The 108,398-nt window shown below is 40.3% G+C and overlaps 9 protein-coding genes and 1 long non-coding RNA gene across 15 annotated transcripts; 4 read left to right on the top strand and 6 right to left on the bottom strand.

Annotated features, from left to right (window-relative positions):
• Positions 1-10,505: 10,505 nt before the first annotated feature.
• mibp2 (muscle-specific beta 1 integrin binding protein 2) lies at positions 10,506-12,852 on the bottom strand. Its single transcript, XM_085145311.1, has 8 exons — positions 12,577-12,852; positions 12,098-12,188; positions 11,850-11,898; positions 11,439-11,628; positions 11,284-11,355; positions 11,087-11,193; positions 10,892-10,982; positions 10,506-10,804 (listed from the first exon to the last, which is right to left on the bottom strand). Exons 1-7 carry the CDS (start codon positions 12,600-12,602, stop codon positions 10,897-10,899), a joined length of 621 nt encoding a protein of 206 aa, XP_085001437.1. The 5' UTR covers positions 12,603-12,852; the 3' UTR covers positions 10,506-10,804; positions 10,892-10,896.
• Positions 12,853-20,109: 7,257 nt separating this feature from the next.
• Positions 20,110-23,840, top strand: LOC146525376 (uncharacterized). The gene is made up of 4 exons (XM_085144732.1): positions 20,110-21,835; positions 22,317-22,494; positions 22,570-22,784; positions 23,515-23,840. Exons 1-4 carry the CDS (start codon positions 21,812-21,814, stop codon positions 23,836-23,838), a joined length of 741 nt encoding a protein of 246 aa, XP_085000858.1. The 5' UTR covers positions 20,110-21,811; the 3' UTR covers positions 23,839-23,840.
• Positions 23,841-24,948: 1,108 nt separating this feature from the next.
• LOC146525375 (hyaluronan and proteoglycan link protein 3-like) lies at positions 24,949-27,479 on the bottom strand. The gene is made up of 5 exons (XM_085144410.1): positions 27,344-27,479; positions 27,043-27,265; positions 26,802-26,947; positions 25,672-25,974; positions 24,949-25,244 (listed from the first exon to the last, which is right to left on the bottom strand). Exons 1-5 carry the CDS (start codon positions 27,477-27,479, stop codon positions 24,949-24,951), a joined length of 1,104 nt encoding a protein of 367 aa, XP_085000536.1.
• Positions 27,480-31,897: 4,418 nt separating this feature from the next.
• Positions 31,898-45,011, bottom strand: LOC146525373 (lactadherin-like). Of its 2 annotated transcripts, none has more exons than XM_085143863.1 (10): positions 44,750-45,011; positions 42,080-42,205; positions 41,868-41,999; positions 39,054-39,167; positions 38,683-38,864; positions 38,440-38,595; positions 37,577-37,721; positions 36,669-36,853; positions 36,421-36,573; positions 31,898-34,227 (listed from the first exon to the last, which is right to left on the bottom strand). In XM_085143863.1, exons 1-10 carry the CDS (start codon positions 44,823-44,825, stop codon positions 34,084-34,086), a joined length of 1,413 nt encoding a protein of 470 aa, XP_084999989.1. In that variant the 5' UTR covers positions 44,826-45,011; the 3' UTR covers positions 31,898-34,083. The 2 variants fall into 2 exon arrangements, with proteins under 2 accessions (XP_084999989.1, XP_084999919.1); XM_085143793.1 differs by having other exon boundaries at positions 36,669-36,871; positions 44,750-45,010.
• On the top strand, positions 37,719-39,581 carry LOC146525374 (uncharacterized). The gene is made up of 2 exons (XR_014871408.1): positions 37,719-37,937; positions 38,008-39,581. It is a non-coding gene; the product is annotated as an uncharacterized LOC146525374 (long non-coding RNA).
• Positions 45,012-47,395: 2,384 nt separating the features above from the next.
• LOC146525372 (monoacylglycerol lipase ABHD2) lies at positions 47,396-70,055 on the top strand. Of its 5 annotated transcripts, XM_085144077.1 has the most exons (12): positions 47,396-47,584; positions 47,662-47,835; positions 48,852-48,929; positions 49,585-49,800; positions 52,487-52,662; positions 53,812-53,979; positions 54,796-54,979; positions 56,654-56,746; positions 57,302-57,403; positions 57,570-57,639; positions 57,744-57,828; positions 60,265-70,055. In XM_085144077.1, exons 4-12 carry the CDS (start codon positions 49,592-49,594, stop codon positions 60,471-60,473), a joined length of 1,296 nt encoding a protein of 431 aa, XP_085000203.1. In that variant the 5' UTR covers positions 47,396-47,584; positions 47,662-47,835; positions 48,852-48,929; positions 49,585-49,591; the 3' UTR covers positions 60,474-70,055. The 5 variants fall into 5 exon arrangements, with proteins under 5 accessions (XP_085000203.1, XP_085000291.1, XP_085000118.1 ...); XM_085144165.1 differs by having other exon boundaries at positions 47,396-47,835; positions 48,852-48,922; XM_085143992.1 differs by having other exon boundaries at positions 47,396-47,835.
• Positions 69,508-76,093, bottom strand: LOC146525371 (retinaldehyde-binding protein 1-like). Its single transcript, XM_085144521.1, has 8 exons — positions 76,034-76,093; positions 75,347-75,387; positions 74,798-74,926; positions 74,495-74,699; positions 73,108-73,286; positions 72,866-73,024; positions 70,411-70,521; positions 69,508-70,318 (listed from the first exon to the last, which is right to left on the bottom strand). Exons 2-8 carry the CDS (start codon positions 75,353-75,355, stop codon positions 70,172-70,174), a joined length of 939 nt encoding a protein of 312 aa, XP_085000647.1. The 5' UTR covers positions 75,356-75,387; positions 76,034-76,093; the 3' UTR covers positions 69,508-70,171.
• Positions 76,094-76,223: 130 nt separating this feature from the next.
• Positions 76,224-85,869, bottom strand: slc39a1 (solute carrier family 39 member 1). Its single transcript, XM_085144606.1, has 4 exons — positions 85,565-85,869; positions 84,051-84,181; positions 83,339-83,641; positions 76,224-81,761 (listed from the first exon to the last, which is right to left on the bottom strand). Exons 1-4 carry the CDS (start codon positions 85,677-85,679, stop codon positions 81,408-81,410), a joined length of 903 nt encoding a protein of 300 aa, XP_085000732.1. The 5' UTR covers positions 85,680-85,869; the 3' UTR covers positions 76,224-81,407.
• A 2,966-nt stretch (positions 85,870-88,835) lies between these two features.
• LOC146525369 (stomatin-like) lies at positions 88,836-91,748 on the bottom strand. Its single transcript, XM_085152658.1, has one exon. The coding sequence runs from the start codon at positions 91,625-91,627 to the stop codon at positions 90,773-90,775; it is 855 nt and encodes a 284-aa protein (XP_085008784.1). The 5' UTR covers positions 91,628-91,748; the 3' UTR covers positions 88,836-90,772.
• A 53-nt stretch (positions 91,749-91,801) lies between these two features.
• tmem208 (transmembrane protein 208) lies at positions 91,802-99,823 on the top strand. The gene is made up of 6 exons (XM_085152780.1): positions 91,802-91,958; positions 95,041-95,136; positions 95,411-95,470; positions 95,567-95,703; positions 98,976-99,060; positions 99,145-99,823. Exons 1-6 carry the CDS (start codon positions 91,953-91,955, stop codon positions 99,280-99,282), a joined length of 522 nt encoding a protein of 173 aa, XP_085008906.1. The 5' UTR covers positions 91,802-91,952; the 3' UTR covers positions 99,283-99,823.
• Positions 99,824-108,398: the final 8,575 nt, after the last annotated feature.

The following is a 108,398-nucleotide window of genomic DNA, read 5'->3' as shown; positions in this document are numbered from 1 at the left end:
GTAAATATCTGGGCAGGTTACATTTTGGGCTGCACAGATACACTCACTGGCCACTTTATTAGATACACCCTTTTGCCATTTAATTCTTCATGGCACAGATTCAAGAAGGTGAGTGAGTTGTACTAAGCATCTAAATCCACCAGGTGTCAGCAGAGTCACAGTTAATTTACCCGGATCTGGCTCTGTGACGATGGGGCACATGTGGGACACACCCCTGCAAAGTGACTGATCCATGAATGCTTCTCTCCTTTTTTTTTTTTTTCTTTTTTTTTTGGATGTCTGCATATTCTGTGGTTTGAATGAAAACTCACAGCTGAAAATTTTAATCTGTAAATGTATATTTTAAAAACCTCATCCTGTGCTGGGTTTTATCATGCTGGCAGGTGACAATTTCCTATGGAGGACCACAAGAGTATGGCGCATGGAAATAAAGAATTCTGTGCTTAAATAATGAATTGTAGAATAAATTCTGCATTTGTAAATTCACTTTTGAATTCCAATTTAATAAACTGCATTTCAAAATCCTTTTTCCAATTGCACTTCAATAAACTGCATTTCAAAATCCTTTTTCCATTTGCACTTTAATAAACTGCATTTCAAAATCCTTTTTCCAATTGCACTTCAATAAACTGCTTTTCAAAATCATTATACCATTTGCACTTTAATAAACTGCATTTCAAAATCCATTTCCCTTTCTTGTTTGCTCCGGGATTAGCTGCTGGATTAACAATTTCCTTGCGGCTATCCCACGCCGTGGGATGTAAGGAGCTCTCTGATTGGTTGGACAGACACAGGCTGTCTGCCTGGATTTTTCTAGCTCATAGCTTCGCCCTGCTAAGAAGCGTGAGTGCTTGTACAAAGGCCGTTCAGCCTCGGGATTTATACTCGGCTCGATAGGGATATATGAAGAATGAAGGGACCCTGCAGTGAAACGGAGAGCCCAACCTCTGACTGAGTGCCTGTTTTCGCAGTCTGACCACCTGTTGGAGGTAACGTGCTAACATGGCTAACGCTAGCATCACCTCATGTAGCCCCGTTATTTTAAGGTCATCTTAGCTTATGAAAATTTTACGTCGCAGCTGTACGAACTAGCTACGTGTTTTGTAAGCTGCTGTGCTCTTCACAAATAAAGCTGGAAGCAGCTCAGACTATTAGAACCAGCACTGAGGCCCATTACATTTATACAGTGTTAGAGCAACAGCTGCAGCCTACAGCCTTTAAACTAGCGATTAAAATGCTGACAGTAAACTCGTCAGTCCAGATGTTACCACATTACTTTATGATGCTTAGAGTTAAAACAACTGAGGCAGGCTGATTAAAATAACAGCTGTCAGTTATCTCATTCCTTATATCAAGACTGGAGATCACACTACTGATTTCAGTTCATTTAATATGTGAGTGCACAGATTCATTCTCAACTGAACATAAATGATGATCAAGGGTTGTATATATGATGAATTCATCAAATCCCAGCCTCTAACACAGTGCGCTGAATCTTAGCTTTGAATGTCCAGTATATTCTAATCAATGCAATTTAAGCATTCACTGAACCTACAGTATCTACACCTGTGTGGCAAATGTGTGGTAAAGACACAGATAATGAAATGTAATTATTAATACAATATACATCATGAAAAACGAAAGCTGAAGTTGATTCAGTTTAGTACTTTTCTCTGTATGCTCTGTGATTATAAAGGCCTTAAAATCTGTGATATATACTGTAAATGATTTTCACAGAGGTCTTAAAATAGTTAAATCACTGCTGATAGTCTGGTTGTTTATATTTTCACATTTTTGTGTCTGTAGGGCTGTTTGATGAGGATTTGGACTCCTCTGGGAGATGAGGACACACCCACACCTGTTCCATACTGCAGCCATTGATGGTGTTATGGCTCTGAGCCAGCTTTGGGCCATCAGACGCACACACTGGAAAACCAGCACCTGGACTTCATGCAGGAGAGACGGCCTCAGTGATTTAGGTTCATAAGCGAGTTCAAACATTTCTGGCCTCTTATCACTTAGATTTCTTAGTCTTAAAAGTGAATGCATTTAAAGCGGGAACTGCACACCTAGCCATCAGAAGTTTGGCAGCATGAGTACTGTAAAGTTTTGTAGGGTCCTTGTTAAAAATTCCACAAGCACCACACCACGTTTGTCATATAAAGTTCCATTTTTTTACAGTACATTGTTGAAATTCTCTCCTGCATGAAGTCCAGGTGCTGGTTTTCCATGCGCGTGGCTCTTGTGGTCCTCCATAATTTCTGACTGCAAGTAACTTTCTTATAGAGGCGAACAGCAGGACTGATTTTTGTTTACTGACTCTGGTCCTCGCTGGTTTCTAAGACAGCCTCAGCAGTCCCCACATAAACCTTAAATTGTCGCTGAACTGGTAAACACGAGATGGACAAACATTGGCTCTGTTCACATTAATTTTATATACTGTTGTCACGTACGAGGCACACACACCAGGAGTTTGTTGACAGCAAAGTAGGTTACATTCCTCTCTCCCCCAACACGACCATGAGTCTCTCCCACCTCCTTCCACTTCGCATAAAACTCTAATTTTATACTCACTACTACAGCAGGAAACTGAGTCAAAAACAACATCACTCTGTTCACACCCGCCCTGTCCTTCTCGGCCAGGGGTGAACCACAGCGTGGCAAGCATCGTGGGGTCCAGATTTAGGAGAGAGGGGTACTCCGGTTCCACACCGATGAACTGAAGTACAGTGGAAACCACAGTTTGAATATCACTTTCAGTACCTTGATTTTGATTTTGTTTGACATTTTTTTGTAAATACAGTGGCTCAGTATATGGATGCCTTTTTGCAACACTAATTGCTGGTGTTTTTCTGCATTTTTCTGAAAATGGGTCATGCAAAGACACAAAAAAAGGAGAGAGGTTATGTTTGGGATTGTGATTTATTATAAAAAATGTCAGGGGCTTACTAGAGGAGAAAAAAAATCTCCTCTTTGTGTAAACAGGAAGAGAACTTTTTTTAGAATCGCATTTGATTAAATTTCAGACTAAAGGGTCTGTTGAAATGAAAAAATAACTGTTACAAGGCAAAAGGTAATAATGATTTTGCAAATAATTAATGCATCCACATATAAAACACTTCCTGATCTTATGTGTTCAATCAAAAGGTTTTTGTTTGAGTTATATATTTTTTTTTTTATCCACTTAAAAGTGACATTTATCCCAACCTACTGAGTGGTTTTATTTTCCTATTTTGGACTCATAAAATTTGACAAAGTGAACCTGTATCCGGATCTGCTCTTGAGTAGTTAATACTTTGATTGAATGAGGCTCTGGTCTCCCAAAAGGAGAAGGATCCAGAGGTAGACAGCTATAGAGGAGCAGTGGTTTCCGGGGCTGAGCTCTGTTCCCTGCAGGCATTTGGTATAAACTTGTCTCTGCTTTTAGAAACTTGGCCGTCAGGAAAAACATAACACCCCCCCTCCTCCTTCACAAAGCCGCAAGCGAGTCACAGACTGGAGCAGCAGCAGATGATGCTGTAGCGTGCAGCCTTCCTGTCTAAGTAAACAGTGATTCAGACGGATGAGGAGTGGGAGGCTGTGGTTTGCTCCAGCCTGGCAGCACCAAGCCTCTCCCAGCTCCACCACAACAGGATATGGTCCGTGGGCCCACACTGGCCATGGTTGCTTCATAATATTGTCTTCTCCAGCTTTTACCATTTGGTTCGCCTGGTAATATTCATGCACGCTGACTACCATGTGAGAAGCTGGACCCATGTGTCTGGAAAATATATCTCACTGTGGTGTTTTTGACCAAAGTGACAGTGAGTGAGGTTACTTTCCCTTCTCATCCGTGTCTTATATAACTCTACATACGCAAGTCTGGATAAGTGGGCACGGAGAAGATTAGTAATTAGGTTTCTGTGACTCAACAGATGGTACAGTGCAGATTTTAAGCACAACAGTTTACTATGTAACCACCGCATCTTTCCAAAACAGTAATTTTCAAACATATTTCAACTTTATGCTTTGATGGGAAGGAAGAAAATGTCATAACTCAGTGATAATTTTATGAAGTGTTTTGTTTCTATGCTATGGCTTACTCAACTCAGCCAGAGCAAGATGTCCTTCATCTTGGTCCACAAACTTTATATGACTGTCTTGGCTGACCGCTGGCTTGCCGGTGACGATTTTATATGCGATGAGCTGATAAAACATCATAAAATAAACAGACAACCTACTTACGTAATGAAAGTGTCGATTGTCGGCTGTTCCGCTTTGTGAAAGTTTCACTGTTGGGATTTTACCAGTGAGAGGCTTGCTGTGTTTAGGGATATGAAACATGAAAAGCTTAACTTACATGTGAAAAAGGAAGCTTTCATGAGATTCTGTGTAATCCTGTGAAAAACTAATATGCCCTTTCTACCTCCACAGGAATAAGGGGGTAAATATCAGCTATGTGCTGCTAATTATATGCACTTGATTAACTGATCACCAGCAAGTGGGAGCACCTCTATAAGTGCAGATGTTTTTGATGTTTACTGGTCTGGAGCTTTAGGTGTGTGTTAACACAATCTCAGAAAATTCACCTCAACTTCGCATTGTGAAAAAGCTCAAGAGCTGCATTTCAGATTCTACGGGCCTCGGTTAGCACGTTAAATGTTAAAGTTCATGACAATAAAATTAGAAAATAACTGAGCAAGCCTGACAAGAGGAAGCCTCTCCTCTCTAAAAAGAGAATGACAGCACATCTTAGGTTTGCATGTAAACAAACCACAAGACGTCCTTTAGACAGATGAGCTCAAAGAAGAGATGTTTAGCCATAATGTACAGCACCACATTTAGCAAAAACCACACACAGCACATCAGCACAAACACCTCATACCAGCTGTCAAACACAGAAATGCAAGGGGTGGTAAAGCTTGTTTTAAATCCAAGGGGCACCTTGCAATCACTGAGTTAATAACAAAGTATTCTAAAGTCAAATGTTAGACCACCTATGTGACAACTGACATTTGGATGAAACCGGGTCATGCAGCAGAGCTGTGATGTCGGCAGCAAATCTACAACAGAATGGCTAAAAAAGATAAGTCCAGACCTAAATACTGTGGTGGGACTCTGAGAAAGGTGTGCATAACTAATGATAACAGGCCTCAATCAATTGAAGCAACTTTGTAAGAGATGTGAGAGACTGGTGAAGTCATACAGGACACCATTACTTTGATTTAGTGTTTTTGTTTTTCACAGGACTGTGAAAGCTTTTTTGCCACATGTCTGTAGATTTTATTAATATTTACCAAAACAGACATTAACATGCAAAAGCAATATGGTAGCATCTACCTTTAAGCGCATCTAATATTGTAATATTTTATACGTTATTGCCTCGTATGCCAAATAAGTAAAATCAGCTGACACGGTGCACATGGAGCTGTTGGAAAAATCTAACTTTGTTTTTTTGTTGTTTTTTTCAGTTGTAAAAATCCAAAAATGAATTGCCAGTGCAAATGCTTTTAAGCTGGGCATTATGCCTGTACCTTCATTACAGTAAAAAATCAAAAACAAACTCAGTGGATTCACTGAACTTCTATACTGTAATAAATTTCCCCTTGAAGTTGCAGCACGGTTATGGGAATGCTGCCATAATATTTGACATTCCCACCAACACCCTGAAGCTGGACCCAGGCTGGTCCTGATTAATCACCATGGGAGTTTCAACCATCAAAGTCTAAACACTACAGAGCAGAACTAGCCATTATAATAACTCTAAATTAATGATTTGGACTTTCACATTTTCTACTTGCTAAAGGAAAATGACTGTACTGTAGCCTACACATCCAGTTTTCAGTTGTATTTACTCAGACATGAGCATCACTGTACAAAATTTCCTGCATTTATACAATGTTTTTACATTTTGTTAGTAGATTATTATTGCTTTTAGTAAATACTACTTCTAGCACCTATCTGCTGTAGAAACAGCAGTACAGTGTCTACAGTTTGAGTACCTAATGTAACGCTGGGGTTAACGGGTGACTTGTTGTGTCTGCACTGTGGTATAATTTCTTCCAAGGTTAGTTCTACTCAGTGTAAACACAGACATAGTTGTTGAACCACAGTAGATGTTTTCACTTCAAGCCTTCAGGTGCAACTTGAACCTTGCAGCAACAGCTCGCTGCCACGCTGGTCACATTTTCAAAACAAATGCTTGCAACAATCCCAAATGCCACTAAAAGGGTTTATGGCACAAATGGCTGGTTTCACGGGCTCCTCGGAGACTGCAGTAAAAGAGGTAAATATAGAAACAACTTGTAGGCTGAAAATAAGGCTTTAAAGAGTGAAGCTGTGGTGAAGAAAAAGGGTGATTTGATTAAATGAATGTGCCCTGTTCTTGTTGTTTTCTTTGGTTGGGAATAGAGCAACAACGCTGTGAGAGAGACAAAGAGATAGTTTTGAGACAGGCAGCCGCAGAGCTACAGTCACCTCTTCTGGCAGGGTGGTTAGCGGTTGGACGGCTGTGTCCTGTCTGACCTGTGTGAGGTGGAGATGTGATAATACAAACCTGAAGTTAGAGGTCTGGAGGGAGGATTTATAGGGTTTTTTTATATGCTCTATTTGAGTCGACCACAGACGTCTGCTGCTTCCTCTGCTTTTAGGATGCACTTTGGAGAGGTGCGGAAGGAGACAGAGCAAGTGACGGGTACAGAAGACGCACACACACCCAGACAGAAAAGCAGGCATACAAAAACTTTCACACTCACACGCACAAACAAAATCCAGCAAGAACCAGTACTGCAACCCTCCCAACCTTTTGTGCAGTGGCTTGTGTGGTTTGGAAAACTCCAGGGTGTGTTGCAGTCCAACGGCAGTATGAGTGTCAGAAGATGATGTCCTCTCTCCCCACACAGCCTTTCTATTAGCGCTGTATCTGAATACGAGGAGTTCACTGCAACTGTAAGTTATAGATTCACTGGCCACTTCACTTTGCAACACCTGTTCAGCCAATCACACAGCAGCAACTCAGTGGATTTAGGCATGTAGACATGGTCAAGACGAGCTGTTGGTGCCAGATGGGCTGGCCTGAGTGATTTATATCCTGCTGATCTGCCGGGATTTCCCCACATGATCATCACTAAAGTTTACAGAGAATGGTAAGCAAAGGAGAAAATATCCAGTAAGGGCCAGGTCTATGGGTCAAAATGCATTTTTGATGTCAGAGGAGAATGGCTACTTGTTAGAGCCAAGCACAAGGTCATCTGTGAATGCACAGCACATCAAATCTGAAGTAATTGTGTGATGCTATCATGCCATTATGGACCAAAATCTCTGAGGAATGTTTCCATCTCCTTCTAGAATACGCTCCATGAAGAATTAAGGCAGTTCTGAAGGTAAAAGTGGGTTAAACCCAGTACTAGTAAGGTGTACCTAATGAAATGGCCAGTGAGTGTATTTGTACTTCACATTATTGCAACAATGTATAACATAAACTGGGAAATAAATTTCCTGAGAGTAAGAATCTCTTTTGTGAGAGTGTCCTGGACCAAGATAAGCACAAAAGTCCTCCAACTGAATTTGTGTGTCAAAATTTCAGACACAATTTTTTTTCTCCACATTTAGTTTTTATTTAAAATTTGTTGTCACCCATAAACAGTCCAAATTTAGACCTGAGATGTTGCACTTAAAGCAAAAAGAAGTATAACAGTAAATCAGCTCACTACAAACTTCACTTCTGAAGGCAAAAGGAGGGCCCAACTCTGCACCAGTAGAGCTTGTTAGTTTTTGGTGGTCGTTGACTTGCCAGTCACTTTGTTTTGTAAAGTGAGGAAAGCCATGGAAATGGAAATGCCACCATGCCTCAGTTCAGATTTGAGAAAACGTCTCATTTTTTCCCAGGCAGGCCCTGCCCGCAGCAATCAAGAGTTATGTAACTGCTTATCTCCCACAGCCAGGTCTAGACTGACTCGCTTACACCCATTCTAAAACAGGTTTGCTACTTCTTGAGGAAATTGACACCATCTATGAAATGATTCTTGGCATCATTTCGTGCCAGGCTGACCCATTTGAGGACATTAGTACACAGAGTACACTCAGAGCGAAACTCTCACACAGAGAATTTTCAAATACTGATATCTCTGCCTGTGACTTTGCACACAATGTCAGACTTCCTGCCTCAGAAAGTTTGGTCCAAGCTAAGGAATTGCATTGTAAATGGATGGGATGAATTATTATGGGTTTTGCCCTGCATGAAACCAGGAAATTCCCAAGAAGTGTAGGATTGTAAAAATATCTCCCACTCACTATCTCTCCGGCTCTCTCTCTCTCTCTCTCTCTCTCTGACCCCTCAATGCCCATGAATGAACATTTGAACATACTGGTTTGAATGCACTGATCTTCTAGTAGGAGGAAGAATTGAAGCAAAGATTATTTTTTAAGTTTAAATGGCATAAATCAAATATTCTAAATGAATGTATGAAGCTTTTTAGTGAAAAAAAATTATAACAATCAAAACCAAAATGAGGGGAAGTTTAAGCAGACTGAAGAGTGTATGGAGGCCATCAATGGCAATAAATACAACAATAAAACATGAAATCTATAATAAAATCTAACACAGCTTGTAAGAGCCTAATTCACCTCCTCTGGGGTTGTTCAGTGCAGCTGCTTTTTAACCTCAAAAAACCATAAAAGCTGCTTTGTACCATGCGCTCAGGCCTTCATGCATGCTTGTAGTGTAATATCAACATGTCTGTTTCATTCCACAATAACACACTGGACACTGGGGAAACAGTGACTACTAAAAGGAAAAGATTTATGACGACAGATCTAAAAATATAATTCAGTTTGTTTCAAAAGGCTGGTTAGTTTAACATCAGGGTAAACGGCTCCTCTTGTACAATGAGTCATATTTGTTAACCAATCCAAAGCATCTTGAAAAGGAGCTTTCTGCACAATAATTGCAAACGATGAGACGACGACTCGACACTGACAAAGAGAAAAAAAAGCACTTCTCACATTTCTCTGGCCTACATAATGCCTCCATACATTCCTTCAGCCACATTACATAACGTGTGGAGTGACTCAGAGAGGCCCAGAGGACACACCCGGCTCAGATAGTTCTTCTGCTGAATTAGATTTCATCAGCTGTAATAAAAGTACAACACTCTGTATTGACTCGTGCACATTATATAGGCCTGTTTATAAAACATTAGGGAAATGATTCATATCATTTCTCTCGAGTTTTTCCTTTTCAATTTTCAAAAGCAAAAGGAAAACTTTCTGAGACTTTTAGGGAACATCTTTTTTTGCCTCAAAAGAAATTACATAGAAAGATGTGGATTATGTCTATATGTGGCTACACAATTTCTATTATTCCTATTTTTATTATTCAAAGTGAACATTAAATAAGTATCATTTGAAATCTTTAAACGTAGCTAACAGTCTGTGGTAGCTAACACAGACTGCTAGCTAACAGTCTGTGTTAGCTAACAGTCTGTGTTAGCTAACAGTCTGTAGGGGTCTTTATATGAAGGTTGATGTTTCTGTAAATGTGTAATTAGCACTACTTGTTTAAACTCAGTCATGGGTTTTTCTTCTTTGTTGGATTTTTAATATAATTGTGACACGTCTATAAAAGCTGGAAAATAACATCAAATTTCCTACATTTGCTAAACATGGGGGAAAACTGAAGTTTGTTTATAGGATAAGATATAAAAACTTTAAAAATGACGGAATGGGCCCAATTACTGATCACTAAGTGTAAGGTTTATACAGGATCTAAATTAACAGTATTGACAATTACCAGTTTTTCTATGAGGCGTCCAATGTGTCGCCTCAAATTTGGACATAACAAGATACATTCAGTTTGCTTTCCTAATAAATAACATTACTGGTATTTACATTTCTAAAATATTTAATTCCTAAGATGTTTCGTTTTATGACAGGTGGTTAATACATTTGTTAAGCACCGTAGATGTTTAAGATTTTAGTAGGACATAAGTAAAAAATGCAGTGCTTTTTGTATAGTGCATATATTTTTTTTTAATAATCAAAAACACTTCTAAAACAACCTCCGCTCACTAATGTGCTTAAGAAACAAACTATAGCATATACTCAAAAACATGATCTGTGTGCTTTACACCATTGTCCAATCTGACACTGCATGTTTTTTCCTAAATGCGACGGTTTTCAGCCGTTTATTCATGCGTTTATTCTTACACAAACCCATTTAATCAGTAAAACTTCAAATTTATGTAATTGAGTTGAATCTGTATGAAAGAAGAGTCCAAATGTGTGTGAATTTGGATAAGCTGTACTCTAAAGCTGAACTCACGAGGCGAGTCCCTCTTATCGTTTGCACCAACTGTTGCCTGGGAGCAAGATAGAGAAAGCTAAATGTGCCCATCTAAGCAGCTACACAATGTTCCTGGTGTATATTTTAAATAACCAATTTAAAGTTAAACACTTCAGAATTCACAAAGTTCCATTTTGCAACAGCTGAAGTGGGAGTGTCGTGTTCTAAAAATAATCAGTACACATTGTAATTGGCAGGAGGATCATTTATTGACATACAAAACTTGAGTGCAACCATCCTGTTAACAAATCCATCAATTCTCTTTGGAGTGTACTCTGTATCAAAGCAATAAATACGATCGATAGAAAATCATGCCAGCATCATATGCTGAAAGGTAAACATTTACAAAATAACAAAAAAAACAAACAAAAAAAAAACAAAAAACATAGCACTCTGATAAATGAGCTGCCAGGTGGAAACTTAAGGCAAGGCGGTCTTCAGCTTGCAGATTGATTATATGATCCTTTTAGCCAATCAGATGATCTGCAATACAGAAAGTACACGAAATCAGTAACAGAAGTTTACATATAACAGAGTTTTTGTTGCTATATAATTACAGGATTTTAATACTTTTGTTAGAGAGACTTCTGGATGTTATTCAGGATGTCGCCATAGACAAAGTTGAACAGCGCCTCCTTTGACTTGGTTCCATCCAGCTGCGCTGTAAGAGGATACACACATTTAATCAGTGTGGTCAGCCTTTATGTGACAAAGCACCACACATGGTTACAACATTTACAATAATAAAAAACGAAATCAACTTACCAACATCAACAGCTGATGCCTCCATGATGTTCTTATGTTTCAGGTACATGGGCCAGACGTGGCCGTCAAAAAGGCCAGGTGGGTCTGGTACCAGGTAGTTTCTTGAGCTGCAGAATGACACAAGACCAGTTAAAAAAGATTAAGCTACAGCTGCCTGAATGGCAAACACATGTGAAGAACAACACTAGAGCACTTACCACCTCCTCTTTTTGCATTCTTCATATGGGATGGAAATAAAGTAGCGTTGGTTCAGCACGTCGATCAAAGGTCTGCAACAGGTACAGATGAATTGGTGTCATTTGACTTCGAGAACAAGCACTTAACTCACATGTAGCTAAGCACAGATTCTTACTCGTAGGTGTAAAGCAAGAAGCCTTCCACAATAAGGATGTGAGTCTCCTCATCCTCCTTGCGGTCAGACTTTGGCACGATCTCAGAATCCAGGGTGTTATTAACGCCATGAGACTTCTCAAACTTCACCGGGTTCTCCAGCCACGCATAGATGGTACTCATCATAGCCTCCATGTCCAGAGCAGTGATGACTGAAGAGATGGCAGAGGGGGAGAAGGAAGAAAAAAATAGAAGTGTGCAGAAAGTTGCAAAAGAGAAAACAAGTGAGAAACACATGTTCAAACCCCCAGATTTCGTTTACATTGCATGCACGTTAGGAATGAAACACAACATTAAGGTTGAGTCATACACGCAAAACACAAACGCACACAGACACCCACACACAAAGCCCTTCATAAAAACCCAGGCTTACCATCGTACTGCTTAAAGCCATCTTCACCAACTTCAATCTGATCTTGGGGCTGAAACATACATTGATGAGATGTACCCAGGTACATTCCACTAATGCTACACTCTGCTATATGGAAGGCTCTGATAGCTTTTTTTGTTTGTTTGTTTGTTTTTTACAATACACACACTGTGTCAAACTGCTACCCAGAGCAGTCTCTTTGGTGAACTATATCCAAAATTCAAAGATGCGAAGATATGCATGTGGCTCACCTTGAAGAAGTCATCCTGATGTACCACGCAACAGTTGGGCAGGTTCTTGATCAGTCTGTTGGTGAGGGTGGTTTTCCCTCCGTTGGTTACACTACAGGGGAAGAAAGGGAATTAAAATGAATGAAGTGTGGTTGATGTAAAATAGGGCATGGGTTGCGGGATTATTTTAAGGTAATAGGCAGCCATATTTCCTCGTTAATTACTCATCTAATGCATTTTAACGTGTAATGTCAGGGCTGCCGGGTGCATGGTGTACTCGGCTATATTACATGCTTACAACGTTAGCTATTATTCATAAATTACCACATGGTTAGTTTAATATTTACAGAACCCAATGAGTGGCAATCGAAATGTTATAACGTTACGGTTCGATCAAAAAGCCATACCGGATGTAATGACCGCCGTCCCCACGTGTGACGGCCTTACAAGGCCTACAAGGTTGCTTAGCTTAGCTTAGCCATTCATCGTCTAGTACTCACCCGCCAATGCCGATGATGTACTTCATGTTTCCGTAAGTAGCCGAGAGGTCAAAACGTCAATAAAACCGGGTCAGGAGCACAGTGATCAGACGAGAAGAAGCTTAAAAAGAGAAGGTTGCAGCAGGAAACGTCAACTACTTGATTCCTCCATGGTACTTGAGTTGAGTGAGTAAGGTAAGAGCGGAGGAGACGGGCTGTCACGCGCACACGGTCTTCCACCAAAGAGGACCTCGGTTCTCAGTCGCTTCTACACATACCGGAGAGAGCCACGCGATTGGCTATTTAAACACTTCCAGTTGGACGGAGGCGTAAGCGCTTCTATTCTCAGCCAATCAGAAGCGGAATAGAGGTAGCGTCAACTTCTTTATTTTAATCTTAATTTAACTGTTTCAGGTCTGCAGTATACGATTAAACTATGCTATTTCATCTTAATTTAATCAGCTATATTAATGTTTACATGACGTCACAGCTATCATGAATGCGAGCCGCTAATATCGTCAACTTCGTTGGAAAAGGTTCCTACATGAAACTGCTCAGTGAAGCTTGGTGAAGGATTTTTTTCCACTCACAATTTTCCACTCAAATCCCTATTTTATGGAAATAGACACTGCTGCTAGGTTTTTCGAATGTATTCTTTTAGTGCTTTGAACTTTACAAGGCAAGTGCCATTTAATTTTAATCACGAGAAGAAACATTATCTCACACCAGGAAAGTCTAGCTAGTTACAGAGTTATTACAGGACCCAGGAAAGCTTACCTTTTTAATGTTACTGCCCCTTTTACATTTTTTTTTTTACATAAAGATAATAAAAAAACAATACGTTTTATTTCTAGGTCCATTTCAAAACCCAAAAGCAGTTTACATTAGTATAGCAATTTAAAAACATATGCACAATGAAAAGACAATAAAACCAAGAATTAAAATAACAAAAAAACTATTTTAAAATAAGTGGTCATGGTAACAAGGAGGTAACAGAAGTGATACATTTTTTTTTTATCCAGCATAACCTTTTGATGCATCACATGTGCACTAGTTGTAAAGGGTTAAACTTAGATGAATGTCTGCACAGTACTGTGATATAATATCAGCTACAAGTCATATGAACGCTTTCCACTGAATTCCTGATTTTTAGCATGAGCACCATGGCATAATCAATATCATCACCTTTAAGATATTGTGGCGTGTTGGGGGAACAGCTAGTTCTCTCCCATCATGCCTTGGGACATGTGCTGCTGTTTTGATGTTCTTGTTTTATTGTTTATGGTTACGTTACTTTTAACTGTTATCTTGAATGTTGTGTTTACGCTGTGGTGCAGAGTCACTGACAGTTGTTGTTTTGTAGAAAGAGTGCTGTACCATGAGTGACTTCTGTTGTGCTGTTGTTGAACCTTGAGGCACATTGTAGCACCAGCAAGTGTTTTAATAAAGAGCTCCCACTATCAGCTTGGGGTTGAATAAAAAGCTCAATCTCTCTCTGTGAGCTTCCTTGTAAAGATTTATCTGCATGCCACAATATGATAGACAGAGTCCTAGTGTACACTATGCCACTTCACTGAGTTATAGAAGGTGTAAAATCACCATAAAGACAGAAAGCACTTTACAGAAAGTGCCTCATTGGTAGCATTTCACTTATCTAATCAGAGAAGACAGAGGCTCTTTGACTAACTGGGGCTGACAGACGCGTGACTTTAGGGCAACTGGTGGAAGATGAACTTTCCAATTATTTCCCACTTTCTTTTACAGATTTTCTTTCATAACCTTGTGGCATATATATATATGTGTGTGTGTGTGTGTGTGTGTGTGTGTGTGTGTGTATAATGTGTAATGTGAGTGTGTATTTACACACTCACATTGCTGTGGTGTTACTTTGGCCAGTATGCTGCTGACCTTTTTCTGTTTTGTTTTGAAACTTCCCAACCAACTCCATGACACTGTTTCCTGAGGTTGCACCAAAATATTGCCTGTGTTAGGCCTTACAACCTCAACTATGAAGAGCAAGTGGCCAAGTGTGGAATTCAGTTGAGCTTGTAAGACTTATATTTATAGTTTGACAGAGCTATTTTCTGGCAGCTTGTAGTCTGCGAGTTTCATGAATTTCTTGAAGAAGAAGAATCAGCAACAAAGCCTTCATTTTATGGTGTAATTGTGTTCTTCAAGGTCAACAGGAGTCAAATAATCAACACCCCCTCTGATACTGAGACTACAGCTGCACCAAAAGTCATAAAAAATTTTCTCTGAGTATTACACAGTACTACTTGACAAAATATAGATAACTAGAATACTGAAGAAGTCACTTCTAGCTGTGTGACTTCTGTGTTACAGTCCTCTCATGTATACAAAAGCAGCCTGTAGTGAAACAAAAGTTTATGTTGCTAGGCAAATGTAGCACAATATGAAAATGCTCCTTTAACCTAAAAATTAAGGTAAAATAATAATTGTTAAATTATGCGTAAGTTTAGAACCCTAAATATATTTGTTAGTTTTCTATCATTATCATTATATTATTTTATAGTCTACTGTGTTCTGAAAAACAGATCTACGTGAAAAAGACACTAAGTACATCTTTGCTGCTTCCACAGGAATTAGGTGGACAAGTAGCAGCCAGGTGCTGATAATCAAATGCACTTAATTAACTGATTAGCTGATAAGAAAGTGTGAGCGCCTTTATAGAAACACAAATTCTGGCAAATTCTACATCTCAAACTATACAGGCCCTTGGTTTGTATGTTAAATGTTCAAGTTCAATATCTAAATTCACTAAAAACACTTGTTTGGTTTGTTTGGATGGGTTGCCAGGAAAAAGCCGCTTCTCTCTAAAAAGAACACGGCAGTAGAGCTGGTAAAGTTGCACGACAATGACCCACAAGATTTCTGGAACAATGTCTTTTCGACATATGAGACCAGAGTGCAGATCTTTGAAAAAAAACCCAAAAAACAAAACAAGACACCATATCAGCACAAACACCTCATACCAACTAAACATGGTGGTGGAGTGGTGATGGTTTGGGCTTGTTTTTCTGCCACATGGCCTGGGCACCTTCCAGTCATTGAGCTGACCACAAACTCAACTGTAGGACATGAGGGCATCTGTGTGACAACTAAAGGTTGGAAAGAACTGTCACGTCCGGTGTGGCAGACGTGTGGAGTTTGTAGAAAGGGCCCAAAATGCAGCAGCTCTGGTGCAGGTGAGTCTTTATTGAACAAAAGTGGATACAAACAGAAATGGCGAGGGTGAGCATGAACTAAGAAAACCTAAACTGGAAAAACTAACAGAACTAACCAGAAACCAAGATGCAGGGAGGTACGAGGAAATACACGGAGAGACGGACGGAGAGACGCAGGGAGACCGAGGGGAACAACACAGACGAACCAGCAACGAGGACGGGTGAACACACACAATAAATACACACACCAGTAATCAGGGGATGGGAAACAGGAGGGAAACACACCTGGGAGACATAACAGCTGACGAGGCAGGGGAAACGTAATCAGAACCCACTGACATAAGAAAGAGACCTTCAAAGTAAAACAGGAAACATACACGTAATGACACAGACTCAGAGACGCGGCCTAAACACAGAGGCCGACAACACTAAGGGGATACACAAGCAGGGAAGACACCAAACAGAGGGAACAAAACTAAACCCTAGGAAACCCAAAACAACAGTCATAATACAAAACTATCAAAAGTAAAAGTACATAACCAAAAACACTGGATCACCGACCCAGGATCATGACAAGAACAGGGTCGTTCAACAGGACTTGAGCTCAAGCACAGCAGTAAATCTACAACAGAATGGCTGAAAATGATAAGTCCAGACTTCAGCTCGACTGAAATACTGTGGCAAGACTTAGGCATGCATAACTAACGGTAATAAACTTCAATGAAGTGGAGCAGTGTTGTATAGAAGAGTGGGCCTCAACAGTGATGTGAAAGGCTGATAAAATTATACAGAAAACCATTACTTCAAGTTGTTGCTGTTGAAGCTGGTTCTACAAGCTACTGAGGCATGGTGTATAATTAGGTTTTCAGAGTCCTGTAAAATCTCTCACACATTGTTGTATTGGCAGATTGCTGTATAATGTTGGCTAATTACAATTTACCGTAACCTGACCTGCAAGGCAATTAGCACCTGTATTGGAAACAGGATATTTTTTCCCTAAAACAAAATTGCTATAAAGCCATTACAAAGAACCATGAAGTGGAACTATGTTGCATATTCTGCTGTTGGCTCTAATGTGAGAACAAAATGAATGAATCCACCTAATGCATGTTTTTGTGAAGAATTACTTGTTATGCAAGGTAGAGTATTAATAGTCCACATTGTAAAGCCAACAAACCAAGCATTTGTGTACTTGGCAGTCTCATATTTGGTCAAATTTTGTCCACCGCCTTTGTTTTGTTTCTATTTAGAGGCATTTATACACATGGCTGTAAAACTGCACTCTTTGTGTCTTTCCTTTCCTATAAAACATAGATGCCATAGCTTGCCAAACACACAGTGCTCTGCTTTCGGGTCAGTTTTGGGAACCAGTTACTCAACAGAAAAACAAGTTTTAGATCATTTTATACAAACAAACCAATTTGTATAAAATGACTCACAATAGGATGCCCTATTTCCATTTAACGAGAGATTCGTAAAAAGGATGTTTGTGTACAGAGAAAGTAGTTTCACAAAGAAAAGCAGTAAGAAGGTGGCACTCTCTGAAGGTCGTTTTCTGTCTAGCATTTAATGACTTATATTTGATTGTTGATTCACTGATTGTCTGGGATGTAAAACGATCATTTCCTCCTTTTTTTCTTTTCTCCTTTTCAATTCCTATGTGAGCGGTTTATGAGATGACTGGGGTTGCTTATTTGGTCTGCAAAAGTCCTTGTGTTGTATTACACTGACACCACCGTGTGGCAAAGCAGAGGAAATTCCTCAAAGGATCAAACACCGGAGATACAATCAACACCTGTTGTGACACCTGAGGATCAAAGTGTCTTATCTGGAATCAAGGGGCGGCAGGAGGACGAGGAGTGGGATTAGCTCCTCTTTGCTCACCATCTTTTCCAAATGGTGGGATTGTGCCTTTCTTAGGATGTACTTCAAGGAATTATTTGCATTAGCTCTCACTGTGGTTGTACAGGGACTGAATCACCCATAAAGTTTTATAGTTGAATGACAGTTTTATATTATTATATTAAAGATATACATGGAAAAAAAGATAATAGGGGAAAAGCTGGGAGCCGAGGATCAAGATGATACTGACAACCTTAAAGCTGCTTAAAAGGGAAAAACAATATTTCACATGATGTTTCCTTACTGTTAATGCTGCTGTTTACTCTATCTGTACCAGATTTTAGACAGGACATAGTTTTTATTAGGTGAAGTTTTTGTTATTGAACTTCCCAACATGATCCCAACCATACTCGAGATGCTGACTCACAGTCAAAACAAATATTGCACTGTCTCAAACACAAATGCCTCATACACCTGAAAGATACCGAGGGGTGTGTGAATGTACACTGACTTTTCTGCTTTCTTCTCACTGTTCACACATAATATTTCATTTCAGATTTTCAGAGGTCAAAGCTTTGCCACCCAGAACTCTTCACGCTTAATTAAGTTGCCTTTGAAAATAATTTTCTGCATGATATTCACACTGAGTTTAGGAAATCAAGGAAATCTATTATCTTGCCTGGCTGTGTGATACAGATGGGGGATCATGTGAAATTAAGGCATGAATGTCATGTCAATAAGAATTTAAAATGCTTTGTTTTAAATAAGTAGATGCTACATATATCCTCGAGCTCCACATTACAGCCAAAACATATGACTGTCATCTGGTGGATTTAAAGGTTGTGGTTCTCATTGCGTACCAAAAAGCCTCCATTTCAACCAAGGAATTGTCCGTTCCTATATAACAGAAACAAAAATATGATGTTTTCAGAGTTTCCCTTTAAACGTAAAACTATCTACAGCAGATGAAAAGTATCTGAGAGTCATGTTATTGAAAAACAGGAGAACAAAATCCACCAAAGACCTGACAGGACCTGCGCCATCTATACCGTTCACTGAAGCATCATCAGAAATATTCTCAGTGGAAGCGTGGTAGTCGAGAAACCATTCTCAAGGAAGGAAACAGGGAGAAAAGGCATGCCAAGTTACATAAAAACTGTTCTAAAAAATCAATGACAAGAAGTCTTCTGGAGTGATGAATCCAAATGTAAGGTTTTTGCTTCAAAATCATCAGCAGCAGCTATAGAGGAGGTCAGGAGTGAGGTGAGTGCCTACAGCCTCTGTAAAACACGAGGGTTTGTGGCTTCATGTGCTTCAAGTGCTGTGAAATTTTAATCCAGCATGAAATACCATTTGGAAAGTTTCTGGGAACAGCATTTGTTTTAGCATCACAATAATCCCAAACACATTCTCAATGCATTGGAAGCTCACCTGGATAGAAAAACACACAGTGAAAAACTATCAGTCATGGATTGGCCTCCCCAGAGCCTGAACCTTAACCTTAGTGTGGGAGAACAACAAAAGGCAAAACATTCAAAGAAGAGCTTTGAATGTCCTTCAAGAAGCCTGGAGAACTATTCCTGAAGACTATTTAAAGAAGGAAGCTGTCTAAGAAAGTTCAGGCTGTGTCAAAAGATAAAGATGGTCATAATAAATATTGACTGTCATGTTCGTTAGAACTGAACAAACTAAAAAAATCGCTGCATTTATTTAGCAGTTTTCTAGCAAAATATAAAGAAAAGAGTGGTGACTGATTTGTGCATACTTCTTTACTGATAACTGTACTTACTGTTTATAGATAGCAGTGGTTACAGTTTTACATCAGAACTGGTGCAAGTTAAGGTCAAGTACAGGGTGGGCCATTTATATGGATACACCGTAATAAAATGGGAATGGTTGGTGATATTAAAGTCCTGTTTGTGGCACATTAGTATATGTGAGGGGGCAAACTCCTCAAGATGGGTGGTGACCATGGTGGCCATTTAGAAGTCGGCCATCTTGGATACAACTTTTGTTTTTTCAATAGGAAGAGGGTCATGTGACACATCAAACTTATTGGTAATGTCACAAGAAAAACAACGGTGTGCTTGGTTTCAACATAACTTTATTCTTTCATGAGTTATTTACAAGTTTCTCTTTGTTCACAGACATTGATATGTCGAAGAGGTTAACACGTGAGGAGCGGATCGAAATTGTGTTGATATCTGGTGAACGCAGCAACCGGGTCATTGCAGCAGATTTCAATGCAAGACACCCTACGAGACCACCCATCTCCCATGCTACAGTTAGCAAACTGCTTGCTAAGTTTCGTGAAACTGGTTCAGTGTTGGATTTGCTAAAATGTGGACGCAACTGTCACTAATGAAGAAACATCAGTGGCTGTCCTAGCTTCATTCAGCAAGAGCTCACAGCATAGCACTCGCCGCATGTCAATGGAGAGTGGCATTAGTCGAACATCCCTTCGGCGGATATTAGCTACTCACAAATGGCTCCCTTACAAACTCCAGTTACTGCAGCATCTCAACGAGGATGACCCAGATCAGAATTTGCAGAATGGGCAAAACAAAAATTGGAACAGGACCCTCAGTTCACGCAGCAGATTTTGTTCAGTGATGAGACAAACTTTTATGTGAATGGTGAAGTTAACAAACAAAAACACCGCTATTGGTCTGACACTAACCCACATTGGATGGATCCCTCCAAGACTGTTGGAACAGCAAAAGTGATGGTTTGGTGTAGTATATGCGGTACAACGATAGTGGGTCCATTCTTCATCAGTGGAAACCTGAAGGCCACTGGATATTTGAAATTGCTACAAGATGATGTGTTTCCCTCTTTATGCACTGAAGCTGGCACGTTCCCTGAGTTTTTCCAGCAAGATGGTGCACCACCACATTATGGGTGCCAGGTCCGAGCATTCCTAGATGAACAGTTTCCTGAAAAGTGGATTGGTCATCGTGGGCCAGTTGAATGGCCCCCAAGGTCTCCCGATCTGACCCCCTTAGACTTTTGTCTTTGGGGTCATCTGAAAGCAATTGTCTATGGTGTGAAGATACGAGATGTGCAGCACCTGAAACTACGGATACTGGATGCCTGTGCTGGCATTTCTCCTGCGGTGTTGCTATCAGTGTGTGAAGAGTGGGAGAAGAGGATTGCATTGACAATCCAACACAATGGGCAGCACATTGAACACATTTTATAAGTGGTCAGAAACTTGTAAATAACTCATGAAAGAATAAAGTTACGTTGAAACCAAGCACACCATTGTTTTTCTTGTGACATTACCAATAAGTTTGATGTGTCACATGGCCCTCTTCCTATTGAAAAAAAAGTTGTATCCAAGATGGACGACTTCTAAATGGCCACCATGGTCACCACCCATCTTGAGGAGTTTGCCCCCTCACATATACTAATGTGCCACAAACAGGACTTTAATATCACCAACCATTCCCGTGTTATTACGGTGTATCCATATAAATGGCCCATCCTGTACTTTAGGCTGTGGACTTAGTAAAGGGGGGTTAATGTTAAAGGTTTCTAAAATTCACTGGATTAATTAAAAGACTCAAACTATTGTTGACAGGAACCAGAAGGAGGCAGTAAAGCAATTTAAAGGATAACCAATTGCTGTTATATTCATAGAAAAGACAGGCTTCAGGTAGTTCTGTGAGCAAGATGGACAGTGACCAACAGTTCAATGCAAATATTGTTTTAGCTAGCAACTAACAGTTATTATGAGCCTTTTATATTCATAGGAGGTTAACACTTCTGTCTGGTAGCTAATTGGCTTACAGGCAACATATCAGATAGGCTAATCATAACAGTAGAAATTGTTTGCTTATATTTGTATTTAACATAAGAGAAGCAAAAGAGTAACTCTAACCCTAAAAATGGTTAGCAGTCGGTGACAAAGCTGGTTTATAAGCCTTTAGAAAGATGTGGGCATGTTGAATAATGTTACTTGCATGTTACTACAAACTGAGCATCACACTAAGAAGCAAGTTACATCAAAGGTTTTGACTGTAACAAAATAACTATCATTTCAGAGCACCGAAGCTTCCCCTGGTCAGGTGAACGCAAGGAAGACGAAAATGAGTACAAAAATGTTAACATGTGTACAGACAGACACTTCAAAACCAGAGGGAGGCAGCAAAGCAATATAGAGGGTGAAAAACTGCAGTGAGCTCCCCAAAGAAGAAGAGCAGGCCTCAGGTAGCTCTGTGAGAAAGATGGACAGTCCCCAGCAGTTAAATGTAAGTATTTTTTATTCTAGGCAGTATTGATTATGAGTCTTTTGCCTTCATAGCAGGTTGACTGTTTTCTATTTGGCAGCTAACTAAGTGTTATTCAGCGTATCTAGCAGGTGGCTAACAATTAAGCTAGTCATTAGTCATAGGAACTGTTTGTTTGCATTTTTCTTTTTTGACCTTGTTTAAGAGATGCAAAGGAGTAAGTTTAACTCTGAAAATGGCTATCAGTTGCTGACAAACCTAGTCTAAGAGTCATTAAAAGTGATTCAACTGCAATCAGAATTACACTTTTTTTTTCTTTGCATTGGACACATTAAATAACACAAATTACAACTTTATGATTCCACATTGCTGTTTCCAAGTAATTGCATTTCTACTAAGCTTCCTTGCTGTCGTACCTCCAGCAGATATCAGGACTTGTTATTGGCTGCCCTTCTTCATGCATCTGATATTTTCAGATTAATGTCTTTATTATCTATTCCAGTTTCACGTGTCTATCCGGAAGGGATCTTCTATTCCTGCTCTGCAAAAATGCAACACTTGCTGTTCTCCTGGAAAATTTCATTGTCCGTTTTGTTCACCTGAAATTTTCAAACCCACAAACCGCCCCAGTCTTAGGATCCACTTGGACAGCCATCGAAGGGAAGCCTTTGAAACTGGAAGTATGTTTCAGAACTTTAAGTTTCAGCTAAACCAACTCATTCCTAATCATGATGTTTACATCTTTTCTGTTTCAGAATACACCTTCCACAGGTGTAGACTCCAGTGCAGAAGTCAGGCACATTACCACTGTTTGTACTGCAAAGCCACAGTGATAAGAAAGAAAACTTTCCACAGTCATCTGTCATTTTGCAGTGAGCAACAACAGAGGAGGGCCTGGAAATTATCCAAACTACACGCTGAATTGGCACAAAGAATCCAAAATGACAGAGGGAGCCCTTCATGTGACATGGTGAGGGTGTGATGGTGTAGTGCTGCACATGCTCTATGTTAAAGAAGATATGCATTATCTCTTAACAATGTTCCTAAATGTTTAGTGTGCATGTCTATAGTTTTATTAAATACTTTGTGTGTGGCCTAGTGGAAAAGCTGTAGCCACTTTAGAAAGACAGTCACTTACAATTGGTCAGCTTGTCCAAGCAAAGCAAACCAGCATTTGTTATATATATCAGGGGGACATCCAAGAAATTTATAGATGGGGCACAACTCCCCTTCTCTGAAGGAAAAAGAGATGGCCCAGAATGAGTGGATGTCTCTGGTATTAAACACTCATGATAATTGGGGCTGAGGGGGTTGAGAGAATAGGTTTCATTTTAAGATTTTTACAGACTTTTAATTGTAGTAGAGTACCTTTCTATTTATATTAATAAAATCATGCACTGCCAGCCATATATCAGACAAGCAGCAGTCACCTAATACCCATTACCTTCAACCAGCTGCTTCTGTTTCATTGCTAAATTTAAATATGCTAACATTGGTTGAAGGTCCCACTGATTACCACAATCCTTATGGCGAGATGTGAACCCTGCACATATTTAAGCTATTTGCTTAATAGCTCCAAATGTTTCAGTGTGTTCTTTCAACGTTGTTGATGTGGAACCAGTTCTACCAATTGAGCATCAAACCAACAAAAAGTCATCCAAGAGATTTGAATTGGTTTAAAAATTGTTTTATCTTCACAGGAGAGGGATGTGAACGGTAACGGATTAACTATCGTCTCAGATTCAGAGGGCCAAAACAGCCACGGAGCCAGCGGCGGCCATTCTGTGTCTCACAGTTTCACCAGATCAGGCAAATGTGACACTGGGAGGAAAATGAAGAGGAGTACAGAGACGGACTCCTCTAAATGTCACAAAGGTGTACAGACAGACACTCCAAAACCACAAGACTGCGATGAGTATTACTTTATGACCCTCACAAAAGTGTTTAAGAAGTTGGCTCCTCAGAAAAAGGCAGGGGTCAGGATGAAAATCGAACATCTTCTTCTCGAAGCTCAGTTTACATAGAGAAGGGCATACCGTCTTATATATAAATACAGATTTATTTTTTTTGATTGCACATGAATTACTCAAAGACGTGGAAGTGATATGTTTTCTTTTTCACTGTGGACAAAGCCTGGAGTGTTTTGTGTCTTTGTGCCAGGCTACTGCATCTCAAATGCAAACTTACAACAATTATTTCAAACATTTCAGTATTTAATATAAATGTGTGCGAATTAGCAGGATAGTTGAATTCAAACACCTTTTTCTTAGTTTAACAATTAACAGACTTATTTGTTGAGGACAGGTGGCATGCTTAAGTTATACATTCAAACACTGAGGTACAGTATGAGCAGAGAGACAAAACCAGATGTTCTGTATGAGGATCTTTATTTGTAATAAATAGGATATATATTTCCATTAAAAAAACCAACTAGCCAGCTCCTTTGCTAGATTTTGAGTTGATTGTCATGTGCTTCAGACGATGTAAGTACAACTTGGTGAGACATCACAGTAAATGCTTTACGTTCATGTATGAAAGAGGAAATCAGACAGCAACTTTGTTGAATGTTATTTTCCTTCTCCCCAGGTTTTCCTATCTTTTATATTCCTGCTGTCTCTCAGCTATAGTGAAAGTGAAAGGGAAAAAAATGTTTAAAAAGTACAGGAATTCCAGTATTTGAGCTCCGAATCCTCGTGTCAAATATAACGAGGGATTTTCTTTTTACTATTCTGTTGGAGTATTTAAAGCTCCATAGCGTAGTGGTTTACATATTGATCCAACAAGTGAAAAAGCTCTACAAAAACTGCTAAATCAAATGTGCAGTGCTAGCTGATGTGGTGAGCCCTTGTTAATGAAGAAACAGCTGAAAGTAGTTTTATTCTACTTAAATAATTTCAGTGGTAATTATAAGTAAAATCTGTAGTAGCTCACATGGAAAGAAATGTATAAGAGTTTAGATTCTTTTTTTTAAATGTTGTAGCATTAAAGTTTCTTCTGTTCATCATCTTGTGAACCTGTAGATGTTTTGCAGACTGCAGAAGTGCACTCGTCTACAGTGTTAAGCCTCCTGTTGGCTATAATAATAATCTTAAAAAATATTTAAATGTTATGGCCCACCAAGGATGGGTGGAGATCTACACTCTTTCAGTATCTAACTTGTAGCAGTAGACTCCATGCTTGTGCTGTGGAGGTGGGAAACCAAAGCTGCGTACCCCTGTCTCAGACGGACCACAGTTACTTCGAGGTCTGGTGATGGGATAGCGAACGCTTCCATCGGCCAGCCAGCCGGCATCACAGCGGTCAAGCCCCGTGAACTTCCACGCAGAATACAGCTGTCCAACTTTGGCAATCTCTGCTCCGTCCTCCTGACACGCATGATGAGCTTCAGTCAGGTTCATCTTGTGAGAGGACTCAAGGTAGTAGACTCTCCCTTAGAATAAAACACATTTATTTTGACAGTTAGCTGCACAGACGTGTTTCAGTTTGCTATTTAACTGCGGTTTATCACCCATAAATGCTAATGTGTATTTGTACTTGAGTTTCTGGAAAAAGAATTATGATTAATTAGAATATTCAGTTAGGTCATTTATTCATACACTGGTTGTAAATATAAATGGGGGCTCAAATGAGTCTTAGCACCTTTAAAGAGAGAGAAAATGTGAATCTGCGCCACTGTGCTCTTCAGAAATGAGGGTGTGAAACTGCTAAGTAATGGATCTGCTAATCTTTGTCAGTGTGGGCATCTTGACATGTCACAGTAAGGAAAACACAATTACACATCAGGAAATGGCCACTCAATATCACTTTAGCTTCTCTGTGGCCTTGTTGACCTCGCATCACCTTCTGCTTCGCCTCACCTTGGAGCAAAGAGGAGAAACAGAAGACATCGTAGTGATTAGGGTAGAGGTGAAGTCTATCGTAGCGGCGGACACCCGGGGCGAGGCGGGCTCCCCCGCAGGGCTCCCTGGACTGCGAGATCGGATACCGGACTGTCCCATCAGCCAGCCAGCCGGCATTGCACCAGTTCATTCCCTCTTTCCAAGACTGGAAGAGCTGTGTGATGGTGGCCACTGTCGAGTCCTGCTCCTTACAGGCTTGCTGGGCTCCCAGGAAGCTCAGATGGTAACGACCATGAGGGTGTTGGTAGGGAAAGACCACACCTGGGTGGAGGATTCAATCAGACATCAGAATATCTATGTGGACTTCAAAGTGTGTCAAGCTTTCACTGCTATTGTTATTTCATCTATTGTTACTACTTTGCTTACCAGGTGATACTACCACTGGCTTGTGGGTTTTTTGTTGTTGTGTTTTTTTTTTAATTCCAGGAAGTAGGTTTGCAATCATCTGCTCTTACTACAAACTACAAAAGAAAACACTTTGATCTGCAACAGTGGGAAATCACAGGCTACTGGGTCAGCTGAACCAAACAGATGAGTGGTTAAAGTTAATTGTGTGGTTTTCTATGGCAACTCAATTTGGAAAGTAAAATGTTTATCAGTTGTTTGCAGTTTTTTTTGTCTTTTGGTTTTTTTAAAATTGATTATTTATTTGCAAATGTAAGCAGTCTGCTTTTATAATGGATATCTACACCAGCGGTCCCCAACCCCCGGGCCACAGACCGCTACCGGTCCGTAAGTCGTTTGGTAACGGGCTGTAAAAGATGAGGCTCGGATGCGAAATTTCTGGTTTTCAGGGTTTTTATCGGTTTTTAGCATTTCAGAGGGGGTTTTTTTTTCGACGTTTTTATCGTTAACTCTGTTTCTCTGGGAAATTTCCCGTGTGTTATGAATAAATCATCTTCTTTTTGGTACCGGTTTTATTTTGTTGAATTTCTCCGCGACACCTTAATGACCAGTCCGTGAAAATATTGTCGGACATAAACTGGTCCGTGGTGCAAAAAAGTTTGGGGACCGCTGATCTAGACTCTACATGTCGCAGCTTTCATTCACGGAAGCAAACAGGATAGCTGAAGGTGTAAATGCAGTACCTTGTAACTCTAGGTGAACCACTGTGCTTTGATCCTCCAGTCCATCCACCACAGTACATCGATAGCGACCTGTATCATTCAGCCAGAGTTTATTCAACACAAGTGCAGCATCTCCTGGGAATTCCTGTCGGAGCTGCACACGACCCCTGCCCGACAGACAGTGCATGTTAATAGTTTAAAGAAAAACATGGTCAAACAGTCAGCGATCAGGTTATCGTATTCAGTTGATCATATCTTTAACCTGAAATCTCCAAAACTTCGGAATCGAGTCCCGAAAGCCACGATCACGTCAGTCTCCTGTCCCCCAGCAGCGGGCAGCCAGGACCACTTGACCCTGACCTCCCTTGGTGAGCTCGACACAGGCTCATACCAAAATCTGCATTGTAGGGTCGCATTACCCCCTCTGACCGAAAGCACTGATGGCTCAGCAGAGTCCACGTAGAGTTTCATACCAATAAAATGAACTGCAGAATAAATACAGATTTAACTTATCATACTGATTTTATATTAAAAGGTTAGGGTCTGAGCAATAATGTGCATACATTCGTTGTTGCCGCTTTCATTGAGGTAGTCACTGTAGAAGAAGCTGTTTTGGGTTGGGGGGGCAGCCGGGGCCCAGTCTGAGAGAACCAGGTGAGCTATGAACAACAATACAGTCTGGAAGCACCAAATCATCATCAGCAGTGTCTGCACAATCCTCAAACCTGCGAAGAGAAAAAATATTGGCTAATTAATCATTAAAGGTCATGGAGCAGGATGGACAAGATCAGAAATGAGTTCAGCAGAGGGGCGGCTCAGACTGAGCAGCTTGGAGACAAGGAGAGGCAAGGCTGAGGTGGTTAGGGCATGTGCAGAGTCGGGATAGTGGATATACTCGACAAAAGATGTTGAATATGGAGCTGACAGGGAGGAGGACAAAAAAAAGTATTTGTTCTAGAGGTTTGTTTTTTTAAATGAAGACTCTGCTTGCTGTATTGTGAACACTGGATGTTATGATAAAGCAGCAGCAGTAAAGGAAAGCACGATACAATTTTAGCAGGTGTGCCAAATGTAATGACCTCACTGTATATAGTTTGCTGTGTTTATACAGGGAAAATGCGTTTTTACACTGCGGGACTGTCACTTAAAGTGACTTCAGTGTTTAGATTTAACAATTGCCATTAATGTTCGTCACAGTAGTTTTCTCGTAAAAAAAAAAAAAATCTGGTAATTCTTTGTTTTTACATTCATCAGGTCCCAATCAGCCCAAACATCAATGAGAAATTAAAAATGCAGGAGGTTAAAGCTAACAAATTATATCTGACGCACAGTTGTTCTAATAATAATTATTATTAGATGACTTTCTTTCCCACTTACCGCGAAATTGTCTGCGTGGTTTTTCCACCTCGTGTGAAAGGTCTGATGTTGGAGAGCTGGAGGCAAAGTGGTCAAAATATTCCCAGGATATTAATACCGCATTTAGCTTCCCCTCAGTCTCTGTCGATGATTTAAAAAAAACAAAAAAAACAGGTGCAGCTATATGGGGCCAGTTAATAATGATGAAGAGTGTCCTGAGCTTCTCCCCGAGGAGTGTCGGGTCGTACCGCTGCTCTGATTCTTAAGCACAGTCATCAAGCTGCTGGAAACATCCCCGTGTGTGTCTCTTTATGCAAGCTGTGGTAGGTAGGGCATCTGCGGTTCAAGAAGACCTACAGAAATGACCCCCACCCCCGCAAAGTAAGCGCAGTTACAGTGGTATAGCTTTAAAAGAAAGTTAAAGATCATCGTGATTTTGATGGAAATTTAGCCTTTTATGTTACGCATATTATTCTACTATTGGGTAAAGTATTTGTGGAGGCTCTATAAAAATATTAAAATACACAAAATTATTTTTGTCTTTTTTAAGGTCACCACAGTAATACACTTCAACAGGAACGGCACATGGGATCGCTGAGCGGCTGTTTGTGGAGGAAAACTCTTTGAAAGCAGATACTTGTTATGGAGGGCAGCAGCATTTACTAGAAACACTAGAAACACCGTAATCTTTAAAAAGAGCTCCTTTTATGGTGTGGAAAACATGACCTACACAGTCACATACAGCAGACACAAACAGTGAAGAAGTATCATGTGTTAGAGATGCTTTGACCTCCACTGCCTTTATTTTACAGAGATGAAAGATGTTGCCAGAGGCCAAACATGCCAGGATTGTGAGCTTATGGGCTAACAAGGTGTAATTACTGGTGTAAAGAGCAAGCCAGAGTCTTCTGCAAGAACTGCATTCAAGTGCTTGCGATAACTGGCAACGAGTCTCTCTTGCTGTGGAGGAGTTTGGCACACTCTTTATTACAGAATTGTTTTATTCAGACATAATGGAGTTTATATAATGGTTTTCAAGCATGAGTGGTGTGTTAAGTATCAGATCAAAGTCCAGATTTTAATTAGGCCACTTTCAATTTTTTATTTTTTTATTTTTTGAGCCATTTAGAGATGAACTTGCTGGTGTGTTTTGGAACATCCAAGTGTGCTAGCACTTCAGGAAAGCACCAAAACATCCGCAGACCATCACACTACCACCACCATGTTTCACTGTTGCTATGAAGTTCTTTTTATGAAATGCTGTTCGTTTTACGCAGATGTAACAGACTCAAAACTTCCTAAAAGTTCAGCTTTGGTCTTGTCAGTTCACAGAATAGTTTCCCCAAAGTCATCAAGATGTTTTTTGGCACATGTAAGACAAGCCATTGTGTTCTCTATAGTCAGCAGTGGTTTTCTCTTTGAACTCTCCCATGGATGCCATTTTTGCCAGTCTTTTTCTTATTGCTGTATCATGTATTCATTTATTACATAAACAGGCTGTTTGACCTAATTTGGTTGTTAGAAAACAGTTTAAGAGTGATTCCTGTACTTTTGTACTGCGTGTCACTCACTCAAATTTGACGTCCACAATGTTTCCACTGTTTGGTAGAGATTCCCATTGGATGTGAGAGTAAAATAAAACTGCTATAAAAGTGGAATCACATTGAAACCTTATAAAAAGGACATAAAATTGCAAACATAATAGTAAGTTAAAGGATGTGTTTTTGTGTATCAGTGTTTAAGAAATGGTTTCCTGAATTCCTTAGCTTGAATTTCACCATCACCAGGCTGAGCATGACGACTCACATCATGTTTTGTGTGGTTAGAACAGTTTGTTCTTCGCGAAACAAAGAGGAACGCAGCCAACGGCAGGCTGCTCAAAAACTGCACCTTCTTTTAAGTTTTATCTCCTTTTAAGTGCTTAGTTGTACAAAGGAATGCTCACTTTTGTCTTCTTTATCTACGCCTTCATTTTGTACCCCGTGTACGTGACTCTGCTAACAAGTCAGCTCATGCTTAAATCGGCTGTGAACATCTACTCTAACATGGGCATTAGCTCAAAAATGGATTTTTGTGTCTCAGCTGAAAAGATACACAAAGTGTAGAAAGAGTTTTTGTTTTTTTTTAATTTATGTTTTATTAGTTTTCTTATTTATACAACATGTACAACAAATTCAATTTAATCACCGTGAGGGGGAAAGCAAAACCAAACAAAGCACAACCATTTCAACCAATATTCTTCAAATGAGTCCGCCTGGCACTTTAGCCTAAAAGTTATTCTTTCCATAACAAAAATATTATATATCACATCAATCCATTCATCTATGGTAGGAATATCCTCTTTAATCCAAAGGCGAGTTATGGCCTTTTTGCAAGCTACCGACAGCACACTGAACAAATATTTATCCGGTTTGCATAGATTAAGACTCTCTAGGTTGCCTAGGTACAATAATGCAAAATGAAATTGTATTTTCTTTTGGAAGATTGTTTCCATGACCTTATGTATTTCCTTCCAAAATGGAACCACACGGGGACATTCCCAAAAAATGTGAAAATGATTTGCTGTTGCATGTCCACAATGCCTCCAGCATGCTGTATTCTGAGAATAATTTGATTTTTGGGCTGGGGTAATAAAATAACGAAATACATTCTTCCAGCTGAATTCCCTATAAGGGGGAGCTTGTTAATGACCACTGCTGCCTACAAATCCCATCACATTCCTCTCCTGTTAGGAATAGATTGCTCTCTGTTTCCCATCTTGCTTTAACATATCTTGTATCATGACCCCGTAGATTGATCAGTGAACAATATAATTTGGAAATAATTTTTTGATAGGGTCCGTCTCTATATGCATTCTCGAATATATTTATAATCTCTTCATTCCCAGTCGATAACTGAGAATTTTTTAGCTTTTTATTCAGGAAGTCCCTCAGTTGCAAATATCTAAAAAAAAATCTTGATTTTGCAACCCAAACTTTTTCTTAAGGTCTTGGAAACGCATCACTTTTCCATTTTTCAACAAGGTACTGTATGTGGTGAGACCTTTATTTGCCCATGTTTTGAATGTCAAGTCGATCTTACTAGGCATAAATTCTGGGTCATATGCAAACCATTTAAGGAATCCGGCCCTCTGGTTTAATTGGTACTTTTTAACTACTCTTTCCCATATTTTTATTGAACTTACTATCCAAGGGTTGCCCGGGTCTCCCAGGAGTCGTAACTCTGAAGGATCTCCTATCAGTGCCCCGACAGGGAAGTTACCTCCCAAGGACAATTCCACTTCCTTCCATCTTGAACAGTATCCGGGTTTACACCAGCCCACCAGATTTCTTATTTGTGTTGCCCTGTAGTAGTCCTGTAGGCGAGGGAGGCCTAATCCTCCTTTATCTTTGGGAAGCTGAAGTGTTTTGAACTTAACTCTTGGCTTTTTACCCGCCCATATAAATCTTGAGAGGATCCTATCCCACTCTACAAAGTATCTATCAGGGTTTTCTATAGAAACAGACTGGAATAGGTGCAACATCTTTGGGAGCATATTCATTTTCATGATGTCCACTCTAGAAGAAATGCTTAGATACGGGATTAATGACCATCTGCTAATATCTAGCATGATATCTTTTTTAAGTAGGGGGTAGTTGATTTCTTCCAAACTGGTTATATCCATTGATAAGTTTATGCCCAGATATTTGATAGTTCTTTTGTCCCAGCTTAGTTTGTATTTGCTGAGCAAATTTTTTTTTTTTTTTTTTGGGGGGGGGGGGGGGGGGGGGGGCTATAAAAGCTACTAAGAACTTGTGTTTTTTGTATATTCAATTTATATCCCAAGTATAGCCCATACTCCTTTAACACTGACATGAGCTCCATAAGTGATTCGGTAGGTTTTGATAAGTAAACCAAAATATCATCTGCAAACAAGGCCAATTTCTGCTCACTTCCAGCGATATTAATCCCTTTTATGTTACCATTCTGCCTAATCCTTTGAGCCAATGGCTCTATAAAAATAGCAAATAAGAGTGGACTCAGTGGGCATCCTTGTCTTGTGGACCTTTCAAGCTTAAAAGCATCTGAAAGTTCACCGTTAATCTTTATTTTTGCAGTTGGGCTATTATACAAGGCCCTCAATATAGTGATGATGGACCCATTAAACCCAAATCTAAGCATTACTTCGAATAAAAATTCCCATCTCACAGAGTCGAAAGCTTTTTCAGCATCTAGACCCAATAATATAGCTGGTATTTTATTTAAATTAATATGTCTAATAATTTGCAGAGTTCTCTTAACACTATCATGGGTTTGGCGTGACCTAACAAATCCAGTTTGATCTAGGTTTATTATCCTTGGGATGATCCCTTCAAGTCTCCGTGCTATGATTGACGTAAACAATTTGTAATCTACATTTAATACCCTTATTGGCCTGTAGTTGGAACATTCTAGTTTGTCTTTATCATCTTTAGGTATAACAGAAATTATGGCTTGGTGCCATGAGGAGGGTGCTTCTCCCTTCGTAAGTAGCCAATTAAATGTTTTAAGTAAGACCGGAGTCAGAGGTTCCCTTAATTTCTTGTACCACTCCGCAGTAAAACCATCTGTACCTGGAGATTTGTTTGCCTTAAGTTTTCCAATCACCAAGTGAAGTTCTTCCCTTGTGAATATAGTTTTTCATAGTATCTCTTAAAGCAATCCTTAATTTCCTCTATACCCTGCATTTCCATTTTAGTTTCTGGGTCCCTTATCCTGTATATTGTTCTGTCTGCTTGTTGTTTTCTTAATCTATAAGCCAATTGTTTCATATATTTATTCCGCCCTCATAATATCTTTGTTTGGTCAACATTAATTTTGTTTGGATGTCATGAGTGTATATCTCATTAATTAGATTTCTCTTCTTTGCCATTTCTAATTTTGTCTTAGTATCAATAGTATTTTTATGTGTGGCCTCTAATTGTAATAGTTCCGACTGCAACTTCTGGAATCTTACAACTTTGGTTTTTTTAATATTGGAGGTTATAGCAATAATTTTTCCTCTCATCACTGCTTTGCACGCATCCCATAAAATCGGTGGGGGTAACTCATCTTTATCATTGAATTCCAGGTATTCAGCATTGTCTTTTGTCAACTGTTCACATGTCCGTTCATTCAGTATACTAGAATTTAATTTCCAGTTGATTATTTTTCTCCTTTGAGTAGAGTTTAAAGATAAATATAGAGGGCAGTGATCCGAAAAGTCCATTGGCCCAATATGGCATTCATGTATTCTGTTCATATCAGTACCAAAAGTGAGGAAGTAGTCGATTCTCGAATAAGTTGCATGTGGAGATGAATGAAAGAGTTTTTTTTAAACATTTAATAATGTTAACCAACAGTGAATTAAAAAAGCAATGCAAAACGTTGCTGTTTTCTACATATTTCACATTTTTTGTAAAAAGAATTAGTTGGTCATGAAATGAAATTTAGGAACAAAGCAAAAAGGTGTCAAAATGTGTTTAAACCCCCCCCCCCAAAACAAACAAACAGAAAATCCTACTCATCCGTGGAGTCAAAATGTGAAAGTTATCATTTTCCTGCTCTGGACAAGCGTTCCTGTCCTGTGTGGTTGGAAATGCCATAAATACACTCTGTATTACACTGGGAAAATCTCAGGGCTTGTATTCTTAGACAGACTAAGAGAAGATCTGTGCAAAAAAAAGCTTCTAAAGGACAAATGATCAATCTGTGAGCAGTTCAATGTTGCAGCATCAAACAAACTTTTAGCAATGTAAACATTGGGGGGGCGTTGCTACAGTCAAAGTGCTACAAGTGTTAAAGTCCAAGCTATTCAGCAAATATCATTCCCACGGAGTAAAAAACAAAGCGAATGATTCTGTTTGCGATCCGTCCTCTGCTGTGGTGCGAGCAGACGGAGCATCTGAGGATGAGGATGGAGTGCTGATAAATGGTTATTGACTAGTTTCTAATCATCGCAGCCCAACAGCTCCATGCGCAGAGTGATGCGCTCGTGCCATTCCCAGGGGATGACTCGGACGTATCGAGCATAGAACGGAGGCTCAAAAAGATTCTTCTTATGGGTGTTGTTGTCAGTGTTTCCCTGGAAGAGCTGCAAAAACATGTTAAGGTTACTGTTAAATGAAAACATGTTGTTTTGAACACACCTTACTCCCATTTACACGTGTCAGGGACTCTTTTTGTGCATGCATGGGTGTGTGAGTGTGTGTTTTGCAGTGTTGGGACTAACGCGTTATTAAGTAACGCGTTACAGTAACTACGTTATTATTGTGGTAACGAGCACGGTAACTAGTTATTATGCCAAAATCAGGAACGCGTTAGTCGTTACTGGGATTTAGATACGGTCGTTACTCGTAATTTTGTGTGGTGGCTATCGCGGAGCTTCCACAGATTCTGTAACATTAGTAAGTGGTGGAGGCAGCAGGTGGAGGAGGGAAAGGGGACGCAGAAGGAAAAGAGACCCGAGGCGGCCGCCGGTCCAAGTGTGAACTGAACTTCAGGTAAGAAGTTATGACCTGCAGTCTATCTGAGTCAGATATAAACCAAGTTTAGGTGGAGTTTATTTTCGTTATTTTGACTTTTTCCGTACTGCGTACTAGCTAGCATGACGGAGTTTCTATACAGCTGGGTGGGTGCTATGAAGTTAATGATGTTGAACTTTATTTTGTTCATAAGTTATTAGAGTTGCCAACCGTCCCGTCTGGTATTCAGAGAAAATATTATGCGTTTCTTATTGAGGTGAAAAGGAACAATTTGTCCCGTAATTCAGCTACAATGAAAAAGGCACAAAGCTGGAGTTATTCTGTGTCTTTGCTGCACAGCTGCCTCTTCTTCTTTCATTCCCCTCCCTCTCCTGTTTCTACTTCAATCATGAAAACTGATCAATGATCAGCTGATCGGCTCTCTTGTTTGTTTATCGCCCACTTTGCGCCAGAAAGAGGAAACCAGCCGATGTCGCGTTAAACAACAGCAGCACGTTTAAGCTTGAGCAGCCGTTGTTAGAATTTATTTAATATTAATTTCTAGTATCAGCTGATGTTTGCTGGAGCCACAGCTGTAAACCTGCTGGTCATAATATCGGTTTGGTTATCTGGTGAGAGGGAAACATGAAGATGAAACCAGGAGATGTCCTTACTGAATCATCAGAGCTGAACAGGTGATGGAGAAATACGTTTACCTTTTAGGTGACATGAATGAGTTGAAGGGAAGTTATGAACTGTTTCTGAGAGACAAATAACCCCAGGATCCTTTTCTAAGTAGCTGACAGCTGGTAACTGTGCAGGGGCGGGTCTAGCAAAGGTTTGCCAGGGGGGCCAGGTAGGGCATTAACAGGGAGAAGGGGGCACAAGGAAATACTTTTCTTTCTTATTCTCATTTAAAATGTCTAGCTTTTAAAAAATAATTATCTGAATCTTACAGCAAACGATTGATAGATTGGTGGATATATACCATCAAAACAGTGAACATCACTGTCACAACAGCGTTTGTTTTCATTCAAAGGCTTTATGATTTTTCCTATAATGGCGGGCCAGTCTCAAGTCAAAATGCCCGGGCCAATTTTCTGTCCCAGTCCAGCTCTGTATGCAGCTCATCTGCAGTCTGGTGTTGCCTACATCTTCCTATTCAGAAGGCAGAATTTCCGAGTTCTGAGTACAATCAAAGCACCACGACTGCAGTTTTTGTGTTGGATGTAAAAGGCGCACATGACGCTGTGACGTAGGCTAGAATCATGGCATTCTCTCGTGGAAATATGCACATTATCTTTTCCTTTCTATTGGTAGGTGGCACAGTGCACTTGTGGCAAGTAAGCAAGCTAGAAGACTGGCAAAGTTATGGAAGCAACACATTAACAAGAGAATTCTGAGTAAAACCAAAGTTACTTTCCCTAATAACTAGTTACTTTGAAAGTAACGAGTAACTTGAAGTAACTGAGTTACTTTTGATAGAAGTAACTAGTAATGTAACTAAGTTACTATTTTAAAGTAACTTACCCAACACTGGTGTTTTGTTTGTTAGATTACAATTTTTTTCTGAAGTGGAGGTGAAGTGGAATTTTTGTGTAGGTTTTTTAATACAGCTCCTGTATTTCTACCTTACTGAATCAAAATATTGTTTTGTCATATTGTATTTTATTACGTTTTGTTTAATGTTTTGGCTGCTGCAACACAGCAATTTCTCAACTTTTGAGATAATAAAGTATATCTTACCTTATTTTTAACTTAGCTTTGACATATATGGAAAAAAAAAGAGGAAATGGCATTTCAGGTATTCACATATGTCTGACCTTATCATTTTCAGTGTTCTCCTTCACCGTACTCCAGGACTCCCCATCATTGCTGTAAGCAACTTTAAACACTGATACAAACTGCACTACTCCAAAGTCCTTTGCACCCTGTGTGATGATGCCCGTGAGGCGCTTTGTCTTCTCTAGATCAACCTGGGGAAGGAGCAGGGGAAAAAATAGCATTACCAACTAGTAACTTCAAAGAAAACAAGATTTTTAAAAAAGGTGAATGCTGCGGTTTCCCTCACCTGGATCCACTCTGAGCGGTTGTTGTAAGCAGGAGACCATGCATTAGTCTTCCCCACCTTATCCAGCCGGGCAAACTGAGGGTGCCACGTGAAAGTATCAATGCCCCACGTGCGGTAAGAGCTGGAGGCTGAAAGCTGCCCGTCTGAGATGAACCGAGACTTCATACCAAGAGGCTCTGAGCAACCTGCCGTGTTTGAATAAACTGTGAATCAAAAGGCAGACGGACAGACGGAGGGAGGGGGAAGCCAAAGCGACAGAAAGAGAAAAGAGGGGAAAAATTGAAATCACCCGACAGAAAAGAAGAATCAACTTCACCCAACATTTTAAGAATGACGAACATTCACAAAGCGAGTGACGGATTACAATCACAAACACCCACCAGTGACCGAGTGAAAGGAAAAAAACAGAAGAGCCACACAATGCAGAAGAAAGCATGCAACATAGCACACAGAGCTGTTTTTCTTTAAACCTTTTAGCGTTAAGATCAAATAAGACAAAAGCTGAAGATGGACAAAAACACAGCCGGCAGTGTTTTTATTCTTGAGTGCTTGAAATGGCTTCTTTTGTTGTTTCATAATAAGGACTCTACCCACAGAGTTATAGTGGATAACTTCTATGTGGTCAAACTAGGCTAGATGTGGTGCAATTAAATTTCAAAAGTCTGTCATTTCACCTGTCAGCAAGACCACAGTAAGAAGACATCAACACAGTAGCACAAGACACACTAACGATGCTGCGAGGAGTTATGCAGTTTAGGTTAAGGGTTCACAGAGGCTGTGACCTGACTTCGACTTAGCATACACCACCTGTCCTTTTTCATTAGTGTCCTATCTTTTTTATCTAACTGCTTTTGCTCGCTGACCTTGCTGTAAGCGTTACGGCTGTGCTGGAAGTTTATTGTGTTTACCGTGAAGTTCACAGCCCAGCAGCTCCATGCGCAGCGTGCAGGCCCTGCGACAAACCACAGGGATGATGCGGATGTACTGGGCCACGATAGGAACGTCAAAAAGGTTCGTCTTTGTGCGGTCATTATCTATGTTGCCCACAAAAACCTGCAGCAAACAAACACAGGTGAGCAAACTGAATAAACAAAGTCAACAAGAACACTCAGAGAGCACAACTCCCACCAAAGGGCAAGGGCTATACTAAAACTGTTTTATGATGTTTTATTACAACATGATGATGTCAGCCTGTAATGGCGTCACGGTGTGTTTCTCTATGCCCTTTCATATGATAGATTACTCAATATGATCAACTATGATCTTGGAGTCAAAGTTGATTTTGAAGGTGAAGGTCAAATGCTTAGCTACCTTAGATACCCAGGTCCCCCAAGGGTAGTATATAGTTGTGAAGTTTGAAGACAAAGAGAATAATATTTATTTGTCCTGCACTGGACTTTGGTGCAACAAGGCGGTCTGGGCTGCCTACCCTTCAGCTTTTTTTTGATTGGCTGCCTCTTACAAACAGAGGGTTCAAACAAGAGGTGAGTGGAGCTTGTCAGTGAGAGCAGATATCATCTGTCATCTCAGGAACACAGCTCTAAATAAACATCAGGGAGAGGCATGAGTTGAAAAAAAGTCTCAAATTGGACCCTTTTGGCTCATTGGGATTACTTCTACACCTCAACTCATTGTTCTAGATTGTTTAACACCTTAATATCGACATCCACCACTGTAAGAGTATCTATGTGTTAGAAAATGAGAAAAAGCTTAACAGGTCCACTTTAAACACAATAGAAAATAACACATGTAGTACAAAGTTGTGTCTAACCTTATCCCTCTGCTGGCCATCCACTTTGTAAGTGATGTAGGAGTTTCCATCAAGGCTGCTCACCACCTTGAAGGCTTTGATGTACTCAGCTGTGCCCAGGCGACTGGCACCCTGAGTGATGATGCCCGTCAGACGCATAATCTTCTGCATATTAATCTGTTGTAACCAAAACGCCATGGGTCAGTGAGCATCTGGACAGGTCATGCACTGGTCAGTCTCGTCAAAAGCATTCACTTCTCTCACCTCGATCCAGGGGTTCTTGTCGTGTGCGGCTGAAGTCCAGGCGTTGACGATGCCTTGGTTGTTCAGTCGAGCCAACTCTGGGCCCCAGCGCTGAAGACCCAAAATGCCGTAGTGCACAGAGGAAGCAGAAATCTGGGACTCCACGATTGCTCCTCCCTCCATCCCCAGCAGAGACACACACCCTGGGGTATGAGATGGAGGGATTTTTTGTTACTCTTGCCACGCTTTAGATCTTTTTCTCATGCTTGAGTGAGCCATGCTTACAAGGATATCTCATCAGTCTTTATGTTCTTTAAAAAATGTTGAGGCAAAGCAAGTAACAACAGGCTGTCCGTGTTTGAAATGTGTGTGTCTAATGGTGGTGCACGTACGTAGCTGGCACTGCTTTCCAACATACAGTGAGGGGCACTGGCAGGAGTAGTCTCCATCCAGATCTCGGCATTGTCCTCCATTCTTACAAGGCTGTTTTTCACAGTCATTTACATCTGAAAGTCAAATTCAGAAATTACAAAACTAATAAATAAAACAACAACAACAACAAAAACAAACAAAGAGTGCTTCAGATGCGGTTCACACTTGTCAAACAAGCACAAACATCTGAGGGAAAACTGGTGGAGGACTGAAGCAGGTGAATGACCATAATAATTTCACTGTGTCTCCAACATTCAGCTGGTGACGAATAATTACTCTTCAATCTTATTGCGTTGACAGAAGTGGCCCTGAGGCATGGCGTCATTGGAAAAGGAACAGGGAACAGGTGGGAACAGCGGAAACTTTGAAGTTATATCCATGTCGTGTCACCTGACACACTTACACACCAACTATACCTGGCAACAAGCTAGAACATCTGCTCAACAGCAGTATACACAAACTGAGCTCTTTAAAAAAAAAAAAAAGAAGGTATTTCAATGGTTGTGAAATTTGTCATTAAGTATCATTAATGTTTCTCCTTTGATTGAAGGTCCAGTTTTGATTGAAGGTCCACTGTCTAGGTAATGCTTGGTAATCTCCACAAGGTGGCACGCTCATACAACATGAAGACTACAGACAATTGGGATGATTGCACACTTTTCTTCTCTATTGTTTGAAAAAGAACCTATTCATTTTTAAACCAAGAAGTGAGATTGCACACCAAACAATATTCCAAGTCTTTTAGTTTTTAAAAGGCAAAATGTGACTGAAGGTAAGCAGCTAAGAAGACTAAAGGTGCTGTTTTACTAAATGACCAGTATATAGATTGCTTTGTAATAATAGTAGGTTATGTTAAGTCTTTGTGTTTGGTTTTTATTGAAAACCAGTGTGTACCATGTTTATGATGTTTTCCCAAGCCCACAGCCAGAGGAGGTCAGCCCCACTCCATAAAAAATCCACAAGTAGAAAATCTCAGCCGCATCAATAAATTATATGATCTACACAGTAAAATACACTGTCTTCTGCTTTTTCATCTCTGTGTGAGAAATAGTATGCGCACTGGCTAATACAGGGATATGACATATGATGATACAACATAATATATAGTTTATAATCTGAATATAAATTAACTGTTGTAAAATTGCAATGATACAGTGCTTTTATAAGGTGTTATAGGTGCATAAATTCTACAAATGCGTCATTTCAGCCAGTTGGTAGGTGGTTGCTAGGCAATGTGATGGCATAATATCGTATATAGATAAGAAACTTTAGGGTCCTAATGTACCTATGTGCCAATTTTGTTTGCTTAACTCTAATTGTGTAGGAGGAGTTTACGGGCAAACTTTTATAGTGACAGTGACAAAATCTAATAAGATTTTTTTTTAAAGGTCCAAAAGCGTTGTTACTTTATTAAGTTCAGACTTGATAAAAGCCGTGTAACTGACACCTACACTTAAGCATCACACATGCCTTATTTCACCTGTTTTAGTAACGCCTAGAAACGTCAGAATGAATGCAGGGCTGACGTAATGCCACATGGGTCTGTTTAATTCCTGTTCCAGTTAATGCTAAGAGGATTGGTCACAACAGCACGGGCACAGCACAGCTAATAACACTGAGAAACAAATGATCTTACCAAGAGACAGACCGTGAAATAGCCTTTGCTTTTTTTTTGCTACTTAAATCTGAAGCCTGAAGATCTGGCCTGTACTGAACATTTTATTTTTGTCAAGTGCAATTCATTTTCACACGCTCTGGCTTCACCTCAGTGACTTCTCAAAGGCTCTTTACCTACTATCACATCACTTGTTTTTTGTGGAGCGTTATTTCCGTGCATTTACTGGACATATTATATAGTGCGGCGTATATTGTCTGCCTGGTTCAAAATTAGAAAATATGGGAGTAGGCAACCAGACTGCACCAACACTACAATTGGTGGTCAGAGCGTGGGCTTTGGGAGGGTGAGCTGTTCCTCCACAAAAAGAGGAAAAGAGGGGAAAAAAAGCCTCTTCACAAAGTTATGCAAGACTTTAAATCAGAAGGTTTATACATTAAATCTTTTTCATCATTTTTGCTTCCAGATTCACAGTTCAGGATGTCAGCCACTGCTCAGAGGTGTCTAGGAATAATATTCACACAGACACACACAGACAAACAAAACCCATCCTAAGTTTGGCTTCCTTTTTGTTATTTTCTCATGCATTTGCTCCACTAATAATCCTCATGTTTTAATGCTAATTTTACAAGCAAACTTGTATTGGATTCTACTATGAGGATATGACTGAATTCACTATTCATTTGACTGGGTTAAAATAGATGCAATGTTGACCCTGTGTGAGAAGCATCTGCATGCTAAGAGACTTGGAGTGGTCTTTTACTAATTAGCCAAACAGAATAACCACAGAAGCCACTGAATGGGCTCCTTTCATGAAGCTGCTGAGCGGACTACACATCCCTTTCATTGCCGAAGATGTGACCGGAAGAAAAAACTCCTTGTGTTAAAACTTCTAGAGAAATCTGCTGAAAGTGGAGCTTGCTACTGTGTTTTTCACATTTTTGGGTAAGCTGTTCTCTAAAAAATACTACTTTAATTAGAATGCAACCCATTCCTAAACATTAAATCTTTTATGTCAACATTAAGTGACCAGAAATTGTTTTAAAATTCATTGAATAAGGAGTTAGATGTCCTCTAGAGTACAGCATGTAGTCTTATAGATGCACAAGACAAAAAGGGTTCAGTTCAGGCTTTTGACTCATAGCCAGAAGTAACTTACTGATCTGGCAGTGCACTCCCTTAAAGCCGGGCTGGCACTTGCAGATGTACTCATTGAAAACATCTCCTCGTCTGGTCGGAGCGATGACCTCGCAGGACCCATCGTTCTTGCAGGGGTTGGGACTGCAAGGTCCTGAAGATGGAAAAAGAAAGGTGTTAATTTCGGTACGTGCTTCGGCGCTTTCCCACCAGAATTTTCCTTTTCAGCTCTACCTGTCTCTGTCAGGTTACAGGTGTCTCCACCAAAGCCATCAGCACAGACGCAGATGAAGGGTTCCTCTCCTACTCCAGTCACGCATGTTGCTCCATTGTAGCAGTGATTTACCTTACAGTAGTCAGCTGAGTGAAAGAGATAAAGGAAAGGCAGTGCAACGATTATTAGTATTTACTATTCACACCGCGGCTGCACATGCATGCCACATTTAGGCCTGCTTTGGTCTACAAAAGCAGTCTATTTAATGTGTTGTGACCACAGGTTTCCCAAATAAAATGTTGTTTATTCAATGGAATGAAAGCCTTTACATAGCAAAAAAGAAAATCATGACAGTACATTTAAAATTGTCTCTACCAGCTTCAGTTCAAGTCAGTTTTATTTATATAACACCAAATCACAGCAGATGTCTCAAGGTTCTTTATATTGTATGGTAACCTACAATAATACAGAGAAAACCTGAACACTCAGATGACCCCCTATGAGCAAGCGCTTGGTGACAGTTCGGAGGAACCCCCCCCCCCCCCCCCCTTTCCACAGGAAGAAACCTCTGACAGAAACAGGCTCAGGGATGTGACATCTTCAGAGACTCTGGGAGTTGCAAACAAGGAATTTAAGGAGAAAGGAATTACTAAAACTGAAGCAGCAGATCACGCAAATCTCCAAATGTTTACTCTAAAACAAGAACGTTTTAAATTTTAAAAAATACGTTTGTAAAATGACAGTAGACTGTCCTCTAATTATATTATTTATGTGAACCCACTGCAAAAAGCACACATTTCTATAGTAGATAGTGAAAAAACAACAACAAAAAACAAAACAAAAAAACTTGTCATTTAATTGTTTATCTACTAATTAATTACTTGTTGTAGTATGAATGGCCCGGGAGATGTCTTAATCAGCAGGAGAAGCTCCAAACCTCCCGAATATATGCCCTCCTTTACATTATTCCAACCTGCAGAGTGGGCCAAATTGGTGTCTTTGGCAGATAATTCTAGTTCCCGGGCATTATGTTTGATGCCCCAGGTCTAAAAGATGGTATCGCTCAGCACTACCAACTCAATATAGCACTGCATTTCCCAAAGTTCAGTTCTATTGCAGATAATGTATGGTAAATGGTTGGGTACAGCCATCAGGTGTATCTAAAGAGTAACACAGAGATCTTTCCCTGGTGTTGCTGGAGTTTCTGCCCTGATCAGGGCTCCTGCAGTTTTTGCTGGGAGGCACTGAGTCACACATCATGCCTGGATTGTGTGAAATGATGGCTCAGACCTCAATGGGAGTGGCAGGACAAAAGCTTATGAGTCATACGAGATCTCTCAAAGTTACAAAACCTTTACCTCATTATGTTTGTTTTCTCTTTTTCCTTTTTCCAGTCTGTTGACTCAACAGCAGCAGTCACCATTCAAACTGTGAGCAGCTCCAGGTACAACAAACTGCAATTTACTGGCATTTTGTTTGGCAGTGAGGCCAAAACCCTACGTGAATTATTCTTGAATATAGCACAATCTATGTTTACGAAACTATTCGCCATGAAAACAGATCAGAAGAATAAACACATAACAAATAGCCCAAAATTCAGTGGTAATGTCACTCAATATAAAGTTTTATGTGGTTAAATTCTCAAAAAGTATAACCCGAATAAATGCTGAAAAGTGTCTAAGGCTGCGTGAGCTGGAAAACAGCTGTTCCTATGATAGAGCCAATGTCTTTATGAGCCAACCTCTGACAGCAGAATGTGTTTATGTCCAGGATTAGCTGGGTTTTCCAGAAGCATGCGGATCTTTGAATAACAGACTAGGTACACAGCATGACAATACAGCAGCTCAGGGGTGGGACAGGATGTGCACCACACCTGACAGACAGGTGGGACTCTGAATGTACACAACCACCATGAGAACAAAATCACATTTGCATGTTGAACTAAATTTAGATGAGTGGACAGCTGGTTCATGATGGCCCCAGACAGGAGCACAGATGGCATTAATTTCCTTTCCACCTGCACCAAATCCTTGTGAGTCCAGGTAGATGTCCACAGAGACAACTAAAGGGACACCTGTAAGTGTGCCTGTGAGAATAATGACATTTCTAGAAACACTGTCCACTGCGAAAGGGGAAAACAACCACGAGAACTGTTCGCTACTGCAAGTATCGCTTCTTGTACAATGATCACTGCTCAGAATAGAGCTTAGTAATAACAGAGTATCACGTGTAATAACACACCGGTCTCACATTTAATCACCTAGTCTACCAGGACAATAATGAGCTCACATTATCATAGGCATACGTCTACATTGACTGCTTTCAGGGGGGGAAAAAGAGCACATTTAAAAAACTGAATCCTAAATGCTTAAGTAAGAATAGTAAAAATACTTGAGATATTTAGGCTACTGTTGTACATCTGCTATTTTCTTTTCGCCCTGCATTACGTTGATTTATGTGAAAAGGAAAAACAAAAAGCAATCAAAGTAGGTCACTTCACAGTGAATTGACAATATAATGGGGAAAAGGGAAGCAAATGCCATGGAAAATACAACAAACAGCACCAGAGTCCCCTTAAGGAGTAAATGGAGTCTAGTGTTAGAGGCAGAGACCTGTCAACAAAGTAAACTTTTAGGTTCTGCGTTAACGCAATAATCCGCTTTGATTCGTGTCGTTTATTCAAAACTTACCTGTGACTGAATGCAGGCAAAGCAGCAGAGCAAATGTCCCTACATACGCTGGGGTTACATTTCCAGGACGTTTCATATTTGTTTTAGCCTTACTTTGTCCCGGGGGGTTGTTTGTCCGGAAATACGCGCTACTTTTAAAATTTGAATACCAATGCGGCTTTGAAATGCAGTCGGAAATATCGCAATTCCGACTAAAACGCAGATGAAGAGCCGGGTGATAAATGAGAGAGCTGAGATTTTCGCTAATACCCGAGTTAACGACGTGTGACGTTTTCTGGTGGGCGGAGAGAAGTGAGGAGGATGTCCTTTGACATTCATTCATGGCAGTCCGTTCGCCACTTCTTTCATTATTTTTACTTCTTGTTGACTTACTTGCTGACAAACTTACTTACTCATACATTTAAACAAAACAACAAAAACAGCAACAAACAACGAAAACAAATGTATTCATGTGCTATGGTGCTGGTCAATTTTTAAAATTGACTTTATGTATTCTAATATGCCTTACCATTAAAGGCATTTTCCACTTTAATTTTGTCTCTTCATCGTTATTTAAAATTAACTGAAAGTCGTTGGCATCAGTCAGCTTAATTACCTGTTATTCCATTTCACAGTGCACCCTAAAATATTTGTGCGTTGAATAACTTGTTTTATTGTGAGCATGTGAAAGCACCACTACCCCCTCCCCTTGGTCAGATTGACAGGTTAGGCTGAGATTTGAATTAGCCCCAGGGATTATATACTGGAAACGAAAACACCTGTAGCATAGGGTACTGTGCAAAAGTCTTGAGCCACACCTCACTTCTTTTTATTTCACTTCCAAGGAGCCAGACTTTATTAAAATTCTTCTTTAACACTGGCCTATAAATCATTCAAGTATTTAAAACTCCCTAACTCAAGAGATGAGCCAGTGTTGTGTCTACACACGACATACAACTTAGTAAATAAGCAATTTTTAATCGTATCTTTATGCTACTAGCAGCCTGCTTCCTATTTCTTTAGCTGAATCTAATCAAAGATAGCACATTTGTACCAAATCAGCAATTACTGAAAAGTTATTAATTACAAAATATAGTAAAAAATCCAAAGAAGAGCTTTGAATGTCCTTAAAGAAGCCTGGTGACATATTCCTGGAGAGTGTTCAGGCTGTGTTGAAGAACAAAGATGATCATAACATATATTAACTTTCAAGCTGGTTAGAATTATACATATTCTGTTTTTGCCTTATATACTGTATTTCCATGTATCTTTGAAAATGTTTCAATAAACCAGTTGGAAGATATTTCTCATTTTCCTAGAAAAAATGTGAAGAAATTAGGGAGGGCCCTAGACTTTTGCACAGTACTGTAAAATTACATGTAAACATGCAGTTGGAACATTTTGCTGACAGGATCTTTTGTTTCCCCCAACATAAAAGAAACAAAGGGATTTAACAAGTCTAAATTAAATCCTCGTGGGAAAACGCGACTGTTTGGTGGCAGAGCAGTCACACTGCAGAAATTAAACTGATCCAGATCTGAGGCCACGCGCTTTCTTTGGTCATGGGTACTGGCTAGATTATTACCAAATATATAATAGCCATTATTTATTTTTAAGTAGTACTTAATACTAAGCGTACTTAAAACTAAAGTGACAAACTACATTAAAGCTAGTGCCTCTTTCGGTTGCCTGCCAAATTGATAGAGGCCACAAGGAGATTAAACTCTGTCTCCATCTAGTGGATATCAAGCTGCAATAGCAGTGGGGACATTAATCTTATTAATATTATGAAATTATCTGTACTCTTTTAGACTCGTAATCCCAAAGATCCGATCAATAACACACATATATAACTTTGCATAAGCAAATATAAATAGCATCTTGTAAATGCAGACAATCTATGCTTTATAGTGAATTTTAGAAGAAATTGTGTTAAAGTACAATACATTATGTTATATATATATATAGCACAGTACAGGTGCAATTTAAAGTGAAGGCATGGGAGTTGTAGTGATTCAAAGTGATAAATTAAAGCTATTAAAAGTTGTAGACTGGCTGTGTTTAATTGGCAAGCAAAAAATGACCATTCTATGGTCATTCTATTTTCTATTCTTCCAATCACCTAACATGTCTCCTGATAATTATCTTTTTCATAGGCTCTTTGACAGGGAATGTTATGTTGTCCTGTCACACTGATCTTCAGCGTATCTATGACGAGGGCTTGACCTGTGAATAGAAGCCTGGTCATTTAGGTCTATCATCCCCCGTGTTTACCTGAAATACAATTAAATGTAATGTGTATAGTTGTATTTCAACCTAATGTGTTGTTGTGAATTTTACGCTTACGTTATATAGGCTACAGCTTGTCGAATCCTTAAAGCTTTACGATGCAAAAAGGTGCAAAGGTGGGCGTGACAGCTGAGAGGATGCTGTAATAACCATCACAGAGTAAATGGGAATTAAGTAGTTAAATTATAGAATAACAAATTTCCTGAAAATAAATATTCACGTTGCTAATACTGGTAGAACTAGAGAACGAGTAACCCAATGTTATCCGCTATCCGCTGACATCACGTAGCTGTCAACAACAGCTAAATGCTAATGTTGCTAATAGACCGAGACATGCGCAGAAGAAACTTTATATAACGGTTTCAGTTCACGTTTTTATCACGTTCGGGAGGGACGGTATTGGTTGTGTGTCAGATACTCTTAGCAGAGATGTATCAGAAAATCCTATAAAGAGGTCAAATATTGATTGAGATGATGTCCAAAAGCGTATTTAGGCTAATATGTATAATATGTATAAACCACCAGTAGTGTAATGTGGAAAATTACACCGCTGAAGGGGCGTGGAAAGTTACTGGCCTTAAAACGTCATCGCAATTTTACCCAATGGGGGCTCCGTTATGCTAATGACAGATTCTTCTAGGAAGTAGGATCCCAGCGCTGCAGTCGCTACTTCAGCTCGGCTTCGGCTCTTTGAGGGCGAGCTGGACATCAGGCTGTCATGCTTTTACAGACACGTTAAACAAAAGAAAACCTGCGAACATAAATAAGGCCTGCCGCTTTTAAGAAGCAAGCAACTGACCCACAGTTTTCCTGCTGAGGTAAGTACGCTGGAGATGCGACTGTTGCTATGTCCGGTTTGGTCCTCAAGTGATGCTGCAACATTAAATCGATTATTAGCGATAGAAATGAAGGCCGTTAAAAACATGTATGCCTCGCTGCTGGACTAAAACGATATCAAACTACGGCTAGGAAAGGGGCAGGGCGAAGCGGGGTCTTAATGTGGAGCTACTGCGGCAAATTCTGGTGGGTGGGTGGCTAATTCGTCCAAAAGGCGACACAGTTTTCATTTTCAGGATCGGGAGTATGGGAAGAGGACCGTTGGCCTGCTCTTAGAGAGCTTGTTATCGTCCAGGAAAGCCCACGTTTCTCACTGGGTTAGCTACTTGATGGAATTTGTGTGCCCCTGTGGCTGTTAAGGTGCGTCTCAGGATTGTTGTGAGTCGTGACAAAGACTAGAGAGTAAAATTAAAGCTGTTTACACGCCGTCTCTTGGCATTAGTTGTATTAATGTGTCAGATATACTCTCTGGATTGGTTTCCAGTGAAACACACGGGTATTAGTGGGGTTATTTTTGAAGCTATTTTTATACGGCTGGATTTTTTTCTCCTTTTTTGTCTTACACCGTCGCCTTTTGATGCTAAGTTTGTTTACACGTGATGGCTGTATAATTGCCTTACTTTTTAATGAGGTCTAATAAGTCTGAGGCCGACTTTTTGTAAGTGTTACATTTAGGTTTTCTGAAAGCAGCGTTATAACTTCCTGTTTGACATTGACAGTCTTAGTTATGGCAACAGGAACTTGCTAGAAAATAAGTACAGCTGACAGGTGTCTAAAAGAGCTTAGGACACCAGTCAAAACTAAAATATTTAGATTCATGAAACTTAAAAAACAAAAAAGGATGTGTAATCGTTTAGCAGTTACTTACCATGCAAATTAAGTGGTGTCATTATTCTTACTTAAGTTTAGATGAAACTTCTATTTAAGGAAAAATGATAACTTTTTGATACTGTACAGTGAAGGTCTTTGTGTGTGTTTTGCTTTATGTGCTTTTCAGGACCACATCACTGTGACTTCACACTTCTTTGGACCTTTTGAAACGAGTTTTCATTGGAGGCGAACTTGAAGGTAAAATGTAAGTATATTAGTTTATTTTAGCTTTCAGTTATGACTGTTTCTATTTATGTCAGTTTGATGTGGCTGCCTGGCAACATCACACAAACATTTGCGTTGTACATCAGTGATCAGAACTTCCTTTTTTCTTTGCAATAGAAGGCATTGAGCCTCTTCTGTGCCCTTTATAGTTTCTGTTTGTTTACCTATAATTTCACACCTGCGGAAACTTTATTAGCTATGAACATTAATACATTTAATAAATCTGCTAAAATGTAAATTTGTGCTGGCACATTACAGTGGGAGAAATGCTAGTCAGGATTCACCATGTCTGCTATATGTAATGATTTATTTAAAGCATTGTCAGCACCTCTATCTTCTATGCAGCAAGGCTTCCTATTGGCACAGTTTAAGCTGTAATGTAATTGCAGGGAGTGTATTAAATAACCAGGTCTGTCTTATCTGACTGTGCTTTATCTGAGTTCCTTTGAGTTTATATTCCCACAGATGTGTTGCTGCAGGACACCTGAGGAATATTTAATTTATTTATTTCTTTAAAGTCCATTGTTAATCCCTAGAACTGGGGGGAAAAAACTTTTGTACAAGCAATGTCTTTTTAAATTAAAATTTAGTTTAAAAATGGAGTTCTGCATTTATTGGCTGCTTTTGTTTTCTAGAATAATCATGAGCGCCCATGAATCCGACGTGCACACCATCTCTCCCGAGATGCCAGCAATGTTTGACGGCATGAAGCTGGCGGCGGTGGCCACGGTGCTTTACATCATTGTCCGCTGCTTGAACCTCAAGAGCCCCACAGCACCCCCGGACCTCATCTACCAGGACACTGCTGTCAACCGCTTCCTCCTCAAGTCCTGCTCTCAGTTGACCAAAGAGTGAGTTGCGTTCCTTTCTCTCTGTGCATGTCTCTTTGGAGGTTGCCACGGCAACGGTGCAGCAGCAGTGAAGGTAGCGGTTTGTCTGGCGGTGGTCCCAGCTATCGTCAGTGCTCCTGAGTGTGCCACACGTCTGTACCACAGCCTTCCTGTTGGCTCTTGCATGAATTAAACACGAGTCTGTATTTTTGGGGTTATCTCAAAGGTGCACTGAGTTTGTTGCACTTGCATTATAAATAAAGGCTCATTCACTGCAGGGCAAGAGAATTTGCATTCATGATGATGCTGGTCTCACATTCAGGGTAACTATGATGACTGCTATAATTTGAATGCTTCGTCTGAGCTCATAATAACTGACGCAAAGCAGTCGTTCCTGGACCATAACAGAACAAGGCTTTGCTGTGAGCTTTAAACCAGGTTATTTATGCCTCAAACTTCCTGTAATTTTGCTAGAAACACACTCCCTTGAGTGGGAATTGTATACTCAGTTGTGTTTCCTTAGTGAGCATCTCTCCACCTCTTGCTTTGACACTCGACAGGAACTTTCAGCTTCGTAGGGCGAATCTCTCGAAGCACCCTCGAGTGTCAGTTTACATAACGGATGGTTACTGAGCCCTTTGCCTTTCAGCTGCAGGGTCATTGAATCATAAGGCCACACTGATGCTTACATCTGTGGCTAGTTTGTTATTATTCCCTCCTGAACAGCCGTATGCTCTATGCTTAGAATAGGAAGATGTCTGTCCCAGTGTGTAGTTTAGCAGAGATGTTTGAAGTCTACACTTTTTATCTTCATTTTTGTGAAGTCACGTTTGTAATTCGTGACATCCTGTGTTGTTGCATAATAAATCGATCGCACAGTGGAAAGTATAAGAGGGGTGATGTGAGGTGAACAGCCTTTTTGTTTGGCTGTGTTTGGAGACAGTTGAATAGGGTTTAGGATAACATGCAAAATGACAGAGCACGCTATTTATTATTTCATAATTTGGCAGAAGTTGCAGTCTGATTTGCCTCAGGTGATTGTCCAGGATATTGCAAAACATTGTAGAGCTTGTTTTCCTATTGGCAGTATTATACGTGTGTGTGAATTTGTGTGTAGCTTGCATCTGACAGTATGTGGTGTATAGAAAAGAAAAAAAGCCCAATGAACGTAAAGACTGATAGCATGCAGATTAATACAATTACCATAAATGATATGAGTCATTTTGGATTTTGACCAGGACTTCGGGTCTGTGTTTTATCAAGCCACACAGACACATCCAGTTCCTTTTTTCTGTTATCTAATAGCTACAAAGGAAATAGCACAGTCACTGTACATACCCCAAGAAGGTTACATTAGTTATCCCAATTCAAAGAGAGATTGGAGCCTGTTACATTTGATATAGAATTATTAAAAAGGATTTCTCAAACTTTATCAGTTAAAAGCAAAGGAAAACTGATAACAGCATTATTTTTATTTTTTATTTTCTCAATGAACTCAGCTACTCTGGTGTTGCGCTTCCTGTCCACATTATAACAGTGAGGTCATCCTCTTCCTGTAGTCATGGATTAAGCCAGCAGAGTACCTTCTAGAAACATGTGGTAAAGCTTTAACTCCAGTGCACCGTGGAGACGATCACATTATCACTAAATGGCAATAGTCTGTTTTGTGGCAGATAATTCTCTTATGTAAGACTGTATTTGTTAATTAAGTAATTGTTGGAGCCACTGTAAGAGTTGAGGAAACATAAGGTTAAAGATCTTGTGCAACTGTTGATGTAACTGAAGCCTCGACTCTCGGCAGTCGCTGACTGTCGTCGTGTTTTGGGCTGTGGTGTGCACACAGCTAGTGTCCACACTGCAGCTGTGCTTCAGAGTTATGCTGGTCTTGTTTATCCGATATAGCTCACTACCGAGTTTTGTCACGAAACTATTCCACACAGGCTTTTATATAACTGAAGAAGTGAGAGAGTGCCTTGAATGCTCACTAAAGTGTTATTAACAAGCAATACAGTTATCACTGTCGAAACGCTGCGTTTGGAGATCTAGCCTGTCTTTAACTCAAATGTTCCTAAATATCTTCCTGAGTCACTTCAAAATCTTCCATATTGAATAATACTTTTATGTGAGTCAATCCCATTTAAACGGCTGAAGCATTATATGTAAAGCACGGTGTTTTATCTGTTCCTGTCGCCACTGTCGTGATTTTAAACCTAATATTTTACCTATAATGTGTGATGAAATAGTTGCAGTGGCAAGTTGAAGACGTTTCTCTGTGATAGTTCACACTATTTTGCTCTCGGTGTGGAGATGTGATAGTGATTCATGATAATGCCCAGTGTCTCAAAGGAATGTTACATAAGCTAAAGACTCAACTCCTACATTTAACTCCTACAGAAGTGTCACTGGAATACAAGCGCTGGTTCTGCGAATAACTTTACAAAACATAGCTACGCACTAATGAAACGTTGCTGTCTGTTGGGTCCACGTAGCAATCTTTAAATGTCTTGAAAAGAGATGTGACTTTGTGTGCAAACTCTGTGCTTGAAAGTCCTGTCTCTGTCATAAACTAGAAATGCAAAAGGCATGTGCTTCAGATAACGCTGTGTTGATCTTGTGTCTGAGCATTTGCCCTGCCCTTGTCCATTAGGCTGAGGGCTCATATTTCGAGACCAAATTTAACAAAGGAATGCAATTTTGTGTTTTCCAGGTACATTCCTCCATTACTGTGGGGTAAGAGTGGTCACCTCCAGACGGCACTGTATGGTAAACTTGGTCGGGTGAGCTCGCCTCACCCTAGTGGAATCAGAAAATATTTGCCCATGCAGGATGGGGCGACTGCGACCTTCGACCTCTTCGAGCCACTGGGGGATCATCGGACAGGAGGTGATGCATTTGATCAGGATCTACTTAACCAACATTAACCAACATTTTTATGCAGTTGTATAGAACGGGGGCAAGAGAAAGCACATTCATCACAGCTATGGATGAGCACAATATACAGCACTGCCTGAGCTCAGCCATTCTTGGGATGCCAGGGGTGGACAGCTCTCCTAAGATCATTTCACAGCATTGGGGGTGTGGGCTAACTCAAATCTTCAGTGAGGTTTCATTTGTTGAATGCAAGTTTTGTTGAAGTAATCGACCTTCTGGTTCTGATATTTTGTCCAGCTCTACTGTGTGAATTTTTACGTGATGCTCTACAAGGGTGAACACTTTTTCTTGCCCCTGTACATTGCTTAGTTGGATCTTTAGTGTCATGACAAACATTACAATCTAATATATTATAGTTCTTAGTTTCATACTGTAATTCTGTTGCTTTACATTGTAATTCTACTACTGCTACTTCTGTCTAGTCCGTTCATGCCACACCTAATGAGTGTTTGTCAGTCCTGGACGAGGGATCCCTTCTCTGCTGATCTTCTTGAGGTTTCTCCCATTTTGTTGTTCCTGATAAATTTCTTCATTATTCGATTCGAGGGTCAAGAATAGTTAGAGGGTATCACAAGAAACTTTGGCCCCTGAGAGTTTTTATATAGAACATATGGCTAAATAAAACAAGTTTGTTTGGAGAATAAAGAAATTCGTTGTCAGTGGTGTCAGGTCCAACTTTGGTTATTTGTGCCAGGCCTTGCAAGTCAGCTACTAAAGAGACTTTGCTGCATTATTGTTCTTTTAAATCACGCATAAGATGTGTGTAATTCAGTTGTGGGGGGACCTTTTAAAAGATGCACATGTTTCTCTGGAGGCTTGAGCTTATCCAATCAAATTAACTTGGATCTATTAGTCCTCTCAGAAAGCTTGAGCCTCACATGACGTTTTACTCCCGACAAAAGTAGTGTTACTATTTCCACTGTGTTTGGAAAAGTTATAACTGACAGCCTGATCATTTATCTTGGATCGGCTGCCGGGCTTTGCCTTGCTCCTTTTGTTATGATGCTGCTGTTTAGGAGAGTAACACTCTCCTTTCTTTATCTTTACTTACATTTTTCTCACTTGCAAATATTGCCCTGCTCCATCTGTCTGTTCAACCAGATGACATCACCATGGTGATATGCCCCGGTATCGGTAACCATAGTGAGAAGCACTACATCCGGACCTTTGTGGATTACGCACAGAAGGATGGTTATCGTTGCGCTGTGCTGAATCACCTGGGAGCTCTTCCTAACATCGAGCTTACCTCTCCACGCATGTTCACTTATGGTAAGACCAGTGAGCCAACTCAAAATAGTACCTATTTGGCTTTTGTCCAGTTTCAAATGTTATATACAATTTATGTCTGTGGACCAAAGGTTTTCTACTTGTATGCTGCTTAGGTGGAACTGATTACATATGGTGTAAGCAAAGAAGGCTCATAAGGCCTGCATCTGTTTGTGGATGTCAGTGAGGGGCAGCTAATGAGAAGAAAGTGAGGAAAGGGGTTTGAAAAAATGAAATGGGCTGCCTAAAGGCCGTAGTAGAGGATTTTGTACTGTGAATCATGCAGAGCTAGTCTAGTGATGACTCATCCCCCCACCCCTAATAATTTCTGAAGCACTGTTAAACACCAGTCAGTTTTTCATCAGAGGTCTATCTAAGAATGAAAACCATTATTTGCAATGATAAAAAGAATTCAGTCCTGTCAGTAATGCTGTGTCATCGCTTTTGGCTCAGCCTGCTGCTCTCATCCAATTGTCTGTTGTGGTTTAGGCTTAACCTATCCTCTCCAAAATCCATTAAAAGGGGTGAGCACGGTGAAGGTATTAGTTTAAAGCATTTCTGGTGAAAGTGCGCACTTACGAACAGCTTATCTTCTTTTTTTGCCCTGCTTGTACAGCATTATTTCAGGGTAAACGGTAAATTATGGAAAAAGAAGAATGTAAGGCTTTTTATGGGCATGATGAGACCTGTGCTGTTTAAAAGATCTTAGACACTCAAATCTGATACCCTGAATTAAAGAAATCTTCAGCCAGAAGTGCTGAGTAGAATAAAGTATGTTTCTGTGTTTTGATTATAGCACTATACTGTTTCATTTTACAGGATGCACATGGGAATTTGCATCCATGGTCGGCTACATTAAGCGGGCATACCCTAACACCCAGCTCATTGTTGTGGGCTTCAGTCTGGGTGGAAACATCGTTTGTAAGTTCCTGGGGGAGAACAAGGCTAACCAGGAGCGAGTGCTGTGCTGCGTCAGCGTTTGTCAGGGGTACAGCGCGCTGAGGTGGGTTGCTGTGGTCTCATTTCTTAATTACATGCATTGTTTTGTCAAACCGGCTTTGTAATACTAACACTAATGTGCTCACATTTCTAAATATAAATGAAGCTCAGAATAATTCTACAAAATGAATAGCGCTTGCATAATATAATCACATGTTTATCCATGAGTCTGCAAAGCGGTTCCAGTCAGCTGGTTACCCTTTTCTGCTCTTCCTTTTACCATAATTATCCTAGTTGCCACTTAAAATAATATTTTTCTCCCAAAATGTAAGAAACGAGACACATTTAAAAACCTGTTTGAGGACCTGTCTGATCCCTTCATTCACCTGCCACAGTTTACTCTGAATGTCTACAGGACCATTGATAATGTTGGGCATTATCGATGGTTCTTTGCTGAAGTACAGTAGTAGAAGTCCTTCCAACTAATGACTAGTGTCAATTAGTCATTTGTCTTTCAATCAGTTAATAGTTTGATTTAAAAAACAAAAAAACATAAAAACCTTACTTTGTAAAGTAACTAGCAACCAGATAAATGTATTGAAAGTACAATATTTACAAATAGATTTTGATGTATATGTCTATTTAATGCATGCGGGTGTCTGCACTCTGTGTTCTTGTCAGATTCTGTGTTTTTAAATGCAGACAGCATCTCTTGGCAGACTTGACAGGCTGGGTCTATTAAAGTTTCAGTGTGGACAGCAGGGGATGGGTGTGTGTCGACTGGCCGTCTGTCAAATTGGCTTTGCAGTTTTTCTTTTTTCTTTTTTAAAAAAAAATAATTTTCATTTAAAATCTGTTTCCAAAATTTAAGCTGGCCCTCCTGTCAGTGTACCTCGAGAGCTGAAGCTGTACAGTAATCAGCCACAACATTAAAAACACCTGCCTAATATTCTATAGGTTCCCTTTGTGCCGCCCAACAGCTCTGACCTGTCGGGGCAAGGACATGGGACCCCTTGGCGTGTCCTGTGGTGTCTGGCACCCGGACGTTGGCATTGGATCCTTTGGGCTTTGCGGGTTCGGGGTAGGCCTTTGTGGATCGGGCTCGTTTGTTAGCATCCGACTGATGCTCAATCGGATTGAGAATTTGGAGGCTGGCTCTGTTTTTTCGGGGTTCCTCGAGCAATTCCTGGGAAGTTTTTGCGATATGGCGGGGTGCATTATCCTGCTGGGGAGGCCACTACCATCGAAGAGTATCGTAGCCTCGAGTGGGTTGTGCTTGGGCTACAACAATGTTTAGGTGGGTGGCACAGTACATATTGTAGTGTCAACCGCATGAATACCAGGACCCAAGGCTTGCAGTGGAATGAGTGATCAATGTTTTTCACTATTGCCTACTGTTTTAATGTTGCGGCTGATCGATGTATGTTCTTCTTACAATAACACACGTTTAATATTATGGCCTTATTGTATGAAAAAGCCACAAAAAAAGAAACTTTTTTTGTTTTTTTGTAATCAGCAGTTAGCTGCTGAACCTGTTTTTCTTGAGCTGTTGTTTTGAGTCACCTTGTCACTGTCAGCGAGCTGCATATTGATGCCTGACACCATTGCTACTCTCAACCAGTGTGACTCTTTGTGTTAGTGGATTAGTGGACACAGGACATTCAACGTATTGTTTAGATTGCAGACAGTCTGCACAAAGCTAACTTCCTGTGTGTTTGCCTTCCCCTCTCTCTCTCAGGGCCCAGGAAACATTCCTGCAGTGGGATCAGTTCAGGCGCTTCTATAACTTTCTCATGGCCGACAACATGAAGAAAATCATTCTCTCACACAGGTACCACTGTTGCCCAGCTATAAATTTCTGTTGGACATGTTTAGTGTTTGGGGAGAACATTTTATGGTGTTTGCCAAAGACCGTGATTTCATCAGACAACCCAGTCAGTAATCTAACCTCCTAATTTCCTTATAAATGAAATTGTAGATTACCCACAGCCATGGTGGGTTCATTTGAGCAATGATCATTTTCACAGATCTGAGTGGGTTGAACTGCCTGAAATGGTACCTTCCTCTTGCCTCTCTTGCTCTTGCCCTACCTACCTATAACATGCTAAGGTGCCCATAAAATAAATAAAGCCAACTATAAACTACTCAAAACTAAGTAAAAATGTAAAATAAAAAAATGCTAAATGAGCCACTAGCCTACTAAAAAGAACATCTAAAGTAACTTTCTAAATGCTTATCTGCAAATAAATGAATAGTTCTTACCATTCTTGAACCGTCTTTGTTGTCACTCTGTGTAATAGAGGGAATAGTTGGTACATAGCTGACAGTTATGACTGTGAACTAATTGATTTGTAAAATTATTTGTGTTAATGTTTGTATGTTACAGGCACAGTCTGTTTGGAGGACATTCGCTCAAAATGATTGATGCTGATCTAAGTCGGCTGTACACAGCAACATCTCTCATGCAGATTGACGACAACATCATGAGGTGTGTTCTAGTAAACTGCAGCTCTTCTATGTTCTTGATGCTCCCGGTGATACTTTTTGTCAGTGCTTAGAATCTGAAAAATATCAGATATTCATGTCATTTCTATCAAACCCCTCTAAGGGTTAGGGACTGAATAATAATACCTGATCTTTTTGGGTTTCAACAGAAAATTCCACGGCCACCGCTCTCTCAAAGAGTACTATGAGAAAGAGAGTTGTGTACATTATATTCACAATGTAAGAACTGCTTCTTCATACGACTCACAAATGCCATCTTTCTCTTTTTTGGTCTGTTTGTGTATATTTTTTTGATGGATGGCATTTTGTTTTTAAATTTCCAGGTCAATGTGCCACTGCTGTTGGTGAACTCTGCGGATGATCCTCTGGTTCATGACTCACTGCTCACCATCCCTCGCACGCTAGCAGGTAATTGCCAACATGTTGCATAGCAACAGCAGCTGAACTAAAAATATTTTTTTATCACCTTATCAACTAGATGGCAGAGTTGCAGTTAAATGGTCCGTGCAGATCAGGGTCGGCTTGCTGTCATAGCGTGGCTGCAGTAGCTATCAAAAAATCAAGCTCCTGACCTTAAATAAGAATCCTGCTGTAAAATTATGTGTTGAATAAAAAACAAACAAAAAAACCCACCTGGACCTTCCTGCTCAAAATAAAAAGAAATTTAAAAATAAAGAAAAGGGTGGGTTCAACTTCTTTGAATATTGCTTCCACTGCACTGTAGTATTATGTAACTTTAAATAACTCACTGTAGATTATTAGTAACACCTATATTTACAACAGTTCTAAAAATACTGAAAAACAATTCTCCTTCAGGTTGATACAAAAAGCTGTTAATGTCTTAAAGACTGGCCTCAGTTGAATCTCAGTAGTTTTAAAAAACAAACAAACAAAAAAAAAAACATGTCTACAGCCTTAAGCAGGACTATGATGAGCTGGCATCCAACCCCAACCGGGACAGGGTGGGGCACACAGTTTGTGACTAATGTTTTCTGCTGTGTGGCAACGGCTGTAACGCGTAAATATAACACAGTGTTCCTCCAGTTGGATAAAGTGGGTTCACTGGTCTCCTGCCCCCCAAAAACCTTCTGTCCTCCAGTATATGGTGCAGTGTGATTGATAATAAATAAACATAAGCAGGCAACTCTGGCTACACATGACTTAATGTCTATCAAGTCAAGCATTCATTCTTCTTACTCTGTGCTATTTTTACTTACTGACCACTTTTAACTCTACTGGGAAAGGAATATTGCTTGTGTGCGTGTGTGCGTTTAAGAGAGCGAGTAGGAGGAGTCCCTACTGTAAGCAAATGGTACTGTATCCTATATGTCTCCAGGGAGCAACACTTACAGAAAAGTAGATTAGCTGTCCCTTTGACCTAAAATGTGAGACAGTTGCTCAGATGCTTGACTGCCATCAAAAGACTGACAGAAATACACTTGCTGTGCTGGTGCTGGAATTAGCCTGGACTAGAAGTGTTTGATAAGAGTTTTTAGCAGACTGTTAAGTAAGACTGTTCCTGTTCAAGCAAAAATGTTACAGGTGAATTAAAGAAAACAAAGAATAGTTGGTGCTTCTTTATTGCAATAATATATTTGAATAATATAATTCATCAAAATAAGATGATGAAACTGATGCAACTGTGTTTCAGTAATGACTTGGTAAATGATGCGTTTAGGGACTAAGAAAAATCTTTAAACCACAAGCTGGTCTCCGGGCCTCTGCTCCAACCTGTCGCTCAGCTCGTAGTGAGGCGGCAGTTCTCGGTCCTGGATGAGCACGCGATTGTCCAAGGGCAACTCAGCAGCTGTCATGAATAGTGCACAGTGTTCAAAGCCCAGTGGGATCTTAGTCACTAGTCTGCTACAGCAGGCTTCCCCACTAACCCAGATAAGACCAGGAGACCAAAGAGATCCAGGCCAGTCCTTTTCACGAAACCCCACCATAGTTGTTCACTGCAGCAGCACTATGCTGCAAGCAGAGGGAGTGTGTGGAGATGACCTAGTTTACATTTCAGACTTTATTTATCATCATTATTGTTATTATAATTTTTTTAATTATACATTTTAAATAAAAATATATTTTAGCTGCAGAATAACCAATGCAAAAAAAAAAAAAAAAACCAGCAAAGGAAATTGCAGTCCTTCATATTTTATTTGGCAGCACAGATGCAGAGATATTCAGGGTTTGTATATTGTGAATGACGTAAAGTCAGTGTGAAAACTGCTGTTTTCTGTATGGACAGAGTATAGAAAACAGGTCGTCACATCTCCTAAGGGAAAATGTTAAAGTTTGGCCTGGAGTCCTATCTTGTCAATTATTAATGGTTGCATTATTTTACCATAAGTATGTGGACACAAATGTAATCGTAAGGATTTTGGAAGATTGTCAACATGGAAGTCTTTATTAAGAGAGAGGTATGGAAAATGATGAGTCTTATACTATGAAAAGAGATTTTTCCATTCTGGATGACCATTTAAGCAATTAGACAAGAAGCAATGAAAAGACGGTGTAACAATCTGTGAGACCTGTCAGTCGAGGCAAACCTGTTTCAACTGTTAAAGTCATTAAAAAACAGCCTCCGGGTTAAAGGAGCAAAGTTGAAGTACCACTTTTTTTTTTTTCTGCCAGCTGTCAGACAAACAAACGGAGTAACATATTGATCGTGTCTAATGGCCAGAAATGTAATCGCACTGTTATCTGCTCGACTGTGCAAACACACCCTTAACAATCCCTTGCAAGCCCATTTCTGGGCACGTGTTGAACATTATTCTTCCGATGCTGACGATTACAAACTGTGCAGAGTACAGAGGGCTAATTACCGTGTGATTTGTCCTCTTCCAGCAAAGAAGCCGAATGTGGTCTTTGCCCTGACACTTCATGGAGGCCACCTGGGCTTCTTTGAGGGTGCAGTCCTCTTCCCCCAGCCTCTCACCTGGATGGACAAAGTGATCGTGGGTTACGCCAATGCCATTTGTCAGTGGGAGAAACAGAAACCACCATGCCAAAGTGACCACCTGAGTGAGGGCTCCTGCTTAAAGGAGAAAGCATAAACCTCTGTCTCTCTCATTTGTTCATTAACCTTTCACTTTCTCCAACACCACTATCCCCACACTGCACTGAGGAGACACTCTAAACTGATATCTCTTCTCTGCCTTCTCCTCCTGTGCGACTCACCAGTACCAACCCACCTTTCCCGGTCCTCCTTTGTAATCACAATCACCTTAAAGTTTGTGACAAAATGAACTAACTGCCTTCGTGCTCTTTTCCATGTCGAGGACTCGGAGCAGGGACATTTTGGTTCTTTACATCTACACAGTAATGACGCCTGGCTAAGTGATTCTTTTTGGCCGAAAGTGGCAGACAATGAAGTCAAGCTGTCATTTTAAAGGAAAGCAAGAGCACCACTTTAGAGTAGTCGAGTGAGAAACAAGAGCACACAAGAAGCCTCGTATTACATCGAAGAAGAACTGTAAGAAGCTCACTGCTTATCACCGCCAAGGCCATATAGCCTAGTCTGCTGTCTTAACAAACGTTACCGTTTTGTGTGTGTGTGCGTGTGTGAGTATGTCTGTGTGAGACTGTGTAGGCCAAGAGGGAAAGACCCAGGATGGTGGTCTTTGTGAGGTTGGTCTGATTTAAATTCTCTGTTCTTAGCCCTTGGCCATTATGTCTGCTCCTCTGGGTGCGTTGCTGTTTGTAGTAAATGTACTGTAGATTATTAAGTATTAAGGTAGGATTGTACACATTGTTTCTAGCTCGTAACATCATCCTGCACATAGTTTTGGCACTCAAAGTTTTCGGTGCTTACCAGACGTGACCAGGGATCGAGCCCCACCCTCGGATGGGATCCATGTACATTCCCACAGTTGCATTCTGTCACTTTGATTCCAGCACTTTACATACTGTACACCACAATATTTTCCCCCTTTCCTCATTTTATTTGTCAAAGTGCAGATATGGAAACTGTTAACGGAGGGGGCGAGGATGATAACGAAACGTTAGATGAATCAAATGTTCCCCGCGTTGTCTGTCTGTCAGTGTCTTTGAGCCCTCCTTACTCTTTCTGTTGCCTTTGATCAGCTGCAGGTCCGGCCAAGTCTCTGATATCCGTCTCTTACTGCACACACAACAGTCCTACTGCCACTGCACTGAGGCTAACATTCAACCCACCTGGTTTGGTGCGAACATCTTAGTACAGCTTTTCCATTTTCCAGCAGATGATCATGTGGTTCTTTGAAATGTTGAAAATTTAGCCTTCTGATTGGCGAGCGTGGTGCTACAAAAGGGAAAGTTCAGCAGATGTGAAGCAAATTTTTCATTTGTAATAATCTGAGCTGTGAGGTTTGACGAGTAGGAGGGCTGAAGATACCAAAGCTCAACCGCTATTTATTTTAGTGGCTTGTTCGTATGATTCTGGTGTTTGTTTAACTGTAATTTAGATGGAGAATGCTGCATGCAAGAAAGAAGATGGATTTTAACCGTAGGGAATATTTTTTTATTTCAAAGACTTTGCCGAAAATCCCAGTTCCTGTTTTGTTGACTGCACTGAGAATAAAGGGTGTTGCTGCACGAACTGCTGAAAAAATGTTCGCAAACATCTCTTGTTGAAATCATACTGCAAGACTGGGATCTGTGGACTTTTCAAAACCCGATTTAAATTCAAACCTTGTTGTAAGGGCTCTAAGGAAGCTTCTTCAAGGCAATATAAAGCCAAGAAATGTGTAATCTAAAACCTGCTTCTGAACACTGTGATGAGACGCTAAGGGTGGTTTGAAATGATTTAGTGACTGACAGCAGGGCATTTTATGAGGCTTCCTAGGCTGTGGTTTGTGTGTCGTAATACCTGGTTGATAGTATTTGATAAGTAGAAGTGTTTGAGTACTGGAAGGTTTGCCATATCAGGATATAACAGCACTGAATGTCAATCAATAGAAGCTTGTAAAGTAATAATAAATATCAGATAATAAGAATTGGATATTAAAGCTTATATATGGCGTTCCAAAGTTTGTTCTTAGCTTTAGAAATAGTTGCTTGGTTACCAGTAGTAGTATTTAAAGTGCTGTAATTGTGAATCTGATCTGTTGCTCTTTTTGCTCTTTGGAAATTTTATTATCACAGTTATTTTCTGAGGTATAACTGCCTTAAACCTTTCTGAGCAAATACTATGACATCCAGGTATTAGTCTCACCAGTGCTGGCTTGGCTAATGTGGGGATAAAAGGGAACTCTTATCCAACTTCATCTCTAACTCAGGGCATCTGTCAACACCAAGCACCAGTCTGACACCAGTGATCCCGTTTTTCTTTGTCTTTCGTTTCATTGGAGTCGTTTTAAATGTACTGTAAGATAAAATGAGACGTGCTGTGGCAGGTGGTCATCAGCCTGCCTTCTGAGTGGAAACCCTCAGTTTTATAACAGTATTGGAAATGAGGCTGCACTTGATGTGATTGGTGACATAATCGTGTTTGGTGTTTCAGTCGGCCTGCCAACACCCTCTTTCTTTTTACGTCTAGCGGTCGACAACCAGCATTTGCTCAAACAACAAATCACTGTTGCCATCTGTTGTCAGGGAAACTGAACTACAACTGCCAGTCTTCGTGGCAAACATCCTCTCATCCACCCACAGTCAGATTATAGTAAATGGTTCATCTGTAGTCCACAGCTCTCATTTAAAATTACACGTTTGGGTTTATTCTGGCTCGATTTTGATGACACCAGCAAAAACCCAGTTTCTGCAGTACGAGCCATGTGTTTTGGGTTGTTGTTGTTGTTGTTGTTGTTGTTTTTTGTTTTTTTAGAAAAAATGTTTTTGCCTCTCCACAGCTTTGCACAAAAATGCAAGTTTGGATGTATTATTTGGATTTTTTTTTTTTTCTAGTTATTTTTGGGGTATTTTTAAATTTTATTTTGTATTGTTCTTATGACTTCTTGTGTTATCTGCTTGTGTAAATGCGGTAGAGTGTGAGTGTTGATAGGTAAACATACAGCAGGTGTATACTGTGTCATATCACCACCTCTGATCCCCAAAAATCCAATATTGTTCACTTTAACAACAAAAATAAAATATCTACGTAAAGATGGTGTATATTAGATTTGAGGGACCAGGGATGGAAAAATAAAGGCAATAACCAAACAGAAGGGATTCTCTTATTATTTAAACACTAATGTGACAATAAATGGTGTCAAAGTATATTAGACCAAAACATGTCATACTCATTGTAATAATTTTCTCATGGATCTGGGATCGGAAATGTTATTTTACTATACTGATAAAACATGGTGTTCCTCTGTATTTATCCTAACCTCACTGCTTTAAACATCAAGTTTATGGGCTCATATTTAATTGCTTGGAAACTAAATGACTCAGATATCTTGAGTAAATTTAAAATGTCCAAAAAATTTGGGAAGAAAAAGTTGGATTGGGGTAAACTCAATTGCTTAATATTATTGTTTTGTTTTTGTTTGTTTTTTTTCTATAAAGATTTTTTTAAATGGAGAATCCGTAACTGTCAGTACCAGGCAAGTGGATGGGAGCCCACTGTGTGTTAACCTACAATTATCATTATACAGCTTTAATTTTGTGTTTACAGTTTTGCTGAATGAAGGCTAAAGGGTGTGTTGGGACAACTAGAGGGGGGGGGGGGATGCAGTCACACAACATAATGTACTCTGATACTGAACCCTGGGTGTGTTTGTTGAAGAAATACCAGTGGTGTGCGTGTGTGTGTGAACTAATTATGTGAGGAGACGTGCTTATTGTGTTCCAAAATAAATTATTTTCTCAAAAGAAAAATGGTTTCTTTTTTCCCCTCTAATTAGAGCTTTGTAAATATAATGTAGAACACGCTTTAATATTTAACAATAATTTATATATCACAGATTGTGCTGAATTGAGCCTTCATATATTGACTCCTTTTATCTTTATAGCTTTTCTACCTCCCCAGTTATCATGTGAACTACACCACAGGAAAAGTAATCAAAACACAATTAAATCAAACCTTGTTTTGTTTTTTTCACCATCTATGCTGTCAATTAGCAAACACACAAATATATTACTTTTCAATCTGTTGTAAGTGGTGTGTTTAAGGACAGAACAGTTGGTGGGAATACTGCATGCTGTAAGGGCATCTGTATTTTAAATGCAGTGCAATTTAATACTTCAATAGCTTGCAGTCCAGATTTTAGGTACACATTACGATCAAGTCGTGTGAAAGGTTTTGACAAAATTCAAAACTCAGAAAGGTAGGACAACTCTGGAGTTTTGCCAGGCCTAAAAAAGCAGCTTGACCTAGAAATCTGTATGAGGTAACATTGGTCACTGATTCATTTAAACTACAGCTTGCTGATATTAGCTAATTGCAGATGTATTGATTTTTATAATACATAAAAATATAAGTGAGAAATATCTGCCATGAGTATTGAGCTTGCATAGTTTGTCCATCAGAGGGCGGTCTTTTACTTACTTATTGGCAACAGAGGCCTGGGCAGAGCCACAGCTAAGACCTTCATATACCATGACCTGTTTGTCTCTCGTGGCTTGGACTTTCTTTTTATGACAGAAACTTGGCTACCCACTGATGATCTAGCTGCTTTTGTGGAACTGACTTCTATTCAACACAATCAACTCTGTCCTGCATCCCACCACTACAGCCATATCTAAGACTGCCTCACACACTTGTGAGGATTTTCAAAGGTTCTTTACTGAAAAAATTGATAATATCAGATCACATATCCGGCTCCCATCCCAAGACCCTTCTGAACCACCTACATGTTCTTCCTTTCTCTCTGAATTTAAACCAGTCTCATTATCCCATCTTACTGATATAATAATGCACATCAAACCAACTACTTGCCCCTTGGATGTGTTACCGACACCATTTCTCAGAGATGTGCTGAAGACAGTCAGCCCTAACATCCTCGCTATTGTTAATAGCAGCATCTCAAATGCAACTGTTCCTTCAAATGGGACTGTTCCTGGTTATTTTAAACAAGCTGTTGTCCAGCTGCTTCTAAAAAAAACTGGTTTGGATACGTCAGTTCTTGGCAATTCTAGACCAATTTATAAGCTGCCGTTTTGTCTAAGGTTCTCGAGAAAGTTGTCCTCCACCAATTATCCTTAGACACACATAGTATTCTGGATAAATATCAGTCTAGTTTCAGAGCCTTCCACAGCACAGAGTCTGCTGAACTGAAGGTATTCAACTATGTTTTTAGCTGCTGACTCTGGAAAATGTACAGTTTGAATTCTTCTAGACCTGAGTGCAGCATTTGGCACTGTTGACCACACAATCCTATTAACCCATCTAAAGACGTGTTGACATTCAAGGCTCTGGTCTAACATGGTTTGCCTCTTACTTAGAGAGCAGAACATGCTCTGTGAGGCTACACTCGCTTGTGGAATACCTCAGGGCTCTATTCTGGGCCCTGTCTTATTCTCCGTATACATGCTCCCATAAATAATAATAATAATAAACTTTATTTATAAAGCACACTTAAAAACCAAGGGTATGCCAAGGTGCTTAACAAGTAACATAGAGAATAAAAGGAAGATAACAGAAATAGGACCAAAGCAAGTATGCAAGCAGATAGCTGTCATGATACATAGGAAAGCAACAGATACAGAACAAACAAGGAATTAAATGAGCATAAAAGTGCATAATATAAAATCATAAAAGAAATGTTAACTAGAGGGAAAGGCAAGATTGAATAAGTGGGTTTTTAGTCGTGATTCAAACAGTGCTACAGAACCAGATGCGCGGATATCAAGAGGAAGGATATTCCACAGTACCGGGGCAGCCAGAGCAAACGCACGATCACCCCGGGACTTCAGCCAAGATCTAGGTTGCGTCAGAAGTAGTTGAGTGGCAGATCTAAGTGTTCTAGCAGGAGTATGTGGCTTGAGAAGTTTGCTAAGATAACTCGGCGCTAATTTATTAATAGTTTTGAATGTAAGGAGTAATATTTTAAATTGAATACGATAATTTATGGGCAGCCAGTGCAAGCTAGCTAGAACAGGAGTAATAGGGCAAAATTTCCTGGTACCAGGCAAGAGGCGGGCTGCCGCATTTTGGACTGTTTGCAGTCTAAGAAGAAAAGAAGAGGGAAGACCGTAGTACAAGGAGTTACAATAATCCAACAGGAGGTCACAAAAGCGTGAATAAGCTTCTCCAGGTCCTCATGCAGAACATAATGCCTAGCCTTAGAGATAAGGCGCAGTTGGTGGAAGCTAGATCTCACTACAACAGACACTTGCTTATTGAGTTTGAGCGAGCTATCCAGCAGTACACCCAAGTTACTGACATAGTCACAGGAAGAGCTAGCAAAGGAACCCAGGGCAGAACAAAGTTGGGCACGAGGGATTTTACTGTTGAACAATCTCAGTCTTCTTATCGTTTAAAACAAGAGAAATACTCATTCTTTGACCTACCGCATGCATTCTTGAAAGTAGTGCAGGGACGCAGCAAGGTCGTCAGTAAGTTCAAAATAGATCTGTATGTCATCGGCGTAACAGTGGAAGGCAATATTGTATTTTTCAAAGATTGCGCCTAGAGGGAGCAAATACAATAAGAAAAGAATAGGGCCTAAAACTGATCCTTGAGGTACACCGCAACAGACCGGTGCAGAGGAAGAGGAGAAGGTGCCCAAGTTAACCGAAAAAGACCTGTCAGTGAGGTATGATTTAAACCAGTCGAGGGCAGTGCCTCTAATACCCACAGTGTGCTCAAGTCTTAATAATAAGATGTTATGGTCCATCATATCAAAAGCCAAAGAGAGGTCCAGTAAAACTAGGACCATAGAGCGTCCAGTATCAGTAATTACAAGAATATCATTAAGAACTCTAACCAACGCCATTTCAGTACTAAGCAATGGCTTAAAAGCAGATTGAAATTTCTCAGCAATATTGTTCGTGTTGAAGTACGCCTGGAGCTGGGAGAGAACTAGTCTCTACAGGATCTTGGACAAGAATGAAAGCTTAGAGATCGGTCTGTAGTTTGAAAGGTCATAACAGTCAGAGTTTCTTATGACAATAAACTAGGACAAAACTGAGATTATAATTTTCGGTACGCAAGACTCTGTTAGTCTCATAAGAAATGACTTGGGCCCACTATCAGCTAATGTACACCCCCAGGTAAAAAAGCTTGGTTTCATTTTCAATTCTACCCTCAAGCTGGACAAACAAATAAATTCAGTTGTTCGTGGCAGTTTTTTCCAACTCGGGAGAATTTCCAAACTCAAAAATATCTTTCATCTGAAGGTCTGGAAATCATTATCCATGCCTTCATATCACCACGTCTTGACTACTGTAACTCTCTCGATTTACATGTCTGTCACTCAAGCCTGTCCCGCCTGCAACCAAAATGCAGCAGTACTAGAAAGAGAGTATTACTCCCATACTCACATCTTTACATTGCCTGCGAGTTAAATATGGAGTTGACTCATGGATTTATTATTTGTTTTTAAAGCCCTCCATGGCTTGGCTCCAGGTACAATCTCCTTAGCCTGCACCTACCCACTCAAATGCCGCGTTCCTCCAGTCAGATGCTTTTATTGGTTCCACGCTCCCAGTTAAAATCTAGAGGTGACAGGGCTTTCTCCATTGCCACTTCAAGACTCTGGAACAGTCTTCCCTCTTTCATAAACTCCTCTTCCTCTTTGGAAGTCATCAAATCAAATTTGAAGACCTACCGATTTCCAAAGGCTTTCGGATCTCTTTGACACCACTTTTATTCTGTTTTAGCTATTCTGGTCTTTTATCTCATTGGATGATGTATGCATGTATATATGTATACACGTATTTTATGTACACGTATGTGTGCTTGTGTGTGAATGTGTACACTTTCGTATATGTATCTGCATATGTGCATGTACATCTATATTTCTACAAACAGGTGTATATAAGAGTCTGCTTTGTGTGTCTATATATACGGATGTCTGACAGTGTTTTTACAATGTTTCTTATCTATTTTAATTCTTTTTTATTTGATTTTATTATCTCTCTGTTCAGCACTTTGGCCGACACTTGATGTCTTTTAAATGCCTCTTCTTCTCTCACTCTCTCCCCCTCCCTCTCCTGCTGCTACTTCAATCACGAAACTGATCAATGACTTATCTGTCGCAAGTCCCGTCTCTCGTTTGTTTATCGCCCACTTTGCACCAGAAAGAGGAAAACAGCGCATTTAAGCTGTTGTTAGAATTTATTTAATATCACTTTCTAGTATCAGGTGATGTTTGCTGGAGCCACAGCTGTAAAGCTGCTCATCATGATATCGGTTTGGTTATCTGGTGAGAGGGAAACATAAAGATGAAACCAGGAGATGCCCTTACTGAAACATCAGAGCTGAACAGGTGATGGAGAAACAGGTTTACCTTTTAGGTGACATGAATGAGTTGAAGAGAAGTTATGATCTGTTTCTGAGAGACAAATAACACCAGGAGCATTTTTTACATAGCTGACAGCTGTGCAGGGGCGGGTCTAGCAAAGTGTTGCCAGGGGGCCAGGCAGGGCATTAACAGGAAAAGGGGGGCACAGAGAAATACTTTTCTTTCTTATTCTCATTTAAAATGTCTAGCTTTTGATAAATAATTATCTGAATCTTACAACCAAAGTGGTCATCAGATGTAAAATGTAATCATACATATATACCAACAAGACAGTGTACATCACTGTCACAACAGCATTTGTTTCCATTCAAAGGCTTTATGGCTTTTCCTATAATACCTGGTGGGCCGGTCTCTAGTCAAAATGCCCGGGCCGATTTTTTGTCCCAGTCCAGCCCTGGGCAGAGCATTAAACAAACAAAAAACAATACAACAAACGTGTAGGAAATCTGTTATGGTTCATGTGTCTGAAAGAAAAAAAAAATCAGCCACTACATCAGAATAATAGATTGTAAAATCACCAAATATAAGGACTGGTTATCGGCCTTAAAAAAATCGCACATCATTCAGTCTCTAATTTAAAACTCCATTATTTTAAATATACTCATTAATTAACCCTGGTTTAACCATTTAACCCTAGAGTGGGTTTAGCTGGTTAAAATATAGAACAAATGATAAAAATGGTCATTAATTTAAAAAAAAAAGATGCACAAAAAAGATTTTATTTGACATTTTTCAATCCAGTGCAACGTCCAGAATGCATCTTCTTGGTACATCACGCCTCACATGATATGTTGAAACAAGGCCACTGAGGCAAGCAACTGTTCCTATTTAAGGCACTGCATCAGGAGGCCCTTTATTCTAAAACAATAATCTAATGTAGCCTCATGCCTTATTAGTTTTCCCTCTGGATATCAATCTCAAATTCACCCCTCGAGACTTTGCTATGCTGAATCTGTATCACGGGGTCGTAAGCAAAAGGTTGTTCTGTGTACAGCAGATTGATCTATGAGGCAAAGCACACCAAACACAAATCAGTCTGGTCTTGACCAGCTCTGTCATTCTTCCTCCACTCATACATGTCATACATGAGAGGATTGTCAGTACATGTCAATGTAAAGTAACAAGTGATTACTATCAGTTATTCTCTCCTTCATATATCTAAACAACATCCTTTACCTTTTCCATTTATATAACACAAACCATCCCCTGCTTCTAACCCTACATACATCTATGTACTGCCTGAATTTTTTTTTTTTAAAAAAGTAAAAATCTAGCCTTAATACAGACCACATATCTGATCTGATCACACAAAAAGCACTTCAGGTAAAAGGCTCTACTCTTGGGTTTGAAATGGGAGGATTGTTTCTTCAGAGAGCAGTGTCTTCAGAGCCAAAAAGCTTGGTGGCGATGGCCTGGTAGTCGGCCACCGGTGCTTTTCCACCGAAGTCTGAAGGCAGGATGTCTGCATCGAATTCTTTGAGGTAGTTGTCCAATTCATCACCATGAACAAAGACCTGAGGGAAGTTAGAATCAGCATTTAAAGATGTAGCTTAGATTTAAAACAAAAAAAAATATAGCTGCTATCAGCTGTGTCCCTTATCTTTACCCTCTCCAGCAGCTTGCTCTTCATGAAGGGTTTAACCACGTTGTAGGTAGTGGTGAAGTACCAAGGCTGGTGAATAACGTGAACTGCCTTGAAACGGGCTGGGAACGAGTCCTGCAGAAAAACACAAAAGAGCCAAAAACTATAGTTTGAGGCTCCACATCAGCTTTCATTCTGAGTCTGTTTGGGCCTGCAGTAGGGGTGGGCGATATAAATGGTATACAGTAGAAACGATATGAATTTGGTCAGTGTTAGAGATTTTGACTAGACGCTCTACCATGATAGCACATGTTGACGGAGTCATCAAGCTGCGCCTGTTTTGGTTGAAAGCATTGCAGCGGCTGCAAGCAATATCATCTGCAAATTATGCCGGGCGACAGTAATAGCGAAGAGACAAATCACCTTTTGGAATATGAGGAAAGCCAAAAACTGCGCTTCCTCCACTTCTGTACCATTGATTTATTAATGCTGAATTCTCTTGCAGCTGCTCTATTCCCATCTGATTATTTCAGTTGTTCTCCTGACTGAAGTTTGGTCCACTTACAGCATCCTGCCATGCGATTGCATTTGTCCCTAGTCATCGGGAACCCTCGCGTTAACTTTTATCGAGTGGAAAAAAGTTAGCGTTCATCCTCCAGCTTCACTGTGTTTATGTTATGCTAACATAGCTGTGTTGCTAACGATCACATAACACTTCATTATATACCAGCTAGTCCAACTTCAGCAACCCTAAAAAAGTCACTGCTGTTTAGTTTTCTGTCTTCATTTATGTTGGAAGTGTTAGCAGAGCTGTACGTTTTAAGTCTTTCAGAAATCTCTCAGTCAAAACATGCTATATCATGTTTAGGTGGAAACTAGCGAGCTGACTTCCTGCTGTTAAATTTAATAAATTCTGTTTTCATGGATGCCTGGATGTTAAACTTAATTGCTACACCTGGTAAAGCACCAACGCTGATCATTTTATTAAAGATGAACAGTTTTTAACTCTCAGTGATGTCGCTGTGTTCCTTTGACTTTGGGACCTGGAGCAGACGGCGTTTTGGACCCAGATTATTCTGGGGATTATTCCGGATTATAAGGCACACTGTTGATTTTTGAGAAATTAAAGGATTTTAAATGTGCCTTATAGTGCGGAAAATATGGTATACAGAAGAAGAGAATATATCGCGATATATATCGTTACGGCACATGCTTCAAATTAATAATAATAATAATGATAATAACTTTATTTATAAAGCGCTTTCAAACAAAGTGCTGTACAGCTATTTGAAACTAAAAAGATGAATAAATAAAAGCAATAAATAGCAGTACAAGTAAAAACACAATACAAGTTAAAAATAGTAAGAATTTAAAAACTAAAAGCCATAGAATTAAGACATGTAAGATAGGGTGAACAAATGTGTCTTCAACTTAGTTTTAAAAACCTCCACAGAGCATGCCTGCCTAATATCTTGAGGGAGGTTGTTCCACAAGAATGAGGCACGAAAAGAAAAAGCACGCTCTCCAATTGTCTTTTTTTCTGGCTCTAGGAACCTTTAGAAGGCCTGAGATCGTAGAGCATGGGATCGAACATAAAGGTGTAAAAGGTCGGAGAGGTATGAAGGTGCCAATCCATTTAAAGCTTTGTAGGTGGGCAGCAGGATCTTAAAATCTGACAAGGTAGCCAGTGAAGAGCTCTCAGTACAGGGGTAATGTGCTCAAATTTCCCAGTTCTTGTTAAAATACGAGCAGCTGCATTTTGCACCATCTGTAGACCTCTGAAACTTTTCTTTGGAAGCCCAGAAAGAAGAGCGTTACAATAATCAATACGTGAAGACACAAATGCATGGACAAGAACCTGTGCTGTGTCACTTGACAAAACGTATCTGATTCTGGCTATGTTCCTCAAATGATAAAAGTTGGTCTTCGTTATTTAAACAAAGACCGTTAAATTTCATCTTGAAAATTATATGACGATGTCATAAATCGCAGGGACAAGGTAAAAAACTTGGGCGTGTGGTTCGACATGGTGCTCTCCTTCGAGTCTCATGTAAACTCTGTCCAGCCCACTCAAGGTACTTCAGTGGGCTGGTTTCAGTCATTATACAAATGTACTGTTTATAAGATTGGGGAAACCTGCAGTCAGCTGAGACTGAAGAAGTCACTTGGATGAGTGACGAAACGTTTCCACCAGAATACACTACGTCCAGATGAACAGAATCAACTTTTGGAGATTTATTTTCCTGGATGATTGAGAATGCATCAAGATATTTAGTAGCAAGAAATTATCCGATAACGAGCCCCTAATTGCAGATACACAAGATTCTAGTTTAGAGACTTCAGCACAATTTCCAATGGTTAGAGGAACATAAAGCTGCAGGTCATCAGCGTAACAATGAAAAGTTACATTAAAAGAATGTAAAAGAACACCAAGAGGCAGTGATATTATGGATTTTAGGCCATTTCGCTCAGCCCTAACCTGCAGCATGTCCACCATCTTCTTGAGCTCAGCTGGCTTGATTCCTGAGGCATGCTGCATTGTGAAGCCTTTGAAGTTCTCAATCAGCACAAATCCATTGATCTGGGTCTCGTCATTCTCGAGCAGCTTCTCCAGGATCACGCAGTATGCCCTCAACACCTATTACACGCAAAAGGATATATATTTCACAGAGTACACTTAGATGACTGAGCTGCAGCTGTACAGGGCTGCTTTTCGGGTACCTCATCGAAGGTGATCTCCTCCAGGTCCCAGTTGTCGATGTTAAAGAGCAGGACCACGCGGCCATACTTGTCTCTGCTGGGCAGAACCACTGGGTATCCCGCTTCGACTGTGCTGCGGACTGCCTCGGGGGTCATGTTCTCAAAAAGCTCAGGATACTCCTTCCTGAAGCGTACGTAACCTGGAGAACCACAACCAACAGATCAGCTGCATTCTCATTAGTTATTATTAATCCCCATCTCTCTTTCATGGCGCGTCTATCCCGTTTTCCTCCCATCACCACCAGTCGGTCGTGGTAGATGGCTGCTCGACCCTGTGCCTGGTTCTGGCGGAGGTTTTATCCTGTTAAAAGGGAGTTTTTCCTTCCCACTGTCACCAAGTGCTTGCTCAAAGGGGATTATTGGATTGTTGGGTTTGTAGGGTCTTTACCTTACAATATAAAGTGCCTTGAGGTGACTGTTGTTGTGATTTGGTGCTATATAAATAAAACTGAATTGAACTGAATTCTCTCACTGGATACTAATAACTCACAACCCCACAGTGTACACAGCACTGCATATTTCTGATGCACTCACACAATGATAGTCCTGTGTCAGTGGGGCTCCAGTCCATCTACAAGCAAGGCACCAATTAACCCACAGTAAATGTGTTTATGAGAGAGAGAGAGGGAGACAGAGAGATACAGACAGTCCATCTGGATGTGCATGGATTCCAGTCTCACACGGAACAACTTTTCTATATTGATAAATGTGCAGGTGTGTATTTTCTGTTTTTGCGGGGATGGAGTATTCCAACAACAGCAGCACCAAGATTCAGAAATTCTGGTTCCAGGATTATGCCGATGCTTGAGTTAAGGTTGCTAGGTTTAAGATCAGCTCAAGGTTTAATGGCATATTACATTATTATATTGTTGGAATAATAACTGGGCATCATTTTGATCATCTGGTTAGGAAACAGCATTCTGATCATTCAGAGGATTGAAAAAAAGATTCAGAGGTTTTTGTGTGTGCAGGGCAAGTCATAAGGTGTCCTCACTATTGTCGAAATGCTCTTTTTAATTTTAACCCGTTCCCAGAGCAGCAGAAGTTCCCAGCAGAACGTGGCGGACTCACAAGTGAAGCAAACCTGCCGTCCCATTTGCACACACAAAGAACAGCTTTGTCAGCTCACTCAGAAGAATCTCAAAGCTCCCAATTAATGAACACATGCCCCCCTGCCTCAGCGATGGCCTGGGATTCATGCATACGAGGAGCACAAAAGAGGCCTCACCATCAATTACTGAAGCGCTTGGGTGCCAAAATGATGCAAGCAAAAACTCTCTTTTTTGTCTCTCTACTCAATGAAATAAAGTGCTTCTCATAAAGTTGTATTTAGTAGGTTGGAAATCACCTTTCATGAGCTCGTGGGCCCTGTCTACATCAAACTTGCGAGCTCTGAGGAAGCGCAGGAACAAAGAGTCGGGTTTGTCCCCAAAGCGCTCCAGGATCAGCTTGGCCAGGCCGTCTCCATCGGCTGCCCTCTCTTTCATCAAGGCCCGCAGGTCCTTCAGTGATGATGCTCGTCTCTCATCTGTCTCATTCAGCTCATCCTTCGCCTGGGAGGGTAACATCAACACGAACCCTGAGCCATCCAAGGACCATATATATATATGACTCGTGTATTTGCTGCCATTAGAAACTATGCTTACTTTACCTTTTGCACAGTGTGGCCAGGCAGTTTGTGGCACAGCCCAAACACAGGCCCATGATCCTTCACTGTCAAATGCTCCAGCTTTGACCTCATTGCTTGCTCCTCCTCTGACACCATGCGAAAAGTACCAGTCTGCATGACAAAAAATCCACGTTAAAATCCTCCTTTATTGTTTGTGTTTTACCTCATCGTTTCAGGCTTTAGTAGTTTTCAAATAAAAATAAAAGTATGCATTAATTGTGCAAAAAATGGGTCCAAGGACCTCCGGACTCCAAACGATGCATGCCAGCGAACGTCTGGTTAATCTGCTTCACATGATCGCAGAAAGGACTTCTAAAGCCATTTCTTAAAAACAGCTTAAGGACCCATCCCGGAGCCAGCATTTACTGGCACAATAACAATACTAAGCAGCATCATGTGCTGACAGTTAGACCTCAAAGCCCTCTAATGTTTTTAGCCCACACTGAACCACTGAACTGAGGCCAGAAACTGACCTAACTGCCGTAAACAGAGATAAAGTGAGACTGAAGCACTCTGGACTGTTGAACTTACAGTAGCCATGGTTGCAGCGTCTCACAGCAGCGACGCTAAAACTGTGGAGGAAGAAGATTTGGCACAAACAGAACGTGACCACATTCACCAAAAAGAAACCATGCAGACGCTCTTTCAATTAATGATGTATGACATAATCTGAGAACTACACAAATACAACATCACCAGGAGGAAGCAATAGCATTCAAAATGAAGAGGTGGGTCTTTTATATATCGTATTGCTCATTAAGCAGCTTGACTGAAAGCATTTTTTTAATTGAAAAGTTAATAAATATATATATATATATAAACAATTTGCTTAAATAGTTTCAATTCTGTATAAAGCCAAATAATTGTTATAATTGAGTTGAAGCTCTTTAACCAAGAATCATGACACAGGTGCTGAAGTTTCTCTTCAGTGAGTGTTTTAGGCTCTTTAGAGAGCAAAATTCAAACCTAATTGCAGTGCAGCAAACAATAGAAGAAACTTAGCACAAATGCATAAACCCTTCATTTAAACTATGAAAGACGTATTAATCAAAGTAAAAAACAAGGTTTCTGTCAATTGACATCAAAGCAAAAATATTTTGTTTTTAATGTGATTTTTAGTTACTACACAAAATATGATACACATATCCTCAAAATGCTCATATGTTATTTGTCTGTGTTTATCTGTCTATCGACTGATTTAGAGCTGAGCGGCCTTACCTCGAGCAGACAGGATCAGAGACCTACAGCGAGTGGCAGAGGAGACAGCAGGGACAGAGAGGACCACGAGGGGAGGAGTTACTGGAAGAAAAAACACTCAAAGTAGGATTAAAATGACACAGTGGATTACGACAGGTGGCTAATCTAGATGATGCAAACTGCGATGCAAAGCGTGAGCTGGGATGGAGTCCCATGGTGCCAAAATGAAACATGCAAGACAAAGAATAGAATTTGTTTTAAATGAAATTAAAAAGTGAAATTTTATTTTTTTATTTTTTTTAATTGTATGAAAAAAGATTTATTGAACAGGTATATGGCTCAGCTTCTTTTCTTTTTTTGCTCTTGATGTACATACAAATATACAAAAGAGCCATCCATCCGTTTTCTTCTGCTGATCTAAATCAGCGCTGTGGGGGGGCTGGAGCCTGGTCTGGCTTTAGGAATCAAGCTTAGGAACTTCTTGCTGTGAGGTGACCACTGCGCTGCCCTCAAAATCAGAATAAAAGAAACCCTTTCATTGAGAAAACACATGAATTAAACAAAGTGGTGTGTTTTTTGTTTTGCACCTTAGGACCACCAGTTCTTATTAGCACTTATTTCCACATTCTCATGAAATATGCATTTCACTATCACTGATGTAAGAGAAATCCCACCTTTCATGTCACATGTGCTGTTAACCCAGCACATGTGACATGAAAGGTGGGAATGTCATATGAGCGAGAGGACCATTAGCTATTCCTTTATGCACATTCTTAGAAATCCTCCTCAGAGGGGATCATTTGTTTTGGGTCCCACATTATGGATTACTTATCCATGACTGCACAATATCAGACAAACTGGCCTCTCTTTTAGTCCCTCTCACTAATTGCAGGAAGTGAGAATCCATGTTTTGCTTTATTTCTTTTAGAGTTTCTTTTATTGGTTGTTCAGTCTAGCTGACCGTGAGTGACCTTAATACCACTAAGCATTTGTAGTTACTTTGACATATGTTTGATATGAAATTTGTTATGTTCCCTTTAGTATGATTTGTGAGTTCATGAGCACCCCCTAATATTTTATCATCTAACTGCCATTGTCTGGTCAAAACATTCGTGTCAGTTTTTTGTGTACTACTTATGAAATGCCAGTGCAGTAACTCATTAAAATAGATGTTGAATTGGTTAAAAATGTAATTAGTCTAACTAGGTGATTTGTTAATTGATCATAAGTGTAAGCAGGAGAGAATGCAGACTTTACACGTATATGTTTACGTGTTTGTGTCTTAACGTAGATGTGTATCTGTTTTAAGGTTGTTCGTTTGTCTTTAGTTTAAGCTTTTTAAGACTGTCAGCCATTAGTTTCTATTCCCCATTCTTTTTCTCTTCCCTTGTTTTGTCTTTAAGACAGATGACATAAAACTACGGAACAGAATGTAACGAATCCTGGTGGAGAGGCTGAGTACGGACAAGGAGGGAACTACTTGAATTCAACTCAACTGAAAATCAAGATCAGTTTCCTTAAAAGTAAGCTTTCTGAGCTCTCCCTGCTCGTTCAGTATCAAAGGTTCTTATGACACTCAAGGCAAACATAGCTGGCGTAATGTTAGCTTATAACCTGTGCTTGTTGGGTTTTTTTCAGCTGGCTTGTTGTCAGCTTTTCAGAGTGGGGATGGTCGCACTTCTATGCTGTTGACAATAACAAAATTGAGACAATATCAATTTGACATGCTTTTTATGTATGTGAGCAGAAACATGCTAGTTTCTGCTCACATACATAAAATGTAATTAGTCAGAAACAGGATGTCCAGCTCGGCCACTGTATTTGTGACATTGTGCTTCCTAAGACCAAGTTGTGGCATCGCAGCATGAAAAAGGAGAGCATTTTAGGTACTTAGGATGTAATCTGCATGTCGGCGAGACAAAATGGGAGTATTCAATGGCATTACTGTAAGGAGGTTAATGAGGTATGGGTAAACCGTCCACCCCACACTAAAGCTTGATGCTCTGCCGGGTCTCCTTCCTCCACACACTGAGGCCTCTGTGATCTAGAACTGGCAGGCTTACTGTGTCATTGTTCGTCTATCAGAGGCTCTCATTAGTGATTTTCTTTCTGTTTTTTGAATAAGCTCTTATTGCCTTACAGAGGCAGTCAGGGGTTAACCACTCCTCCATGTATCACATCGGATGTGGCTATGTTTGTTTTTTTGTTCTCGTCTTTGGGTTAGAGTAAAGTTCAAAGATGCGAAGGAATTCCTGTCAGTTATGTCACCCTGCAAGCCAACAAGCAGGACTCTGTGACCACAAATCTAATAAAGAAGACTTTCGAGCTGTTTTACTGTTTCAGTGCACTCTGACCACCTCTGAAGTGCAAAGTATACTGTGCATCCTTTTACAGTGCAGAGTTCTCCTGGCATTCATGTGGATTTTACTTTGTAGACCCTCACAACATAGCTGCCACTCCCTGACAGTGCCCCACACGACACTGCAAGTAGTAGAGGCACTGCCAACATTTGGGGGCACAAAAGGGACTTACACTATAGTAAGTGGATGCTTTTAACATTGTGGACAACAGAAGTAAAATGTATTCAGTGTATGGGAATTATTAGGGCAAAATCGACAGTGTATTAAAGATTTCAGGAAACGAAGATGATGTACTACAAATTAAATGCTAAAAGTAAAATTATTTATTCAAGATCTTCAGTCAGCCAGCATACAACTTCGATATCACTGTTTCTATTATTTAGACCATTATTTAGACCGTGTCCTTGATCCAACACAGCTGATTCAAATGGCTAAATGATCTCCACAACACGTTTTGTAGTTCTCCAGAGGCCTGGTAATGAACTAATCATTTGATTCAGGTGTGTTGACTCAGGGTGAGATCTGAAACGAGCAGGACACCGGCCCTCAAGGCCTGGAGTTCCCCACCCCGATTTAGACCCTGGTTGTTCCACACTAAATTACTACTTAAAAAGAAAATTAAGTGAGGTGACCAGCGTGTTTTCAAATGTTAAAATACCTTCTTGAAATGTCGCCTTGGTGTGCCTACACGTAATCACTAAATGGTATTCCTAAAAACTTAAATTTAAGTCTCTTATTTCTGTCTGTTTGGTATGCTGTCCATTTTGGATGAGGCTATTAGACAGAGGATCAACACTCCCACCAAGTGGCTCCAGTAATCTGCTGCCAAATGCAATCAAACCCCCAAACACACCACGCAACATTTTAAAAACCCAATTTGTTAAGTTAAATATTGACATCGGACTTGTTTTTCTTTCACCTGCTCCCTTTAGAGGTCACCACAGGACATCATTTGCCCGTAGCCATACCACATCCCTGCAATCATGAACCCTCTCTGCGATCTTCCTCTTTTAAAAATTCTTCCTCTTTTCACATCCCACTCATAAATGAAGGAATCTCTGTACGTGTGTTAGTTCCATTACTTTAAATATGCCTTATTTATTTTGCAGTTTTTGGTTTGAAGTCAGGGAATGATGACATTTGGGGTTCATGTGTGAGATCGCGTGAGAGTGAAAGTGGACGATGAGACGATCAGAGAGCTCCGTTGGAAACAACAACAACAACAACAACAACAACAACAACAACAAAGAAAGAACCAGCACTTGCACTCATTTTTTAAAGTTCCCTTTTACTTTGAAAAGGTTAACAAAAAGCAGTCGTGTTTCTCATGAAAAGAATGACCATAAGGCACAAAATATACATGTAGTTTGCTTATAAAAAGACAGTCAAGGTTTTCAAATGATTTTTATATGTTAGAGTGCAAACTGGGTGATGTTGTGCTAAAGAAAAGGAGTGGCTTTTATTTCTTTGGCTAACCAAAGGTGACATTAAAAAATAAAAATAAAAAAGGCGAGGCATGTGACATGTCATGTCATTATAACACTTTTTTTGATGACAGTGTCCTTTTCATGCCAATCAAATTTACACTTCCTGCTTTTTGCACGTATGTGGAGTCAGAAGATTACACAAGAGATACTTCACTGCTTAAATATAACAGTCAGTACTTGGGGTGTAAGCAGGCTGAAATATGGTACTTTAAACGAGACCTGCAACCCTTTTTAAAATAGTAGTGATACATCATCTTTTCAGTAATAAGAAATAAAATAAGATAGTATTAAGAACAATATGTAAGAACTTACTAAAATCACTGGAAAAACAACATTTAGTAAACAAGACCGGGTCAGTGAAAAACCAGTTTACAAAGCCCAAATACCCAACTGAGCCAACTGTAAAGAACAACATGCGTGAAACAAAAGTAAAGAAACAATCAGTGCATTTCGGAAAGAAGTAACTGTCAGACTTGCGATTTATAAATATTAAAGCTCTGGAGGCACCAGGCATAGTGATTGAATGAATTAAAAGAGGTCATATTTATAGACTGCCCCTTCGTTTCAGTGGTGATGTGCATATCCTGAAAGTTCAGAGGCAACGGTTCGTTCTGCATGCATTTCAAAATAACATCAGCGATGAACTCAACAAATGCAGCACTGCAGTCAGTAGTTCATCTTTACGGAGGACCAAAACTGCCCAAATCAAAAACCGATATACAAATAAATGATATATAAACAAATGTATATCATTTATAAAATGTGACAGAAACACAATCCAGTCACAGGTTTGGACAAACTTTTGACTGATTTAATTTAATTTGCATCTGTATTTATTTACCTTTGTATTAATAATCTTTTTTAATTTAATTTCTACCAGGGATATTTCCGTTTTATTATAAACTAATCATTCATTTTTTAAATATTCATATTTATTTATTGTTATGTTTTATTTTCCCTCTTACACAACAACTCCCAGTACCAATTCTCCCTTGAAAATCCATGTTTAAGCATAAATGCATAAAACACTTAAAAATATGTAATAAATAAATGCCAACACATGATTTAGTTGGGGGGGCGGGTTAAATAAAACACAAATATGTAACCATATGGAAGCACTCTTGAAAAAGTACATTAAAATAAAAACATTGGTGAATTACCACAAAGTTAAATACAGATGCAAATTAGAACGGAAATATTAGGATGTCTCACATTTTAGAAACACGTTAGCCTACAATTATTTTTAATACTATTTGATGTATTTTATAGCATTTGTTGACATTGATTCTTCATGTCTTGGTCCTCTGTATTTCAATATGTAATACTGTAAAAGTTCAAATGTAAAGAAAAGCAATAAAATGCCAAATGTTGTCACGCTCCTTTGAAATGAACGACTCCAGGAGTAGGTGTAACCCTGTGGCAGCAAAGCTACGTCTTCCTTCAAGTTTGTCTCTGTGTACCAAAGTGAAGTGACTCTGTGGGAGCTGTACAACAGATGCAAGGGATATCCTGACAGCAATGTCAGCCGAAAGTGACAAAATGTCAGTTTCAACCCAAAAATGTCAAACCTGCCATGATGGTGAAGCCGAACAGGATGAACATCACCTTAAGGAGCTGATTCCCGGGGGAATTCAGCTCATGCGGGAGAATCTCCAGGAAAGTGATGTAAACAAACGTGCCTGCAGCGAGCCCCTCCAGCACGGCCTGGATCAGAGGTCCGGCTGTCAGCTGAGCCTCCATCACACCGATGCCGATGGCGATGCCTAATGGAGACATCAAGGCAAACACTACGATGTAAGCGGCAACCCACAGTGGGTGAACTGTGCTCTGGACCAGCTTCACAGACAGGCTGAACACGATGATGCTCTTATGAACAAGAATAGCGATACAGATCTCCAGTACCTGGAAAAAATAAAGACATTTTGTGTATATTTAGATTTACTTTGTGTTATAAAGCTGTAATTACAATGAAACAAACAACAGCATGTAGATGACTAGGTGTACTAAGGCTGGGGCTAAATTATAGAAGTTTAATGGTATCAGGAATTATGTCATTATTAAAAGGAATCTATTCTGTGACATGTTTTAATTATTATGTGTTTAGTTCTAACAAATTCACCAGCTGCCAGAGAAGAAGCCGTTTTATAAAACACAAATTTATGACAGCTGCTGTAATGGGCTCCGATAAGTGTTTCAGTTATTTTACAGAGTAATATGGAAATAATTTAATGAGTGGTACAACAAATTATTTTTTCCTGGGAGTAATTAAGTAATGCAGTCCATTACTTTTAATAAAGTGTTCTGTGTAGTATGTGTAATAATGACTGTGAGTCACGACTCCAACACTGATCACAGGAAAGAGGGGGAATACCTCAACAAACATGCACAAACATTTGACCCACAGTATGCAATAAATTTGTGTGAATGTAATTTGCTTTTTGCAGCTTAGCAATGGTGGTGACTCTAAAAATGGAGCCAATAACAACCCAGCGAGAATCAATGAGGAATCGAATCGATATATTCTAATCAATTCCCATCCCCAGCAGAGTATTGTGCAAAAGTCTTAAGACTTACTGAAACGTCCAAACATACATGCAAATACAACATATTTATATAATTGTAAGGAGCTTGAACATCTATTTGTGGTATAACCAACGTTACTCTTTTGTTTTGTTGTTGTTGTTTTTTAAGCATAAAGGAGACAGCCTGCTGAGAAATGCTCTTTGGAAATCACCTTGGTGATGAAAAAAACGATATAATGTCAAACTGTGTTATCTTTGGCAACAAATCACGCGTTTATACAACAGACTGCTGGTAACAAAGTGCCTAAAGATACAATTAAAATTGGTTCTTTGATAAGTTTATGCTTGAATGATTCATATGCCAGTGTTAAGTGGCTTAACAAAAAATAAACATTGTACTGAAAATGGTCAGGTACAGGGAGTGGACCAGAAATGGGTGAAAAAGCAGCCAATGTCCAAAGAAACAGAAAAAGTGTTTTCTGTTTCAAGTGTTGCTTGGAGAGCTGTTGCTCTAGACCAGAGCAAAATATAAAGAAACTGGGGTTTACTCAGTACTTTTGTACAGTACAGTTACATTTTATGTATTGTATATATTGTTCTCAGTTATAAAGTACAGCTGAACACACACATCACATTTTCATGTGAGTGAAAGATGCTGACTGAAATTCTGCTAAAGCTGCTTGTGCTGTCATTCGATCAGTAGAAATAAATCCGACTCAATTTGCTGCCAAAGTTTTCCGAAGCTCTGAACTGAAACTTGCTCTGCGAATATGACTCCAACTTCACCTGAGCAGTACTTTCCCAAATAAATGCTGACAAGGGTGTGACACGTAGCAACAGAGAGGTGCCATTACGGTCCTTTAAAAGTTTGTGTGGATTAAGAAAATTAAAAAAAAAAAAAAAAAAAAAAAAGAGCGAGCAATCACTGTTAACGTCGGGTGATTTGGTCTGTCTTACCTTCGAGTCAGTGCTTTGCAGGCCAATAGCAAGACCCTCAAAAACTGAATGGAGTGAGAGAGACAGGAAGAGCATGAAGGAACGAAAGGAGGAGTGAGCCTGTAAGTCTACATGAACGTGGTGGCCACTGCTCTCCAGATCACGGGCTGTGGCTGGCCCGTGGCCGTGCCCATGGTCATGCAAAAGGGGCGCCCTCTCCTCACGAGCCCCTCTCATCTCCCGGAAGCTCTGGACAATCTTCTCCAGTATAAGGACCATGAAGAAGCCGGCAGCTATGATGAACTCTGGAAGGGGAAAGGGGGTCTTTTTAAGACCAGATACAGAGATTCAACAGTTAGAAGGGTCATTGTGGTAAAATAAAGAATTAGTGAATAGATGTTTAACACAGGCAGGAAATAGTAGACAGGATATCTACTGTAGAAGATGAAAATAGATGAAATAGAAAATATCAGCATTAATAGAAGTAATAGTATTTTGAGCTATAACAAACACCATTTCACTCTTACGGTTTCACATGACTGTGAAGCAAATATGTTTGAATTGTGGACCTCAAATACTTAGAATAGGTGACAATCTGAAAATCTGAGGTTGTTCATGCAAAAAAAATAATATTAATTGGGAATACAGATCAATGCATTGTAAATATATGATATATTATCTTATATCATATTGTTTCCTTTATGAGTTCGTCTAAATGATTATTCCGAGATACCTCCACCTCCCGAGCATCCAGCACTGTGCCAATGTCTGACAGATAATCCGGAATGATGTCGAGCAGACATGCTGCCAGGAAAACCCCACCAGCAAAGCAGCTGATCAAACTGAGAACCGTGCGATGAATATCTGCAAACAGGAAGACCAACCATGCTTTATGTTTCAGCACAAACAGCAGTAAAACCTTGTCCTATATAATGGCTTTTTATTGGTTTATTTAGCCTTCTATAACCAGGAAACCCAATGGAGATCAAATTTCTTTCACAACAGAGGCCTGGCCAGATGGCAATCTGTATTACTCCCCTAGCTGTACTAGCTTATATGTTGATTTCTTTTATTAGAACATAGCAGATAAAAAGCCTAGGGGGGGTCATGCTACTGACTAGTATGCAAAATGTATTGCTGGGAATCTAATAAACTATGACCTGTCACTAAAACATACTGTTTACAAATAAAGAACACTGACAATGATGTCATCATTTTTGAACACAGGAGGGGTCGGGCTCTTGTTAAATCACTACTAGCCTTTAGCTTCATCTGACCGTTCAGTAGAACCTAAACCTAAATCTGAAAGATTAATGGTACATGTCCAACTTTAAATCACGGGATTTCCCTCCACCCTTTGAATTGTTGGAACATCATGTGACAGATGTCTGTTCACGCTCATGAGCAAAGATGACTCAAAAGAGTACTCCAGCAGCAATAAGCCAGAATTGATGCTTTCACTTCCTTGTAAGAAGGCCGAACTTAACTCACCTCTATAACACAGTTTTTTTTTCAATTCATATTTTCACTTTTGTGTTCTAGAAATGTGACATCAGAGTTTTAACCTTCAGGATTTTCACAGCTATCAGGTGACTGAAGCCAGAGGTCAGAGGATGGTTCACTTGATTGTACAGATTAACCCTTTAGACTGACATAAATGACTGCTGTGATATTAGAAATAATAAACAGTCAAAATGTAGACATTAAAATATCTACAGCATTATCTTACCCTCCACGTGTGAGACCCACCCTGTTTTTCAACACTTATGCTGCGCATGTTCAGTTTCCAGGACCCGGCTAATAAAATCAATTGCAGCACTTAAAACATTATCAGCGAGGTGATATGTGATCATGTGATCCACTGGAAGCTACAACGGTGAAACCATTGAGCTCCTGTAACTGGGCTTTTCTGAGGCTACACTAAACTTCGATTACATTTCTTGCAAATTAAGGTTTTCGCCTTTATCTGTAAATGGCAGCAAATCGCAAAAGAGGCAGGAATACCTGACAGGAATGAGCCACTTCTCCTGTTTAGCTCGGCATTGGTGTCATCGAGACACAACTAACAGAGAACAAGTAATATTAATAATTTGTTCCCACTTTCCGCATTTTTGAGCTAAGATTGGTGAGATCTCAGTATTTGAAAATCACATTATAGCAGTCACATATTTTATCCTCTCAAATACAGACACTGCTGCTATTAGCAGCTGCTTATGCCATTCCTTTTTCATATTAGTGTGTACCAACCTGTCCCATTTGTCTCTCTGAACCATTTGATCCGAGCGGGGATAAATCCAAAAACAAGAGTTAGGAGCAACAACCCGATCAGAGCGCCGATTTTCACCTGGAACAGATACTCCATCGTGTAGCGTGTAGCGTGTAGTGTCAGTTCAGGACTGAGGTACAAATATTAGGTTAACATCGGCGCAAGACGACGACTCCAGCAAGTTCCAACTAAAGAATCTGACAGACGAGCCGCCGCTGCCGCAGGGTTGTTATTTAGACAAGAGCAGGCTACGAGTACCGTGAAGGGACAAAAGTGCTGTAGCTAAAAACAAATGAGGAAAAACGCGAATTTTTACTCTATACTATTTTATAATAACAATGCTTCTCTAATAATGATTTTAATGCTGCTACCACAATCTCAACCTCTACTGCTACCACTAACAACAACAACAACATTATTATTGTTGTTGTAGTTATTATTATTATTAATAATAATAATAATAATAATAATAATAATAATAATAATAATAATAATAATAATAATAATAATAATAATAATAAATCCAAGTCCTGCTTAATAATAAAACCTTTGCCAAAAACTATATATACAAAATTCCACTTTGAATATCTTAGAATCACTGTGGTTGAATTTTTTTTCTATTACTTTTAATAGATCAAAGCTATTTCTTGTTAAAATTTTAAACTGTGGTTATGCTGCTAACTGCTAAACGTTAGGGAGAAACAGACCAACTGTGTGGGGTGATGGAGCACATCTTCAACTTAAACCTGAGGCTGGGGAGAGTTCCACAGCTCTGGAAAACCCTTCTGTGTTGTACCAGTGCCAAAGACTCTACGTTCAAAGGCTCTGACATCCCACCTGATGCAGACCCTGGAGCGGCTGGTCCTAGCTCAGCTTTGGCCTCTGGTGAGCTCATTACTGGACCCACTTCAGTTTGCCTACCAACCTGGCATTGGAGTGGATAATGCTGTCACTCACCTTCCACATCATTCCGTCTCTCAGCTGGAGACTGCTGGGAGCATTGTGAGAATCATGTTCTTTGATTGCTCCAGTGCCTTCAACACCCTTCTTCCCACAGTTCTGAAGGAGAGCTGGAGAACACAGTAGTGGACCATCACCTCATGTCATGGATACTGGATCTACCTCACCGACCGACCACAGTACATGAGAACTCAGAGCTGTGTGTCACACAGGGTCGCCTCCAGTACAGGGGCCCCACAGGGAATGTTTTTGGTCCTTTACTCTTCACCATCTACACTGCAGACTTCTCCCACAACTCCACCCAGTGCTTCCTTCAGAAGTTCTCTGATGACTCTGCAGTAGTCGGCCTCATCACTGATGGGACGACAGGGAGTACAGAGAACTGACCCAAGACTCTGTGGACTGGTGCCAGCAGAACTACCTCCAGATCAACACTAGAAAAACCAAGGAGCTGGTGTTAGACTTCTGCAGGCACAAACATCCTCCACTGCAACCACTAAACAACATTCAAGGTATGGACATTGAGCGTACCTGTAGCTAACCTGTGGATAGCTACAGGTACCTTGGTGTTGAACAATAAACTGGCCAGACTCATAATTCAGATGCCTTCTACAAGAAAGGGCAGAGCAGGCTGTACCTGCTGCGGAGGCTCAGGTCTTTTGGAGTGAAGGGCCCACTCCTGAAGACCTTTTATGACTCTGTGGTGGCCTCAGCCATCTTTTACGGTGTGGTCTGCTGGGGCAGCAGCATCTCTGCTGGGGACAGGAAGAGACTGAACAGGGTGAGCCAGAGGGCCAGCTCTGTTCTGGATGCTCTCTGGACCCAGTGGAGGTGCTGAGTGACAGGAGAATGGTGGCTAAGCGGTCATTTCTGTTGGACAACATCTCCCACCCCATGCATGAGACCCTGACAGCACTGTGGCATTTTAAACCATGACATTAAATTCTAGAGAAAAAAAATCATATTACCCTATAAAATAAATTATATCCTTACCCCATAAAAACCAAATACAATAGTTGAATAGCAAAACTATTCTAAACATCGTTTCTGCTTTAAATGTATTTATTCATTTATTTATTTATTTATTTATTTAGTGCGATTTCTAGAAATGGCCAGCAGATGGAACCCCGTGCCCATGGTTCGCAACTCCCTTTCAACTACAGGAAGGAGGTTTGGCACTCGAAGAATCCAAATTAGTTGGAGAATTCAGGAACAGCTAGGCTGGTGGAAGAATAACTTCCAAAGAGAAAAATGAAACATTTTGGGGAAAGTTCATCCAACTATTAAAGTCGTGTTTTTTGTTTTGTTTTGTTTTGGGGTTGTTGGTTTTTTTTGTTTTTTTTTTAGCTAATTTGACACTCACTTGCCACTTTATTGGTATAATATCTGTTCAACTGCTCATTAATGTAATATCTAATCACCTGAACATAGGGCAGCAACTCGGTAAAGACAACCTGCTGAAATTCAAACTGAGTATCAGTATGATGAAAAAAGATGATTTAAGTGAGTGAACCTGGCATGACTATTGGTGCTGGAGGGGCTGGTCAGAGTATTTCAGAAACTGCTGATCTAATGGGATTGACAAAGAATGGCCTGAAAAAGAGAAAATATCCAATGAGCAGCAGTTCTCCGGACAAAAATGCAGCCACTTGTTATACCCAAGGTATGCAGAAGAGCATCTGTGGACACACAGCATGTCAAACCTTGATGCAGATGTGCTACAGCAGCAGAAGACCGCACCGAGTGCCACAGGAAACCAAGACTGTAATTCATATGGACTCACTAACTGAACAACAGGAGAGTGGAAACGAGTCTGATCTCAGGAGTCTCTATTTCTGCTGCAATGGATGAACCAATCTGTGTGACACTATCACATCAACATGAACCAAAATCTCAGAGAAATCAGCACCTTGTTGAATCTGTGCCATGAAGAATTAAAGAGGCTCTGAAAGTAAGAGGGTCCAACCCAGTGCTGCTGAAATGTATCTAATAAAGTGGCTGGTGAGAGAATGTGACTTGGGACTTTCTATCACTATTATTGTCATTATTATTTTATAGTATTGTTCTGTTTATTTATATCCTGCTGCTAAACTAATTTCCCCTTGTGGGACAATAAAGAAATTGAATTGAATTGAGTTGATGTTTTTTTAATTTAAAAAAAAAAAACAATCAAAAAAAGTTTTTTTGTCCCGACGATCATTTAAATTAAAGCTAATTCATACAGTTGTTCATAAGTTGTCCTGTTTAGTACCCTACTGTGTTTGAAGACAGCTGCCAAATAATGAGACTTGCTTTTCAGTCAGATCTTTATTTGTCACCTTTATCTGTCATATACATATCTCAAGACAAAATCATATATGTTCGTCAATGAACTACCAAAAATTATGTTAGCTACCAACAACAGCAAAGCAAACACCAACAATACACACGTTTTGACTTAACATAAGCTCCACAGCATCTGATACTCTTCTTTCACTGTAACAGCAAAAAAAGAGATAAAGGTTACTGTAGTATAATGTCACAGCCTTTGTATCCTGCAGCGACAGGTAACTTAAACCTGTTTGTCCCACAAAACCGAGCCCTTCGTGAGGCAACAGCAAAACTATAATAAACTTCACAGGGCTCTATATATAAAACACTGCTTGATCACAGACAGACTAAACAATGCAAGCTACGTTTAGAAACTCTGTTCTTGAAATGCTAAAAAGAGGGAAACACATGCAAACTGCAGATATACTACAGATTAATACAGATTAATACAGATTAATACAAAGGCTAGTATTTGGCTTTTGTTACACCCACAAAGAGCGCAAGTGATAAAATATCATTAAAAAAAATAAAATAGGTAAAGTAACTTCTTTAGATAACTTTGTATAGAAGTGCATAGAGTGATACTGGACTGTAAAATGAATACATGTCAGTACATTAAGGCCTTTGGTTGTAAGATTTACAGCCTCTGCTTCACCTTCACCTCAAACATGTCAGCTTTTTGTCCTTCATCCTCACAATCACATACAACGAGCGGGAGAGACTAAAGATAAAGGTAGCAACGATGATGTCAGGTCTAAGGTTAGTCTGAGTTTTACACTTAAAATTAGTCTAAAACACATTCAGTAAGGTTTTGGCAATAGTAACAGGCAGTACAGTCAGAATACTGACTTTACTTTAAATAACTGCAGCACTGAGATGCTGGCAGCTGTAGCAGTGCTGAGAAATATATAGACCAGGGTGTGTGTGTGTTTGTGTGTGTATGTGTGTGTGTGTGTGTGCAGCTGTAGACCACATATCTATCAGGCACTTAAACTCACAATTTCTACATTTGTAACAAAAATGTAACAAGATAAGAGTTAAACTGCACTCTCGCTGATTTGGTTTAAGGCTCATACACAATTTACGAATTCAGTCAGCGGTCAGCTATTGGCAGGCGCGCCGAGCCAGCCGCTGGAGATTTTGCTGGGCATCTGGCACCTCTGGCTCTGGACTGACTGAGCGAGCATGCCGAATGGACAAGAGCTGATGGAGAGCTGAGGCTGGTCAGCTAAACAGCAAAGTGAAGTGAGCAAACTTGCTTTGCTAAAAGAAAATGTAGTTATTATTTCCTGATCTATGTGCGAGTGCTGCTGCTGGTTAAACACAGCAGGCTGGGTTCAGATGAAACAAGGAAATAAAAATGCTGCCGTCTCAATTCAGTGTATTATAAACCACAGGGAGCAACTCACCAAGCATCATCTTAGCACTAGTGGTTTAATTCCACAGCCACAGAGCTATGTAAATGACAGACTGGAGTCATTTATGACTGCTTTTTTTTTTAATATAATGACTCTATTTGTGTTCATCCCAGTTTATTTTTTTAATCTATTGTAAAATGCCCTAATATAATTAATTATGGGTTTCAATCCCTGCTATGTAAAAAAAGGGGTCTGGCTTAGGCTTTGCCTCAAGGTTTCTAGAGCAGTAAATCGAGCTGCTGTAGGTGTGTTTGCTATGGTTCACTGCAAAACACCACAAGTGGAAATTCACAATAAAACCCACCCCAGTAGTGTTATATATAACAACTTTCTATCAGCTGTGCCACACTAATAATTACTAATTCGTGGCTTATTAATAGGAAACCTTGAAAATAAGCCCACTCGCTTACCTGATGGTTACAGAGAAATGCCTAACAGAGGGAGGGACTGTGTCATATGTCAGGTGATGCGTGTTGTGTTAGTGTGTGGATTTTAGCCTCCTCAGTGTTTGATGAGGCCCTGCATCATCTCCAGCGGCAGCGGGAAAATGATGGTGGAGTTCTTCTCGGCAGCGATGGTGTTGAGGGTCTGCAGGTAGCGCAGCTGCAGGGCGGACGGAGACTCTGCGATCACCAGGGAGGCCTCCTTGAGCGCCCGCGACGCGTTCATCTCCCCCTCGGCGGCGATCACCTTGGCTCTGGCCTCGCGACTCGCCTCTGCCTCAGCCGCCATGGCTCTCTGGAGCTGGAGGGGCAGCTTCACATCTTTGATCTCCACCCTCTCCACCTTGATTCCCCAGTCATCCGTGGCGTCATCCAGTGAGGACTGCATGCTGTGCGCGATCTCCTCGCGGTCGGACAGGATCTCGGCCAGGTTCTTGGTGCCCAGCACGTTCCTCAGGGTGGTCTGGGCCAGCAGGCGCGTGGCTGCATCCGCGTTAGTGATGTTGGCCACAGCCAGGGTAGCATTCTGGACGCGATAGTAGACCACGCCATCAACGCTCACTGTCACCGAGTCTTTGGTCAGAACCTCTTGAGGTGGGATGTCGAACGTGATGGTGCGCATGTCCACGTTAATGAAGCTGTCGGTGCACGGTACGATGAAGAACAAACCCGGTCCTTTGGCTCCACCGCGCAAAATGCGCCCCAGGCGGAAGATAATGGCCCTCTCGTACTCCTTCACGATCTTGATGCACATCCAGATAGATAAGGGCAGTGTGAGCACCACGAGGAGCAGGGAGAGGCCGACCAGCAGCCAGCCGCAAAACCCGATGTCCGAGTCAGTATTCTCCAAAGTTACCTGACGCTCGCGTCTCCTGGCTTCTTTCAGGGCGGTGTCCTCGTTGTCGCCAGCCATTGTCTGGGCCCAAAATCTGAACTGGTAAGCTGAGGTAAAGATGGCAGTAGTTTACTGGAGCAGCTGCTGCGCACTCCTGAAAAAACACAAACAGAAAAAAAACTACACAACGATTACGCAAAGACGCGGGAGACGGAAAGGGAGCTGATGATGCAATAATCGTGCGCCGGATGTGTTGCCATTCCCCGCACAAGCCGTGAGTGCTGATGTGTTTCAAGAGTCTGGACGGCAGGGAGACGGGTTTAGCGGCAGCGGCGGCTCGGAGGTCGATGTCCAAGAAGACGGCAGCGGAGGAGAGCAGCAGCAGCACCGGTCCGGAGAGCGAATGGCGGTGAGGCACACACACATGCGGCAGAGCTGAGTAATTCACTTCCACATTTCCTCAATGCTGTACCGCAGCTGATGCACCGACTCAGCTGCAGAGAGCATCAGAAGCCTGCGGTTTGTTCTGCGATGGCGTGAAAACAAAATCAACACAAGAATCTGATTTCTGTCACTTTCTCACGTTTAATCTCTCCCACCCCGGCTCCGTTCACGCGTGCTGCTATGCAGTAGAGGTGGAAGGGATCGATCCATGTATCGTTAGTGTCGATACCGACGCTGGTATTGGACACTAGCGCGGATACTTTGTTTCTATCCGATTAAGTTCAGCTGTGTTAAATTATTATCATAATTATGGGGGGAAATTAAAGAGAAATACCTCAAACATACACTATGAAAAAATGTCTGAACCTTTTCGTTTTGAGTCCCATGTCTGTTTTATTTTATTTACACCTTATGGCCACATTGATACTACAGAAGCTGCCCTGTCCCTAAAGCCCAAAGTGCTTTAGAGACAGGCACATTTACACTCCAGGTCCCCAAAATACATGAAAGCTGAAAGGTGTGTTTTGTTGTGTTCACTCATTTTACTAAGTAAAAATCGCAGTGATTTGGTGGTCATTAAAATGTGTTCAGAATATGCAAATTGATGATGATTCATGTCATAAATCATGACACACTGCTCTCCCCTACATAAGCTGCCTGTACAGGTTAAAAGAACTGGTATCGGCAGTATGGGAGAAGCGTTTCATACAGACAGGCACCAGCCAGCCAAAAGGTTTGAACGCAGGACCTTCTTGCTGACGCACTGCCCTGCATCAGACAGATACTGAAGGTAGATGAGTTTAAATATCTGGAGTCAGTCGTACAAGGCAACAGAGAGAGGTGAAGAAGAGAGTAGAGCAGGTGGAGGTGAGTGTCAGGGATGATCTGTGGCTGAAGAATAGCAGGAGGTAGAGGTGTCTGAGATGGAGATGCTAAGAGTTTCATTGGGAGTGACCAGGATGGGCAAGATTAGAAATGAGTACATCAGAGTTACAGCACAGGTCGAGCAGTTTGGAGACAAAGTTATTAGAGAAGCAAGGCTGAGATGGTTCGGACATGTATAGAGGATATATTTAATAAAGGATGCTGAAGATGGAGCTGCCGGGCAGGAGGAAAAGAGCAGGAGCACAGAGAAGATTCATGGATGTAGTGAAGGAGGACGCACAGAGTGTGATAAAGGGGGATGCTAGGGATAGGGTGAGATGGAGGCAGATGAAGAAGAAGAAGGTATTCAAACATCTTTTGATTTGGGCCTGTATTTTTGCAGAGGGAACAATAAACAGAGCAAAGGCAAACTTTTAATGTAATGACATAAAAATGTGCATTAAAATCATATTTTACATTGAAGACAAAATGTTGACAAAGACGTTTACATTTATCTGCTAAAACCTTCACACTTCGTTCATTACTGATACTGTACCCCTACACTGATATTTAGTTATTGTGCATCATGTCAGATATCATCAGTTGAAAACATAATGAAAAGGTTTCATGTGAGTGGAAGCTTTAATCTGTGTTCCTTCTGTAGGACGCACTTTTTAAACCTAATTTGTTTTTTTTTATATATCACAGTAACGTCATATTTAATGGACTGAAGAAGTGAATTAACGTTCTGAGTGTATGCTCATGCATTTGTAAATCGTACAACCAGTAGTGGTTTTAGATATGGGCGACATGGGCAGTTGCCCAGGGCGGCGTCGTGATAGGGTCAGCATCATGGCATCCGCAAAAAACAAGTTGCTTATACCCATGCTGCCCCGACATCATAACAGCGCATTTTGGGGATTGCAAAGGCACTGAACGGTTTTCTATTGCCCCTTTGCCAGGAGTAAAGGCACCCTTTTTGAATAAAAACATTTTTTTATGCCATTTCTTAACCAGACGTGTTAGAAAACTTGCAATATTTGGCTGGAATGGCTCCTCTGGCTGGTTGGAAAAGCGTGAAAAATGTGCTTTAAAGTGTTTACATTAATTATGGGGAAAATGAAGTGTAGTCCATAATATGGACTGTTCGATATAACGATATATATCGGATGACGATATAAAAACGTCTGTCGTTTCATTTTACGCTATCGTTTGTTTCGTGGTGTCACAAAATAAACTGTTTACGGCAATGTTTTGATGGTCACTGTCGTGGCTATATTAATTTGTTAAAGTTCTCTCTTTCTCTTATATTAAATATAACCACACTACAGGCGGACAAGCGCCTGTTGTCGTTAGCAACAACGACGGTAAAACCATCGCATGTCCGCTTGTTTATTTTCCACATAAACTTTTCGCAATAAAGCTTAAGATCCTGTTGAGACCTTTCAAAATAAACGGAATCACGTGAAAAAGTATGCAGAGTATTGACGGATGAGAAGCAAAAAAAAGAGCCGTCAGTTGCTAAAAAATAAACCATAGACTCAAACGTTAGAACAGGCTTTTCCCCGCAGCACGCCGTGTAATAAATACTCACAAAGAAAACGGCGGCCGTTACAACCTATGTCTAAAAATGTGTCGTTTCATGCATCGGTTAAAACACTCGACTCCGGGTACACGACGCCCAGCTGGAAACACTTCACCTACCCGAGATTCACAGAATTTACAGAAAATATTTAATTTTTGGTGATTTATATCGTTATTGGGACGTTATTTATATCAGGATATGAGATTTTGGTCATATCGCACAGCCCTAGTCCATATGCTTTATGTCCAAATGTAAGTGGGGCCAGTGGAACAACCACTGTGTTACTGTCTTGTGGTGCTTTATCATCACTGGAGAGAAGCTCGAGTCCAGAGGTGACATCTTCGCTAAGATTACCTGCTCATTTTAAGATATTGTTCCCTACCTAGTTGTAGATCTAATAACTCTGAAGATGTACACACATTGGTGCTTTAGATGAGTTGAGTTCTTCTATTTCAGATATTTATGGTAGAAGCTGATAGATCCAGCCAAACACCATACAGTAAGAAAGAAGTATCTGAAAGCTTTTGCGCCCGCCTTAATTAAAATGCTTGGATACGTATGGTAACGCTGTCATTGCCCTCTGTGTTTTGCCCATCAGCCCAAAGGTAAAGTTGGCACAAAGGGAAAGAAGCAGATCTACGAGGAGAATGAAGCCACTCTGAAGTTCTACACGAGAGTCATCCTCGGAGCGAACGTAAGAGGCTCTGTGTTGTTTTTGGATGTTTTCAGTCATGTTTTCAGGCCTTTACAGGGTCTCCAGGGTGAGAAATTGATTCGTAGAGGATCAAAGCGTGTTCACACTTCATTTTCTGAGGCTTTGACTATTTAGGACAATAAGATCTAATATCAGTTTAAGTCCTGACTGTAGGATTTGGGTGTTTTTATATTGATTTAGGTGCATTTTTTATTTAAAAAAAATGGAATTCATAATTTGTTTGTAATAGCAGTTCTCTTGTGCTCCTCTGCAGGCGATATACGGCGCTGTAAATTTCTTGGTTTTCTACAGTTCGTCCACATTTTGGACATGGGTGAGTTTATTTAAAGACCATAATTTAAACTGTGAATGTCCGCAAATAGGATTGAATGTTTCTGGCTTTAAAACTCTTCTACGACTCCTCTGGCAGTTGCTGCTCGTGTTCGCGTTGGCGGTGTACGTCGGGAGTTACCGCTCCATGGCAGCCATGGCCAAGCCGGCGTTTGCTGACGACGGAAGTCTCCTGGACGGAGGGATAGACCTAAACATGGAGCAGGGAATGGCAGAGTAAGTCGTCCCTCCAAGATGTCTCACACCGTCCAGTGAGGTGTGTGAGGCATTTCCAGCTTTTGTTGAAGTGTGGTGTTATATCTGTCCTACTTGTGCATTGTGGAAACTAAACAGAGTTTTCGGTGTTTTTCCACTTAACAACATGCGTGAGCTCTCACAGCATTTTTGTCTTTGAAAAAAATAAAATGCCACGATTAATATACTGCTTGACAAATGAAAGGCGGCTCATCGTCTCCCCTTTAGTGCACCTGTTGATAATTTCATAAAGACCAAAGCAGCTGAAACTGATTAACATCCTGACCAGATCAATATCCCACAACTTGATTATACCTGACCCCGTGGTATAATTCTCAAACACGTACCCTAAAGCAGATGACTCGTAATCTGGAGAGGAAATGGCGTGTCACAAATTTAGAGGATCATCATTTAGCCTGGAGAAATAGTTTGTTGCTTTATAAGAAAGCCCTCCGCAAAGCCAGAACAGCTTACTACTCATCACTGATTGAAGAAAATAAGAACAACCCCAGGTTTCTCTTCAGCACTGTAGCCAGGCTGACAAAAAGTCAGAGCTCTTTTGAGCCAACCATCCCTTTAACGTTAACTAGTGATGACTTCATGAACTTCTTCACAAATAAAATTTTTATCATTAGAGAAAAAATTACCAATAATCATCCCACAGATGTAATATTATCTACAGCTACTCTTAGTTTCATTGATGTTAAGTTAGACTCTTTTTCTCCAATTGATCTTTCTGAGTTAACTTCAATAATTACTTCCTCCAAACCGTCAACGTGTCTTTTAGACCCCATTCCTACAAAACTGCTCAAAGAAGTCCTGCCATTGATTAATTCTTCGATCTTATATATGATCAACCTATCTCTAATAATCGGCTATGTACCACAGGCCTTCAAGGTGGCTGCAGTTAAACCTTTACTCAAAAAGCCATCTCTAGACCCAGCAGTCTTAGCTAATTATAGGCCAATCTCCAACCTTCCTTTCATATCAAAAATCCTTGAAAGAGTAGTTGTCAAACAGCTAACAGATCATCTGCAGAGGAATGGTTTATTTGAAGAGTTTCAGTCAGGTTTCAGAGTTCATCACAGCACAGAAACAGCTTTATTGAAGGTTACAAATGATCTTCTTATGGCCTCTGACAGTGGACTCATCTCTGTGCTTGTCCTTCTTGACCTTAGTGCAGCATTCGATACTGTTGACCATAATATTCTATTAGAGCGATTAGAACATGCTGTAGGTATTACAGGTATTGCACTGCAGTGGTTTGTATCATATCTATCTAATAGACTCCAATTTGTGCATGTAAATGGAGAGTCCTCTTCACACACTGAGGTTAATTATGGAGTTCCACAGGGTTCGGTGCTAGGACCAATTCTGTTTACATTATACATGCTTCCCCTAGGCAGCATCATTAGAAGACATAGCATACATTTTCACTGCTATGCAGATGACACCCAGCTCTATCTGTCCATGAAGCCAGATAACACACACCAATTAGTTAAACTGCAGGAATGTCTTAAAGACATAAAGACTTGGATGGCCACTAACTTTCTGCTTCTTAACTCAGATAAAACTGAGGTCATTGTACTCGGCGCTGAAAAGCTTAGAAATATGGTATCTAACCAGATTCTTACTCTGGATGGCATTACCTTGGCCTCCAGTAACACTGTGAGGAACCTTGGAGTCATTTTTGACCAGGATATGTCCTTCAACGCACATATTAAACAAATATGTAAGACTGCGTTCTTCCATTTGCGCAACATCTCTAAAATTAGAAATATCCTGTCTCAGAGTGACGCTGAAAAACTAGTTCATGCATTTATTACTTCCAGGCTAGACTACTGCAATTCATTATTATCAGGATGTCCAAAAAACTCACTGAAAAGCCTTCAGTTAATCCAAAATGCTGCAGCAAGAGTACTGACAGGGACTAGAAAGAGAGAGCATATTTCTCCTGTTTTGGCTTCCCTTCATTGGCTTCCTGTTAAATCCAGAATTGAATTCAAAATCCTGCTCCTCACATACAAGGTCTTAAATAATCAGGCCCCATCTTATCTTAATGACCTTGTAGTACCATATCACCCTATTAGAGCACTTCGCTCTCGCTCTGCAGGCCTACTTGTTGTTCCTAGAGTATTTAAAAGTAGAATGGGAGGGAGAGCCTTCAGTTTTTAGGCCCCTCTTCTGTGGAACCAGCTTCCAGTTTGGATTCAGGAGACAGACACTATCTCTACTTTTAAGATTAGGCTTAAAACCTTCCTTTTTGCTAAAGCATATAGTTAGGGCTGGACCAGGTGACCCTGAATCCTCCCTTAGTTATGCTGCAATAGATGTAGGCTGCCGGGGGATTCCCATGATGCATTGAGTTTTTCCTTTCCAGTCACCTTTCTCACTCACTATGTATTAACAGACCTCTCTGTATTGAATCGTATCTGTTATTAATCTCTGTCTTTCTTCCACAGCATGTCTTTATCCTGTCTTCCTTCTCTCACCCCAACCGGTCGCAGCAGATGGCCGCCCCTCCCTGAGCCTGGTTCTGCCGGAGGTTTCTTCCTGTTAAAAGGGAGTTTTTCCTTCCCACTGTCGCCAAAGTGCTTGCTCATAGGGGGTCATATGATTGTTGGGCTTTTCTCTGTATCTATGAAGCGCCTTGAGGCGACATTTGTTGTGATTTGGTACTATATAAATAAAATTGAAAAATTGAAATTGAAACTTTAACTGACTCGATGCTATAGTCTGATCAAAGAGTGCTCCTTCATCTTTTTGAGCGCTTTATAAAAGTAGTTCAATTTCAAGCAAAGGCTTCACCAGATTTAGATTTGGCTGCTGTCCCGTACAATGCCGTCTTCTCCAGACATCAATAGAGAATCTCTAGTGGTGATGGACCTCTAAATTGTCCATCACAAATCATCAACCTCTGCGTCTGCCCGACCTGACTTTTTTTGTGAGGAGGAACCTCATTGCGGATGAAAACATAGGAAGAGTCCAGTGTGCAGGCCTGAAGGTGGCGCCTGAGGTCAGGAGTGTTGCCAGTAACACGCTTGTACTTTAAAAACCCCCAAAAGACATTCATGTGGTTGTACTCCATGTCGAGACTCCAAGATGAGACTGTGAATGTGTGGCTTTACTGTAACACCTCAAGGAGCCCGAGGTGAAACATTTGCTGGAAACCACCTGAACCACGGCCTGATGAGAGCTCTGTCCTTTGCTGTGGTCACATGTTCTTTTTCAGTGATGATTAATTCTGGTTTTAGACACCTGAAGGACGTGATCCTGCTCACAGCCATAGTGCAAGTGCTCAGCACCATCTCCTCTTACTTCTGGTATCTCTGGCTGCTGGTAAGAGCTTTTGTAGTCCGACTTCTTTTCATTTTGTTTTCCACACACGTCATAATTTAAGTTTGTCCTCTGTGTGTGTGCCAGGCCCCGGCCCGTGCCCTCTACTTGCTGTGGGTAAACTTCCTGGGCCCCTGGTTTATGGCAGAAAACCCGTCGGCGCCGGAGGAGGTGAACGAGAAGAAGCAGAGAAGACAAGAGCGCAGGCAGATGAGACGATTCTGATGCTGCAGAGCAGGCGAAGCAGTATTTTTATACGCAGAATCTAATCTAGAAGATGGCGAGGAATTCATAAGTTATTCAGGAAGAAATTTAGTTATTAAATTAAACGCAATCCAGATCTGATCTTGTGGAATCTCGTTTTCCGTGTTTGCTTTCTTTCTGCTCTCTCCTGTGATTGAGTTTTCTCCCGAAGTTATGAAACAAATTATTCCTTATTTAGATAATATTACAGCCCAAATGTAATTTGTCCCGAGGCAGAGATTAGGGGTTTTGCTGTTGCACAATGCTGCTGCGCTGTCCCATGCAGGTTTGAGTTACAGTGAGTCAGATTTCAGTTACACGGCAAGATGAGTCCAAATTTTTTTTGAATCTGTCAGTGCCGCTTTTATTGCGGTGCACGGTTTGTTTTATTTTTCAAAAACTGTGAGCATCATCGGAGAATCAAGAGACCTTTATGAGTTGTTGTTATCGTCAAATCAACTGAATGCCAGTGAGTTTTAATAAGAAAATTGAAACAATTTTGCAATAAACAAAAGAAATCTTCCTTCAGTGTCTCGAGTTTAAAATTTTATTTATTTGCAGACGTAATGTTTGGCTTAAACGCGGCTAAAGGATTGAGAGATGATTATCAGTTTCCTTACGAGACTAAAATTTGGTTTTGGTGAAAATAAACCTGGCAGGTGTTTCATGGGTTTAAAATGTAACTCTCAGAGAAATGTCAGATTTTAAAATCAATCCAAGAAGAAGAAAAATGTAATGTTTGGCAAAAGTTGAAGCCAAATGATCCACATAGGACACGGTCATTTGCAATCAAATATCCATGGCCTAGTTTAGACAAAGAAAAACATGAGTAATTGTAATGGTCGGTTATAATAAGGATTATTAAATTCACGAATTCATTTTGTGACATGGCAGAGGAGGAAAATAGTTTACAGAAACTTTTATATAAAACAATTAACAGTCCTATTATCCACATGACATCCATTTATTTCAAAGCTAAACTAACTATGATACAGTTTTTAAGCTTGTTCTCAACTCACATTCACTCACCAGCGAATTCATTAGGTTAATTGGGTTCAACTGCTTGTAAATGAATATATCTCATTAGCCAATCACATGGCAACAGCTCAACACGTGGTCAAGAGGACCTCCTGAAGTTCAAATCAAACATCAGAACGGGCAACAGGGATGATTTTATCTACTAAACTTTTCCCACACAACCATCTGTGGAGTTTATAGGGAATGTTTGGAAAAAGAGAAAGTATCCAGTAAGCAGCAGTTCTCTGGGTGAAAATGCCTTGATGTTGGAGGTCAGAGGAGAACAGCCAGACGGCTTTGAGCTGAGCTGAACTCAGATAGCCACTCATTAAAACCAAGGTATGCAGAAGAGCACCTCCCAACAGTGAACACTGAACCTGGATGCACACAGGCTACAGCAGCAGATCACACTGTCCTAAGAACACGTAACTGAGGTTACAGTTTCCACACTGTCACTAAAGCTGGACGACAGAGGACTGAAAAAATGTAACCCGAGTCAGCAGCAATTGAGAAATGAGATGTTGTTTGTTTAGAAGCCTGCTCTGCACCATCTAACTGTTGCTAGTAAAGTGAATTTAGTGATTATGTTGAAACTCCAAAGAGCGCAAGTAGGCTGGCAAAGCCCTGATCTGCTTCCAGTGTAATTACAGATTGGCATTGTTGTTCTGTTCACGCTTACCCAACGCGACAAGCTACGACCTGCAGTCCTCGGGTTTGACGGGGAACTGCTGTGATGGTGTGAATCCTTCTATAAGGAAACAGAAGAGAAAAGCATCTACAAACAAAACAAACCCCCCAAAAATGAATTTAACCAGCTTTATTTTTTTTTATATAACTTCATGCTTTTCCTAAAAAGTCAGTGTCCCCACAGGCTTTTTTAAAATAACTGCTTTTACTTTGCCTGTGTCCTGTCCTCCTTCATCCCAGCCCTGTGGTCCTGCACTGTCTCTATTATAGGGTTATAAACAAAAGTAACCAAAATTAGAGCAGCACAGCAATCAGTTGTCAAGGCCAATCCCAGATGTGGGCTTTGAGAGGGAGCATGTTGCAGTGTAATTTAGTGCTGGGGCCACTCACACGCACATAACCCCACCCCCCCAAAGGGGCTTGCATGTACTTTGTGTTTTCTGACTGTTGTGCTTTCTATAATAAGATGTACCGAAATCTGATGTTCGTTCTAACCGTGCAACGAGTTCAGCGAGAAACCTGAGACAGACAGGAAAACGTCTTTTTATGCAGGCTCAAACTTTCCCCTTTTCTCTATAACACGAAGTCGGCTTGCTTTTTACTGTAAAGTACAACAGTATGGAAAAAAGCACAGTGCTGCATGTGAACATCCCTATCGCAGCTGCTGATTTAAGATGGAAGGGGGGAAAAAGAGTGGGAGAGCGAGGATGTTGTTTACCGTGGCAGTAAAACAGGGTTTATCCTGACAAGATGAAATAAGGGAGTTAAAGCTGCATTCCATAGGCTTCTTGTGTAACTTTGTATGGTATAACCTTTAAAAGGCTTAAACCCATCATAAACTCGGAGAGGAAAGGAAAAAACCACGAGCTCAACAATCATGAGATTAACAGAAGGATGAGCAGACACAAATGGAGCTTCTTGACTCCTCGCCTTGAGCAGAAGGTGGCCATCACATTGTGGTTCCCTTTGGGCTCACGCCACTAGACGAAACAGGAAATTGGGAGCATTTGGGCAGCAGTCGAGCCTTTGACCCTTGAACTGCGGCTCTTCTCGTCTTTGAAGTCAAGCGAGAGAATCACTTACATAAGCAATTACACGCGATGTTGAGTGTGTTTCCTTGAGCATTCAGCCTCCGCTGTGTAAACAGAATCAGAGCTCTCAGTGTGTTTGGCAGAGCTGTGGGTGTAGTCCAGTCTTGTTTTGACTAAACCGAGCCACACACTGCGGACGGCTCGAGGTTTATGGCGCTAATTTTTCACTCAGATCACGATCGCTGCGATTTCTTTTCCTAATAAGAATCATCTTCGAGCATAAAGATGTCACCGGCGAGGCAGCGTTAACATCTCCCGCCGTGGCCTTAAAAGGCCGTTGAGAATTCCTGCTGCATTTGACTCTGCGTGGGTGTGTCGGTTTGTTTGTGTGCTTGTAATGCTCATGTTGTGGGGACATACATCTGTCTCAGACGCTGTTACACACACAAAAACACGTATCATGGTAGTGACTTCGTTTTGGTTTATGCCAAAAAGTTATATTTACAGCTAAGAAAGGTGTCCTTGTCTTCTAAAGAGAAACATAACTCTGTGTTCTTGAGTGTTAGAGTCCCATCAGAGATGACCCCCCCTCTGATTTCCCTGCCAGCTTGTTTGAAACAGATTCAACAAGTTGCTGGAAACATTTCATGTAAACATGATGGCATCTGTTGGATTGAGATCAGGTGACTTGGAGGTCAATTGAGTCCGGCTGACTTACTGTGATGTTCATGAAACCAGTTTGAGATGATCTGACCTTTGTGACATGGAGCGTTATCCAGCAGAAGATGGGTCTCAAAAAGGATGGACGAGGTCAACAACACTACTCAGACTGTGGTATTTAAACGGTGCTCATTTGGTACCAGGGGGCCCAGAGTGTGCTAAGAACATATCCCCCACACCATTACAACACCCGCAGCCTGAACTGTTGATACAAGGCAGGATGGATCTATGCTTTTATGTTGCTTTCACTAAATTCTGACTGAACTGTAGCCTCGGTTTCCTGTTCTTAGCTAATGGGAGTTGCAGCAGGTGTGGTCTTCTGCTGCTGTAGCCCATCTGCTTCGAGGTTCGACATGTTGGGCGTCAGAGATGGTCTTCTGCGTACATTAGTTGTAACAAGTGGTTATTTAAGTTACTGTTAGCTTCCAATCATCTCGAAGCACTCATGCTTGTTTCCCTCTCACCTCTGACATCAGCATGGTATTTTTGTCCAGGGAGCTGCCACGCAGTGGATGTTTTCTCATATTTCAAAGCGCACATTTCAAAATAAGGCCACAAAATGTGACATTGGACTAACCCACAGACGTACCGAATACATTTCTTTTTATAAGTCCTGGAAATTCCCGATTTTGTTTTCCTTTTGTTTTATTTTTTACTAGATATGAAGAAACCTCTTTATCAAGGCCTTCTATTGCTCTGAAACACGGCGTGGCTGAAATTTGAACCTCATCTAATAGCTCGGGGCTACACCTGCTGCTACCATCAACCAACCAAATTATTGGCAGTTAAGCTGTACTGTGGGCAAAGCAGGTGCCAGACTCTGACAAGGAATTCATTGAGTGCAATAAAACAGTAGCCTGCTTTGAAATATTTTTGTTTGATGGTCTGATACTTGGACGCAGGTCAAAAACAATAAAAAATAATAATAAATTAAATGTGTCACGCTTTGTAATAATATCAGTTTATAGTCTAATTTAATTATCACACATTGCACACAATGAATGCTTTAGAGCATTCAGGTTGTATTTTGCACTCGCTGGCCTTAGCAACCCCATGAAGTGCTTCGTTTGTACGTACATGTATCGGAGGTTATGAGAGGATAGGCCTACAAATCAGCATAATAGCAGAAACGTCAAGATTGTGATGAATGTTCTTCTCTGGAGCTAAATTGATCATAAATAATTCACCGTCCAATAAACTACACGCAGAGTTTGTCAAAACTTGTACACGCTGTTAAAAAAAATACTCGCCAAATTATGTTTTGTGACACCGTGTATTACCTGGATGCGTGTTGTAGCAAATGTCCTCGTGGCTTGACAAGCTGATAATAAAACAGCACAAATATAAAAAGCAATTTAAACAGTTTGAAAAAAATGTTCTGTAATATGTAAAAATCTATTAATATAACCATAAAAAAAACCTCTGAAATTCGAAGCACCAACTTGGCCTGTTTGTGAGTTTCATTACATTTTTCAGCTTTTTTGGAAAAAATATGCTAATTCACAGTTTGCTTTACTGTGAACACCTTTGTTTATAAAGATTTACAACCTAGCAGTAACCTCCCGGGCTACAAAATGATGCCAAAGGAAAAGTGCCAAAGATTTTAATTTTTTGAGGTCCTCTCCAAAAGGGAGAGTCCATAGACTGTGGCTAAAAACAAACAAAACAAAACAAAACAAAATTAGCAGCAACTGTAGAATGTATACAGAAAACGGGCATAACTACCGTGAGATCGCGTCAGGTCTCCATAGAGACTGTCCACAATTTCCCTTTTATAGAAATTCTACAGTGTTTCTTCTTCTTCTTAGAATTCAAATATGAAGCCCTATAGTTTGCATTATTAGTAGCATGGCTAGTGGGTGCCACGACGTGTAGCTGTAGCTACTAGCTTACCGCTAGGCTTCATCTCAGGAAGTATGAGCTTTACCTTTTGCTAATGCAGTGCATTTTTAAGAATTTTAATACAATATTATGAAGAATTATATGGCATGCTATTATTATTAGTGCTGTCAGCATTAATCTTGTTAAAATGATGTTAACGCCATAACCACATTAACGCATTAGCGCCGTGCAGCCCCCACGCACAGGGCGATCCGCGTTAACTGCTAACGGAGATCATCTGCGTTAGTGCGGTTATGCCGTTAACGTCATTTTAACGAGATTAACGCTGACAGCACTAATTATTATACTAACAGCTTAGAAGTATGCTCTGGTTTTGGTGACCTCATTTGCTCAAATGAGCAGTATTTTTAGCACGTGTCTGTGTTTGTGCCATTGAATCTGTGGATCCACAATTTTAACACTAGAACTGCCAGGAGGGGTCATATTGACCCTGTCCTGCAACAACATCAGTAATGGCAAATATGTGATATGAGAAGTTACATTGCTAATTTTCATCTAATTTGTATAATTTTCAGTAAGATTTCTCAAAGCAAGAATTTAAGAATTATTTGGGGGGATTTTATTAGCTTTATAAATTATGTAGATCATTTTATTACAGATAGTAAAGTTAATAAATTAATAAACAAAGGCTATAACAAATAACACAGTAGCTGACACATCTAAATAATTTACTTGTTTAATTATAATTATTACATAAAAAGAACTTTATGGAAAGTGAAAATAAAGTTGTGCTAAAATAAAGATGCATAAAAACTATATTTTAAAATTGACTTCACTGGCGACAAAAACGTAGGAAACACATTTTAAATACATTAATTACTGTAATTACAGTCATTACAATTAATCACTGTAAGTCAAAGTTTCTCATCTCGTCCATATCTTCCTGAGATCACCGGACCTGCAGCCACAGCTTCAGGTTCACACTGCTCCGCCTCAGTGTGCAGCATCACCTCCTCAGCTCTGCCCAGGCCTGAAACCTGACCAGTTTGGTTGTTCTGCTTTGGATTTCAGTCTTTGTTTACTCAGATGAAATCTCCACACTTTGGATTGCCTGCTAAGTTCAGCTACGGTTCCTCTGCTGCTCAGAACAGTCAGACAGTTCTTCACGCATTCAGTGACACCCTCTCGTCTCTTTGGGAAAAATCATGAAATCTGAGATAATGTTGTGTCATTTTAACAGAGGTAAATGATTTTTTAAATGCTAAGGGATCAGGGACAGCCATGATGTTAACGTTGAGACAACCTAGAGCGTGGCATTTCATACCCATCTTCAATTTACAGTCTATGTTTATTATTATTTATTAAATTGTTTGATTTGTTTGATTTGCTGCCAGCCTGGTGGACTTTTTCTAAGGCACCAGCCAAAAGCCATGATGATTAGAATCTGGATGTTAATATCTGTTGCATCTACTCTCCATCGCTCCCTGCCTCTTTTATCTTTCTGTTGCTTCTCTCTATAGTTTCTCTGATAAATGTTATAAAAAGGCACCCTGCAGCCTTTGATCCAGTGATGTGACCTTGTAAATAGATGTTTTCAAGTACTTGAACAACATGACCTCAGTGTGGATCACTGGCTGATTTTAAGTCGCGATAACAACACAGCAGTTCTCCGAGCCCCATTTATTATTTTGTTTGGTTGTTTCTCAGAAATAAACAAATACACAGCCCTCTGTGAGTGATCATGGATTAGCTGTGGCAGTGGCGCCACTGTCTGAACGCCTCGCACTGAACCAGGATCAGTAAGAGACAGTCTCCATCACACTGGGTTCTCTTCCTTTTCCTTTGTTTTCATTCAGTTTCCTTCCACGTTTTCTTAGATACTATTCTCCCCAATGCAAGTCTAAACAAACGACAATACTGTGAAAGTAAACAAATGTACAAATATGATATCCTTCAACCACTTGGCCTCACTAAACCCCAGGACCAGATTCAGGCTCATCATTTTGGTACTTACATCATAGGTTAAGGAGAATGTCATGCTCGATTTTGTTTGTGATGGTTTTAATTTTGCATATGTTTACACAACTAAAGAGGTTGCTGATTCAGAAGAAGCAAGATGGCAGGGAAAGGTCTGTGTCAGCGCAAACCCTGTTTGGGAAAACATACGCACTTTCATGCATTCTTAAGGTTACAATGTAATGTTTGGCTTTTTCTGCATGGATTAGAAATCAAAGTAAAGATACGCATCAAGGAAAAAAACAAAGAAGAGCATGATATGCAGCACGGGTTCTGAGGAAATACATACTTAACTGGATGATGAGGAAGAATATTGTGCACTTTAAGTGTAATAGGATATTAAATCAAGTGTAATTTATGCTGAACAGTTTCCAGTGAGATTGATCCAGAGATAAAATTTAAAAAATCCTGATGGTCTTAGCGTGTCATTGCAATGTTCGTTGAGAGCTCAGACTCTTAAGACTTCATGTTTCATGTAATCCTGGTTTATTAAGTTAAAATTATGAAAACCATGACTTGTTTCTTTGACCACACAGCCGGTGCTGGAGTATTTTTGTGTTTTTTTGTTTTGTTTTGTTTGGCTGTTTGAGGTCTTGCACACTTTTTATGAAGCTAGCATTGTGATGCTGATCGCCATTTTCCACCATTTCCACCACCCCGCCCACCTCGTGCTATTAGACATATAATGGAAGTCTAGATTAATGGTTAATTTCCAGGAAACTCCTGTGTTCTGTCATAAAGTGCTTTCCATTAATTAGGGACTCTGTTTCTCAGAATGGAGGGGGAGTGGAGACGAGTGATTAATGAGCTAACTAGTGCAGTCAGCAGCTCGTCCAGCCCCAGTGGTGAGCCTGAGAGTCAGAGCAGCGAGGACAGAGGAAGAGAAATAAATATGTGGCTGCTGGAAAACGAAAGAAAGCCAGAAAAAGGTGCATGGAAATGCATGGAAATGCATGGAAGGGGTAACCCGGTTTAGTTTCAAAGGGATGGCTGTAGTGTTTGAGCTGAACTGTGTGAGTTTAAGATGAGGTTTGATTATGATCCTCCCTGGTGCCAGGAGTCTAGCACATGGGGATGAGTGTGTGCTGAGTAGAGAAATGCTCTGTTTATTTAACTGACATAGTGATAACAAACACACACACACACACACACATATGATTTTTGTGTTTTCAGGGTTTGGGATATTCAAATGTTCAGTGTTAGTCAGTTAGAAAAAAATATGTTCACGCTGCTAAATAAAAGGGTCCCTACAATCCCTCTCTTAGCCAGATCAGAAAGAGGGGTTGGGGCTTAGGGGTGGAGCTTGCTTTACCCTTCTCCACAATTAATGAATAAATTTTCTTCTTTAGCGCGAAAAAGAAAACATGAAATTGTTCATTAGTGAGTTTTTAATAGGCTGATTTTACTTTTTATGGAGCCGTGCTAGCTTTTAAGCTAAATGAACACCAGTACGCTTTAACAACAACAACAACAAAAATGCTTGAGCTTATTTAAAACATGGTTCTGTGCTTTTATGCAGTTATTACACACTGAGTGTGTTGCAAAAAAAGAGACCTGAAATCCCAAATTTTCCCAATCCGAACTTGTCATATCGTCCTCACAAAGATTAAGATAAAAAATGTACGTCAAAATCAGGTGGTGATGATTCCAAACATTAACGCAAGGTTCTCGTCACAATTATGATGGGAAAAGTTAAAGGTTTAGCAAATCTTTGGTGCTAACACTTGGAGCACTAAAAGTGCAGATGTACAACCAAAAGCAAACAACCGTTGATGTCTTGTGTAA

The sequence above is a fragment of the Neolamprologus multifasciatus genome, chromosome 1 (assembly GCF_963576455.1).
Source record: "Neolamprologus multifasciatus chromosome 1, fNeoMul1.2, whole genome shotgun sequence".
Classification (NCBI taxonomy): Eukaryota; Metazoa; Chordata; class Actinopteri; order Cichliformes; family Cichlidae; genus Neolamprologus; species Neolamprologus multifasciatus.
This window is presented reverse-complemented; position numbering and strand designations above follow the sequence as displayed.

Bases quoted from the DNA above. Each gene is read 5' to 3' on its own strand.
- mibp2 (XM_085145311.1), bottom strand. From the start codon at position 12,602: ATGAAGTACATCATCGGCATTGGCGG. The intron at 11,629-11,849 runs GTAAGCCTGGGT...CCATCTCTTCAG, and splicing joins TGGCTTTAAGCAGTACGATG to TCATCACTGCTCTGGACATG. The intron at 11,356-11,438 runs GTAAGAATCTGT...TACCTGTTGCAG, and splicing joins TTCTTGCTTTACACCTACGA to ACCTTTGATCGACGTGCTGA.
- LOC146525376 (XM_085144732.1), top strand. From the start codon at position 21,812: ATGGACAGTCCCCAGCAGTTAAAT. The intron at 21,836-22,316 runs GTAAGTATTTTT...TATCTATTCCAG, and splicing joins ACAGTCCCCAGCAGTTAAAT to TTTCACGTGTCTATCCGGAA. The intron at 22,785-23,514 runs GTGAGGGTGTGA...TTATCTTCACAG, and splicing joins GGAGCCCTTCATGTGACATG to GAGAGGGATGTGAACGGTAA.
- LOC146525375 (XM_085144410.1), bottom strand. From the start codon at position 27,479: ATGATGATTTGGTGCTTCCAGACTGTATTGTTGTTCATAGCTCACCTG. The intron at 25,975-26,801 runs GTACTGCATTTA...TCCTCCACCCAG, and splicing joins GGTTCACCTAGAGTTACAAG to GTGTGGTCTTTCCCTACCAA. The intron at 25,245-25,671 runs GTGAGGCGAAGC...TTTTATTCTAAG, and splicing joins TTTCTCCTCTTTGCTCCAAG to GGAGAGTCTACTACCTTGAG.
- LOC146525373 (XM_085143793.1), bottom strand. From the start codon at position 44,825: ATGAAACGTCCTGGAAATGTAACCCCAGCGTATGTAGGGACATTTGCT. The intron at 42,000-42,079 runs GTAGAGCTGAAA...TTCCATCTTCAG, and splicing joins CTGTAACCTGACAGAGACAG to GACCTTGCAGTCCCAACCCC. The intron at 34,228-36,420 runs GTCAGACATATG...ATGTTTTTGCAG, and splicing joins AGAACACTGAAAATGATAAG to CTCTTCCAGGGAAACACTGA.
- LOC146525372 (XM_085144077.1), top strand. From the start codon at position 49,592: ATGAGCGCCCATGAATCCGACGTGCACACCATCTCTCCCGAGATGCCA. The intron at 56,747-57,301 runs GTACCACTGTTG...TGTATGTTACAG, and splicing joins AAAATCATTCTCTCACACAG to GCACAGTCTGTTTGGAGGAC. The intron at 57,640-57,743 runs GTAAGAACTGCT...TTAAATTTCCAG, and splicing joins GTGTACATTATATTCACAAT to GTCAATGTGCCACTGCTGTT.
- LOC146525371 (XM_085144521.1), bottom strand. The intron at 74,700-74,797 runs GTAAAGTAAGCA...TTACCCTCCCAG, and splicing joins CTGGCCACACTGTGCAAAAG to GCGAAGGATGAGCTGAATGA. The intron at 70,319-70,410 runs GTAAAGATAAGG...AACTTCCCTCAG, and splicing joins AGAGCAAGCTGCTGGAGAGG to GTCTTTGTTCATGGTGATGA.
- slc39a1 (XM_085144606.1), bottom strand. From the start codon at position 85,679: ATGGAGTATCTGTTCCAGGTGAAAATCGGCGCTCTGATCGGGTTGTTG. The intron at 83,642-84,050 runs GTATCTCGGAAT...GGTCTTAAAAAG, and splicing joins TGGATGCTCGGGAGGTGGAG to ACCCCCTTTCCCCTTCCAGA. The intron at 81,762-83,338 runs GTAAGACAGACC...TATTTTTTCCAG, and splicing joins TGCAAAGCACTGACTCGAAG to GTACTGGAGATCTGTATCGC.
- LOC146525369 (XM_085152658.1), bottom strand. From the start codon at position 91,627: ATGGCTGGCGACAACGAGGACACCGCCCTGAAAGAAGCCAGGAGACGC.
- tmem208 (XM_085152780.1), top strand. The intron at 95,471-95,566 runs GTGAGTTTATTT...CTCCTCTGGCAG, and splicing joins CGTCCACATTTTGGACATGG to TTGCTGCTCGTGTTCGCGTT. The intron at 99,061-99,144 runs GTAAGAGCTTTT...TGTGTGTGCCAG, and splicing joins TCTGGTATCTCTGGCTGCTG to GCCCCGGCCCGTGCCCTCTA.